Source organism: Pituophis catenifer, unplaced genomic scaffold, assembly GCF_029215685.1.
Source record: "Pituophis catenifer annectens isolate HBS135680 unplaced genomic scaffold, rPitCat1.0.hap2 SCAF_1, whole genome shotgun sequence".
Taxonomy (NCBI): Eukaryota; Metazoa; Chordata; class Lepidosauria; order Squamata; family Colubridae; genus Pituophis; species Pituophis catenifer.
The window spans coordinates 253,381,721-253,499,026 of record NW_027256881.1 but is presented as its reverse complement, the minus strand read 5'-3'; the positions used below and the strand labels follow the sequence as shown (position 1 = coordinate 253,499,026).

Genomic DNA, 117,306 nt, shown 5'->3' with positions numbered 1-117,306 from the left:
AAATACAAGTTTTTCCCCCTTTCCCCCCCCTCTTCCCTAACCCCCCCTCACCACCCATCCCCCCCTGTGACTTCTTCACAACAATAAGCTAATTCATAATTAATTACATAATATTTTACCATGCCCTTACTCACTCCTCAAAGTACTGACCCTTAGCCTAATATTCTTATAACTCCGCTTTCCTCCGCTTTTCGCAATAATCTACCCTTTTTCTCCTCCCCCAAACTTATAAAATATTATTATTATTACAACATAACCTTTAATCTTTTATATATATTAATATAACATTTCAAAGCAGCCTTCTCCCTACATCCAAATTTAACATTTATTCAGTTCTATCCAATTCTTCCACTCCCCAAAATATATGACTTAAAAATCCTTTTTCTTAAACTAATCAATCACTAAACTAGCCTATTTCAACCCAGTTTCTTGCAAGATTACCATACACTACAATTCTAAATATAATCCACTGCCCACTCTGCTAAAATATACATATGTCTATATATACATTCCATTTTATAAAAAGAGAAAAGACAATAACTTTAAATTTATAATTCATTTAGTATCTTCTTTGATGTCTTTCCACTAGATTGTTAAATCCATCATCCATAATAGGGTAACATAGCATCCTGGTGCAACAGTTTATTCAAAATCTTCAGTCATCTTCTGCCCCCATCAATAATGAATATCCACATGTATATATAAAAGTAAAAACAACCACCCGAGTGACATTATAATTATATTCCATATAGTTGTAATTGTGGTTTTCATCAGGATTATAAATTCCCATCATCTTAGTGGGTAACAGCCAGATCTTCTGCATGCCCCAGCATGACTCTCTTGCCTTGTAACTCAAAATAGTTATAATATATTTATCGGTAAAAGAAATCCAAAATAGATAGTTCAAATCCAACAATGTAAGGCTCTTTCCACATCCCAATATCACGGCATTGCAGAGATCTGCCACTTTCCTCAAGATAGTATTAAACGATAATTCGCCTCCAATATCTTTTCACATATTCATTTATTTTTTAAAATCCCTAGCTTCACTGTTGCTTGGTTTAGAAACTACTATTTCTACAAGATCTGTTTCTTTTCTTTTTCTTTTGCGGGTTGCATTTCCATCCAGGTTTCCTTCCTACAAGTTGTGTATCAGCTGATCGGTTGTCATTCTGCTTTGTAAATTGATCTTGTTGGTTTTGTTTTATTATCTCATATGTCTTTTCCATCACTTGTATATCAACTGGTTGATTTACGCACTTGTCTGTAACTTGATAATTCATCACATTAGAATCAGATGACACTGCTCTCAAATTTATAGACAGTCCAGCTGGGGTATCCAAGGAGTCCGAAGACAGTTTATCTACCACAGCCTCTGTAATTTGATGTTTTCCCTTTATTTCCAGCTCCTTTTGCTTGTCCTGTGTTATGCCTAAAGATGTTAAATTTATTTTTAAAATTTTTTGATAAAATTCTTCTGCTTTTTCAACAGTATTCAGTTGGTATCTTACTCCTTGGTGTCTCAATATTAAACCAACTGGGACGTCCCACCTAAATAAAATATTCCTTTTTTTTAACTCATTCACTAGAAAACCAAATTTCTTCCTCTCCATTAACATCTTGGGCGGGAGTTCCTTAAAAATCCAAATCTTTCTTCCACGAAATTGCAAAGTAGAATTATAAGAATTCTGCACAATATTATTTCTAATTTCTTTGTCTGTAAAGTAAATCACCACATCTCTAGGCAGTTGCCTTTGTTTTGCCAACCAGGAGTTTATTCTATAAATTCTGTCAATCCTGCAAAACACTTCATCAGGTTGAACCTTTAAAATCCCAGCCAGAATTTCAGAAGAATGATATTGACCAATTATTACTTCAGCATGTGAAAAGCTAAAGGGGAATCACCTAATTTTTACCATCAAAATGATGTTGCAAAAAGAATAGCAAAGATACCTACTTCCCCCACCACCCTTTTCCAAAGCCTGCAGTAGCAGCAGATGCTCTACAGAAAGAAAAGAGTAGGGAAAAAGAAATAAAAACAGGCTGCATTTCCACTTCTCAAGCTCCTCAAGGTTAAGTAACTGTTTCCTAAATTTGAGAGAGTTTAAAAAGCCATTTGTGATTCAATTGCTGAGGGGCCAGATGGAGATAAAATGCTTCTGCAAAAATGAGACTAGATTTATCCTTTTATGCTTTCTCCTACGATTTTTAAAAGTGTTTCTAATGGGCACACCTGGAATTCTTTTTTCACTAGCTAGAAGTTACCAGTACGTGTTGCACTGTTACGTGAAACTAGCATGTTGACAAATAATTGAGGCTGGATCATTTGCTTCCTGTTTGTGCAAACTTGTAATCAGTGTTGAAATTAATGAAGATATAAAATGCAAGGAGCCTGTCTCTCTCCCACTCCCACTCGCCAGACGGCTTGTAGGAAAGAAGCTGCTCTTCATGTCATTGAAAGTATCAGAACCAAATCTTGAGCCCAGAAATGGTATTTTCCTTTGAAATGACATACCAGTTTATATACTTGGAATAAAAATGGAGGAAACTTAAAAATGATGCCAACTTTAGGTGGGCATCACCTAAAAATCAGCAGAACAAGGCAAAAACTGTTGGAATATGCACCAGACAGTGAAGTGAGATTACTTTTCAATTTCAAGGCTGCTTGACTCCTTAATAACTGAGTGGCTTATGACTAAAAGAGAAAAACAATATAGAAAAAACTCACAACTGACCAGAAGTCTACACATAACCAGTAAACCTCCCAAACCATGGGACTCTGCAACCACCCAATCCAAGGGCTAGGACAACCTCATTTTGAATGGTTAGCTGAATGCCATTAAGATGAAAGTTATACGAATCTGTCTCCATTCTGAACCCGGCCTGAACCCAGATTGTAATGGGGTCCATATAATCCATTTCATCTAAAGTTGTCGGGAATTTAAACCCAGCCACTCCACAGAAAGAAAAGGTTGGAGATTGGACAGACGTTGTACAGGATCATTGGGCCCAGTGATAGATTCTTAAAGGGAGAGTGCCCTACAGCCTCCTTTACGGCTGAGGGGACCACCCCCTCCCTCATAGAAACAGATACCACCATTCTCTTTATTCCTTTGTTTTACTTCCTTGCAGTGTTAATTATTCTTATTGTCAAATTTTCACTAAAAAGGTAAAATCTGGGAGTTTTTCAGGATGCACAGTTCCTGCTCAAAACACAGGTGATGGCTGTGGCCAGGATGGGCCTTTGCACAACTGTGTTGTGTGTGCACCTTTACTGGACTTCTGCTATTTAATAGTGATTTTAGACATGGTTTATAAAAATTTATAGAGAGATGGAAAGAAGATATGCTTGGATTTATTTTAAGAGATAGTAATGTTGATTATACTTGCTGGGGATGAAGGGTTTTTTTCTATTTTTCTTTTTCTGCACATTTTAATTTTTTAATGTCTTTATTTTGTAGTTTTATTTGCATTATATGATCTTATATTATAAATATGATCGAGATCTCTCGATGCTTCTTTGATATAGTCATCATATCTGCTTGAATCAGAGTTTCTAATACCAAGTACAAGTTTTCTATCACGTCACTTTCTTTAGACAAAACAGCCACTAACCACTGAAAAGGGGAGATTTGTTCCCTCTTTAGTCTAGAGATGAAAGAAACAAACTAAAGCATCTTTATTTCAAAAATGGAGTAAGTGCCAAACATCTCCCAAGGGGCAAAACAGGTTGCTTCTTTCTCCAGAATTTGCTTATAAATAATTCATTACCTAACTGCCGACTGTTCTACAAGGAGAAAAAACAAACAGGAAAAATAACTTCTGGGTTCAAATTACTAAGCTATACATTCAGGTTTATTGTCCAGGATCAGATTACTTTTAATAAATGGCAGCCATAAAAGAGTGATTGAAACTCTACCTGTTTTTATGTATAACTATAAAATCATATGAGAAGGAAAGACTCACTGGAGAAGAGCCTAATGCTGGGAAAGATTGAGGGCAAAAGAAGAACGGGACGACAGAGAACAAGGTGGCTGGATGGAGTCACTGAAGCAGTAGGCGTGAGCTTAAATGGACTCCAGAGGATGGTGGAGGACAGGAAAGCCTGGAGGAACGTTGTCCATGGGGTTGCGATTGGTCGGACACAACTTCGCAACTAACAACAACAACAATAAAATCATAGTTGTAGAGCCTTAAAAATGTGTATGATTTTAAGTCACTTTCTATTAGGATTCAAAATCTGTTGCACATATTTTATTTTTTCTCTCTGGATAGTAATGTTATCTTTTAGAAGAAACATTTTCAAAGGCATTTTTCATATCCGTTTGAAAAAAAATCTTTAATTCTAATGAGGCAGTTCTATCCTATTACACACTTCACTCTTTAAATGTTCAGTTAACATGTTTCCAAAACTGTACATTAACTGTAATTCAATGTAAAAGCAAGACTGAGGAATCCTCAGATATAAATGAACACACAAACCAATAGTGCTTTATTGCATAATATCATCCATAGCATCACTATGCCTGTAGGATCTGATACATGTGGTGTCTACAGTAGTGGTGAAATCCAAATTTTTTTATTACCGGTTCTGTGGGTGTGGTGTGGCTTGGTGGGTGTAACGGGAAAGATGCTGCAAAATCTCCATTCCCACCCCACTCCAGGGGAAGGATACTATAAAATCCCCATTCCCTCCCCACTCCTGGGGGAAGGATATTGCAAAATCTCCATTTCCACCCCATTCTGGAGTCAGCCTGAGGTGGTATTTGCCAGTTCTCTGAACTGCTCAAAATTTCTGCTACCGGTTCTCCAGAACTTGTCAGAACCTGCTGGATTACACCCCTGGTCTACATGCACCATATATAGCCTAAATTAAAATAGGAAACAGCAAACCTATATAGCAGAATGTTAGCAGCATGAAATGCAACCAAATTCCAGCTGTCAGGAGAAAAGCCTTTTCTGCCATGGCTCCCACCCTCTGGAACATTGTGCACCTCAAGGTGATAACCGACCCAACCTGCTTGGCCTTCTGGAAAAGCATTAAAACCTGATTTTGCTGTTTGGCCTGGAGTCCCATTGGGGTTGTGTTCTACAGGAGGTTGTTAGAGATTAAGACCACCATCCCATTGGAAATTGGTTCCTTCCTTAGCAATAGCACTTAGACTTATATACCACTTTACAGCCCTCTAAGTGGTTTACAGAGTCAGCATATTGCCCCCAACAATCTGGCTCCTCATTTTACTGACCTTGGAAGGATGGAAGGCTGAGTCAACCTTGAGCCAGGTGAGATTCGAACTGCCAAATTGCAGGCAGCTGGCAGAAGTAGCTTGCAGTACTACATTCTAACCACTGCGCCACATGGCTCCTTAGCTATCTATTCATTTTAATATTAATATTTATTCTTTCATTGTTTTATATCACGGGTGTCAAACTTGCTGTGTCACATTGCCATGTGATTTGTGATGTTTTTCCTATTCACGTACCTGGGGTGGGCATGGCCTGCGCTTAACGCATCCGGCCATGGATATATATTGTTATTTTTATCTAAGTAAGCTGCATAGAGTCACTTGATGGCGAAATGGGCAACATGTACATTTAATAAATACATTTGTTACTTAAACAGAGAGGAGATAGCTTGCAGTCATGCTAAGAGTGTGGGCAACATATGGTTAAAAATCCATGATGGATTTGAAAAGTTGCAAATAATTGTAGTGCAGACCATGATCATTTTCCCTTTTGGACAGAAGGACAATGCAGGGTTAAAAATAATACCATCTTAATCAAGGAAACATACTTCCCTTCCCCTCCTCAGAATTACCCTTTTCCTGGGTTGTCTAGCTGCATGCTGCTTTTCTTCCTGTCTGTTTGCTAAAGAAACAGAATGAAAATATTGTCATTTATAGACATTTTGCACCATTATTTGGTTATCTACTTTTTTGTATACTGCTAATTATACCAGTCACTGCACAGATTTATTTATTTATTTATTTATTTATTAAATTTTTATACCGCCCCCTCTCCCGAAGGACTCGGGGCGGTGAACAGCCAAAATTAAAAACACACAATACAAATATTAAAATACATTAAAACAGAATTAAATTATCTTAGGCTTCTCCAATTTAAAACCCCGTTACCCATAAAATTCACCAATTAAAAATTTTTAACCCAGCCCGGCTTGCTGAAATAAAAACGTCTTCAGGGCCCGGCGGAAGGTCCGGAGATCCGGGATTAGTCGTATCCCTGGGGGCAGCTCATTCCAGAGGGCGGGTGCCCCCACAGAGAAGGCTCTTCCCCGGGGGGTCGCCAGCCGACATTGCCTGACAGACGGCACCCTGAGGAGACCCTCTCTGTGGGAGCGTGTTGGCCGGTGGGAGGTTATCGGAGGCAGAAGGTGGTCTCGTAAATAACTGGGTCCTAAGCCATGGAGCGCTTTGAAGATGAGAACCAACACCTTGAAGCGCACTCGGAAGACCACTGGAAGCCAATGCAGCTCGCGCAGGAGAGGTGTCACGTGGGAGCGCCATGCCGCCCCCATAAGTACCCGCGCGGCCGCATTCTGCACCAGTTGGAGCCTCCGAGTGCTCCTCAAGGGGAGCCCCATGTAGAGAGCATTACAGTAGTCAAGGCGGGAAGTAACGAGGGCATGAGTGACCGTGCATAGGGAGTCCCGATCCAGAAAGGGGCGCAACTGGCGTATCAGGCGGACCTGATAGAAAGCCCCCCTGGCCACGGCCGTCAAATGCTCTTCTAAGGACAGCCGTGCGTCCAGGAGGACACCCAAGTTACGCACCCTCTCCGTGGGGGCCAATGTCTCGCCCCCAATAGTCAGCGATGGCACCAGCTGACTATATCGGGACGCCGGCAGCCACAGCCACTCAGTCTTGGAGGGATTGAGTCGGAGCCTGTTCCGCCCCATCCAGACCCGCACCGCCTCCAGGCACCGGGACATCACTTCAAGGGCATCGTTGGGGTGGTCTGGGGTGGAGATGTACAGCTGGGTGTCATCAGCGTACAGATGGCACTGCACCCCAAAACCACGGATGATCTCGCCCAGCGGCTTCACATAAATGTTGAACAGGAGAGGCGAGAGGACCGACCCTTGTGGCACCCCACAAACCAAGTGCCTTGAGGTCGACCTCTGCCCTCCAGCCAACACAGACTGCGACCTGTCGGAGAGATAGGAGGAGAACCACCGTAAAACAGTGCCTCCCACTCCCAACCCCTCCAACCGGCGCAGCATGATACCATGGTCGATGGTATCAAAAGCCGCTGAGAGGTCTAATAGGACCAGAACAGAGGAGCAACCTCTGTCCCGAGCCCTCCAGAGATCATCAACCAACGCGACCAATGCCGTTTCCGTCCTGTACCCGGGCCTGAAGCCGGACTGGAACGGATCTAGATAGACGGTTTCCTCCAGGTACTGGGGGAGCTGTCGCGCAACCACACTCTCAACAACCTTCGCCAGAAAGCGAAGGTTGGAAACTGGACGATAGTTTGCTAAAACAGCTGGGTCCAGAGAGGGCTTCTTGAGGAGGGGCCTCACCACCGCCTCTTTCAAGGCGGGAGGCAAGAACCCCTCACTCAAGGAAGCGTTTATAATCCTCTGGAGCCAGCCTCGTGTAACCTCCCGGGTAGCCAGCACCAACCAGGAGGGACACGGGTCCAATAAACATGTGGTTGCGTTCAACCTCCCCAGCATCCTGTCCACGTCCTCGGGAGTCACAGGGTCAAACTCATCCCAGATAACCGTCTCAAGACAGACCTCGGACAACCCGCCCGTACCTACCCAGTCGGAGTCCAAGCCTTCCCGAATCTGAGCGACTTTATCGTGCAGATAATGCGCAAAATCCTCAGCACGACCTTGCAAGGGGTCTTCCCGCGCTCCCAGATGGAGAAGGGAGCGAGTCACCCTAAACAAGGCAGCTGGGCGATTTTCTGCCGACGCGATAAGAGCGGAAAAGTAATTACACTTCGCCGCCTTTATCGCCACTAAGTAGGTCTTGATATAAGACCTCACTAGTGTACGGTCAGATTCGGAGCGACTGACCCTCCAACTACTCTCTAGGCATCTTTTCCGGCGTTTCATCCCCCTCAGCTCCTCGGAGAACCAAGGAGCTGGGCAGATTCGGCGCCGGGTCAGAGGCCGCAAAGGCACGACCCGATCTAAAGCACCAGCGGCCGCCCTATCCCAGGCGGTCACCAGGTCCTCAGTCGAGTCGCGTGCCAGAGTCTCAGGAAATGGCCCAAGCTCCATTCGGAACCTATCAGGATCCATCAGGCGCCTGGGGCGGAACCACCTAACTGGTTCCGCCTCCCTGCGGTGGGGCATAGCGGTCAGGAAGTCAAGTCTAAGGAGAGAATGGTCTGACCATGACAAGGGTTCAATAACTATATCCCCTGTATCTAAGCCATTCAACCACTGACCAGAGACGAAAACCAAGTCCAGCGTGTTTCCTCCTATGTGAGTGGGGCCCTGAATTAACTGGGTCAGGTCCATGGCCGTCATGGAAGCCATGAACTCCCGAGCCGCCTCAGATGCTTCACCGATGGACGGCAGGTTGAAATCCCCCATGACTAAAAGCCTGGGGGTATCAACCACCACCCCGGCTATAACATTGAGGAGCTCGGGCAGGGCCGCTGCCACGCAGCAAGGAGCCAGGTACGTAACCAGCAGGCCCATCTGCCTCCCATGGCCCCACTTCACAAGGAGAGACTCACAACCGGCTATCTGAGGTACAGTGGCCTCCCTAGGATCAAGACCTTCCTTTACAATAACCGCCACCCCCCCCACCCCTACCCTGGGCCCTTGGCTGATGGAATGCGCGGAAACCCGGTGGGCACATTTCTACGAGGGGGACCCCCCCTCCAGGCCCAACCAGGTCTCAGTAATACCCGCCAGGTCCGCTCCCCCCTCCTGAACCAGCTCACAGATGAGGGGGGCTTTATTAGACACGGACCTGGCATTGCACAGCATCAGCCTAAGACCCAGGCTCTGAGACTCCGGACAACCCAGGGAACGAGAAGAGCACTGGGGGCCGGAGCACGTCACCGCTTGAAGACAGCGGATACGTGCCCCCACAACATGATATGGCCCCCTGCTCCCACCATACCTGCCCCTCCCACCTACGGTCCTGATGACATCGCCCTCCTCCCTACCAGCACCAACCCCCTCCGATCCCCGCTCCGCACCTCCCCTAGCGCGACCCTGTGCCGGGCCTGGTCCCCTCCCCAACAAATCACCCTCCCTATCCTTTGCCAAACAACCCTCCCCCCTCCCAAAACCCCTTAAAAGATTGGCAAATGACAATTTTAAAAAACCCCTCAACCCCCTCTTCGCCGCATGCCACCTCTTTTCCATAGCTTAAACTCTTTGCGATGGACTACAATTTCTATAAACTAAAATGAGCATATTAATGCTTCTCAGGAGTAACAAGAGATTGTCACACAACTCATCTAGGAAGGCTGAGAGTTTCTAGGGGAGGCATGGTGAAATGAAGTCATCTCCATGAAAGAGGAAGTGATGACTGTGGCAAAGATTAGAGAACTGGTGAGAAAATCGGTTTCTTCAAACCTCTCTGGACAAGAAGACAGGAGATTGCCCACATGTACTTTGGATGGCTGTTCCTCAGGAGGAGATGCAAGATAGCTGTCTTCCATAGGATTGAGATGACAGGATTAGCCATCTTCTTCACAATTTTGGTAGAGCATTTTAAAGGACACAGTCCTCACTTTTTTAATCACTTTCAGAAGTCGCCTATTAACCATTTTAAAGCTATTAGAGATCTTTGGAATGACAAGTTTAAAAAGTCTTTGGATGAGTTTAGCTTCAACAAAAGAAAAAATAATTGTAAACTTAAGAAACTGAAGCATTTGAAATCAAAAGCAAAAGTCTAATAAGATTTTGATATAAGAAACTTAAAAATGGATTAAAGGTCAAGATAATTTTAGATTATTGACTTTTAGTATAAGATTTTTACATTAACTATAAAATATAAATAGCTTTTTGTGGGAACAAGAAGCTATCTTGGTTCATAATAAACATAAGCAACTTTATGACCTTAGAAATTAGACACTAGAGAAGACTAAAAATTCTAAGTAGAAGAAAAAAAATATAATCCAGCTTTTTGTGTTGGTTAACTGGGACTTACAAAATGAGACAAAACATCATAACATTGAAAATATGAAATATCTTTGAAAAATGAAGCCAGAAATAGGTAGTTACAATAATGTCAGTAATGATGTCTGATTCTATGGATAGATTATGTCCAAAAGATGCCAATGAGTAAATGAAAGATATGAATCAAATTTTGTCTGACAAGACAGAAAGTGCCAAAATTGGAACTATGCATAATGGATCAAGATAGTTACTTGGAAAAGGACACATTTATTTATTGATCAAATTTATAAGGTTGCCCATCTCATAAAAAAAGGACTCTGGGGCAGCATATAACAACCCAATAAAACAATAAATATTTTTGAAAACATCATTATCTTACATTATTATAGTTATTAAAATTTAAAAAAATATAAAAGCAGAAGTAAACAAAAATTGGATATACCAAAAAAATGGTCTGAAGTTTTAAAAATTAAAGGAGAAATATAAATGAAAAACCCAAAAAAAAAATGACCTTGAATATTTTTCTTGTTGGTTGTACAAAAAAGTCTTGTTTAAATGCTTGTGCATGTGCAGAAGCATAGAATTAATATAGGATGCTGGTTTTATTTGGCGATTATTTGCAGTCTTTAAGGCTTTTCTTTAAGGTTCACTGTTAAAATGTTTAAACCCTCTGTGTAACTGGATCAAGAAGAATTAAAGAAAAATCAAATCCTATCACAAAATTTGAATAAAACTATTAAGACTGTTAGAAGTAAAAGGAAGGAATATAGTATTGGTTTATCTGATCATAATTAAAATAAGACATTTATTTGCAAAATTCTGGCAACCCATTAGGGACTTTTTGCTGACACCAGGACTGAAAAGTTGATGTTCTATGGATATGTTTCTAGATTAATGATGGGATATGGGATGAAGGGATATCTGATTATAACCTGATAAAGGGCAAGGAGTTAATTTGTCTATCCTTATTGTAATGAAGGTTGGAAATCAGACCAAAAAACCAAATCTAATAGCCACCCATTCTGGCGAAGGATGACTTTCTGGGGAAAAAAATGGCTAACATATTAATCATCAGTATCTCAGAATGAGATGAAAGCTTCCTCCTTCCCCCTCTAATTGCCAACAAGATATGTAGAAATCAGACATTTCATTCCCAAAGGATCCCATGCAAAGATCCCTGATTAGAAGGCTTAGCAGATGCGGAGGATGTAATATAGCCCTAATCTACAAATGAACGTCCAAATGATGCAGCTACTTAATGGGGCCTTAAATAACACCCATGTTTATGTGTTTGCAGCAAGATTTATTTTATTTATTTATTTAGAAAATTTATACTGCCGCCTACTCGCACATGATGACTCAAGGCATCTTACAAAGACATAAAAACGTAATATAAAAGAAATAAAATTTAAAAAATAAAATAACCCCCCCCCCAAACCTGGTGACAGCACACATTCATATCAGCCATTTAATGGGCTCCATCCCACTCTGGGTTCCCCAGGCCCACTAGCAAACCACATCTTCAGGGCTTTCCAAATGAGTGTCAGAGTAGGGGCCAGTCTAATCTCCGAAGGGATGATGTTCCAGAGAGAGGGAGCTACCACAGAGACGGCCCTTCTTCTGAGTCCTGCCAGATGTATCTCCTTAAGGGACAGGACTCGCAACATTCCTTGCCTCCCCGCTCTAGTGGGTTGGGTAGATAGGACCAGCAAGAGATAACCTGGTCCCAAGACACAAAGGGCTTTAAAGGTGACCACCAGCACCTTCAATTTTACCTGGAAGCAACCAAAGCAGTTCCAGCAGGAGAGGTGATACATGTGCACACCAAGGTCTGCACAAAAACCATGTGGCCCACTACATTTTACACCAACTGGAGCAGTGGTGGGTTGCGCCGGTTCTATAGAACCAGTAGTAAAACAGGCAAGAGGTTCCGCCCACTGACTCCGACGTCATCAGAACGCTTCTGCGCGGTGCAAAAAAGCACGCACAGACCCATTGCGAACCAGTAGTAAAGGTAAGTAGAACCCACCCCTGAACTGGAGGTTCCAGATGTTTTTCAGGGGCAACCCCACGTAGAGCGCATTGCAATAGTCACCACAGGAGATGACTAGGGCACAAATGACCATGAGTAGGGATTGTGGTCCAGGAGATGATGGGCAGCATCCCACTCTCACTTTGGAAAAGGAAAACCCGATCTAATCTTACTCGTTATACATCTACAGCTGCCGGCTTTCTCTTCATATGCAGCATATAGTATGATACCCACCGTGCATGTTTACCCTTTAAAAGGAAAAGAAAAAAAAGGAGTCACATCCATTTATTTAGAAAGAAAACGCAGCTTCCTTTCCTCCCTGGAACAGCAACTGCCGGAGGAGGCGCGCACGGCCGTTGGCGGTGGCTTTCGCCAAAGGAGCCGGCGGTCGGCTCGCTTTCCCAGGGATGCCCGCTGTTTCTGCTCAGCGGGCAGCCCCGCGTCTTCAGCCGGCGGCGCGCGGGGGCGGCCGACCGGCATACCGCACGAGGCCCGCCCAGCCCCTTCTGCTGCAGCCGCCGCACCGGCGGGGGCACCTGCTGCTGGCGCTCGTCACGCGGGCGGAGAGGTCCTGCTATAAAGTGCTCCCGCTCAAAGCCCGCCCAGGCGTCCCCCTCGGGAGAAGGAACGGCGGCGGTGGTTTGCAGCCGCTGTAACTGGTCGAAGGGAAGCTGAGGCCCGGCCGGCGCGAAGAGAGACGACGGCAAGATGTTTTACTCGGGGCTGCTGACCGATAGGAAGGACATGGACGTGAGGGAAGCCGCAGCCCTCCGACAGCAGAGGAGGATGAAGCAGGCCGTTCAGTTCAACCACAAGGACTCCGCCGATCTGCTGCCCTTGGACGGGCTGAAAAAACTGGGAACTTCAAAAGATACTGTAAGAATTTGGGTTTTTGTGGGGGAAAGGGGGATGCAGACGAGGGTTGGTTAAACACCGGGGGGTGGGTGGGTTCGAGCAGGGTGAACTGGATGGCCTTTGGCAACCCCCGAATATTTGCAATATTTGGCAATCCCCGAATATTTGCGCTGCAATTTGGTGGGGGGGGGGTGGAAGAAATGGGGAAGGGCGAGCGGGGAAAAAGGGTTGATGGTTTCAGCAGCTTCCTTCGTGGTGGAGGTTTAAGATATTTTTTTTAATGAAGCGTGTACAAGCATAATGTAAATCATGTAAATCATGTTGACTTTAAACGGTTGATCAATCAAAGAAAGGAGGAAGAGAGGGGAAATTTAATTCTCGCAATAATTTACTAGGCTTGTGCTTCCCTCTCTCCTCATAGTACACCAGGGTCTTAAACAGCCTTTCTTGAAATAAGCTCGATTGATTTCTGCAGGAGGCGCTTCTTCTTAAATGAGTTCACAGCAATTGCAGCTTTGGAGCCCTGCTTACCTCGAAGCTTACAAGATTTTTTTGGGGGGTGGGGGCCAAAATGGCAGTTTATAAGGATGAAAGAATTTTGGATCGGGAAAGCAGTGCTGGAAAAACAGTTTTAAACTCCTCCTTTTTACATTGCTATGGCATTGATCCAGTTAAAAAAGGTGTAGATGCTTTTAGGATAAAGAAGTAATCCTGATTCTGTCACTGGGTTTAGAAATCTTATACAGAGAAGAAACTATTTAAAAAAAAACAACAAATTTTCCCCTAAAGCAGAGGATTTAGGATTTTTTTTTCCTATCTGCCTCGCTTTCCACATCTTTACTATTGAAACATGCATTAAACATGCTATTAATTGAAGAACAAAATGTAGTCGGCAACATATAATGATTTAAAAAGCTGATTTTTTTGGGGGGGGGGTGATATGTCATATTTATGTTTCCAAAATTAATTACTTTATAATTGAATGCGTATTGGGATTTCACAAACTATTGCTTAAACCATCTAGCAAGAACATTTATAAATATTTTTACCTCACACTTATCTTTCTATTTTGTTAATGTCTGATTTAATTTGGTCTCAATTGCTTTAATATGGTGGCCTCAGCTGAGTTCTTGAAGATTATTAGATGACTAATGCTGGTTTAGATGATGCAAAAGTCTGACCTAATAATCTTTTTTTTTAAATTGGGGTGATGGTGGTAATGTAGACAACATAATAGGACTATAGTTATAAGTCCCTTCTATATTTGAAAGTCAGCTTTCAAATATTTGAGATACATACAGACAGTATATACATTTGAAGCCAGTGGGCATTGCAGCCCATGACAGTGACTATGGAGTCTACCTGTGCAAAAGTTAGAAGGTTAAAAAAAGATCTAAACAAAGGTTCTCTTTCCCCAGAAACAGAATTAATCTATTTTTTTTTCTTAATGAACATGAAATAAAATGGCTTCCTATGGCTCTTTAGCTTGAGTATGGGCTCTCTTCCAGTCTCTAAGGCATAGACACAAAGATATCTTATTTTTTACTGGCTAACTTACAAATTATGAATCGGGCTTGATGACATGGTAAATCACAACAATACCTTTTGCATGGTTTATGATGTCACACTTCATGCTATACACAGCTATAGACCACCTGGATCAAATATTTGTAAGGACAGATCTGAAAGCACAAGTGTCAATTTGACTGTGGTGAACATCAATGAGTACCTTCGTGAAAAAGTACCTTGAGAAATTAAAGAAGAGGGCTAGTGTTAGTGACATTTGTCCACCACCGCTTCTGCCTCTGACCAAAGCTGATATTCAACCAGGGTCAGAAAATGAAAGAATTGGGCTTGTCAGAAACAGCATGTTCCAGAATCCCCTTATCTTAAAGTCAGAACTAGGAAGGACCCGTAGAAGATGCGCAAAGATTCCAGGAGCCAATTTTGTGTATGGCCTAACTGTACGTGGGACTGACGGAGGGGTCCCTGAAGCCATAGGGCACTGGCACGTTATGCCAACTCGTGCTATCAAAAAGAAAGAAATGCCCAAAGATTTTATTCACATGAATAGTAATGGAATTAAGGCTGGTCTTTTCACTGCAAAAGAACACCATCTATATTGCCAGCACCATGAGCTTCACTGCAAAACAACTGTTGCCAAAACCTTCCCCAAAAATGTACCTCGTCTTCCCGACGCCATGACCTATGGGAAACCATATCCTCCTCCAACGCCCATAACAGAGATCCTTCAACATAAGTTTGGTGACCAGTGGCTGCAGGAGCATCGGAAAGCTAACATGCGTCTTAAGCAGAAGAAACATTTGAAAAAACGAGAGAAAACACATGAGACCCGTATGACAATGTTGAATAAATATCAAATCCCTGTGAAGATAGATTCACAATGGCACATGCCAAAATTTCAGAAAATTGCTTGCCATCTTGACACCTTCCCAAGTCAAGAAGATAGACTGAATGCCATGAAAGCTCAGCAAATTGAAGCACCAGTTCGTCGTGGCCAGTTTGGTTGGGGCATTTATACTCATATATAGGACTCAGCTTTAGAAAGAAACAAATGACTTAATATACTTCAGTATGAGCTCTGTGCTATGATAAAAAGTTTGATGGAACCTGCCATAAGTAGCATTGAAATGAAGCTCCTTGTGAAAAAAAAAAAGAAATAGATAAGGACATGAGTGTCTCATTGCTAAACTGCTGCTATCAGATAAATAGAAAGAATGGAATTCCTGACTGTCACCTAAAGGATGCATTACACCATTTGAGGATGGAATGTTGGTACAACATCACAGGTTACTATAAAGCAACTGTCAATGTGTTTTAGCTAGAAAGCTTGTATAGTCTTTTTACCTCCAGTCTTATTTGGAACATGAACTCTCAGTGAAAAGGAAATACTCTCCTATATTAAAATAAATAAAATAGTAAAAAAATGTTATTTTTTTTCTGGTTTAAAAGAAAGCAGAGGATATTGCATAAATACTAGTAGGCTATACCTAATGTTAATAGAGGAATAAAATCATATTTTTTTCTTAATATTTATAAAGCCCAAGTGATATGCATAAATACTGGATTTTCTAGTGATTAATCTGTGAGTACAGATTTCAGAATGAATTTTCTCTAAAAAGATAAAACATGAGAGAATGTGACTGGCATAATCCTTTTGTTTTTACCAAAGAAAAAAAACCTACTTGTTTGGAAACTACCATCCACTACCTCTCCTGAATCAATTTTCGTCTCCATTTATTTATTTCTTATTTCTTGTAGGTTTTGTAAAACTTCCAGAAGTTCTGGACTAATTTATGAGAAATTTCTTTTTTTCTAATGCACGATGGATAAACTGTTTTTATATTACCATGGATGCATTCATATAATTTAAAGTTAAGATGCTTGTATATAACTTTACGTTAGTAGCTATTGATATTTATATCTGCAAGGAACTTGGAATTGAAATGTCAAAAGTGCAATTATAGAGGATGTGGAACATGGAGAACAACAATGTTGGTTTGATCTTGTCAAATTTGATTACTTGTACTAAGTATGATGAAGCTATAGCAGCCATCTATAATCAGTCTTTCAGCAGGGATGGACTTCGACTACAGAAATGGCCTTCAAAGAAAGACTTAAAGTAATTTTTGCATTACTGTACATTCAAATTTACAACAATCCCGAAGCCTGCAATTCAGTAAAAAACAATAATAAAACAATTGAAATTTAATAATTGATTCTTTAACATTAACACTTTGCAAAAAAGATGGTATTAATATCTGAGAATGGATTAGGGAGAGTCACAGATACTCTTTTTCCTATATTCTGAATCAGTGCATGGAGGTTAAACTAAAGACAGGCTGGAAGCCCTGTGCAAAGCTATTTACTCTAGACTTGGACAACTGCACAGTATGAATTAATTACGCTACCCTTTCAAATGTTGCATGACTAGTTGTTATTGGAATTGGCTTGATGTATCCCTGGTTCGTCTTTACCTTCAGATTTGTAAAATGGCTGTGTTAAAAGACATTTAAAATAAATACCTTGCAACTTGCTATGTGAAGGGGAACTGAGAGGCCAATAGTAATATATTTAAAGTGGCAAAACCTAGAGGCAGTGATATATTCAATGGGGTGCTGAAATAAGAATGGGCAAATCCATATTGTTTGAAAGTAAGAGCAAGGATTTTCAAAAACCAAGGAACTAAGGAAAAAGGGAAAGAAAATTTTGATCATTTGGCTGAGGAAGCTGCTTTTTCATTCCACATTGATAGAGAATGTACCATGTTGCCTGTTATCAACTTTCTTACCCAGAAGGATTGGTGAAAGAGTTTACCTAGTTCCTGGTACGTTCTTCAGTCTTGGATATCCCTCCTCTTACATCCCATCCCATCCCATCCCCCCCCCCCAAATTTACAGTATCTCTTAAAATTATTCATTTTTGCAGTGGCTGTTCTCAGAGTTCTGCACAAGACTACAAATGCAATAATTCAAGGTATAGTGTATTACCAGAAAAACAGAATAACAAGGTTGGAAGGGACCTTGGAGGTCTTCTAGTCCAACTTATTAACTTATTAATTAAGGCCTCAGAAGATGTTTTCTGAAAAGGCTTTGAGAACATTTCATATCATGTGGAAGGGGCAGTACATTACAGAGATAGGCAAGCTTAGCACCAAGCTTGTATCCTACCTGGGAGAGAACAAGGATCCCATGCATGTGCATTTGGAAGAAAGGCAGAAGGGAGCAAACTGAAATTATGAGACTCAGATCATCCCAAAGGTGCTTTTTCAAAAGGCAACTGGACTTCAGCTCTGAAGAAGCTTCATGGATGAGAAGTGAAACGTCTTCAAAGAAAAACCAGAAGGTCCAATTGCCACTTAAAAAAGCACCTTTGGGACAACCATGATCTGGATGACTAAGAATCTCTACAGACATTGAGTCTCATAAATCAGAGTTCCTCAACCTTTTTGGTTTTGCAGACCGGTAGGTGGGGGCAGAGGGGATAGTGCGGGGAAGCACGCACACAGCTCTATTTGTGTGAGCAGCGGACACACATGCCCACTGCTCATGCAAGTGGAGCACACATGCACAGGCTCACCCTCTGTGGGCCATGGCCCGGGGGTTGGAGACCCCTGTCATAGATAAAAAGCAGACTGTTCAGAGTAAACCCTCAACTATTATACTGACTGCCCCATATGGTCAATGGATCATGAGGTGCTAAGCAGTCAATGCCACAGAAGCCACACTTCCAATACTTAACAACTTGCTGAGCCACAAAAGTACATCAGTTTCCAACACTATGCGAACATAGTACTTTATGCAGATCTGGTTAAGCATGCTGAGTGAATACAGTCTATAAGGAGTTTCAACAAAGAATACAATACTTGAGATTTTAGAGATGACAATATGAACAATGATAGCATAGAAATTAAGGTTGTATTGGGGAACCATCTACTGTGTTTCCCTGAAAATAAGACCCTGTCTTATATTTTTTTGAACCCTGAAATAAGTGCTTTCAGGGTCCTTATTGCCATGCGGTCAAAAGCCCGATTGGGCTTATTATCAGGGGATGTCTTATTTTGGGGAAAACAAGGTAGAAACAACTGTGAGCCCACTCCTTTCACATATTCAACAGAGATGATTTTTTTTGATACAAATGACCTTTTCTTTATCCTATAATGTAATTATAAAACTGTGAACTATTATTAAAGCAAAGATTGCCCTCTTATTTTTTTTTCATAGTGATTAGCATTATTTGCTAGATATTTAATTTGTTGATTTCCAGCATAAATTCAAGAAGGCATTAATCTTGCCTTAATTAAAATGTCCATTTTCTCCCAAGGTTAATTTTAAGGGGAAAAAACATAGTTATCAAAGAAGTGTAATTCTTTAGAAAAAAATATATAGATACTGGAAATATTCTGTGAAATTTCTATGTTTAATTGGCAAGGAAGTTAATGCAGATAGAAAAATAAATATATTTCTATATTTAATATGAATAGAAAATTGATAATAGTATTAGAGGAAGACAACACTAACATATGTAAAATCATACTGCTTACTTATAATAAGTTTTATTGTACTAAATTTAATTCAATACATTGGGAAATGTGTTGGTACCGTGTTTCCCCGAAAATAAGACCCTGTCTTATATCTTTTTGAACCCTGAATAAGTGCTTGGCCTTATTTTCGGGGAGATCTTATTATTTTGGGACACATGGAGCAAGACAGGGCTCCTCTTGCCATTTTATCTGATTTCCAGTTCTGTCTCCCTAACCCTAACCAGAGGAAATGGTGGGGACCGGCTGCACATGTGTTTAAATATTTTTTGGGAGGGCTTATTTTTGGCCGGGGGCTTATTTTAGCACATGCGCTTAAAAGCCCAATTGGGCTTATTATCAGGGGATGTCTTATTTTTGAGGAAACATGGTAGTAATTAAAATATTAAGTAGTGATGGAAGGTTAATTGTCAGTGATTGGATAGTGATTGGAGTTGCCTATCTGGAAGCAGTTTATATTAATGCATATATCATTTTTTACTTCCTTTTAGTGGGTCCTTGTCTGAAATTTCTGGACAGATGTAGTTTATTGTGCCTTCTATTATGTGGACATTCGAAGGACACTTTAAACCCTTAGATGGCCAAGAGGGGGCCATTTAGGAATGTTTCTATATAATGACATAATGTATGAACCACCATTCTACTTCTTGTAGAGGCATAATTAGCAAGATAGGGAATACCTAAAGAGTCTTAATGAGTGTGTCTACTTTAGTGAATGCTGTAATGTTAATTATAATTGCAATAGGACCATAAAAATTCTAATACTAATTCAGTATACAAAAGACTACTGAAGCATCATCTGTTTTCCCAAACATTTACTTAAATGGATGTGAATTACAAAATTTTCAGGACACAGAAAGATACACTGTTTTGCTTTAATCTCATAAAGTAGAAAAGGGTACACGTGCATTTGCTCTGCTGACTATTATATTGAATCATGTTTAGGTTTGGAAAATGGAAGCTAAATCTGCCCTGTTATTTTATTAATAGTTCCACAGTTTTATGAACAATAACGGGACAAATATTAAACCCAACAGAAATAGTTTCAATTACCCTTCTCCAACATGATGAACTGCTTGGTCATGCTAACTGGGGATTCTGGAAGAAGTCCTGTTTTCAAAGGAATGAATATTAGTGCAGGAGGGCTGGATATTACAGTAGTGGCTGAAATGCATAACTGGATAGGAATTTAGCATCCAGTAACTATAATAGGAATAAAAATAAAATAAAATGGATTGGATGGATGGATAAACAGACACATGGGATTTTTTTTTATGCAACCCAAGAAGCATGTAAGAGTACTCCTTAATGGCTAGAAGATGAATATTTATAAATTAAGAAAGCTCTTTGCTCATCTTTTAACCAAAAAAGGCAAGTTCTCTTTTTTCTGTAAATGCTGCAAATAACTAAATAGGCCCATTACTGCAGGTATCTGGTATCCTTGTAAACCTTGTAAAAATAAGTGCTGGGGCAAAGCTTGCTTTAGAGAACTGTCCAATCCTGCTTTAATATATCAAGTGATGAGGAATTCCCCACCTCTCTTTGGATTTCACTCTGAAATTTCCTTCCCATAATTTAGCAAATCCATTGTTCTATGTCTTGCTCTATAGGATGAGACAAAGTAAGCTTTGAGAGGTATTATATCCTTTCAGAAACTTGAAGAATGTTCCTTATCTTTCTATAGCCTTTACCCAAAACTAAGCATTGCTGAAAATAGGCAGGCATCATTACAATGTAAATTATACACATACAGATCAATAAAGCATTTAGAAGAGACTTGTTTATTGAAGGCCACATACGTTCCATGTCTAATTTGAATAATGTAGACTTTCTAATTCTCCAGGTTGTAGAATATCTGGTTCAATCCACTTCTGAAGCAAAAATCCATTAAATCATCTCTTGGATGACCATCCAGCTCCTGATTTGAAAACCTCTAGCAAACAGGAGTCTATTAGTGTCCTAGGTAACTCTTCCACTTCTATGCCACACTTAACATCAGGAAATTCATCTAGCTATTCAACGTGAATCTCTCTTAATTTCAACCTATTGGCACATCTCTGTGCCTCACTTTCAGGTTTCCTTCATTTTGAAATGGCAGTCTTTTAATTGTTTGTAGAAACTGCCAGGTCTCTTTGTTTTTGAAAGGTAAACATAGCCAGCTCTTTCTTCTTAGGGTTTTGTTTTCATGTATCTTATTTTTCTGGAAGTTTATCTCTGAAACCAATCTAGTTTATTATCCACATGTCTTTTAAACTATGATGTCCAGGATTGGAGGCGAATCTTTCAAGGGTGGTCTAACCAATACCAGCAGTGGAGTCATCTCCCACACTCTGAAGGTTATTCTTCTATTAAATGTTCTGTCAAAAATGTGTTAACCTTTGTAGCTGCCTCGTTGCATTGTTTATTCCTATTCAGCTAAGGTCCACTGAGACTCTTCAATCTTTTTTCCACATATTGCTGTCAGATCAGGTCTTCTGTACCTTCGCCTTTGATTTTTCTTCTAGTGCAGGGCTGTGATTAAACATAATCTTTTAGGATTTCATTGTTTTGAATTATGATTTTGCCTTCTGAGTAATAATTTCCCTAGTTTGGCATCAGCTGCAAATTAGACAAGCATTCCTTCCTTTCCATCCTTTATCTTCTCTTCTCTCTCTCTCTCTCTCTCTCTTCAATTTCCTTTGTGTGGTTCACAATTTGAAAAGGGAGTCATGACTTCTGGCTTGATTCTGTATATTACCAGTGGTAAATGTAGATATATAAGCATCATGAGACAGAAAAGACTGAAATTCTCTGAAATTCTGTCCTTTGTCATTGAATTTAGACAGCTTGATATTGAGTGCATTGGGATCTGAAATGAGATCCTTGGTGTTTTTTTAAAATTTTTTAAATATGTTTTAATATTGAATTATTATACCAAGAAAAAAAAGCAAAACCTGTGAATCGAGTGAAATGCTCCCGGTTCGGATCGGATCGCCCGATCCGGTAGCAATGGAGGCGGGTGGTTCGGAGAACCGGTAGCAAAAATCCCTGCCACCCCCACCCCCCATGCCCAGCTGAGCCGCACAATCATCAGAGGCTTTTTTTTAACTTTTAAAAGCATTTTTTCTACAACCTCTTCGGGCAAAAAATGCTTTTAAAAGTAAAAAAAAAAGCCACTGATGATTGCGTGGCTCAGCTGGGATCGTCAAAGGCTTTTAAAAGAAAAAAACCCTTTTTTTCTTTTAAATGCCTCTGACGATCCAAGCTGAGTTGCCTGATTGGCAGTAGCTTTTTTAAAAACTCAGCTTGGATCAGCAGTGGCATTTAAAAGAAAAAAAGGTTTTTTTTTCTTTTAAATGCCTCTAACGATCCAAGCTAAGTTGCCTGATCAGCAGAGGCTTTTTAAAAAATGGTTTTAAAAGTAAAATAAATAAATAAATAAAAAATTGGGCACGCCCACCCAGTCATATTTCCCCCACCACCACCAAGCCACGCCCACAGAACCGGTAGTAATAAATTTTAGATTTCACCACTGCTGTGAATACAAATAAAACAGCATGTATATGTGTATGTACACGGATATTCATACACAGAGAGAGATGTACTATACAAAACAACCTAACAAACAAGAGAAAAGACAGTTAAATCAAATAATACAATACTAATAACATCAATAGAAAAATTGCTGCAACTCAGTTTTTAAACAGCAGATAGAATCTTGACCACAAGGAATCACATTACCTGCTTTTTCCTCTATTGATAGACAATCAATTTAGAATATGAGAGCTGACACATTTCATTAAAAAAAAACCTTTTGAGCATGATAAATCCAGAATTTTTAATAAATAGACAAATCGTTTAAACATAATTTAAAAACACATGGACATCCTTAAACTTCATTTTTCTTCCAAAGAAATTACTATAGCAAGAATATCCAGTTAATAAGTTAACAAGGGACATGATGATAGTTATGTAAACACCTCAAAAATATTACATCTCCAGCATAGGAAAATAGATTTTCTGTAGACTTTCTAAACAACCTTTGAAGTGTCTAATAAACTTGAAAAAAGATTTTTTAGGAATTAATCTTATTTTAAAATCAAAAGAAATATATCAACATTTCTTAAACTTGTGAAATTCCAGTTTCAAGCCCTGCATGTTATCAGTATATATTTTCTTTTCAACTGTCAATAAAACAATGGTAATACAAGTTTACAAGTGTGCCTAGTGATATCATTGAAAAAGAAAGCAATTTTTTAAAAAATATGGATTTTTATATTATGTTTGACAAGGAAAGCTTGGAGTTTGAGCTTTCCAAAAAAGTTAATCATTAATTTAGCAGTTTGTTTAAGTAAAATTAACATAGACATCATCTTAGAATATATATCAATCTTGAAGTAATACTCATTTTCACAATATTTATTCTTTCCCATAAACTGATAGATACTTCCACTCATCTATTAAAATTGTATAATCTCCATTATACAATTTGAAATATCCATTTCTATCAAAATGAGATGCTGGCTACCATTTGTGGCCTATGTCTTGGTCTCCAGGTATAAAGAACTATTGAGTTGGGATCAGACAATTCAAATCACAACTAGTTTGTACATATATTACTTCAGGGTATGTTTGAGAGTCAGTTACAAGTAAATTGCATTAAGTCTGTAGTTTCTTGTTAATGACTTTAGCCTCATAATGCTATTCTTGTTCAGGTCATATAAGTTAGGTAGAGCCACTTTGGTCTAGTGGTTAAGGCATCAGGCTAGAAACCAGGAGACTGTGAGTTCTAGTCCTGTCTTAGGCATGAAAGCCAGTTGGGGGACCTTGGGCCATCACTGTTTCTCAGTGCAACGTCACAGAGTTCTGGTCCTCAAGAAAATGAGAGGAGTAAGGAGCACTATATATTTTTGCTGCTGCCTTGAGTTACTTACAAAATAAAAAAGGGAGATTTTAAGTTAAATAAATAATAGGCTATTTTTCATAGTAGGAACAAACTTATATCTACAGGAAACCAATCTTATGGGAAAACAGGAAGACCCCCATTCCCATTTCAATATTAGAATTAAATAACAGAGTTGGAAGGGACCTTGGAGGTCTTCTAGTCCAACCCCCAATTCAGGCAGGAAACCCTATACCATTTCAAACAAATGGTTGTCTGATCACTCAACATCATCCTTTTGTGACTGAGCTGATTTTTTTCCAGCTCTGCTCTAACACAACTTCTTTTCTGCAGTTTACAACACTGGACCTCTGTGGGGCTTGGCAAGGGGTTATTTTCCTATTTGTAGGGACTATTTTCCCATATTGTTCACTATACTTCCCATTTTTGGAACTCAGAATTCTTTAATAAGTTTCTCAGGCAACCTTATCTGCAAACTTAATAATTCTAATCATTTTCTAGTTTTTGTAGAAAAGTGCCTGCTTTTATTTTCTCTTTTCATATAACCAGGATGTGTTGAACTGTTGTCTCATTCCATTTTCCAGTCTCTCAGTACAAAGGAAAAATGACAATGTCATGCCATTATCACTAATTTTAGTAGATATATAGGTTTATATGTGAAGACTTGGATTGTTAGGGAGTTTTCCTCTCCTTCATCCCTCTCATTTTTTCTTCAAAACAGCCAGATAAAGCACAGCGCATGTACTGAAAACATGGGAAGGGGCAGCGATAGCTATGTATTCCATTTATGTTGTTTTAGCTCAGGGGCTGGCCACTGAGTCAAGATGTTTGCATCTGATTGGCTGATGGCAGTGTCCTCTATATTTTTAGCAACAGATTGCATAATTCACTCTGAATGGCCGAGTTTAATGGGAGTTAGAAGCACCAACTCTCCTAGTCCACAGCGTCAGAAAATTTGTAGCATTTCAGATGGATTTATTTCTCAGACATGGAATTATGTCTTGAACAAAAGATCCTTTTCCCTGCAAAACGTGATAACCATTGTATTAAGAGCCTTTCTGGTGTCCCTGAATAGTATTTTTGGAAAGAAAAAGATTTTTGAACGTGTAGCAGCTTATCAGGCTAATATGCAAAAGCAGCAACACTATCTGAAATTCTTTTTGTGCCAAGCTGTTATAAGAGACCCAATTTAGTGTAATGGTTAAAAGGGCACACCAGTAAAAACCAGAAGGTTGCGACTTCTACTCCTGCCTTAGGCACATAGCCAGCTGGATGACCTTGGGCCCTTTACTCCCTTCTCAACTCTAGGAAGAAGGCAATTTGGCAAATGACTTTCAGAATAACTTTATCCTTGCAGTAGCCAGGAGTCAGAACTGACTTGAAAGCACAAAACACTAACATACAAAAACATTGACTTGAAGTTTTGCCAGCTATTCAGGAGGCAGAACAGAATAAAGAATGCCAAGATTCTCTACTTCTAATAGCTCTATCAATTTCTGCATTATGGGCAAGAGCAAGCTGATACATGAATGCTCTTTCTCTCATACATTTGCTGAATTCTTTGGCCATTTCTATAAGAGCAAGACTGAGAGATGAGTGAGAAAACGATTCCTTATTTCAGGGAAGGATCTCTTTTATCATAAAACATAGTATGCTTGTCTGGTTTTGCCTTAATCTGTTAAGTGCACCCAGCCTCTAATGGGATATATACTAAAACAGGGATAAATTAAATTATGATGATGTGGTAAATGAATTAGATTTGTGTATTGAAAATTGGGTCATAACTGACATAGGCACAAATGTTTTTACTTGACTATTACAGTATAAATGTAATGGTTGCTGCTTTGTCTATATAAATTACAACTTAAATTCAGATGCTGACAACAATCCATTACTAATTAATCACTACTGATCGGTACCTAATTTTTAAACATTGGATCTTTGAAACTTTAAATGACTGCCAAGTGCTACAGTCTGGCTTTGCTTTACCTGTGTTTTCTCCCGTGCCCTGAATTCTTTTTAAGCAACCACACAACATTTTGCAGAGACGCCTCATGGAAACAAATATGTCAAGATTGCGGCACAGCCGAGGGACGTGCTCTCAGAAAAATGATCTCTCAGCTCAGACAAATAAACTGAATCAAATGAAACTGGATAGTCCCCCCAAGACAGAGGAAGAGGACCTCATTCTCATCTGCTGCCAGGTAAGCTTTTGTGTCCTGCAGGAGACCCATTAGTCCAGTTCCTCTACTTTCAAAGGTTCTGTATTCCTACATCTGAAGTAGTAGAACTTTTCAGAACAGGACTCAGGAGCATTCCGCTCCAGGCCTCCTCAAATCTGAGGATAAAGTTGAGGGCTGCCTGTATCTTGTTTGGATTAACCATCAGAGTTGAAAGTCATGAATGAAGGTGATATATGTGTCCCAGGATAATGTTGCAGGATCTAATCTGGTTTTGTCACTATGAGCAGAGGTTTTGTCTTCCGAGCTTTCAGATTCATTCTGGAACCCATCCACAGGGAAGGCATGAGGGTGAAGTTGAGAGCTATGCTGTTGGTTTAGGAATAACAAATGTAGCCTATGTGATTTGTATTACAACTAACACAGCTATTCCTCTGATTTAACTGTGATCATGGGAATCACTTCCAATAGCTCAGCTTCTGTCCTAAAGCCCTGGAGTTATTCCCCATGTTCTGAGCAATATCTATTGAGATCCTTCACTAGACAAAACATTGACTCAACCCAATTGCCTGCAAATTAAATAAACTGGCTGAGTTTACACAATTCATTGAGGACATATTAGGCGATTGCATTTTAGTCTTGTGTATGTCATGCATCTTTCATGTGTGAACCAGACTTACTTCAATAAAACAATATAATTCTGTTCTCCTTTGGTAAACATTGTGCACAGTACAGAAAAATAATAAAACGATAGCATGCAAAGGAAAAGAAAGAAGTAAGAGAAAATAAAATCTGGCTAAATCTAGTTTACTTCCACACTATTTACTGTGTTTCTCCGTACTTTTCTGATTTTACAAACCATCTTTGCTTTCACCGAGTTTACACTCTGTTTGATATATTGCCTTTTGCTTTTGAAACTTCTTACTTTCCTTTTTTCAGGATTTTATTAATGCTGTCAAACCATGGTGATTTTACTATTTTCCCCTTTTTGCTCAACTCATATTGTTCCTTCATATATTTGTTTTGCAATTCAATTCTCACTTGTTATCTCTTATGAACAAACATTTCAACATACATATACTTATTAAACTTGCATATGGCTGGTTTCAGGGAATTGACTAACAGTTTACAGAAAAAATATATAATTTCCACTTCAAGGAACAATAAAAGATCCATGGTAACATTCATGCATCATGAATTTCTTAAATACCCCGTTACCAGTGCAGTCATCGTGTTAGTTTTTTTCTGTCATATCCAACCCCCACTTCCATATAAAAAGGGGGCATAAGTACACTTTCATATACATCCCAACTTTTTTTTTTCAGCAAACATTTTTCACATAGATTATCTAACAGCATTTGACTTCTTAAAATTTCTCCATTTTGTTTTCCCATCTAATAGTCCCAAAAATAGACTGGCTACATAACAGGGCTTTGACCTTTAATAAATGAAACCACTCTTAATAATATTAGTTCATTGGGTGGGCTTTGGGTGAGTCATTGTCTCTTTGCTCAACTTATGTCACAGAGTTATTACGATGCTTGTTTCTTGGTGTGCTTCTCTCCCTGCAAGGTAATATAATCAGGCTAGGTGCACAGGAAAAGATGCAAGCTCAGAGAACATCAAGAACCCAATAAGTCAACCCTGTGAAATATATTCTCATTATGTCAGAGTTGTTGTGAGCTATTGGTGCTTCCTGGTGAGCTCCTAAATAAAAAGCAGTATAAAAATAAAAGAAATCCAAAGCCTGGGTTTGTATGACCCATTGGACCACAAATTATTCAACTATACTTTAGTCAAGCATTTTGTGCAACTTCAGCCCCCTGCTGTTAATTTATGGTACTTTGTTGTATTAAGTTTTCTGGAAAAACTGAATAACCCTTAGTTAAGTCAAGTGTGGCTAAGGGTTTACGACCACAGCTGTTGTGTCCCAAATGCTTAGGGGTTGGAATGGAAATAGAACTTTTTGCCTAAAACTATATTAAAAAACAATAGAAATACAGATAATTCACTTACCATCAGCTGATATTTTGCAAAAATGCTCTCTTTCTCTCTACAGTGTAATGGGAAGGAATTGCAAGTTGTAGTTGATACTGGATGCCAACGCAATATAATTTCTTCTGCGTGTCTGGAGAGATTAGGGTAAGCAATACTCTTTTTTTAAAATATTTTGTTTATTTTTTAATATACACACCATACATATTTTGTGGACAGTGTATTGACTGGGTCAAATCTTTTTTAAACGATGCTAACAATAATAATACAAATAAGTATGCATAATCTTCCAACTTCAACAGTACCATTCTCTCTTTATAATTCTTTATCATTTTTTCCATTAATTCATTTAAACATAAATAACATTTCTTTATGCCATGTATTTGTTATCCCCTGCTAAGTTACTAATATTTAATATTTTGGAAATTACTTATTATTCCACCATAATTTCAATATCGCAAATGTCTAGGGCTACTAATAAGGCCAAATATTAACAAAATTTAATCAATTGTGGGAATATATCTCAAAATCCCCACAATTTCTAATCCTTAAAAGTTTAAGTTCACAATATACTTTAACACACTATTAATATTAATAATACAATTAGATTACCTAATCCCAAACTTCCACCTACTAAGTTTAGTTTATTTTTAATTATAATAGATTCTATTATTTTTTTTATTTTATTTTTTTATTTTTTTTATTTATATGCCGCCCTTCTCCGGAGACTCAGGGCGGCTTACAATGCGTTAAGCAATAGCCTTCATACTTTTGTATATTTATACAAAGTCAGCTTATTGCCCCCACAAACTGGGTCCTCAATTTACCTACCTTAGAAAGGATGGAAGGCTGAGTCAACCTTGAGCCTGGCGAGATTCGAACTTACAGTAATTGCAGACAGTTGGCGTTAATCACAGTGCTTTTAGTCTGCTGAGCCACCAGGCCCTTATTATCTGTTAACATGTATGCTACTATTTTCCCTATTTGTATTTTCTATTTTTTAATTAATATATTTTATCAGTATCCATCATCTCTTAACCTTTTTGGAGTTCCATCATTTATTGACTTTTTAATCACCCTTTTATTTCTCTCTCTTGGAGTCTTATAACTCTTTTTGATATTTTTATACCTACTGAACATTCCCTTCGGGTTGCCCTTTGTCTCTTTCTGCTGTATTATTTGAACACCCATCAATAAGACTTTCTTTTTTTAAAAAATATTTTTCTTTTTTTTCTCTAAACTTTTCTCCTTTTTTGAAGAGATTTTTCTTTTTTGCCCCTCTGTTCTATACTTATTAATCCTTTCTCTTCATTATCTTTATCTTCTTGCATCTCATTTTGATTTTTTCCTTCCACTGCTTCTTCTAATTTCTCATCTATTTTCTGAATATCATGTTCATCTTTTTCCCCCAATTGTTGAGTGGCTTTTACACTCATTTCTTTATCTTTAGACAATCCCCTTGTTTCCTTATTGTTCTTTATAGTTTCATGCATGTTTTTGAGCATCAAAATTATTTCTTCATTTGCCTCTATTATCCCCTATAGTTCCATTTTGTAACAATTTAATAAAGATTACTCAGTATACCTCTTTGGTTCCAACGTCCCATTATTTAAAAACTCCAACTTAATAAAATTCAATCAATCCCATAGTTATACCTCCAAATCCCCTAAGTTTATAATCTTTAAAATTCTTCAGTAGTTTACAGCCTTGTGATTTTTCCAATTACATATCTTCCCATTGTCCAAATTTTAAAGTCTTATGTAACTTTTCTTCTTTTCTCTTTTCTTCTATCACCTTTCTTCTTTTGCCTTGTAGAATGTTCTGTCAAATAGCCTTAATAATCCAAATCCAAATTAATCCACTAGGTTCCTCCAATCTTTCAAATCCAATAGCCAGTTTCAATAAAGTTTAGTTATTTGCAATTTAGTTCATCTTAGAAATCTTCATGAGGAAAAAGAAACTTATTAGGTATTTTCAAATACCCAAATCGTCTTCTAGAATAGAGTCAAGGTCAGGCCACCTTCCAGGTGTTATTTACTTTCTTCTATTTTGTGTATTAGACTTTATGTGTATTGGACCTCACTTTCACTAAGAGTACTGACACTGTAGTGCTCCTCTTCTTCCAGTAGATGGCTGTCCTGCTCCCAAGTCCAACCTTAAACAGCTGATTATCCAATAAATCCAGGGGGTTTAAAAATACAAATAAGCAAGATAGTTTCCCCCAAAAATCACCTTTCAAATTGTTTAAGCTTTTTTCCAGGCTTTCTGTATTTTAAAGCTTCCCTTGGGCATTTCTTTTGCCTCTTAATTTTCAGTCTTTAATCTTCTCCATGTGTCTAATCGTCGCTTCCTTGACGCTTGGAGACTATATTTTAAAATCTTTTTAAAATTAAATCTTTGGAGTAAGAGTTGGAAGTTATCTCACCCAGTTTCAATGCTTTGTCCACGGACTGTTCCAGCACAAATCTTATGATGCCAGTTGTCCCAGCTTGTGACTGCCAAAAATGGCCATCGTCCCTGCTTCTGTTCAGGAGAGCTTGCTTCCGACCTAATGAGGAAATTGCGAGTTCCTCGTGGTCCACAAAGCGCCTCTCCTTTCTTCGCTGCCCCTACAAGGTGGCTTTGACCCCGTAGGGTCTCCTGACAGCGGTTACCAGCTGAATTTCGCAGGGCTCGGTGGAGCCCACTATTTTCCAAGCCATTTTCACTGTGACGTCAACCGGAAGTCAGTCTGGGTAAGCAATACTCTTTGTGGGCTGTAGCAACTGATGTACAGCAATTAAATTATCTTGCTCTTACAAGCTTAGGTCATTATTGGTTGCACTGCTTAGTTACAGATTTAGGTTCTAAGGTTACCTTTGAAGTTGCAAGCTGAGCTAAGAATTTGCTACTGCAAAAAGGGAGAAAAGAAAATTATGGAGTAAATTACAGAGCTATTATTAGTAATAGTAGTACTGAATCAAATATTCTGACTCCAAGCAACATTTCTTTGGGCATCCGTAGCACCTCTCTTTCTGTCATAGAGTAATGATCTTGAAAGAAGCATCTAGTATACATAGATAGATAGCTTTTCTTATTGTTCTTTTACAATAATCTTTTGTTAAACAGTGTTTGCAAATTCCTGAACTGGTATAAAAATCTCCCTAGAAACAGGCTGAAACAGCTAAATGAGAATCGGTCTTTTAAACCAATTCTTAATAAGTTTAAACAACATAAGTCTGGAACAAGCAAACTGTGTTTCAATAAATTTAGAATGATACTACATATTGGGAAATAATTTTATCCCAATGGTAATTTGGTCTATTTTTTTCCTGTTTCTCAAATAGCCTTGATAATTCTTAGTTTGGTGTCCATGAAACGATTATTTTAGCAATAACAATTTACAGCCCAGGGGCCATCCCACACTGATTGCCAAGAAAATAAATGCCAGGTTTTTGTAACTCTAATGACTTATTTATATAACACTGTAGCTCTCAGTGGTTGGGCCTGTAATGAACTGAGCGCTGCTGAGCAATTTACAGTCTCATTACCCAAAGTCATCATTATACATTTAGTAGGAATTTTACACTGTAAGTTAGTATTACTTCCCGCAGAGTAGCTGGCACCTTTATTTCTGTATATTTCTGACGCAAGACTGGAAAACAGGGTGAGGCTTCCCTTATTTCAGCACAGGGATGGACCACTTTTGACTCTCTAGGTGCCTCTTTAAATATTTGTCCCAGTTAGCTATATGGGATGGAACTGTTGGAATGAGGGAAGCCTGAACTTTGTAATCATGCCTTTCACAGCTGTTTGGCAGGAAATTTGGGAAAACGATGTCTATTTTCGTACTGTCAAAAATTTGAGCTTGTGGAGCAAGCTGTTGAGAATGACAAAATAATAAATCATAACCACATTTTTATTGTTTTATTGGATTGAGCCAGTAAACCACCTCAGAAGTGCTACTTGTTAGCTAAAGTGAGAAGTAGGCATGATAAAATGTAGACTATTGATTATAGATTATTTTGTTTATTAATATAGTAGTTAGATTCTTTTACTCCATTTTTATATAGGGTCTTCTTTGAAGTGAGGATTGATTTGTTACATTATTTTAAAAACCTTATTTAGTTGGAACATATATAGTTTCTCTGTACAACACTAGCCAAAGACATTGCAAGAGCAGCCCTTGAAACTATCCTGCTACTTTATGAAATGTTGGCTTTCAGGACTCGTCATAAAATGTTGTGTTGCATTCCAGCCATATCGTTCTTCAAGGCATTTCATTCTATTCCTCCACCCACTGGATCTATGATTATTTGATTACTCGGTATATTCAGTAATACTTTCAATCCCCCTTTAATTTTTTTTCCAAAATATGTTTTATTTTTTCACATTTTGTTACCTTCTCCAACCACCAGTTTTTATTTATTAGTAGTATATAGCACTAATGTCTTGGCGGGGTGTTGAGGGCCATACTAGACTTTGCTTCATTTGCTGGAGCTGCATTCAAAAGGAGAATAGGGCCAAGATTTTAAATATATAATTTGAATATAAACATAATAACATTAATTAAAATATATTTAATCTTGTTGTCCATTACAATATGAAGGCAAATTTTGGAGCATTCTGTGGATCTACCAAGGTTTTGGAGGGTTGCATAAGGCTCTTGGGATTTCACATTCTCTATCCTTGACACATAGGATTTGATCTCTAAAAACTGTGCTCTCTTCCTTCTCCTAATTGTGTTTTTATTTGCACATGATCTCCCTTCAATAATATTTGGTTAGAGGAGAGAGTCTCAGAACATTTGAGAACTGAAGTTTTGAATCTCATAATAAATAGATGTTTCATGCCAGTGAATTGTGACAGGCAAGCTCATAAATTGGGTCTTAGATAGCAAAATTTCACACTAAATCACAGAAGGTTTAACCCCCAAACTCCTGGGGATAAAATTTAATTTAAAACTCATATAGGCTTTGTGCTGTTCCATCAAAGAAATTACAGCTTATATTTATTGAGGTGGGAATAATAATGGTGTCGGGAAGAAGAACATTGAGTATAGTCATTAGCATATGGAAATAATTTCTTTAGCCATCTATCTCAGTCAGAAATATTGACTATTCAGAAGGGTTGCATAGAACATACTTCGGTTCCATCCCATGCTTAGATAAGGTAACTGGTGCTGGGATGCATGACATTGCCTTAGAAATTCAATGAAAAATTCAACAAAAGCACTTTACATTGTCAAATCTATTGTTACAACAGGAAACTTCAAAATGTGAGGTTTGCCTGGCTTAATTGCTAGTTTTACCACGACTCTTTGGTTGTGGGTGTCTCCTTTTGTACAGCTATCAACATGACTGATTTATTCCTGAAAACACAGATGATGTTTTTCTCAAAGTGTTACATTTTCTAGTTTTAAGGGGGAAATGAATTGAAATGTACAAATTCCCTGGTTTTTTTCTCCCTTGAAGTGATGAACACAGTAGTGACTCTTTTTAAAATTTATGGTTTGCCCATACTTAGATTAGATTAGATTAGATTAGATTAGATTAGATTAGATTAGATTAGATTAGATTTATTAAATTTGTATACCGCCCTTCTCCCGAAGGACTCAGGGCGGTGAACAGCCAAGATTAAAATACATACAATATAAAAGTTAAAATAAATTAAAACAGAATTAGATCAGTTTGGCTTCCCCAAATTTTAAAACCCTTTACCCATAAAATAACCCATTAAAATTTTAAGCCAGCCTGGCTTGCTGAAATAAGAAGGTCTTCAAAGCTTGGCGGAAAGTACAGAGGTCCGGGATCAGTCGTATTCCTGGGGGGTAGCTCGTTCCAGAGGGCGGGTGCCCCCACAGAGAAGGCTCTCTCCCTGGGGGTCGTCAGTCGACATTGCTTGACCGACGGCACCCTGAGGAGACCCTCTCTGTGGGAGTGGATTGGCCGGTGGGAGGTTATCGGTGGCAGAAGGTGGTCTCGTAAATACCCGGGCCCTAAGCCATGGAGCGCTTTAAAGATGAGAACCAATACCTTGAAGCGCACCCGGAAGACCACCAGGAGCCAGTGCAGCTCGCGCAGGAGAGGTGTTACATGGGAGCACCATGTTGCCCCATAATTACCCGCGCGGCTGCATTCTGGACCAGCTGGAGCCTCCGGGTGCTCCTCAAGGGGAGCCCCATGTAGAGAGCAATGCAGTAATCCAGGCGAGAGGTGACGAGGGCGTGAGTGACCGTGCATAAGGAGTCCCAATCCAGAAAGGGACGCAACTGGCGTATCAGGCGAACCTGATAAAAAGCCCCCCTGGCCCCGGCTGTCATATGCTCTTCTAAAGACAGCTGTGCATCCAGGAGGATGCCCAAGTTACGAGCCCTCTCCGTGGGGGCCAATGACTTGCCCCCAATAGCCAGCGATGGCACCAGCTGGCTATATCGGGACACCGGCAGCCACAGCCACTCGGTCTTGGAGGGGTTGAGTCGGAGCCTGTTCCTCCCCATCCAGACCCGCACGGCCTCCAGGCACCGGGACATCACTTCAAGGACATCATTGGGGTGGTCTGGGGTGGAGATGTACAGCTGAGTGTCATCAGCGTACAGATGGCACCGCACCCCAAATCCACGGATGATCTCACCCAGCAGCTTCACATAAATGTTGAACAGGAGAGGTGAGAGGACCGACCCTTGTGGCACCCCACAAACAAGGTGCCTTGAGGTCGACCTCTGCCCCCCAGCCAACACGGACTGCGACCGGTCGGAGAGATAGGAGGAGAACCACCGTAGCACGGTGCCCCCCACTCCCAACCCCTCCAGCCGGCGCAGCATGATACCATGGTCGATGGTATCAAAAGCCGCTGAGAGATCTAATAGGACCAGAACAGAGGAACATCCCCTGTGCCGAGCCCTCCAGAGATCATCCACCAAAGCGACCAATGCCGTTTCCGTGCTGTACCCAGGCCTGAAGCCGGACTGGAATGGATCCAGATAGACAGTTTCATCCAGGTATTGTGGGAGCTGTCGCGCAACCACACTCTCAACAACCTTCGCCACAAAGCGAAGGTTGGAGACAGGACGGTAATTTGCCAAAACAGCCGGATCCAGAGGAGGCTTCTTGAGGAGGGGCCTCACTACCACCTCTTTCAAGGCAGGAGGTAAGAAACCCTCACTCAAATTCCATTTAGCATTCCTGGGTGTACAGAGTTTTAATTAACACTAATTGTTAAGGATTTTCTTCATAATCCACAATCTTTTTTTCTTGATCTGTTGTCTCTTCTAAAGCTATTCTATTGCATGAGACTGCATAATACTGTCAAGTTTTCTTTTTTTAAAAATCCTATGCTTTAATTGCCCAGGAGAAATCCATTTCTCCTATTAAATGGAACCTATTTGAAACTTAAAGTGACATATTATAGTGCAGTTTATGCATAATTTCCCTTTCAAGTTTCTGCACTTTTCAGCATCACAGTAGGATAGGGTAGCATTCATTTCTGTTGTGATTTTACATTGTTTTCTCTTTCTGCTTTTTCTGAGCGCATACTTTATAGAAATGATTGTCTTGTGATGTCCTCTATTTTACACTGAACGTTGCTTAGAAAATCCCTCATTGCTGGCATATCTCTCAGATTTTTCTTTTTACTAGATCTTTCCTAACCCTGTTGCAGTTACCCATAACTATTACTGTTATTGTTTCCACTTACTTTTTCATTTTAAGAATAAATGATGTTCACAAAACCCTATTTACATGGCATAGTATGCCTATTCTCCTTTGTTCTGAAATTCTCTAGATTTGTATGAAGGAATGCATGTAGTACTTATAAAAAAATTAAGTAGGGTATGGTGTTGAGGTTGTAGCATCTTGTCGACTTGGTTTTCTATAACTTCATAAGATAGAACATTTCAGAATGTAAAGCAAGCATTCTGTATCAAAGTGTTTTCAGCAGGTGAAACTCCAGTACACTGTGATGTAAAATTGATTCAAATACATAAAGCCTAACTAAGAAGAAGTCAGTTATGAGAGTTATATATGTAAAAGCCAAGTTCTAATTTAATTTAGTTGTAAAATTATTTTCCAGATTCATTTAATTGTACAATCACTTTTCTGGGATAAAGATGGACAGGAAAATAAATCAGAATCTATTGGTAGTTTGTTAGACAAAAATTGATAAGCATAAATTTCCTGTTTAATTTCTTTATAAAAATAGCAACAGCACATTCAATATATATGCATGTATGTATATAGTCATTTATATAATTTAGAAGCCTCCCAAATCCATAAGATTCTGGGCAATTTATAATGGCAAAAATAATAAATACAGATAGCCCTCAATTTATCACCACAATTGAGCCCAAGATTTCTGTTGCTAAGTGAGACATATGTTAAGTGAATTTTCCCCCATTTTACGACCTTTCTTGCCACAGTTGATAAGTGAGTCACTGAAGTTGTTAAGTTAGTAACTTGATTGCTAAGTGAATCTGGCTTCCCCGTTGACTCTGCTTGTCAGAAGGTCCTAAAAGGGAATCTCAGGACCACTGTCATAAATATGAACCAGTTGCCAAGCCTCCATATTTTGATCACATGATCAAGGGGATGATGTAACTGTTGTACGTGTGAAAAACGGTCATAAGTCTCTCTTTTCAGTGCCATAGTAACTTTGAACGGTCCCTAAGTGAACTGTTGTAAATCGAGGACTATCTGTAATAATAAAAGTGTACACCATGTACATCCATTAAAACAAAAAAAGAAAAACCATATAAAATTCTAAAGGCATCTACCGTAACCTAAGGACGGGGCAGCAGTGAGCATCCATTAGGATCCGAGTAGTAACTCAAATGCAGGTTTGCAATTATGCAGGTAATGAAAAACCTCCCATTGATCCAACCTTTTGTGTTTGGTTCCATTTTGTAGATTTCAGTGTTTAATTAAGAAAAGCAAGTTTTTGCAACCAGAATGTTTTTCTATTTTTGTTGTTGATGTTACAATATTATCTCTAACTGCTTACAGGGCGCAAATCTCTTTTATTTTGAGGTTGTTGGAATAAGCATGGAATATCATGTAATAAACAATATAAATTGAAATGGCATAACTGCAATGAACATAGATAAAAAGAAGTACATCCTTCAGAATATTCAGAAATTACAGCAGAAGCAAAGAAAATCAGTGATTTAAGTTTTTTGAATTGCAATACAGGTAGTCCTCGACTTACAACAGTTAACTTAGTGACTGTTCAAAGTTACAATGGCACTGAAAAAAATGACTTATGACCATTTTTCACCCTTATGACTGTTGTAGCATCCCCATGGTCATATTTACATTTGGATCCTTAACAACTGACTCACATTTACAATGTGATCTCATTTTGTGACCTTCTGACAAGCAAAGTCAATAGAGAAGCCAGATTCACTTAACAATAGTGTTACTAATTTAACAAGTGATTCACTTGTTTAAGTGATTCACTTAACAAATGTGCAAGAAAAGTCTTAAAATGGGACTAACTCACTTAATAAATGTTTCACTTAGCAACATAAATTTTGGGGTCAATTGTGGTCGTAACTCAAGGACTTCCTGTAGTATTATATTTAAGAAGCTGGAGCAAAAAGAAAAGAGATGCTGGGTACATTTGAAAAAGGAACTTTTTAATGATACCATTAATAGACAGAAAAATAGATCCTTCAAAGAAGCAGCATCAAAGTGCCTTTAGCACTGGCTCAGCTCTGATTAGGTCATAAATCAGTCATAAATGAGTCATCTTGCAGAAGGGAACAGAAGAATAGTACCTTAAAGATGTTACAAATGAAAACAAGTTCTCATGGAACAAAAAAGAATTATTGCTTTCAGACTAATAGCTTTTTAAGATAGTTTTCGGTGGGAATGAAGGTTGGTGCAAAGAGAAAGAACAGCAAACAACAGTGATTGCCTTCAGGAATATTTTGTTCTGATTCACAAATTGCTTACCCATTCACTGTCACTCCAGTAAAAGAAAGTGAAGAGAAAGATTGTGTTAAAGGTCATCTTTCAATTAAATATTGATTTTAAACTATTTTTAAACATGTATTATTAAGAATAAAGTCATTATCTTGTCCTTTTTTATATGTGTACTATCAACAGCAGCTGCAACTATATCACCTTGGACTTGAAAGTAGTATCTGTGATTGCTGCACAAAATAGGTTATATCTTATAACAATGATGGCTAACCTTTTTGCTATCGCGTGCCAGGAGGGGGGGGCGGGGGAGGTTCGCGTGCGTGCCCACACCCATAATTCTATGCGCCCTGCCCTGCGCACGCAACCACCAACACCCACCCACCCCCCAGCTTTTGGCATGTGATGGCACGGTAGGCCCGTTTTTCTTTCTTACCTGGCTCCACATCCTCTCTATGCATCTGGGAAGGATGAAAACAGCCTTTCCCACTCCCTCGGAGGCCTGAAAGGGCCCATTTCCCAACTCCCGGTGGGACAGGAAGTGACGTTTTTGCTGTCCCCAGCCTCTAGAGGCCTCTCTAGGAGAATCTGGAGGTTGGGGATAGCAAAAAACGTCACTTCCTGTCCCACCGGGAGTTGGGAAATGGGCCCTTTCAGGCCTCCAGAGGGCCTCCGAGGGAGTGGGAAAGGCTGTTTTCGCCCTCCCCAGATGAATAGAGAGACCCTGGAGCCAGGTAAGAAAGAAAAACGGGCCTTCCCCACCCACCCCCCAGGCCCTTCGGAGGCAGGAAATAGCCTGTTTCCCTACTTCTGTGGGCCCAGAAGCCCAAAAATCAGCTGGCCGGCGTGCACATGTGCGCCAGAGATGAGCTGGCATGCCCACTGATATGGCTATGCGTGCCACCTGTGGCACGCGTGCCATAGGTTCGCCATCACGGTCTTATAAGGTCTGGAGAAAATATGTTCGGATGAGGTGTAATGAGTTTGATAAATATTGTGAAAATTGAAGATTAATTCCCAGAAATAAGATTTTCAGATAAGGAATTGTGAACATAAGAATAAGGGGGAGAGGCTTCCTGCCTGGCTCCGCAGCTTTGAAGACGCTCTTTTTTGAGCGCCCGTTCTCTGGTTCCGTAAAAGCCCCAGAACAGCCGAAAAACTGCTGTCTGGAGGCTTGGAACCCTCTCCCCGGGCAAAGGGGAGAGAGAAGAGTCGACAGGCGGGGGTAGAGCCCCCCAAGTGCGCTAGGAGAAATCCTGGGGCGCAAAGGGTGTGGGCTCCCTATTGAAGCCTGTCAAGCCACTCCGGACCAGAAACGACTCCGCTGAAGCGGAGCTAGAAGCTGCGACCAGAATCTGCAGAAAATCAACAGGGGGGATTTTTAACATCTTTACTTCGATCGCAGACGGAGCAAATCAGGAGAAAACAAAAGGAAATTTGCAAGTAACACTAACTCCGCTTTAATATGCAGAAAATGGCACCTGAGGGCGGGAGGAAGAAACTACCAGGGGAAGTGCTCGTTAAGGCTTGTTAACAATTTACAGCTACTGGATTACGCCCTAAGAGAAAGAGAAAGTTTTAAATGGAAGCGGCCAGGAAAAGAATTTGGTATCGAGGAAAAGAATTTGGTTCTGATTTTAACTAAAACCTGGTCTTTATACTGTGTGGAAAAAAGTTGAATTGTTGTCCTGATAGCTGGATAAATACAAAGTAGCTGAAATATAGCTGACAACAGGGCTGGTGAATCAGCAAATTCCCAAGCCGTGACTGTCCAGGCTTTTCAAGAACTTTTAGACTTTTTTACCTCAGCCCTGCTGAATACAATCAAAAGGGCTTTTTCAAAAAATAGCTTGGGAAATTATAAGCAGGAAATTATTCAGAAGAATTTGTTTTTGGAAGATCAGGAAATGGACAGGATTAAGAGATTGGCTGGTGCAGCTGAAACAAAGGTTTTGGTGGACCTTTCCATTCCAATGATAGAAAAGCAACAAATGGTTTCTTTATTGCAAGCTGACAATCTTTATGGCAACAAATTTTGGCTATATGGACTAAGAAATGGATTGAATGATTATACAAACCAGAAGAGACGAGATGAGGATTTTAAGTTAGAAAATCTGACTTCAAGAAGAGAGCGAGTATTTCAGAAACATCAACCTCAAATCACTATTGTAAAAGTTTCCAAAATAAAACTGGGGGGATCGTTGAAAGAATTTATAAAAAAAAAGGATTGGAAAAAATACAAAAAGAAGTGAAGAACAGAAGATTAAGAAAGATATTCTCCTGTGGACTTTGAAATTGGCAATGGGCAAATATGTGTTTTAATGGTATTAAAAGATTTTTAAAATGTTTAACATAAGGTTATATTATTCTACAAGATATATGAGATAAATTGTATAAGCTTTTAGGATGTCTAACCCTTTGAAGCGAAGAGGATTAATGTTAAACTCAGAATTTTATTGTAAACTGATAATTAGTTTTGGATAATCAAGGGTTGTTCTTTTAAAAAGTTAGAGGTATTAAGACGGTTAATTGAAAAATTGAAAGATACCTTCCTATAGATTCTGAAATTTATATTTGGTAAATAAGTGTTTTAAAGGTATTAAGAGATTTTTAAAATGCTTAACATTAGACTATATTATTTTAAAAGATATATGAGAAAAAATGCGCAAGATTTTAAGATGAATTTTTTTTTTCTGGTATAGAAATGGAATTTATTCATGATTTTTATTGTTTGTAAGACTGCTAAAGTATCGGATTATGCATTAAGAAAAAGGTTTTTTTTCTTTTTTTTCTATATAAGTAGGAAGAATGAATTTAATTTAATTGGTATTGAGAATTTATAAAAGGGAGGTTGTTGAATTGGAGCAAAGGGAGTTAAAGAACATGTGGGAGCTTTGAACTTTATAATTTGTTAGTTTATTTTAGCATATGTTTGTTAGATGCTATACCCTGTTTTTGCTCTGGGAAGTCAGGGGTGGGGTGGGGAGGGGGGATAAGGGAGGGGGGAAGTGATGAATAGAGAAATGTTTTAGCATAAGAAAGTGTATTCTAGGATATAGGAGTTGCTCAGATACTAAAGGAGGAAAATATTTCACAGCAAAGAAGTTAGAAAGGAGAGAGGAGGAGGGGGTAGGAAGAGGAGAGGGAGGGAGAGGAATGGAAGAAAGGAGAGGAGGAAGGGAAGGGAAGGGGCAGGAGTAGGAGTGAAGGCGAGAAGGGGGAAAAGAAGAGAGAAGTGGGGGAAAGGGAAAGGAAGTAGGATGAGGTGGGAGAAGAGGTAGGAGGGAAGAGGAGGGAGGGACGGGAAAGAAAGGAGGAGGAGAAGAAGGTTTGTTGTGGAATGAGGGAAGAAGGAGAAGAGCAACTCCGAATATAATTAAAATGTTTTATTTTAATGCTTTCTTTAAGGGAAACATATATATGGAGGATTTCTTATGTATAAGAAAATGTATAATTTATGTGGGGAAGGGGAAGGGTGGGGGGGAGAAAATTGTATTTCTTATAAAACTTTTCAATTAAAAAAAAAAAAGAATAAGGGGGAGAGTAACTATCCTGCGGTCTTTTAAATCAGTTAATGAAAATAGGGAACAATTGTCAGCATTGCAATAGTGTTTTTATGCACGCGCTGATGCTCAGGAGGAAAGGAATCACTGCAGATTTTACTCCACTAGTAATTGCTGACTAAAAGGGGCATGTTTTAGGCCATTGCTAACATGTTCGAGGCCATGAGTCAGCGCTGTCCAAAGATATTTCTGTGGTCATGTGGCCAGCATGATATCATGGAACACTGTTTCTTCCCCACTGAAATGGTACCTATTTATCTACTTGCATTTGCATGCTTTTAAACTGCTAGGTAGGCAGGAGCTAAGTGAAACGGGTGCTCACCCCACTGTTTTGGACCCAGGCTATCAGCTTTCCAGCCAGCAAGCCCAGTGTCTTAACTACTGAACCATCTCACCGCTCTCTGATGCTCAAAAACAAGATGAGGTTGAACTGTTACTACATGAGGGGAAATATGATGTTGCTGGTATCACAGATCTATTGGAATACTTCTCATGATTAGAATTAGAATGCAGAAATTGGAAGATGTAACTTGTTCAAAAGAAGCAGAGCAAAAATAGAATATTTGGTTATTTGGGGAATGAATCTGGTATCATTGTTAACCATTAGATTTAAAAGAAATAGAAGAGGGAATGAAAACAATATAGTTGTTACTCTCTAGTGTACATTTTCCATCCAAGAAAAAGAAGTGGGCAAAGTTTTCTAAAAGCATATTATGAATCTTCTCCAAACTCAGGAAGGAATAGAATGACCTCATATCATAGGGGACGTAAATTCTGTGTTGCATATCTTTCCAGAAAATGTCTGACTTCTCTTGCTATTAGCTTTCTTCCATTTAGAAGGTTAATTAAGTAACAGACAGATCAGCTAATCTTGCTTAAGATGAATAAACAAAACTTAACAAAATGAAATGAATAGGAATTGGGGAAGAGGACTAATAATAAAATAATGGTACTCTTGATTTTAAGATCACCTAAACCTGAGTATATATGAATATCTTTAATTATTAATTTTCTGTCATCTAATTTACAACTAAAAGAAAATACAAAAACCAGATTTCAAAAGGGGATAAAGATGGTGAGAAGAATAGATTAGACAGGAATAAAACAAGGGATCTTCACTCTCTCTCACCAAAGGTTTGGGCAGTGATCCAGGCTGTAAGGCCTTTCTAAACTACAGGGTGGGTGCCATCCAGATCATTTGGGGAATCTTATTCCAGAGTGCAGGTCCTGCTACAGAGGAGGTACACTTACAGAGTCCCTGATAGATGACATTGTTGAATGGACCCAAAGTTTGTCAACCCTAAAAGATTGAATCAGCTGGGCAGATAACGTAGTATGAGAGACAGGTGCTCCTCAAGTAATCATGGCTCTATGCCATATACTGTATGTTGGACTAAAAGCATATTTTAACACATTTAGATCAGCGCTAAATAAAATTCAGCCACAAGAGAAATGGGTGCGAGCTGGTAAAAAATTAGAAAAACATTAATAACCTGGGAGGGAAAAAAGGACTTTTATAATATGTGGAAAGAGGAATTGGAAACAAAAAATAATAAAGATAACTTGGATTTGTACAGATGGTGTTAAGAAAGTAAAAGTTTTTAATAAAATGAAACTAGCAGAAGGTGCAAAGAATAAAAAAGGCTTCGTCAATATATTCAAAATAAGAGTAAGGAAAAGTAAAGAAAAATGGTTTATCAGCTGCTCAGTGAAGATGATGAAATGCTAATATATAATGAAAAGAACTATTCAACCACTTTGGCTCATTCACCTTGAAGGATATATGTCCTAATGGAGAATTGTGAATAGAAAGATTTTAGCCTGAATAGAAAGATTTTATTAGCCTTCACAGAAAATATAAAGAAGATAATACTTAATGACCTTATATGAGTTCAGGTAGACAAGGCCAATTGTTTTACATGCTATGATATTGAAGAAGCTTGACTTCTTGGCTTGGCTGATCTTCCATTTCTTGCTTTTGAGAATCGAGTGAAATCCTAGGTACTGGCCAATGTCATTCTTATCAAAAATAGAGGAAAAAAGAGGAGCCAGGGAGCCACAGGTCAGCCAATTCAATACCAGTACATTGGAAGACTCTAGAGAAGATTACAAAACAGTTGATGTGTAAATATAAAAACAACAACTTGCAAGTTACTGTGGATTTATGAAGAAAAAGGTTTTGTAAGATGATCTTCATATGTAGAACTATCTGATACACAAGTCACCTAATCTATACTTGGCAAGATTGCTGAGGTTTATTTTTTTTTATGATTGCTTCACAGTTAAGATAGCTATTTCTTCTATCATTCCTGTGGTCTACAAAGAAAAGTACTAATAAAATAAAATAAAATAGAATAAGATTGTGGGTCTGCCTACTACTAGCATAGAATGTATTTCCTGCACTGAAATTTCCTCAACCTTTGGGAGAAAAACATTTGTCCTGTTCTGGTCCAGAATCAGTAGGAGAGTAGAAGATTTCTGAGATTTTACATGTAGAAGGAATTGAGCAGGTACTGTTTTCTTTATTTCAGTAAAACCTCACTTTAACGAGCCAGATAACTCTACAGTGGACACGTTGTTTAGACTTCATCCCATTTAATTTACTATAATTTATTATATTTATTTATTATAAATCATGCTATTTACACAGATGTCCTAAAATGGCATCAATTTAGCAGATGTCCAAATTTTATACAGCTCTTTCCACAAATTGCCCTTGAAATCAAGATTTTACTGTATTCCTATGTGAAAGTACACCTGTTTTAATTCTTACCGTGTGACAATGGATTTCTGTTTCCCTTTGCACTGACCTTTACATTGTATTGTGTCTTTTTTTTCAAAATGCTATTATACATATTCCTAATAAGTAGCTATTCTGAGTCATTTTTTAATTTTTATTCTTTTTCTGCTTTCGAGTCTTGATTCCTAGCAACTGCCTGAACTAGTCCCTGCAGTTTTCTTGGCAAGCTTTTTCAGAAGTGGTTTGCTGCCATTGCTTTCTTCGAAGGGCTGAGAAAAAGAGTGACTGGTCCAAGGTCACCCAGCTGGCTTCATGCATAAAGCAGGATTAGAGTTTATGGTCTCCTGATTCTTAGCCTGATACATCCATCAGTACACCAATCTGGCTGTGTTCTGAATACTACTATTTGTTCCCCATCAACAACTGATAACATTTTTAGATCAATTGCAAAAAAACAACTTTCTACACATCACATTCTTGTCTATTTCTTATACACTGGGGCTTTGGTTTGCGTTGTGTTATGTGTTGCATGAATTTAGCAGAAGAGGGCAAGGTTAAATTTTCAGTTGAAAATCTTCATACTCAGAAACTTCACATACATCAACTGAGTTCTAAAATAAGATCAGAGCACACATGCACAGGGGAAGGTGCAAAAATGCCCAAGATAGACAATATGTTAATGATGGTTAAAATTTTATTTTTTATTTATTTATTTATTTATATTTTTATTTATATGCAGCCCTTCTCCGGAGACTCAGGGTGGCTTGCAAGGCGTTAAGCAATATTAGAGTAGCATTAAAGAGTCAAGATAGAAATCCATTCTCAGCCACAGAAATTCAGAGGATGATTTTGGGCCAGTCACCCTGTTTTGGCTTAGCTTGCAGGGCTGTTTTGGGACTAAAATAAAGGAAGATCGCTGTGTAAATCGCCTTGTAACCTAGAAAAAAAGATGGCATATAAGTTTCGCAAAAATAAATATATAAAAAGAAAAGGGAAAACAATTTATAAGTAAATAATATGGAAATCCTTGAAAGAAATCTCTTTGATGATAAATCTGTGGATACAATTTTGACTCGGAGGGAGGCACTTGTTTTTTATTTGAGGGCCACACTTGAAGTGGGATGCTGGGGACCTCATTCAAAAAATGGCCAGCACAAAAATTAAATATGCTTATTTGTATTTTTCTGTCATGTTAAAAATTATACTTTGGTGATGGGGGGAAAGCTTTGGGAATCATACCTAGGACTTTCAGGAGTCACTTGGAAGACCACAGATTGTATATCCCTTATGTAAGGGAACAACAAAAAGGTCAAAAACTAAAAGTGGTTCCATGATTCACATTTGATACTCGACAGAGCAATAGAACATCGTGTATTAGCAAAATATGAAAGGTTTGCCAATTGTTAAAATTATCTTAACTATTTTTTCCCTATTTTTCATGAAGGCAGAATAGCACAATCTGCTTTTTAGCACAAACATCCTTGCTGTTCTTCCCTGTAAAAGTGGCTTAAAAATCATGAACTGAAGCGAACAGATGCTCCAAAAATGGTCTTTTAATTCAATATTTCAGATCCTCTTTTCTCAGTGTATGTTGATTAGACACCATATCTAAACCATGTTGTGGGATATGTTATTACATCACTAGGCCTTTGTGTCGTTTTTAAACATAATTTTCTCAATTTTAGTTTGTAAAACAATATTTAGCCATAAAACTTTATATAATCAATAGTAATTTTTATATACCGGTAATCTTTTTCTTCGTTACCAATTCTGCTTTCTCAGTTTCATTAGGTGAAATTAGAATTATTTTTCTTTCTTTGTTAGTACTCGTAGAGAGTTCAGGAAAAGAAATTACATCTTCTTGCCATTCAGTCAGCTGTCCGGCACTAAGGAACTAAGTAGGGTGGGAAAACCATTAGGAAATATCCAAGCTTCAGGCTAGACCTGGAAGTTGAAAAAACATCTCAAAAGAAGAAAATGACAAAACTTTTTTTTGCTGCTTGCAAGAAAGCTACATGTCCATAGCCAGGAAGACTATATCAATTATATGCAGCCTGAAAGAGATGACTAGTGCTGCAACAATCTTCATCTTAGGGAAGCAGGCATGCATGTTATAGTAATATCTTATTCACAGTAGAAGAAAAAGGGGTGGGGAGAGAGAGAGAAGGAAGAAGAAGAGAAAGAAAGAAAGAAGGAGAGAGAGAGAGACAAGAAGAAAAAAGGAAGGAAGGACTGGCTGACTGACTGACTTTGGACTTCAAATAGATATTGGGTTAGACTGACATGTTTAGGGTTAGTATACACAGTGCAACATATATTACCCTCCTGTCAGGCCCAAGGTTAGAGGACCCAATGAAACCCAATCAAATTCAATTAATTATTTATACCTAATGACCCAAATCTTGCCCATCTAAAGCTATAATGTTATAAATTGCTAGATATATCCTGAAAGACTCTAGGATCTGGCTACCCTGAATCTCCCCCCTCCCCTCTTCCAATTTGGGAATGTATAGATTCTTAATTTAGGCCTCTTTCTGGGAAAACTCCATGTTGCCAAAACTTCCCCACTGCTTCTCTACATATTCCATCACACCTAATCCCTAAAATGAACCAATTTCTGATATTTAGCACAGTTGTTTTATTTCCATCTTCAGGCTGAAAGAGCATATGAAAACCTGCAAAGCAGAAGGTGAGAAGATTTCATTGCCACATAATATGAAAGCGATTGGCCATCTGGAACATCTGCCTCTTATAATGGGGACTGTCCATGTAGATTGTTCTGCAGTTGTTGTGGCTGGTAAGTGTTTATAGACATATTGCCTATAGCCAAGCCTTTCACCAGTAAACATTTAAAATGATAAACCAATGAATTTTAATAACAATAACTCCTAATTGTATTGGTTGTATAGAATTTTGCAACACAAACTTTTGTTTGGTAGTAATGGAACATGCATGTTCCACAGATATGTACAGGTAGTTCTTGACTTCATTTAACGGCCATTTGAAGTTACAACAGCACTGAAAAAAGTGACTTACGACTATTTTTCACACTCATGACTATTGTAGCATCCCCATGGTCATGTGATTTATATTCAGATGCTTAACAACTGATTCACAGTCATAACAGTTGAAATATCCCAGAGTCATGTGATCACCTTTTGACAAGCAAAATCAATGGGAAAAGCAAATTCACTTAACAAGTGTTACTAATACAACAATTGTAGTGATTCAGTTAACAAATGTCACAAGAAAAGCCATAAAATGGGGCAAAACTCACTTAACAAATTTCTTACTTAGCAACATAAATGTTGAGCTCAATTGTGGTCGTAAATTGAGAACTACCTGTAATACAGTAGGAACAATCTATTGCAGGTGGAGTACACATTTTCAATTTATATTATATTTTAACTTCCAAGGATCACAAAGACATAGCCAGTGAGTCAAATATGTGATTGATAACGAGACATGAGAGTTTCTTCTTTTTTTGTTTTGGATAATTCTAAGCTAATTTTTTTTCAAAATTTGGAGAATAAAAAATTACAAAACTGTGCCATTGTTTCGGTGGTACTTGGAGTGTACTTCTACAAGAAGACATTCTGGACATCCAGTGGAGAGGAGCAATTGAAAAAAGTAACAATATCAGATACCCTTAATGTGCTTCATAGCAACAGATCTCCTATACAGCTTTTTTAAAAAATGCATCTTTCTGAATAGTCTTTATATATTTTTTTTCAGAAGGTAATGAGAAAAGCTTCTCCCTGGGATTACAAACACTGAAATATTTGAAGGTAAACTTCTCTTTTCTTGGTCTTCTTCTTTTTGCACATCTTTATCCTTTTTACTCAAGTAATTTTAATTATTTTCTAATGTATTTCATTAATCTTTATTTCTTAGTGTGTGATAAACTTGGAGAAACAAAATCTGATCCTGGGGAAGACAGACAAGGAAGAAATTCCTTTTGTCAATAATGCTTCTATTCATGAAGAGAAGTGAGTGTTTTAACTGTCAAGCTATACTGATATTTAAGAGGATGTTTGTTATACAGTTAAATTATTAGCATGATGAATATGTGGGACAAATGGTTGGGATTGATTGTTTGTTGCCAGAGAGCTCTCCTGATTGTTCACCATGCACTATCAATGGTGTATTTATTACATTATTGAAAATTAGCATGAATGAGTACCCAGAAAGCTTTCAGTGCTAAGTAATATGTGGTGGAAAGCTTGGATTTTTCAATGAATAAACAGACACACCTGTATATTCATGTGCTTAGAAATGTGTTCCCCAATCGGTAACTTTTGAACTTGCTTTCTTGTTGGCATTTTATCATTTCTCTTGGTACTCATCATCATACTAGCTGGATAGTATAAATTGGTCTTAAAATACATGTTTTCTAGAACCTTGAAATGCAGATACTATGGTCAAGTTTAATATCATTCAAATAATGGTCTTGATCTAAAATCTGTCATACAACTAATAGATATTTTCTCCAGATGTTCTACTGGGCTTCTCTGTTGAACTTTCTATTTTGACTCACTGCTTGCCACGTTTCCAAAAGAAACAAAATAATGATATACTGTTCAACATGATAGATTCTAAAGAGAGCCGTGTTACCACTTTGCTCCTAAACTATTTATGTGAGTACTTTGGGAGAGTTGTCATGGCTGCCTCAGGCAGTTGATGTAAGATGTCATGAAAGCAAGGAAGCAATATTTCATTTGTTACCGTATTTTTAATAATACAGCATTTTTCTGCCTTTGGTGTCTAAATGACTTAACTAATTTTGGATGCTGTGCTTTTTATTCAAGTGGGAGATGGACAGTGGGTAACCTCAGGCAGCAAACAATCTTGGTCTGGTCCTGTCATAAAGTTGACTCTTAAGAAATAGGCTTTTCTGACAAAAAACTTAATGCTATAATAAAATAAACATTTAAAGTTGTTCCAAGAACGTTTGTTAGCAGCTTCCCTTTCCCTTAACTATGTCAGACGTTAGACAGATGGGATTTGTAAGATTTACACACAGCTGGAAAAAAAATATGAGGTGCCTTACTTGCTAAACAGTTATTTCCTAGGGCACATCCTCATGGCAGCCACCTGCGCTCCTGGTTCAGTGCTGTAGCACACAACTGGAAGCCTGGGAAGTGTCCCTGGAAAAGGCAGGTACCTTTTTCCTCCAGATTTGCTTGTGCTAGCCATACAGATGGCATTGCCTTACAGTTTTTCCTGTCAGAATGGGGAGTAGCCCTGGCTCTCATGGAGTGTGTGGCTTTGATGTATTGCATGAGCAGAGCGTCTACTGGGCATATCCTTGCTCCAAGAGTTGGGAGGTGGGGGAAAAGGCAAAAAATAACTCTTTTGAGAGACTGTTACATTCATCTCATTTCAGCACTGCTGATGCATGAAGAGAATATAATGCTGACTTTGGAGAAGAGAAATACTGTCTGGTTGAATAAGAAGATGTCAATACCAATAATTTCAACCTGCTAGACTACAGCTAGACTGTAGCTAAATGAAACAACATCTATTTTTCAGGAGTTTAGGACAACTTCAGACTTTCATTTATCATATTGAAAATCTGGGTTATGATCTGTAAATGGACACTTAAGTCCAGTCTTTAAAATGGTGTTCTCGGTATAGCCATACAAGTATGAAAATATTTATTTTTCCAGACTCTACTGAAATCTAATTTTTGTTACAAATGGATTTGTGAAATAAACTGCCTCCTGCAAAATTGGGGTTGGGGAGAAGACAATTTTGTAACATTCTTTTTGGAACCAATTGTGTTTAACTGCTATGATTAGTTTCTATTAATCAGCTTTACAGAGCATACTTCTCAGTGGTTAACAATGAATTGTTTGACATCATTCTTTCATCTGAGTAAGTCAAACAAGTTGTGGAGGATTCTTTTTATTCAAAGGAATATAGTTTACGTAATAGTTGATGGTAATAATACAACTTGATCTAAGGTTTTTATTGAGTAGCATTTTACTTATGGAAATTGTTCTTTGGGTGGAGAAGGAAAGAGGCACCATTTTCATGAATTTGCTCTCTTCTAAGTTCCAAAGAATTGGTTGGCTTTCAAGACTAGTATATGATTGCAAGAAGAGAGAGTGGGCCTTTAGGGAAGAAAGGAAATCACTTCCCTAATTTCTTCCAGTAGCAGATTCACAGATTTCTTCCCACAAATGAAAAGAACCCTTCTATTCTCAGAAGGATTACTTTGAATCAAGTCCTGTGTATTTTTCAAATGTACCTTGTGTATTTCTCAGAATTTTCAGAACTTTCCTCCCAAATGAAATGTTGATGTTAACAGAAAGAAGTTGGAAGCCAAATTTTATTTTTTAAATCACAATACAGCCTTGAAGAGAATTTCAGTATCTGCTAGTTTCAATGCTAATATTTACTATAGGAATATAATCATACATTAATTTTGCTGCATAGCAATATATCGCTAAATTTGAGAATTCAATTGGTCCCTTTTTTGCTTGCCTACTAGCATTCCAGACTTAAATATGGATGCATCATTTTAATGGCAAGGTACCTGATCATCTATCCATCATGATTGTCTATTGCTAGTAATGTATTTTTTTCTGACATACTCATACTTGCCAAAGAATCTAAAAGTGTGTTTTAAGACTGATCCAGTCTTCTTGTTCAGAATCTGTTTGAGCATAGATTATAGCAAGATAAATATGTGTATATGTATTAAATGTCACAGGAAAGAGTCTTTCTAGGACAACATATTCATTGTTTCTGTTTTTAGTCATACTTTCTTTGAGCTTCTCATTAATGGATGACTACTAGATTCTCAATAATATCAACAATTACCAAACAGTGTTAACTATTTAATAATATTTCCTGTTCTCTTTGTAATTTTCTCTTTGTAATTTAAAATTTCCAGGAAGGCTGTAATACACACACACACACACAAACACACAAACACACACACTTCCAAAGTGACATTTTGTGTTTTGTTTTTGAAATATCTAATTAACTGTGAATTTGAATAAGCATATTGAGACTTTGCACACAGGATGTTCACTTTCCATTCATCTTATGATTCCACTACAATAAGGTGGGTCTGCAAATTGGAGTTTGCTGCAGCAGTCATAAAACTGTGGCAGCATGCACATAGAAATGCATAAAGCTACTTAATTACCTTCACACTATTATGGCAAGATCCAAGATGATCCTAAGAATTATTCCTTGCTTGCACACCAACTCATGCAAACAAAGGTGTCAAGCAATATATATTGGGCAGCTGTTTTAAAGTACATTTGCTATTTAAGAATATGGGGAGCTGTTCTGTAGATAATCTTTCATCACTGTTACTCTTCAATCAATATATTTCTCCTGAGCTTCTGTCCTTAGTACAGCTAAAGCCATTATAGCAAGCTTGAGTTGCTATGATTACTAGCCTTGAATTCCATGGGCCATATAGTTAGCATCACAGATATGCTTCTAATTACAATATATTAAGTGCTTTGCTGGAAAGGGGCTTCAGTAGAGTTGTGTGTGCGTCTCTACGTGTGTCTGTGCCAATATCACTATAATGGGATGCAAAAAGTTTAAAATACATTGCATCCTTATTATCTTATTAAATAAGAATTTGTGTTGAATATGTATTTACATTGTTAAGAACTATCATTAAATCAATTAAAGCACTGGAAGCTATTTCTAATGAATGCATAGCCAACATTTTTGGAGTTACGTCAATTTTTATAATTTGATTTGTTCAGTCTACATTTGAAGAGAATATGCTACAGTATATCTAAAATACATCTATTTCTGGACCACTAAGTCCGTGTTTTAATAAGGTTTAGTTTAGCTTTCTGCAGTTGGATTGGCAACATCTGTTCAGCATTGTCTATGACATTATTGACAAAGTACAAGTGCGTGGAAATATTTTTTTCTTTGTGTCTGTCATTACTCTGGTTAGTATTTATATTTGTATATATTTTAAAAAAAGAAAAATTCTGTGTTTGCAAGATGAACTGCACTATGTATATCTCTGGTTTAAAAGAAATATATATTTGTTTAAGTAACTATGCTATTGGTTTCATGAATTTATTACTTGAGTGTTTATTACTGTGCTGACAAAAATAAAATATAATAAACTTCTATTAAAGTATACATGACTGATTTTTAAATGCTTGCCAGGAGCCTCATCCACTGGGTTCACTCTGATTTTTATTCTGTTTTGCTGATTCGGAATACCTCATCTTTTTTCAGGCAAATATGGAGGAGTGGTTCTGTGACTGTACAGATGGACTGTAGAGATATGTAGGAACTTCACATCTATAGTCCATCCTGCATAAAAGTGAGGGAAAGATTGTAAGAGGATTGTATTCTATTAGCTCATGGAAAAAGAGAAAACAATATGACCATCAGAGCTGTTCTATAAAAGGAAACATGGACCAAGCAAAGTGAGAAGCATGAGAGAAGATGCAGAATCTTGAAAACTTCACATGAATTTTTCAAGCCCTTTTTGCTTAAAAATCAAGAAAAGAAGAACCCTTAAACCAGACAGAGGGTCAAATAGCTGTTTTAATAACAACCTTGACCTGATGCCTTCAAGAAGGATTAAGCAGGTGGTCAAATCCACTATATAAATCTCCAGCATCTAACATTCTTTTTTTATTCTTTCCAATCCACTGGAAAAAAATGGGTTTTTTGGAAGTGCAATGGGAGTTTGGGATCCTGCCTCTCCATCAGTCACCAAGATAAGCCTTCAAAAACAGAACACAACCAAATATGGCATGGTAGGAGAAATCAAAAGATAGTTTTTTTTAAATGTGCCAACCAGGTACTGCAGCGAGTAAATTGCCCTAATGCATCCCCACCATTGAGCAATAGGCAGCAGCTCATAGTTTTGGTGACTGCTCCATTTTGGGTCACAGGACTCTGCTGCTATTAAGGAATTCTAAAAGTCATGTTCCGCATGTTTTCCTACCTTGTCTGAGCTTGCTAGGCATGTATGTTGCCAGGGATCAAAAACAGCAAGATGGTGTTAAGTAAGATGTCAGTAAAAAAAGGGGGCAGGACTTAGATTGCATGGTTGCAAGCCATTACCTTGACTTTTTTGACCTGGCCCTGAAGATGCTACTGTAGCTTACTATTTTATTGACAATCTTGAAATTGGAACCTGATCCATTTTTAATTGTCTGCAAAAGTCTTACCTGGACTAAGGGCAAATGTCACTATAATTTTAAACAATTGGATATATATTTATGTTGATAGTAGGATTCCTTGATCTTTAGCTTTACAGCAGTGGCCCCCAATCATTTGGGCACCAGGGACCGGTTCCATGGAGAGAGGTTTTTCCATGAACCAGAGGGGGCGTGGTTTTACATGCTGCCTGCATCCTGCAGATGGGGCTTTACTTGTTTGCGTGGCCCGGTTTCTGGCATGCCATGGACTGGTGCTGGTCCACAAATGGGGTTGGGGACCCCTGCTTTACAGTATATAAAACAAAGCTCTAACACGGACATAATGTTACTATTTGTACCTTTAATTAAACAGGCGAAAATTGAAGTCTTATGCATGCTTAAGGGGATAAGATACATTTATTTATTGTATAGTTGCCTTTCTGTGAGAGTAAATGGTTTGTTACGTGGAAGTCTCACTATACCCAATTTTATCCCCCAGTAACAACCTTATGAGGAGACAGTTTGAACTGAAAGTGCATTATTGGCATTTAGTTACCCAGTCAGACTTCCTTGACTGAGTGGGGACTTGAACTAGATCCAAATCCAATATTTAACATTACAGTATCAAGTAAAGGATGCCTTGAAATTGACATTTATACTTGCCAAAAAGTAAGATTCCCCACCCCAAATTGGCTGAAAAGGGATGAAAAGAAAAACGCTGCTGCCATCTGCTTTGGCTGGCCCAACTTGGCAGGGCTTAGGAAATGGATGCCGCACACTAAATTTCCTCATACTTGCCCTTATTTTAAGTTTTGTGCCATTAATGACAGAATGGTTCTTGCAGAAGACACTGAAATGCAACATGTACTTTATTTTCTACAGAAAAACCATTCAGTGCATTTTATGCTTGGATTTCTTATTTAATACATTGAGTATTAGATGTAGTATAATCTCTCAAATTAATACCTGGAACTAAAATTAGATTCCTTTACTCGGTATTTTGTATGCAGTTTCCTCAGCCTTTTATGAGGGATTCTTGCCAGAATGTTATCTTTCATTTTATCACATATTCTCTTTGCTTTATATATAACATTGACAATGGAGCTAAGATGGTTGACTATATTAAAAGTACTTTATATGCTTGTCTTGTCTCCATTATCTTTTCAACTATTGTTCTTCTTTGTAATGTGTGCGTGTTTTGGTGAGCCAGCCTTTCATCAACATGAAAGTCTTCTTGGCAATTTCAGAATTTGCTATTGCTATTTCAAAGACTACAAAAGAATGAATGTCATTTTAAAACTGGAGGAAGAAACATCAATAACCTGTGTTATGCTGATGATGTTAGTCTGATAGCTGAATATGGAAATGATCTATAAGCTCTAGTAATGAAAGTCAAGGAATACAATGAAAAAAGTGAATTAAAATGTAATATAAAGGAAACCAAACAATAAGAGGTACAGCAATCAGTCTTAGAACTGACCAATGAAGGTATCAAAAGTGTGGATCTACCTTCTACAGTCAACTGTCAACAGTAATGTCCATTTAGGCCCAGGTTTCTGTGAAGTCAGAATATCCCTCTGAAAATAAAACCTGAATATGTTTGCAATAGTGCTAAGAAATAAGCTTTCCAAAGGAATTTGCCAATTGAGAAAAGAGCTGTTTTTATTTAGGAGCTTAACTATAAAGAATAATGAAAGATGATTGTCTTATTAGCACATCTTTCCAAGAGGCCCAGTCGACTTCAAGAGAGCATTGCAATAACAGAAGGCACGTGATCAAAATTGCCTTGTGATGTTACTATGCAAATGCTAGATATACACTTACATCATGACAAGGAAAAGGGAAAAAAGGAATCTGTGCAGATTTTACTCCATTAATTGTTGCCGTATATAGAGGGCAACACTCATCTTTATTTCAAAGCCATAAGTCAGCGCTGTTTGAAGACATGTCCATGGTCATGTGGCCAGTATGACATCACAGAGTGCTGTTTCCTCTCCATTTAAGTACTATTTATCTACTCGCATTTACATGCTTATACCATGACACACACAAGTATAAATGGTGGAGCTTACATCATGAAAATGTACTGTGCATTGCATTTTGATGTCATCAGGGCTAATTTAATGGGCTGTGAGAATAACCTTGGGAGACCAGAGAAAGAGTCACAGGCTAGGCAATCCTAATAAATGAAATCTGAGTCCAAAGGAGGAATGGGATGGAGAAAATGGTCAGAAGGGACCCTCCCAAATTCTCCGGAAAGTGAAGGCAAGGAGTTGGGAAGCACTTTCAGACTTGAAGAATTCTGTTACCTTAAAAGAAAGGTCACATGAGTACTCATTGTTTTGGTTTCTTGTCTGGATTCCTTCAAAGGCCTGGCAGTTAGGCGTGGATACCCACAATAATACCACTTTGCAAAGCCTTTTTATTCAGCTCTAGCATTGTCAGTAGAGATGCAATTTTAGCTTGATGAAAGATCTTGCAACATTCCACCTGACTTCATGGAACAGAAAGGATTATTCAATTTAAAAATGGCCTCTGTGTTAGAGTTAATTAATTTGGCATTTTCCATGTCAATTTCATGATATTTTAATTATGATTGGGCACATGCTGAGTTCAAGAACTGCAACTGAGGAAATCTGGGATTCTGCTGCTGCCTGCCTGCTGTTTTCTGCCTGGTGAAATAAACTTGAATGTCATTTGCAAATAACCTGTTCCTCATATTCCAGTAAGCATGGCATATTCACCAGTTAGTATTTGCCTTTAAAAATAAAACTTGTTCAAGGCAGACTTTGCAATCTATGGCTCAAATTGAGATGGAACAGATATCAATACTCTTATAATCCAACTCTGCAGGGGTACTTGGAAGTAAATGCCAAGTCCCATGAGTCATGAGTCATGGAGAACACCATCAAATTTGTATGCAACAGCATGAAAAGGCCGGGCAAGAACTTTGAATTTTGGCTAAAATATTTTGGGTCAGTTTTTTTTAAAAAAAACCCTAGGCTACGGAACAGGAATATAGCAGTTTTTGATAAAGATAGTAAACATAGTAATCTAATTATATCTCTTTCCAATCCAAGAGATTTGTTTTTGTATCAAATCTCTATAAAATATTTTTATGCTCTTCCAACTTTCAAAGTAGTTGCAGGAGCAATTGTATTTATTTCTTAGAAAAATATGAAGTCTCCATCAACTCTTAGTCACATTCATTTCCTGTGGATTTTGCAGACATATCCTCTATGTAGCTCTTTTTTTTCCTTCAGAAATACAGACTAATTTGTCTTCTTACAGGATGGTTTTTTTCCATTTTTTTAATCTAATCTAAACCCTGGCTCCCTGCATAATCTCTCCTTTCTGTCTGTCTCTATTCCTCCTAGGCCATTTTAATCTTTACTTCCAGAGTGGATAGAAATCTCTCTTGCATACCTTGTATTTCCTTCTGAAGGAAGACAAAGCAGGTTTTTCCATAAAGTTATTATTCCTATTGATTTAGCCTTAATAGGTACCTCGGAGCCCACCATTGGCTCTCAGCCTCCCTTCTTAGCTTTTCCACCACCATCTTCTTTCTTTGCCTGTCTGCATGTCAATCATCCAGGCCAAGTGTAGATCCTTGCCCTCCTTTGCTAGTCTCCTCTTTACTATCTCTTTACCTCTGTTTTTGATTGGGAAAAAAAACCTATAATCACTCCTATTGGTTGCAGCAGGGTAGTAACCGTGCCAGCCTCGTTCTGGAGGCGCAGAAAGAGGAATCCTGTGCGACCAGTGAATTTTAGATCGATTTACTTTCTTCCTACCTCAAGGAAGAAAGTGAGCTGTGTAGATGAATCCTCTTTCTATTCTCCTAGCTTAATGACAGAAGCACAGACAGGAAAGGACATCATTGCACCAGAAATCCCTGGTGTTTTCAAAGTTACACATATTTAGCATTTTGAAAACATAGTTTAGTCCTGTTCGAATAGCATGAAAATACATCAGGCTACTGAGGTGGTTAGAAGACAAATAAGTATCCCACATTGTACAAGCTTCAGAACTTACCAGTTGTACTGATGTACTAAGTTGAACATTAAATACAATTGAAAGAATTTAGAAATAGAATCCTGCTGTGCAGTTCTGCACAAAACTTTCATTAATTTCACACATATATTTTACAATAGTTTTTACACATTTGCATTTTTTCATGAATATTAAAGTAAAAAATAATGGAAATTTATGAAAATAAATGGAAATTTGCCTATAATTCATGTGACTAATAGCTCTTATACACTGTGCTAAGTGATAATGTTAGTTGTTTCATATTGGTATAATGTGGAATAAATCTGACCAATTTTATATATACCACACAATTAATGGTGCAATGTATTTTATGAAGTCAGCCAATTTAGTTTATTTAATAAATTGTGGTTTAGCTTGTAATATCTATATGCTTATATAAAATTCATCCATGTGACTCCCTCAATTCCCCCTTATCCACTTCCATTTAACATTTTAATAATGCATGTGTGATGAGGCAGGTATTCAATTTCTATTTTTATGAGTTATACATTGTTTTTCCTGTAAGTTTATCAATATGATTTACAAACTGTTCCCAGACAGCCTGTCCTCTTGGCTGCTTGACTGTGCCAAATAAAATCCAGAATTGAATGTCATCATCTGCCTCTTCTCTGCCATAAAAGCTAACATTAAAACTTATTTTAGGATTTACATCCCCTTCAAGAACATGTGATTGGTTCTGGCTTCTACCCCTAGACTCTATATTTGGTATATATGGGATATTATGGCCTGCTAGATATTTTATATAATATGCTTTTCTAATCTTCATTTCTTTAGCCACTAACATATAAATTAACTGTATTTCAGTTTTAAAAAACTAGTGAATAATTGGCAGAAAAAACTCTCAAGTTGAATGCAGCTGTGAGATACAATGAAGGAATGTGAAAATTGAAATGGGAGCTTTTTTTCAAATAGTTGTCATGGAAATGCAGAGAAAGTAGGGCATGCTTTGCTCAAACCTTGGGAGGGTCATGACATTATATCAATACAATGGTACACATTTTAGAATTGTACATTCTTAGGGTTTATTAATCAAAAACATTGTACAAACTGCTGTCACAGGAGAAGTTCTGAAGTCTGAATTTAAGATGCTGGAATAAATGAGAAGATAGTTAATCCAGTGAATTTTCAAGCCTGACACACTGACTTCATGACTACACTGGAAAATTCACACCCAAATGCCAGCATATTAGCATTAAAATCACCTTGGAGTAGTAGATACAAAAATATAAGGAAACATCTTTAGCTGTTAAGTCTTCAAGGGCAAAATGTTACATGGTGAGGCAGCAAAACCCAGTAGATGGCCATTATGTACCAACATTAAGTACATACATGGCTCCTAGTTGGTGGAATATGTACAGCAGCAATGTTGGCTTGCAAGATAGTCTCCAGATTAGATAAAATAGTTTCTACAGATCTCCAGGACAGGCAGAAGATTTGGACAAATTTATTTATTTTATTTTATTGAATTTCTATACCGCCCTTCTCCCGAAGGACTCAGGGCGGTGTGAAGCCAAAACTAAAACCATGACAATATAAAAATTAAAAGCAATTTAAAACAATTAAATAAATTGGCCAAAAAACTCTAATAAAACTAAATTAAAATAATAAAATGTTATTATTATTTAGGCCAGCCCTACTTGTTGGAATAATAGTGTTTTTAGGGCGCGACGAAAGGTACAAAGGTCGTGAATCCTACGAATCTCCGGGGGCAGCTCATTCCAGAGGGTAGGGGGCCCCACAGAGAATGCTCTCCCCCTGGGGGTTGTCAGCCGACATTGCCTAACCGACGGCACCCGGAGGAGCCCCTCTCTGTGGGAGCGTAGCGGTCGATGGGAGGCTATCGGTGGCAGAAGGCGGTCTCGTAAATACCCAGGTCCCAAGCCATGGAGCGCTTTAAAGGTGGCAACCAGCACCTTAAATTGCTCCCAGAAGACCACCGGGAGCCAGTGCAGCTCGCGCAGGAGCGGTGTTACATGGGAGCGTCAAGTCGCTCCCGTAATTACCTGCGCGGCCGCATTCTAGACCAGTTGGAGCCTCCGGGTGCTCTTCAAGGGGAGCCTCACGTAGAGAGCGTTACAATAGTCCAGATGGGAGGTGATGAGGGCATGAGTGACTGTGCGTAGGGAGTCCCGGTCCAGAAAGGGATGCAACTGGTAAATCAGGCGAACCTGATAAAAAGCCCTCCTAGCCACAGCCGTCAGGTGGTCTTCTAAAGACAGCTGCAAGTCCAGAAGGACACCCAAGTTGCGAACCCTCTCTGAGGGGATCAAGATCTCACCCCCAATAGTCAGTGATGGAGTCAACTGACTATGACGGGACGCCAGAAACCACAGCCACTCGGTCTTGGAGGGGTTGAGTCTGAGCTTGTTCCTCCCCATCCAGATCCATACGGCTTCCAAGCACTGGGTCATCACTTCAAGGGCATCATTGGGGTAGCCCGGGGTGGAAATGTACAGCTGAGTATCATCAGCGTACTGATGGAAATCCACCCTGAAGCCACAGATGATCTCGCCCAGCGGCTTCACATAAATGTTAAACAGGAGGGGTGAGAGGACCAACCCCTGTGGCACCCCACAAATTAGGCGCCTTGGGGTCGACCTCTGCCCCCTTCAAAGCCCTTCTGGATTGGATTATACAACTTTCAGAATGGAAAGACATATAGATAATGGATGATTTCTCTTTTTTTTCAGCTTTATTACATTGTTATAAATTTTAATACATTATGTTATCTTGATACAAAAATATTTGTACTGTATTAATTGAAGATTCTTAATATTCTAAACAAAGCTGTTTTAATTTTTTTTCCTACATGGGAGATGTTATTTGCTTTTGAGATGGTAAATTCAAAGAAAAACATTACCTGTTCTTTTTCAGTTTCTTGGCACGAACATTATTTATACAAAAGCAAGATTGTCAGCATAACTGAAAAGTGGCTGAAAGATTGGGAGAGTGGGTTGCTGTAATTTCCAACTACAGGAAATAATGAATGCAATTAATTGATTTTAAAATGAGTTGTTCTGCTTTCTCTTTGCAACACCTTTGGAAATGCGCACACATTTAGTCACACTAATAGGTAATGAAGTATAATCAGTAAGGCTACAGATTGTAAAGCGTTGCAAATTCTTAGCAACTGTTTTGGAATAAGCAAAATATATTTCAAACATATTCTTAGTTGAAGAATCCAAAGCTCAGAATTAGAAGCAAACATTCCACAAAATAGTTTCTTAAACTAGATTTTTACACAAGAGAGAGCAGATTTTTGCCAGGCCAAGGTACAATATCAAGCTACCTTTAGAGACCTAGTTTTGGCCATGCAGTATTTGTAAATGTTTAAGCTGCTGGCAACACCTAGCCAGCATTGGTTAATCAGGAAATCTAAACTGAACTGGTTTGATAATGGTACTTAGATGGGAGACTGATCTAAATATAAATCTTTAAGACATCTGATTTAAAAATAGTGTTCAAACATATACGCTTCTAATACTTTTTCCCTGGATCAAATGCTTAATTAAAATCCGGGGGGGAAAGCCATTTCTTTAGTTATTTCTATACTAATTATCATTTTTGATATGGCATGTAGAGATTTATTGAGTCCCATTAAGCACATTATTTTATATTATATCAGAAGTTTGCTCAAATTTTCTGGAAAAAAGAAACTAGCAAGAAGAATTTGTCTTGCCATTTGCCAGAGGGATATTGAGTGGCATTCCACAAAATATCCATATTTTATCCAGCTGTTACAAGGCTCTTTCCATACTTAGTGAGATTAAAAAATGTATCAATTGGTGGAAAACAGAAAAATAAAAACTAGGCCAGGTGTGAGCAGCTGGTGGCTAATGAGCCATATGCAATCCTAGGCCCTCAGATTAATTTCAAAAGTCATTTGCAAGCAATCAGTACTGACCTTTAGTAACAATTGTCTATTTCTTCCTGGCAACCTGCTATCTGGAAGAGAAAAATAAATACTGATAAAAGAGAGTATCTGTAGCTCAGTGCTGTACTCTGGGGTCCTTACTGCTCTCTGAGCTTGGTGGTTTGCTTGCAGATATTTCATTACCAAACTTGGTAACACCATCAATGCTAAAAGGAAGTAGGGTTTGTTCTTATTTTTATATTCTAATGGCTTGTCCTGTCAGTGTTACTTGTCAATGTCTACATACCACTCAAAGGAGACAATGAAAAAGCCAAAAAGGAAACAAAAAGACCAAAATGCCAACCACCAGCAATCAACACTCAGAGATTAACACCAAGATTAACACCAACAATCAAGAAGTAAACAATACCCCTATCAAGCAACTACCATGCAGACAAAGAAGATAACAGTAAGCAACAGCCTAATCAAGGAACCACAAGACCACTCCCACCAACACTGACAAAGCAAGCCTGTAGTATATAAAAATAAGAGCAAACCCCATTCCTTACCAGCATTGATGACGTTACTTACCGGTAATTTGGGTAATGAAATGTCTACAAGAAAATCATCAATCTCAGAGCACCAAGGACCCAACAGAAAAATAAATATTAGATGACAAATAGAGGTAAAGATGGGTCAAAAACAGTGGAAAAAAGGATGAGAATATGAGATCAAGATAATATTTTCACTTTTAGACCTCATCTAATCTACTTTTTGTTTCATTCATGCCAACTGGTATCCGTCTCTCCTTGAGTATCTACCTGCTCCTCCAGGTGAGACAGGGCAGATGTGCTCCACTTTTCCTAGTACTCACCAGTCAACATTCCTTAGCTGACAGAACCTGTAGCATGCTCAACCTGCAGGATCAAATTGGATGAGTAGAAATTACTAGGAGAAGATTGTCTCTTGGGTCACCTGGTTCCAAGCTATGAAAGGCTTTAAAAGTGCAACCAGCACCTTGAATTGCTTTTACTGATATATTTATTACTTATATTGATATATCTATTGGTAAAAACTGGGATTGTGTAAAACGTACAATTGGATAAAGGAGAAATCTGACTAGTGATAGAAAAGCATATTCCTCACCCAATACAGCCTGTGCAAGCTGGCATGAAAACTATTACAGGTTAGTGGACGGGCCATACACTGGACTATTAATGTTAATTCAATTATTTACAAGTGATGTATGGTAATAAAAATAAGCAGAAAATATTGTTTTCAGAAGAAAACAAATCTTTTCGCTATCTAGGATAGCTAAAAGTTGGAATGTGATATGCAAGCAGCAAATGCTATTTTTCTTTTTACATGAGACAAATGATCCTGGGTTTTTATTTTTTGGTAATATGCCACACTATATCCCTTTGGCAAATAAAGTTTTGGGATCTATGGATGACTTCAATCAAGGAAGTAGTTGCAGGCATTTGATTATGCTGTTTATTATGTTGATTATGCATATCAATTTTCAAGTTGCAGGCAAATTTTCATTTCTAAGTAAAAGGGAGGTTCTCCTCCTCCCAGGAGAAGGAAAGGAGAGCAAACTCCTCCTATCTCCCTTATGGCTGGACACACAGCTTCCACGAATTATAGAAATAGAATAACAGAGTTGGAAGGGACCTTGGAGGTCTTCTAGTCCAACCCCCTGCTCAGGCAGGAAATCCTACACCATTTCAGACAAATAGTTATCCAACATCTTCTTAAAAACTTCCAGTGTTGGAGCTTTCACAACTTCTGGAGGCAAGTTGTTCCACTGATTAATTGTTCTAATTTTCAGGAAATTTCTCCTTAGTTCTAAGTTGCTTCTCTCCTTGATTAGTTCCCCCCCCATTGCTTCTTGTCCTACCCTCAGATGCTTATTACCGTATCTCGACTGCAGAAATGCCCGTGACCGTTAGGGGGCTCCCACGAGCCACCTCTAGGTCTAGGCTGCCATCTAGCGGTGGCGTGGGCTTTTACACCCGCGATACGGCGGGACTCTTCCCGTTTTCTCTACCAAGGGGAGTTTCCTCGCCTCCTTTTGCCCAAAGGGCAGCGCCAAACAACGGGGGTGAGGGTTGGTCTCCCGGTTGTGGGGGGAGGACAGCTCGAGGCCCCGCGCCCCTCCCCGAAACGGAAGGCCCGATGAGCCACGTGACGGAAAGACCGGTCCGAGGCGGGCTTTGGAGGCGGAAGTTTCGATGATCGGAGAGCCGAGGCTGCGGGCTCCGGGCCCGCCTTGGCGGCGCTGAGGAAGCCGAGGATCCGCGCAGAAGTCGGCCATGGCGGTCCCGAGGGGCGCGTGGGCGCTGCTGTGGGCGCTGCTGGCTCTGGCCTGGGCGGCGGGTCAGGAAACGGGCGAAAAGGTGAGCGCCCCCCCACCCTCCCTCCAACCCATTCCCCAAGCTCAAGGCTGCCCTCCGTCCCTCCCTCTCTCGTCCGTCCGCCTGCCTACCTCCCTGCTTCCCGTCCGCCAAAAACCCTCTCGGAGTCGGGGGAAGCAGGGCGCCCCGCCGCCTGGATAACTTGGGCCAAAACGGGGTTCACGTCCGGTCGTTTAAACTGCCATCCCCGCCTCGTTTCCGGCTTTCCCTCCCCTCTTATCCCTTTCTCGCTTTTAAGCAAAATCTCTCATTACTTTTAAGAGTTATTTCTATATATTTCTAAAGCCAGGCATATCCTGGCCGGCAATAACAGAAAGAATAGTTCTCCGAAGAGGCCCGTGTTTATGATCTCAAGTTGCTTCGATTTTCTTTCTCTCCCCCTCCCCCCCCATGTTTGTCACTTCTTTTTCTTGTAGTAAGGTGCTTAAGCCTGTAATGCTCAAATTTGTGATTCAACCTCGGCTTGAATAAACATTTCATTCCAGTTAGTTTTTTTTTTTTTTTAATTTTCTATTGACGGTGGATATGGCTGTCTGGTGTACATTTGGCTACAAATGAGATTTTAATGCTTTCTTCCAGTCTGAAATGCTTTTAAATTGGGATCTCTGAGGGGAATGGGGGAAAAGTATCAGAGAAATTTAAAAATGGGAAATACATATATATATACATGCATACATACATACATACATACATATTGAACAAACAGGAACAAAATAGATAGATAGATAGATAGATAGATAACTGTTTGTTCAATATATATATATTGTATTTGTTCCTGTTTGTTCAATATATAGTCCTATATAGAGCCAAGATAAGGACCAAGCACAATGGGTTGTGTATGACCTTTGCATGTTAATTTTTTTATCTATGTATCTATCTGCATCTTACTGTGGAAGAAGAGTTAACTTGAATGAATTTATTTTTGAATGAAAGAATATCTGAATAGTGCAAGTAGGAATTATATATACATACATTTTATTGCTTTATTTTTATTTATTCAATTTGTAAGCACCCAATCGTGAAGCACGTAAAAAGTCAGACATTTTAAGTATATGCTTAAATATTATAGTTTTAATTATTTATATGTGTACTGCATACTCCCATTATAGATGGTTTGTAATATCTCTATAATTCAATTTCAAATTCAGTACAATTAAAATGATTAAAATCAGCAGTGTGAAAATCTCTAAAATAAAAGAGTGGTTAAAATTATATCAAGGATGGAGCCAGTTCCACTTTAATAACAACTTGTTCTATAACATATATCTATTATGAAAATAATACAATCTACACTGGAGTCTGCTGAAAACCATGCTTCAGTCCACTGAAGCGTGTCCACACTGGGATATACAAAAAGTACCTTGCTGGATATTTAATGCATCAGATGAGTTTGCAAAGTATATGATCGTGTAGATATTCAGATCTAAATTTCGTATGACTGTATATACCATAATCTTATCATCCTGAATTGGGCATAGAAGGTAACAGGATTGTTGTTTCAACACATAGGTAATGTGGTACTCTATAAAACACTATTTACCACTCTGCTTTCTGGGCAAGTTGAAATATCTAGATCGTTTTTCACAGCTATCCTATGAAGAAGTTTATGTTGAAGATGGGTTGAAATGTTTCTTCTAACATATAGAACTTCTTAGTAAGTAGCTCCCTAGTTTTTGGGGGGCCGTAAAGGCAACTTTAGACTTGCAAGATTCTGTTAATGTAACTTTACAATAAAGAAGAATTACTTCATTTGGACATGCTTCCTGTTTAGGCTACTTCACAAGGGTGATATTGTGCCTCCTTCTACTGCAAAATCTCTTTTGTTACCTCTTCAACACTTTCCTGTTTTCCTTGGTTGCCAAGGCACAGAGATGTTCCTCATATTCTTGCCTTTTCCTCTGAAGTTTAGGTGGTTTCTGGAAATCATCATTTTTCTTCTACTTCTGTTTTTTAATTTTGTTGTTTGCAAATGGCTGTTTGCAAATATATATTAGTTGGATTTGTATGCCATAACCTATGCTTAAAATAAATCATAGTTTAGTGTAATGACTAGTCAGGTTATGCTTAGTTAATAATACTGTCTACTTAGCCATAACTAAAGCTCAATAATGTTAATAGGTAGAGCTGCATTTTAATCCTGTTTAATATAATTATTTATTAATGAGATAAGGCACTTAAAACCTTGAATATCTTACTCCTAGATAAGATTTAATTGCCATGCATCCCTCTGAATAAATCAAGCTTATTAATAAATAGAATTGCAGATGACTCTTGCAAATGCATTTCTGAGCTACTTTTCTAGTTTGAATATTCTCTAAAAATTCTCATCTCATCTTGTAATTGATTTTTGTCTTTCAGTTGGGGTTGCGATTATGCTACTTAAAAGATTCTTTAATCATGCTGAACAGCCAATACATATTTATCTGGACACATTTCTTTTGAGTAGGAGTCTTAGCCCCATCTATTCTGCTTTTGTTTCATCAGCACTGGAAAACCACCCTTCAGAATTATTTCTGTTTCCCTGCATTTTTAATTTTTAATATTCTGACAAAATCATTCTTAATTCACTTTGCCTTTACAGAATTCTCAGGATGTCCGATGTAAATGTATATGTCCACCATACAAAGACCATGCTGGTAAATTTTTTAGTAAAAATGTTTCACAGAAGGACTGGTAAGTATGTGATAGTTAATATTTAAGAGATCAGAGTAATTTAAATAGCTCATTTATTATTGGTATTTCAAAAGTATTTTGGATCAAGAAAATTGTTAAATCTGGATGCTTAAATTGAAGTTGCTTGTGGTCATTGCTAGTAAATATAAGATTATATTTGAAATAACATTCAGAATATTTTTTATAAATACTTTGGCCTTAAAATGATTTATTTTAAAGTCTTTTTAATTTAAGGCAATGTAATGCTTTCCCTAGAGTCGGGAACGACTAGCACATATGTGCGAAGGGAACTTTTATCTTTACCTTTAATACAACTTGAGATCTTAAAATAAATCTGATACATGTTTGTAGGCTGATTTTTCATGGTCTTAGATTATTATCTTCCATAATGTCCCTTAGATATACAGTATATACAGATATACAGTAGTTGTAGATTAATAATAATCAAAACAACATCTGTCTGATTCAATAGATGGATAAAAATGCCAAATCTGGCCTAAATATCTGGCTAATTGTGTGACCAAGCATAATAATAATATATGCTGTCCAACTCCCAGCATCTTTGGGCAGTTTACAAATTGTTAAAAGGATTAGGAAAAAAAAAGAACAAAGATGACAGAGATAAGCCCAAATGAGAAAAAAGAAAAAGTAGAAAAGGGGGCTTCACTCATGCTTGCCAAAGACCTGGGTGAAAAGCCAAGTCTATCAGGGCCCTTCAAAACACCAGTAGGGTAAGGTCCATTGAAATCCCTGGGGGGGGGGGTGTCCTCATTCCTGATGGCTGGCACTGCTACAGAGAATAGATGGCATTGTTTAATCCAAGGCATCCAAAGCGCACCAGCCCTGCCAGATCAGATCAACTAGGCCTGCTAGGCAGATTCAATGAGAGACAAGTTGTCCTTCAAGTAATCGGGTCCTGTGGTAAGATTTTTTACTTCAGTTCCCACATCCCCTTGTTATTGTCCTAGGTTATCTACTTCTGGAGAAGAGCAAATCTCCTGAAGACAGGGAGTCAGTAGATATTCAGATAGAATGCCAAACCATTCTTGCCCCTATTGCAGTGTTCATATCATGAAGATTTCCAGCAGTAGGCACCTTTACTATGGTGTTATTTATCATGATGGATAGTTCCTTTTTGGTAATAGTGTTAGATCATATAATTTATTTTTTCTCCAATAGGGGGTAACAGTAACTGTGAGAGGGACCTTGGAGTCCTAGTATCAATCACTTAAACATGAGTTAACATTGTGCGGCGGCAGACAAAAAAGCTAATGAAATCCTTGGTTGTATAAACAGAGGCATAGAATCAAAATCACGTGAAATATTAATACCACTTTATAAAGCCTTAGTAAGGCCAAAACTTAGAATACTGCATCCAATTTTGGTCACCACATTACAAAAAAGATGTTGAGACTTTGTAAAAAGTGTAAAGAAGAGCAACTAAGATGATTAAAGGCCTGGAGAATAAAACATATGAAGAACGGTTGCAGGATTTGGGTTTGGCTAGTCTAAAGAAAAGAAAGACTAGGGGGAACATGATAGCAGTATACTAGTTTTTGAGAAGCTGCCACAAAGAGGAGGGGGTCAATTTATTTTCCAAGGCCACAGAGGGCAGGACAAGAAACAATGGATGAAAACTAATCGAGAGAAGGAACCTGGAATTAAGGAGAAACATCCTAACAGTGAGGACAATTAACCAGTGGAAGACTTTGCCTTCAGAAGTAGTGAGTGCTTCACCACTGGAGGTTTTTAAGGAGAGACTGGACAGTCACTTGTCTGAAACGGTATAGTGTCTCCTGCTTGAACAGGGGGCTGGATAGAAGACCTTCCAGCTCTATTCTGATTGGGTGAATTGGTTGGATTAAATTAATCCAGTTTATTGAGGTACTTAATTTACAAGACGCTTCAACTAAAATATTTTGTTTGTCAGGTAGTATAATGAATAGCTTTAATTTATTCAACATTGTTATGCAGTTATGAATGGAATATGCTACTTTCTCTCCTCATCTTGGTACAGATATAATTATCAAAAGGATTACAAAATAACTAAAATGAAGAAAATGAGTCCAGGAAGACATATAAAAAGACAAAATCTGAGAACTCTTAGTATACATGTCCCCTTATCAGTCCTAAATCACTGAAAATCCCTTATGAAAATATAATATGACATTTCACAGATTTGCTACATCCTCAATCCACAAGCCTCATATTATGATTAGATCCACTTCAGAAATACTGAATTTTCTGTACAGGATTAAAAGCTCCTGAAATATATTATAGATGAGGAAGAAGGAATTGCTATTCTATAAAAGAAGTCTGGAGCATATCATACATTATGATAACTTTAATAACATAGAAGGAAAAACATAGATGAAATAGTCAGTCCTATTATTCTGCAATCATTTGTTTAATGAAAATGATATTCTTTTGAAACCTCTTTCAGTTGTTCCATAGTTTTTGCCACAAAAAAAAGGATTTTTTCATAGAATCTATAGTTTTTGTCTTAAATTATTGCATGCCCTATGATTTTATGCTAAATGAAATTCCTTGTAATATGCTCTTACTGTATTTTAGAATATGGCTTAAGTGAAAAGATTAGGGGCATGATAGATTTGCAGGTAAGGGTACCTAAGTCTCATCTTTGAGTGGTTTGCATTCCTTATTGATGTTACCAGTTCCAGATAACAAAGGTGCTGTCTCACCATTTAGGAGGTATGATAGTTGATGAAAGATGTAAGGCTGTGAGATTAGAGGAAGGTGATATTTTTGAGCTCACTTAGCTGATACATTCTAATGTTGACATTTAAACAGATTTGTTTGCTTCCTGGAAACCACAAATTTTCTAATAGGTTAAATACTAATGAGACAAATTAAAAATTTAAGCTGGTATTATGTAGATTAAATGTCAAGTATTTCTAACATTCATACAAATTAATAATAGATTGGTTAATTCTTCATTCAGGGTTATATTCAGCATGTGTTTTTATTAATGAATATTTCTCTCTAGTGGTATAAATTTATCTAAATACCTGCTAAACATTTTTTCCTTCCCCTGCAGTGATTGTCTTCATGTGGTGGACCCTATGCCAGTTCTAGGGCAGGACGTTGAAGCCTATTGCTTGCGTTGCGAATGCAAGTATGAAGAAAGAAGTTCAGAAACAATAAAAGTAAATTATAACTCTGATTACTGTTTTAATTCTGTTAAGTAATGTTCAAATGTCTTTTCCCCAAATCCACATGTATTATAACAGTATGTTAAATTATAAAATAGTGAAAGCGGGGCATGTTTGCAAAATTTAATTTCCTTTTCTTTTTGTGAAAACTAATTTACTGATTTACAAATTAACTTGATCATAGCACTTAGGTGCTAGGATATATTACTTTGTTACGTTATCTAAGTCTAAAGATGATACCATGTTTTCCCGAAAATAAGACCCTATGTTATATTTTTTTGAACCCAGAAATAAGCACTTGGCCTTATTTTCGGGGAGGTCTTATTATTTTGGGGCGCGTGGAGCAAGACGTCTTACCTGATTTCCAGCTTTGTCTCCCTAACCAGAGGATATGGCGGGGACCAGCTGCGCATGCATTTAAATATTTTCAGGGAGGGCTTATTTTGGGGGGGCTTATTTTAGCACATGCGCTCAAAAGCCCAGTTGGGCTTATTATCACAGGATGTCTTATTTTCAGGGAAATGGGTTATTTCCTGTAACTTGCTAAGATTTCTTTTTTTTTTTTTTAATTAATTAATTCATTCATTCATTTTACATGGTCATGAATTGCTTTTTTGTTTTCAGTTTTGAAAACATGTTGGATTATATTACATTACATATTATTCTTTCTTATTGGTCTTAATTCTTGCCAGTTCAATTGTAGTCCACATGATTTGGTTTCTTAGCATTAATGTTATACAACTTTGGAGCCTAGTGGATATGCATCATTCTAACTAACTTTTTCTTGCCAGTTCAAAATACACTTGGAAAATACTATGTATGCTGCTGAGTATGCAGTAAAATTACCTTTGTTATACAAGTGTACAAGCTTGGGACTGATCGCACTTGTTGTGTATATCTGATATCAAACACATTTGCCTTTAAGCATGCATATGATGCTTCTAAGAAGATTGTCTTTTAATTTGTACAAGAAACTGCTTAAACTGTTGGATATTTTCTTTTGCTTATGTTTCCTACCTTATTTGATTGTTTCTAGAAGAACATCTGAAATTGAATGCAGTGCTCACTTTTATTAACCAGTATCCAGTAATTTTTAAAGCCACGTTAAGCTTTACAAGGGAACTGGATGCAATTTTAATAACATTACTTGAAAATGTGAATTTCATCTTTCTGCTATGTCTTCTCCTCCTTAGAAAAAAGGTCTCTTGTTATTTTTTCAGTCCATTCTAAATCCATAATTATAATTCTTTGATTTATTTCTGTATTTTGGGATTTAATGAGTAAAAATAAGATGTGTTGTAGTTTTTAGACTTTTAAATTTAGTTTGACAGCCTATATAATCCAAATAAATATGATCTTAAATGGCATAAATTGAAATAATGTCTTCTATTATATAGATTACCATCATAATATATTTGTCCATTTTGGGTCTTCTGCTACTATATATGGTGTATCTCACTATGGTAGAACCAATTCTGAAGAGACGTCTCTTTGGACATTCACAGCTAATACAGAGCGATGACGATGTTGGGGTAAGTTCTGTGTTTAATCTATTCAAACATATGTAATGAGTTCCCTAATTACAATACAGGTTTAATTTTGATAGTTTAAACAGGATTTAAAATCTGAGAAAGATATCTTCATTAAGATTTTAGAATTGACTGCTGAAGTGAAAATAGTAGTTATTTTTCAACATGATGGTTACTATTGATTGTCACTGTTTCCAGAATGATGAATTTCTCTTTAAATATTGTTATTTTTTGACAAAGCAATATTTAATTTTTAAAAATGTACAACTAAAATGCAAAGGAAAAAGGAAAAGAAAAACCTGGAAAAAATATTTCTGTATTTATACTTATCAATAATTACCTGTGAATTCTTTAATATGAAAAATACAAGATATTTATGAGGTACATCTGACATTTCTGACAATCATTCTTTGACACATGGAATAATATTTTTCTAATTTCTTAATATAATTCTTTTAGCCACCCCTTGCTTGATAGACCCCTAATTGATGATAAGCAGTCAAATTCCAAAACTTTGGTATATAATTCAACATTATATTAACATCTTTAACATTTGACAATCTATTAAATAAGGATGACTTGGTGGCCTTTATGCCAGTCACCTGACATTTCCTATACAATGTTTATAACAAACATTTGTAGAAACTTGCCACACTCCATTCACCATTCTTTCTTGGATGCAGATGTTGTTGTTTAGATTTGTAATTAAAGGTAGTATTTTGATTACAAGCCTAATTGGAACTAGAATTTCCATTGCTAAGCAAAGTGGTAGTCAAGCAAAACATCACATGTCTGCATTGCTTAGTGACAGCATAGTATGGTCATACTATGAGGCCCTCATGCTTCTGCCCTATGCATACAGATTCAGCTTACCTCCCTTCATCTCTGCCCTTAGCATTGCTGAAATGAAGAGACTGATGTATTCTGATGCCACAGAACTTGCCTGAAGCCCTGTGGAGCAGCAGCTTTACTATAGAAGGCTTTTAAGCTGCACATTTAACTGGCAGCACAAGAAAGTGATTTTCACAAATTTCCACTTATACTTTCTTATCTAATGTCATGCCTGCCTGCTATTTATCTTTAATTCATTGGAATTTGGTCTACAAACAGCTAATTAAAACAAATAGTGGAGGCACAATGGTATTTAATGGACTGTATTACTTGCTGAAAAAATAATACGTATAACAAACTTAGGCAAAGTCTAGTAAGCACATTCCTGACCATCATGTTGGATCATTATCTGACTAAATAAAAAGTAACTTAATGTATTACTAGAAGTTCATTAGGAAGAAAAATAACCAGAATATTTAAAAATGTCTATAGCAAAATGTATGGAGATTATTAATACCAGATGGGATTGTCTAAAAACTACAAATATCAGTTAATAAATGTGACCACCACTCCATGTTATGTTGTTGCTATATTTTAATATTAACATTAGTATTATATATTTAAGTAGTTTTATGCCAGCGTTTTCAAATAGCTGAAGAAAATAAAATGTCACAAATTCTGCCAAGTATAAACATGAAAATACATGGCAGAAAAAAACAAGTTTAAAAAGCATATACAGAATGAAATGACTGTATCTTAACAGGACATTAAATAATAATTGTAAGTCATATATCTCTTCATTTGAAAAATAATTAGATATATATATCTCATGATCTGAACTAAAAACTTTTACCGTAGCAATTTAGAAATCAAGTTTTATTGAAAAGTTAATTTGGAGATGTAAATTTAAATGCTTCAGTTCTGTGTTACTGGTATTAATAAAGAAGAAGCAATACACAGAAAGATTAAACATTTGGTTTTTGACCCAAAATAATGCAGAAAATATATAAATATTCTGCGTTCTGGAAGTTGTGCTAGTTGATCATTCTAATTATCAAATTAAATTTGGAAACAATAAGACATATTTACAATACCTAAACTTTCTGAATTTGAATAATTAGATTTTTGGCATAGTTATGGGGAAATGTGCTCCTATTTGCCTTTTCCCTGAGTTTATATGATGCAGTAATTGCTAGAAAATATATTACAAACCATAGTAGTCAATCTGTTTTTGAATGTATTCAATTCAATGAAGCCCATGGGGAAAAAATCCTGGTTCCTGGTTCTAAATGTTCTCTTAATATTGCTGGTTCATTCCAGTGAGCTATATACAGTGTTGCATGAATCATCATGTACTGTTGCGTAGGAGACTGCCATTATTCCAGAGGGCCCACCATGACACCCTCTACATCTTTTCCACAGGGCCCCCAAACTGTCCAAAAGAGAAAGGGTTATGGAAAAAGTCTTTCTGCTAGCAGATGCTATTCTGCTTGCTTAATAATATTGTGACCATGTGCTATTGTATCCTCAGTCCTACCTACTTTGCTGTGACTTCATTATAAAACCATGTCATTCATGAAACTATTTTACTTTAACATCAAGATACAAGAAGGAACAAACTTGTTCAATTATTTATTCTATATCTAGCTAATTTTCTTGTGAATTTCAATAGAAACATAAATTAATCCCTGATATTCATATGGGTCTTATACAAAAACCATATGAATTTTTTTCAAACATGTCAGATTCATAATTTGGTGGATTTCTATTTCATAGTAATGCTGAAGTCTTGAATAATCCAATAAATTAAAATGTTAAGCAGTTTGAAGTATAAAATTGTTACGTAAATAATTAGCATGACCTTCTCTAAATCATACCTTTAAACATAGTGTTCAAAACATTTAAAGTGTATTAGCATTTGATAGTAAATGTCCATGTTTATGGATTGCATTTATTCTTTAAAATGCCTAACATTTGAATGTTTAATATAAACACATAATTCTCTTGGTATTTTGTCAACTAAGCAGCTGTATTTTTGCTTTTTATTAAGATATTGAATGTAAACTTATGTATGTTGGTATTCTTTGACATCATGGAGTGAATATTCCAAACAACTTCACAATAGGTATTGCTAGTAAATAACACAGAGACTTTGCGAAGTCACATAGTACTGGCTATTTAAATTTGAATACCCTCTTACAGAAAGAAGAATAATTCTAAGTGTTGTATCAATATTCAAAGACACTATAAATGCACGTCATTTTGCAGTAGAATTGTTCAAAAAAAAAAAAGGAAAGAAGGAAAAATAGGGCTCTTCTTCCCTATTGATGAGTTTAGATTTCCATCCTTTCTAACAGTTATTCCTTTTGGAAGAGGAGTGACCACACATTCTGCAGTTGCCTCCTCCATTCTGATGTGTAGGGCTAAATAGTTCTCTAGCTGTCCATTATTTTATATTTGCAGTCAGGTTGTGTAACGTCTCTCTAGTGCTTAATCCTAAATTCTAATAACGAACACTCAGAGTGATTGTTATATGAATATCTACAATTTTATTGCCTTTTTTGTTCTTTGTCTTGGAAATTCATATATAGTGCTATTAGTTGACATTATGCTAAAACTGGGTGTTTTCACATACAGATAGTCCTCAACTAATGACCACAATTGGGCCTGGAATTCAGTTGTTGAAACTTTCTATATATTTGTTCCTCATGATGTTAAGAGTCTCAGTCTCTCCTCCTCTCCCCCACACCCTGTGTTTTTGTGTGTGTGTTGTGTGTGTCATTAGGATATATCTGTCAATGCATGTTTAGCTTGGAAATACTGAGCAATATTTAATAAAAATATTTTCTTCATTTCAGGATCACCAGCCTTTTGCAAATGCTCATGATGTGTTGGCACGTTCCCGAAGCAGGGCCAACATGTTGAACAAAGTTGAATATGCCCAGCAGCGATGGAAACTCCAAGTCCAAGAACAGCGTAAATCTGTATTTGATCGCCATGTTGTGCTCAGTTAATATACCAGTGACATCTCCAGGATATTGATTGAAATATGCTAAAATAAATCACTGACCTCTGTCTTCCCGAAATGACACACCAGAAAGCTTGTTTTTGCATCTTAACAACAAAGATAGCACAAACACAAATGGAAGATCTGAAAATCTTTTAATAAGCCAAAATCTCTGTACATACCGAATTGCTTTTACTAATAAAATATAAGCAATTATTTGCGTGATCCTTATGACATGGAGAGAAAATTGTCTATGGTTCTTAAATGAGGTTGACATTAATTTGAAGAAGAATGTGCAGCATGTATGCTACAAGTGATCTACATATGAAATCTTTTGTAAATACGTTGTTTTCTTATCACCTGCTGTACGTTGTACATATAGCTATCACTTCCAAAACTTTGAACTGTTAAATTATATTTCTATCAGCTTGTTAGCTTGCTTCTATAAATATAAGGTAGGCCTTACATGTACAGAGATAATTGGTAAGCTAGAAGCTTGACATATTAACTAAAGGTACAGACTTAGTACAATTGGAATTGGACCTTCTACATTGCTTGCTAAAAATTCTGTGTGATTATCTGCATTTCATGTAAATTTCAATAGTTTGTGGATAATTATTTTTTAAAATTAGCTTGATAATGGAATGCAAATAAAGTCTTCAGAATATTGGTATCAGAGGTAGATTTATTTATTTTAAATTACATCTTTTATAGCATTATTGTTTCGTATCTGATCTGAAACCCTATCTGCAATCCATTTTGGCTATTAGGTCACTATAATTGGTACCCACAAGAAGTCAATGGATGAAACTATTAAGAAGGATTCCACAATGTTATTTCCCTAGTTATTTGAAATAAATGCTGTACAGTTTTTTATCTAATGCTTGGAGGCAGTGAAGATTGGAGTGGAGCAAAACAAGAGTTTGATTAAATCCATCCAAGATAGAGGTGCTGTTCATCAATATACAATATGGCATCCAAATAACATCAATCCCTCTCTAGATAGGTTCATGCTCTTCCTGAAAGAGTTGGTTAGTGTCTCTTGCATTTGTAGCTCCTGCTTAAATGGCAGATGAAAGCTGTGATCATGGGAGCTTTATACAGCTTCCATTGCTGTACCAGTTACAGCCCTTCTTGGACCAGAATGCCCTGATGACAGTCTTACTTTAATGACCACTTATCTGGATTATTGCCAAATACTCTGTCAGGATGCTTTTGGAGATAATCTTGAAGTTACAGCTGGTATAAAAAACAGTAGCCCGAGCATTAGAATGTTCAATCCCACCAATACAGAGTAACATCTATTTTAAAGTCACTTCACTGGTTACAACCAGGTTTCCGAACCCAGTTCAAAGTGCTGGTTGTTACTTTTTAAAGACCTACACAGTGCAACATTGATATTAGGCAGCCAAAGCTGAATCTGCCTCCTTGGGTTGGTCATTTCAAGAGGACCTGTCAAGAGTATACATCCCTTGCCTTTCCCTCCCCCCCAATAATTTTATTAAAAATTATATTAAGCATAAATCTAATACAAGGACCTAATTCAACAATACTAAAAAGTATATTCAACATTAACAATTTATCACTGTCTCTTAAAATGCAACCAAATTATCTTCATTCCATAGCTCAATCCATTTTCTATGAATTTATCTCTAAATCTTTAGCGCTCTATTAATCAGCAAAAGTTTAATAAAAATTAAAAATACCTAACAAAAGTATATACTCCCTCTTTCCATTTAGTAAAAAACCCCTAATCCCTTTTTTAACAAAATGTAATTCCAATTAACAAAAAAAAATTAATTGCAAAAAATTAAAAAGTATTAAATATTACCAGAAATAATAATCCCTTATTTAGATAACAAAAATAGATAAAGTGAATGTCACAAACTAATCCATTATATCAATTTAAAGATTTTGTCAGGTGAAGCCCAAGAATGGCATGGAGCAATTCAGCCAAAATTCAATTCTTTACAGACAAATCTTGCCACCCTAAAACCTTTTGGATATACCTATGAGATTCTAGGGAATGGCTGTGCCAACTTTTTTTCTCGATCTCCATCTCAGGACTATGCTGCCTCCTGTCTCACCCCTCCCTTTCTGGAATGTGCCTTGCTGGGAAACTGCCACATCACTAGTCCTTCACACCAGCTCCCCCTCCCCACAAAAAGCCTATCTAATCAAGATAGTCATTAAACATAACAAATAAAATTAGCCAATTTTGTACTCCCCCCCTTCTACTCTTAATAGATACAATTCTGACTTCTATTTTCTTCTACTATCTTTGCCCCTTGCCTCAAAAATCTTATTTTTATCAAATATCTTTCTAATCAACATCATTTTTTTCTTTAAATCAATTTCATCCAAAACTTTGCCACTTAGAAACAGCTGTATAACCACCCCTTTGCTGTGTATTGCAAAAAAATTGGAAAAAAATAATTACAAAATTGGAAAAACATTTTTCTTTTCAAAATAAATGGATTGAAGAGAAAGTCTCTTGGTAACTGGTAAACTTGCAGATCTGAGGGTTTTTCAATTTTAAAAGCAATGAAAAAAATTAAGCTCCAAAGTGATTAAAATGAGGTTTGGTCAAACCTTATGTCCATAAAAGGCTGCACTTAATGCTCAGAACATGAACCCATAACTTTCAGCTGATTACAAATAGCAGCAAAAAATAGTTTCTGCCATCTATTCAACAAAATCATACATATGGGCAATCTCCAAATCTTTTAGAGATTTTCAGCAGTCCACTTCTAATATCCAATTGCTTTTTTTTTTTCCTGTAATGCCCTCATGATCCAGGGAATGGAAAAAATGTGGGTGACAGTTTGCCTTGCCTTACCAAAAGTCCTCACCCCTTGTCTTTCTAAAATACATGGCAGATTTCTGTTGCTTCTATTGTATGGAATAGTCTCCCATCAGAGATCAGGAGATTCCCAACTTCCTAGCTTTTTGCAAGCAGATTATAAATTTATCCCATCAGACTATGTCCTAAACTGAATGGGGAAACCACTATGGTTTTTAGTAGGGGTTGTATTATATAACTTGTGGTTTTGTCCTATTGTTCACTACATAAAGTCTGATGACGTTGAGAAGTTGAAGTTCAGAAATATCAATAAATAAATCCTAGTTGTTTCCATCCATTCCATGGATGGAAATAGAATGGGCATGCTCCAGGACTTTACCTTGAAACAATGTCCTCTGATTGGGACCTAGGAGGTGGGGCTTTTCGATTGTGGCACCTGAGCTGTGGAATAACTTTTCCTTTGAGATTTGATTGGGCTTCACACTGTTGACCTTCAGGAAGGCTTTGAAGATGTGGCTATTCCATTGGGCACTAGGGTAAGGAAGTCAGATGATTTCATCCTGTAAGGTATAGTATTTGTTGCTTGTGGCCCAACTCTGGGTTTTGTTGTTGATTCCTGGTTGGCTTTAGTATTTAAATACATTTTAACAGTGCTATACACTGCCTGGTATGCCAACTTGTGAGTTAGACAGCTATATTAATATCTTACATGAATAGGCAGAGAAAATGAGCATTTGGTATATTAAGCTTAACCATACTATACACAAACACACAAAATTCATATAATTGGGATACTGAATTATACTGAATATCAAGTCCATCTCCCTGCTTTAGAATTTGAATTAAAGCATCCAAGATCTTGGACTAATCCGTCAAAGGAGAACTCACTAATACCTGTCCCTGCTAGTACAAAATTCCCCTGTAAATCAGTCGCATCTGCATAACAGTCTTGCAGGTTCAGAGACCCATCTTAAGCCAGCATGCTGTTTTTCATTGGCCAACCAGATGTCTGTAGTGTGCATGCAAGTGGGAGATAAGAGATGTAATCCTTTCCTGCCATGCTTCCTTAACAGGTACTTCCTGGTACTTGGAAGGATGCATCCTTAGCAAAATTCAATTAGTAATTATTGCATCTATGATGCTGTGATCTCTCCTTTAATGCATGAAAAAGTCTTCACTTCCTGAGGAACTACAAAATGGAGGGAGGGCTTATGCAGTCACTGAGCCAGTAAATCCACAAAGGAGGAAGATTATAGTTTTTCTCATACTCTCCCAAGCTGCAAGAAAACCTTCCTGTCTGAATGTCCAAAATAATCTGTTGCACATAAGATTTGAAATTGGTTCAAGGGTTATAGGTATCTATATTCTCATTGCAGTATTTTCAGAATGAGTTTACTTAAATATTTTTTTCTAGTGCATCTTTGCTGATGATGTTACCTAGTGCTCAGAGAGCACTAAGGATTCCTCATATCAACCCTGAGCTACAAATATTCTCCTTTATTAGCTTCAAATATGAGTCTCTGCTTGCCATTCATTGTTTTAAGGGGTCAGTTAGTTTATTTGTCCTCAATCATCAGACTGAGATATTTCCTCTGTAGCTTGAAACAGTTCAATTGTACTTGATCCTTTCTAATTTGAAAGTTGGTTTACTACTGTATGTATTGTACCTTGGTTTCTAGAAGCATCAGTTTCTAAATTTATTCTCTCTTGACAAATGTTTCCCTCATTCCACTATACCATTTGTAAAATATTTTTGTATAGCTTTCCATCTAACCTCATCTGTGACTATTAACTATTTCCTTATTAGCTTTAAATACAAGAGAACTTTCCTAGCTGAAAAAAAATCCTGATTTTTTCTTTAAAAAAAATTCATTTCCATTTTTATGGTTATCTTGGCTATTGAAATCTTGACTGAGATGTTCTTGCTTGGAATTATTATTGCTATTATCATATATGGTCTAGACCACCAGTCCCCAACCTTTCTAGCTCCATGGATTGGCAATGGTGGCAGTAGCAGTGGCAGGTGGGATGGCTTTGTATGCACACCCACCACTTGCACAAATGGAGCTTTGCACACTCACCCACCACTAGTGCAGCCTGGTTTCCAATGGATCGTGGACCAGACCCAGACTGCGGACCAGGGATTGGGGACCCCTAGTCTAGATTGTAGTCATATTTTACATTTTCCTATCCTTGCCTCTGCTTCTGTCTGTCTATTATTGGAAAACGATAGAAATAACTGGGATCTACTAAATAGAAAACTAATTTGGATCAGATTAGTATTTAGGATTGAGAACATCTGGGATTAATGATGTTTAATGTTTCATTGCTTGCTGTTTTCTGCCCAGTTGGAAATCCAACTATTCCCATAGAGTTTCAGTTATATATTTGGAATTATAAGCAGAACCAGAAACCCATCACTGGGAAGGCAGCCAGGTTGGGATGGGGAGGGGGATTGCGAAGAGCCTTCTTTTCCATTAATTTATTATATTGTTCACTTCTTTTCACTTTAAAAGTTGAGTCTATTCCTTTAATAAATCATAATCAAAGACTACTTAAAGTAGGCTCTTTACATTACCAGCTCTGTTGATAAATTGGATAGTCTTTTGGCATTGAGTCTTACTAAAAAGCTGTCAACTTTGTCTGGCATTTTCAATTACTGTATTTTTCAAAGTATAAGATTCTCTGGACTATAAGATGCACATTAATTTTTGGGGAGGAAAACAAGAAAAAAAAATTCTGCTTCTGCCTACCAGCATCCATCAGTATTCATCTGGCTAGCCGATTCCTGCCACTTGGAACCAGCCAAAAACGCAATGTGCAGAGGCCAAAAATGGGGTGTGCAGAGGCTGAAAATGTGACACACTGAGGCTGAAAATGCGACATGTGGAGGCCAAAAACGGCCAAAGGGTGGGGGCCAGCGGGTGGACGGGGCTTCAGCAATATTCGTTGTATAAAACACACAGACATTTCCACCCACTTTTTTGGGGGGGGGAAAGTCTCTTATATAGTAATCTTTTCAGACAGTAAACATTCAGCATTGAGCTATTGATGATAAAAATGATATAAATTTAACAAACCTACATACAAATAGTAGATCTAGTAAATGCATTTTGATTAGAATGTTACAACATATCTTGGAAGGATATAAATATGCTGCACATTAGATATTAACAGTCATATAATATGTTATGCATTCAAATCCATCAATATTTGTTGCCTTTATAGCTACAGTGTGGGTGGAAGAAGCTAAACCAGAAATGAGCAGCTCTAACTGTAAGCTACTTTGCATATTGTCATTTGAGTATAAATTTAGAGCTGATTTTGACTCAATCCACCAAACATAAGAACTGTGGAAGTCAGGTAAGGCACCCAGGCTAATAGCAAATTTTGCACGGCTTTTATTATATTAATGTTAACCTCGGATTTTTAAATATCTAAATTACACATGTAGTTAAATACTTCAGGGACTGTTTTATCTTCTTTAATGCAAAAGATGATTCATACTAGTGTGATGCTCTAGAGATCAGAGGTTGTACAATATTTTAGAATTTGATAAGTGATTTTGGAAGTTCTCCATTTCACCTTGTAGGAATCAAGAATTTAGAGTTATTTTCTAACTCTAGGAGTTGTCTGATATTGAAGCAGTTAACCTGAACCTTCAACTAAGATGTGGTAGTTTTCTTAAATGTTCTGAAGCAATTGGTGTATTTAAACTCATTTTCTTGTGTACCACAGAAGTTCTAACAATATAGATTGGCTAAGATGACATTATTTGATTGTTACTTTTACATACGGTACTTAAAGTGAAATATTTGATGGTATGCTGATATGAAGAAATCTTCCATGCAAGAAAGGTTTTGATTGCTCATTTGATTTCTTATAAATAAATGAATCTGTGCTTAAGAAAGGATAAATGTTATTTCTGTACTGCTGATATAGAATAAGACATACACATAATACATTGTTGGTCAATCTTAAAATTTGTGAATCAAGGTAAAGAGCAAAGATTTACTGGGGTGTAAACACTGATCACATATATTGGCAATATAATCACATCCCTTTTTCATAAAAAATATTATAGCTAAGTAGGTCAGGACTGCATCTGTACATTCTCCCACATTTTTCCATTACATCTGAAGTGCACTAAAAATACTGACAATCACACCTAGTCTTGGGCAATCTGTGACTCACTGTGCTCCTATGCATTTGAACATTTTCAGCTTTACCTGAGACACCATAACCAGGAACATCTCCTGGGATGTCATGGATAAATTGCCAACCTTCAGTGACTCCTACGTGGGACAGATGTCCAGATTTTGTTATCGAGATCTTTTTGCCACTTTTCATTTGTGCCCAGAGGACCTCAGTCAATTCAACAGCTCTGAAGAGTTGCCTCTACTTCCATTAACAGCAGAACCTCCAACTCCTGAGAATTTCTACAGCAATCCTTATGGGTTCCCATTTCAAGTCTCCTGTGGAAATTTTGGCAGATGTGACTACTCTTGCAGCCCAGCATTCATCCGAAAAAGAAACGAAAGGGAAAGGCAGAGAGTTAAATGTGTCAATGAAGGCTATGCCAAACTTAGACACCACTTACCGCCAGAATACTTAGACAAACGGCTCAGCAAAGTTGAAACACTGAGAGCTGCAATTAAATATATCGAGTTTCTCCAGTCTCTACTTTCTGACAATTCAGAGGAGGATTGCAGAGGCGTTCAGCATTCCCCCCTCAAGGAGTACTCAAAATGATCCATCAGCAAGGACTTTATAATCTTTTCTGCACAGGGCAAATGCAATCGGATCTGAAAACCCCAGAAATATCTCGCTTGTACAGATCAAAACTAAAAAATATCAAAATAAGAACGATCTTCTCCATAGAGATCAAAACTAGTTGCAAGATTAACATTGCTAGACAGTATTACATATGCCTGTGAGATGTTTAAGGGTGTGCAGATTTCAAATAATTACATCATCTAGAATTTGAAATTATTCTTAAAAATTAGCAATAATATTTGAGCAATTTTTATTACAATGGGAAAGAAAATAATCTCTGTGTCATTTCAAGTAGTGCATTTTAAGTAAGTATATATTTTAATAAAAAGGATTGAAAGATTCTGGTATTTTGTAAAAGGATTAATTTTATTTACAGTGTTCATTTGTTAGATTTTTTTAAATCCACCCAATAATTAAAATTTCCCCAAAGGTGACAAATAAATTACCAAATAAGTTTATAAAGTTGCTGGATATTTGCCTAAAAGGCAAAAACTGGTATTGTAATTATATCTTTCAAAGCAAGCTGCTTGATTTGTGTAGAGACTATAGTACTTTAAGAAATACACCAAGAGCAGAGCCCTATGGGTCTTGGAATACTGTCATTCTATCATTGAAGCTACAATTTTGACTTTTTTGATCCCACCTTACAGACCCTCCTGTTGTAATTGATAGAGGCCTCTTTTAGATTTGGCCTTGATGATGGATGAAAAAACAGGCAAACATCCTCGGTTTCAATTTCTGAGATTCTATCTCCAGTTGGATCAAAATCATTTGTTGCTGAGATTTTTTAAAGCAATTTCTACTGAGTATAAATAAGATGACAGTCAAAGAAGTCTGTCTGGAACCATGATAACTTTATTTAGCAACTAGGTAATAGGCACAAACTGGATTTAGCCTACAAAAAGTGCTGGGAGACACTGGTTCTGCCACTTTTATTTAGGCCTCATCTTTCCCTTTTGAAAAAAGAGTGTAAAGGATGAAAGGATTGAGTAGGACTGCTAATTAATTGTGGATCAAATGCTTTTTCTGCACTAGCACCATGGGGTCTTCCCCTGAAGGAAGGCTTAATCGCACACACAGAAGTAGGAAGCTGAACAACATTTTCTGTCAGTCCCCCGTGTTCCTTCTCTGATTTTCTTGCTTAGTTGTTGGCTGATGTCAGTAACCTGAGAAGGAACACTGAGACCAATTCTTGCTGATAAGTGTGTGTGTGTGTGTGTACACATTAGCTTTGCTCTTTTACATTATATTCCTGGTAGCAATGAGTCCATGGCAATCTCCTTAGTAACAGGAAACATTAGCCACCAACTCTGCCCAGCAGCAAAGCAGTTCAATATTGCCAAGGTCAGTCCAGTTCAGTAATTCTTTAGCACAGCAGCCTCTGGTGAGTTGTTTTTTTTAAATTGCTTTTACATTGATAATATCTCCAACTTTCCAGGTCATTTTACAAAAAAACTAACTGACATACCCGGTACTATTTCTTCCAGTACTGTACTTGTTAGCTATTGTCACTTAATTCCATTCATTCAAGTGAATTCTGCTATAAGTTTCTAGGATCTTCTACCATGCAAAACTTAGTGAAAGATGCTGGAGTAGCAAAGTATACCTATGCTGTTCTATAATTCTTTATTAACAATTACAGTTTTTAAAAAGACTAATGCTGTAGTATTTTTCTTAGACAATTACCTAGGGACTAGTCAATGAAATGTAAATTAAGTTACCAGGGCTTCAATGTTAGTGATGCTTTTTGTTACTCAACAAAACTAAAAAAAAAATTATAAATGCAAATTGATTCCCAGATATATCCCTACAAGGACTATATTCCTATATAGTCTACAAGGAACATATCAGAGTTCAAAAAAAACACACAGAAGGCTGCTCTGCATTGATACAGCAGTACTATTTGGGCATTGATGGAGAAAGAAAATGAGAATACTGAAGATGGCTTTTTAACTAAAGAATAATTGATAAATAATTGAAAAAGCAACCCTGCTTCATAATATCATCTCATCCTAACATGCAGAGAAGAACAGCCAATGGGAAGTGGTCATTCACAACATGTAATTGATTACCCAATTACAAGGCAGGCAAACAAGTAAATGTTCTTTAGAGAATTAACAGGGGGAGTTAGAAAGAGGAATATAGACTGCTTGTATAAGCTTGTTAGTTCTAAAAACACATCCTGTGCAGGGGTGGGTTCTAAATTTTTTTACTACTGGTTCTGTGGGTTTTTTTACTACTGGTTCTGTGGGTGTGGCTTATTTTGTGGGCGTGGCTTGATGGTCATGTGACAATTATTTAGGATTTAGTAGAGGTACTGGTCTACCAGACTTTTAACTGCTTGCAGAGCTGTACTGATCTACCCATTTATTTTTGCAGGCACTGATCTACTCATGTATTTTTGCAGGCACTGATCTACTCATGTATTTTTGCAGGCACTGGTTTACCCATTTATTTTTGCAGGCACTGGTCTACTCATTTGTTTTCTTTTAACACTGATCAGCTGTAGGGCAGCCCTTTGAAGCAGCAGCAAGACAGTTTTTTTCCCTCTAGCCATCAGCTGGGACTCAGGAGACAGCAATAGATTGGGGGTGGGGCCAAATAAAAAGTAAGAATAACACGGGGGGGTGAGTGGGTGGGGGCACGGGGGGTGGGGGGGTGGGGCGCAGGGGGTGGGGGGACAGAACCGGTTCAGTGACGTCATATCGTCACCGCTACCAGCTCGGGAGAACTGGGCCGAACCGGGAGGAACCCACCACTGATCCTGTGCTCAGGAACTTGAAAGTAAGTTTTAATGACTTTATAGTGACAGTTAAGGATACTTACCTACTTATAGACATACAATTATCCTGTTACATGACAATTATCTAAATTATCTAAAGCCTGTTACATGATGTAATGCACTCTTTGTTGGCTGAACTCCAGATTCTTTTAATCAGAGTATCTCTTGTGGGAGAATATAATCTAAGCCAAGGCTGTCAAACTCCTGGCCTGTGGGCCGGATGAGTCACGCACTGGCCACGCCCACACCTGGTTTAGCGGAGGGGGGGAAAGTCATAATACATCACATGAGACTGCCGTGACACTGCGAGTTTGACACCCCTGATTTAAGCTCTTTTTTTTAACATGGAAATTCCTTCAAAATTATTTCTGGAAGATGAATAAAATAATAAGCCAATGCTTGCCAGCACAGTTATTGGTAAAGCCATCATCTGCTTTCTTTAATTCTGACAACTATACCAAGTTAAACTGTATACCTCTATGAAATGATGTCAAATATTTTTGTCAGCATATCTGCTAAAGTTTGAGATGCCTGAAGCTGCTATCACTTTGTAAATATTACTTTGACAGTAACAAAATAATGTCTCACTGGCTGTCACTGTAAAGTCTCTTTATTTTGAAAAGTCAGTCAGGATAAATGCGGAGAACAGTGAGCAAATCAAAACATTTCTTCAAACATTTACATAAAGTGCTTTCTGTATCATGAGCTCTCTGGTAAAGACGGTCTTTGTAGGAGAGATGCCCATATTTTCTGGTAAGAAAGTAATTATAGGAACTTGGGAATCAGCAATATTGCAATGATAAAGATGCATTTGCCATGTGATTTTCCTTGGGCTTTTTGTTCTCAGGAACAAAACATGTTCTATAACATGTTTTCCTAAATCCTGTCAGCAATAAAATTCAATGCCAGCCTGTTTCTGAACTTCACTTAGAATGCTTTGATTTTTATATTTAAACATTCAAGAAACTTGGGGCCAAGTTACCTGACAAATGGTTTTTCCCATATGGTCAGGGGTGAAATCCAGCAGGTTCTGGAGAACCGGTAGTGGAAATTTTGAGCAGTTTGGAGAACCGGTAAATACCACTTCTGACTGGCCCCAGAGTGGGGTGGGAATGGGGATTTTGCAGTATCCTTCCCCTGGAGTGGGGTGGGAATGGAGATTTTGCAGTATCCTTCCCCTGCCACACCCACCAAGCCATGCCCACCAAGCCATGCCACGCCCCCAAGCCACACCCACAGAACCGGTAGTAAAAAAATTTGGATTTCACCACTGCATATGGTCTTATATATCTGAACTTCAAAGGTATTCCCACCAAATGTATCCCCACCAAAGTATCCCCACCAAATGAATTGAGGGGCCTGGCTACATAGGAAATGCTTTTTAAAATGATAACAGACTCATTTTGGAAAAGCTTCTTCAGAAAGACTATCTGGGATTTCCAACATTAGGCAAAGACCTATTTCATCCAATTATCTCAAATTTTGTGTGTTTTGTGTGTATGTGTGAATAATGTCTCATTGGTGGGATACAGGCTCTGTCATGTAACTATGAGAGGGGCTAGAAGCAATTGTCTTTGAATTTCACTTTTCATTATCTTGAACTAGACCATGCACCAATAAGAATTTGGAGAATTTCAGTCCCATCAAATTTTGAATGGTGCTAGATTGAGGATGATGAAAAGACAGAAGGGAACATTACTGAGTGAGATCAATACTTTGACTTAATGTAAGGTAACCTTCTATGCCCATTTCTTAAATAAATGGTCAACTTGGAAAATAGGGAGCAACATTGTGATCTTCATCTCAGGCAGCATATGTCCCGTATGCCACAATTGAAGACAGAACTTTGGGGCTACTATTTCATAAGCATAGCCAGGAAAAGAATACATGTAAAAACACTAAAAAAAACCCATACATAACATTGTGATACCGTAGCTCAACTATAGTACTTATTCATCTTCTGTTGTTAATATTATGTCACTTTGCTTTAAGGTAAAGCTCAAAATAAACATTCCAAGGATGAGATCTGTTGCAGTAATTAAAATAAAAAAAAAATTAAAAACATAAAATCCCAAAACAACATTATATGAGAATCTTGATTCATTTCCATCTTTCTGCTTGATTTACACACATGCATAATCTTATCTGAAAATAGAAATTCACTAATTTAAGGGGAATGAATGAAACTAAAGGATCCCGATATATATGGGCCAATACTAGAAGATGTGAAGGAATGGGCTCCTGCTATCATCCAGTCACCCCCTCTTTAACTTAGAGAGAAATTTCCAACTTCCCTTTAATTGGAGGAAAGCTACATTGGTGTGTAGCTGTGCCTCCTATTCTGGCCTCAGGAAAAAAAAGGTTCTCCTTCAGGAAAAGGCCCTTCCTCGATAGGTAAAACGGAACCAGCAGTTTCCGGGAATCCTATTTGAATATCTACTAGCACTGAAACAGGCTTGCAAGTGAGGGAAAGAGGAACAGGAACTTCTAAGCATTTGACAGCTTGCAAGCCAATGAGAAGACTGGGTATCAGGCGCTTGTGAGATACAGGTAGTCCTCGACTTACAATCAAAATTGAGCCCAAAATTTATGTTGCTAAGTGAGACATTTGTTTTTCTCCATTTTACAACCTTTCTTGCCAGAGTTGTTAAGTGAATCACTGTAGTGGTTAAATTAGTAACATGGTTGTTAAATGAGTCTGCCTTCCCCATTGACTTTGCTTGTTGTTAAGGAATTTGCAGAGTAATCCTTGAATAGCAAGGGTGTACACATGAAAGCGATTGAGAGTAGGTACGAATAAACACAGTCAACACACTGAGTTGTGTTTACTTTCAGGAAATAGTAAGGCACAGTCCAATAAACAGTCCTGGTCATACACATATAAAGCAGGAGATAGCAAAACGACAGTCCAGGGATAATCCAATAACAAAGTCTTCTTACCAGTCGTCGTAGTCATTCACAATAAACAGTTCTTCTGGATTTGCAAACAGTAGCATACAGAGATATCAGAGAGCAAGAACAGCAAAGAGAAACAAACCATGTTTCTAGCTCCCTCTTAAGAAGATTGGCTACAGAGCTAACCAATCAGGACACAATATGATGCAATACAGCAGTCTTAAAGCTATATTGATGGTTTATATATTGCCAACCCAACAAGGTAGGTAATACTCATTTCCTAACACTTGTCATAAGGTGACAAAAAGCGATCACATGACCTGCAGGACAGTGCAACTGTCATAAATATGGGTCAGCTGCCTAGCATCTGAATTTTTATCACGTGATTCTGGAGATACTGCAATGGTCAGAAGTGAAAAATGGTCAGAAATCATTTTTTTTCGGTTCCATTGTAACTTCTAACAGTCACTAAAAATGAACTGTTGTAAGTCAAGGACTATCTTTACTTGCACCATTGTAATAGTCTGACTGAAGAGAACTCACATGTTTGCACTCCACTGTGTCCTTTCGAGTTCAGTGGCATTTTCTTCTAAGCGAACAGGTGTAACTTGCAGCCTTACTTGTACTAAGAAAAGAATTTCATATATTTCATGAATACATAACATTTACCTGTAAAGCCCCTCTCCTCCCCCCATCATTTTGGAGCTATTTCCAGACATTAGACATATTGCTCAATTATGCAAAATACTCGACCTGCCAACATTTCAGGATCAGAAATAGGGAGATGATTAGCCCATTTGTGACTCACCATGATCAACATCTCTTTGTTAGTCTCCCAGCATACTCTGTCTGTCAAACCCCAAAGAAATGACCTTTGGGGCTTGATCCAAATAAAACTTCCAAATTGTTTATGTGCATTTCATCATATTAAAGCAGAGAGGAAAAAAGACACTCCTCAAAGAAGTAAATCCACCAGTTGGGATTTGCAGAGCAGTTGTATCTCTCTCTCTCTCTCTCTCTCCCTCTCTCTCTTCCTCCCTCCATCCCTCCCTCTCTTTAAAAAAAAGGAATAAACTCAGACACCAGGTTTTCCCAGGCTCTCCCCCTCTTTTCCCTTCTGACCAGTATAGAACCTACTACAGAAGTGCTTTGTTTATAAAGAAAGTTTGGTTACGTTGCTATTTGCAGAGCACAATCCTATCATACCATTTCAGAGGTGAGTCCAACTGATTTCAAAGAAAGGAGGATTATCATTTTAGTAAGCATAAACAAATAAACAAAACCAGATTGTCCTAAGGGCAACTGGAGTAGCTTCTTAAGAAACAAGAAAAACATTATTTCACTTCTCTCCTGACCAGTAGTTATTATATAGTATTATTATAGTAGTCCTACAGGAGAAGGGCGGTATAGAAATTCAATAAATAAATAAATAAATAAATAAATAGACAAATAAATAAATAAATAAATAAATAAATAAATTATATAGAAACCAACAAGAAACCAAGAAAACATTCATAATTTTGCCTTATGTCATATGCACCAGAGCTCTAAAATATGATGGTAGCACATTCTTCAATCACTTAGCTATACTCAGCAAATCCTAAGACCCTGGATGCAAAAGGAATAGCCAGCCCAAAGCCCGCTTAGGTAGCAATGATTAAGGTTGGTTTCTCAAACTTTGCAGTACAGGGGTGGGTTCTACTTACCTTTACTACCGGTTTGCAATGGGGATGTGCGCGCGAGCAGAAGCTTCCTGATGATGTCAGGGTCAGTGGGCAGAGCCTCCCACTGGTTTTACTACTAGTTCTATAGAACCGGTTCGAACCGGGGGCAACCCACCACTGTTGCAATACCACAGCCCTCTAAATAAATGGATGAGTGCAAGTCCTCTTAGTAAATAATACATAAAGAAAACTGCTGTGGTTAGTTGTTGATATTCATAGAGACCCATAAATTTATCTCCAAACTTGCCCTGGACTTTGCCTTCTACTGCACCTGAGCAAGCCTGATCATTTTAAAAAACTTTTGTGGCCTTCCGATTGCAATACAGTACTTAGGAGTCATGGCCTATAGTTTGAGAATCCCAGAACTAATGTTCCTAATATATTATTACGGGTAAAATGTCTATGGAGATTCTCAATCATCCAGGCCATAGTTGTCCCAAAGGTGCTTTTTCCAAAAGGCAACTGGACTTTCTTGGGGTCTTTTTTTTCCCTTTGAAAACGTTTTGCTTCGCATCCATGAAGCTTCTACAGTTCTAGCTCTACTTGAACTTCAGGAGCTTCTTGGATGAAAAACAGAATATTTTCAAAGGAAAAAACCAAGAAAGTCCAGTTGCCTTTTGGAAAAAGCACTTCTGGGATTATTCTGGGTAATTTTTATCCTTAATTGGCTGCAAAAAGATTGTGCTTCCAGCAACAGGAGAAAAAGAAGGAAGACATTCAATGAGCCTATTCAAAAGACAGTCTGGGGAATCTAGCAAAAAGAACAGACTGATCTGGTATGAAGCAATTCAAAATTAAGTCCATTGATTTGAACTGTTTCACTCTCAGGGTTCTTCTATGACATTTGCAGCAGTCTACAGAACTTGGTTAACCGTTGGTTAAGTATGGATTAGTTTGCAATTGCACCAAATATTTCCTCATATTTCTGAACAATACAAGAGGTTCATCTCTAGATCAGTTAATTGTGGACAAGAGCCTGATTTAAATATATTTTCAAGCAAAGGATGCACATCTCTCCATTTGTATAATAGGCTATGCTCTTTTTTATTGTAGAGAGCCCTGAAAGAATGAGCGAATGTACCTTGTCCTCTTGGCCATACCACAGACGCTGCTGTACAGTGCCCAGGCAAACTGAATCTTTACACAGAAATGTCATAGTTAATCCCAGTTCCATCTGCAGCGGCTGCTTATTAGTGCATCCTTCATATGGCATTAGCCCACTTCTCACAACAAGGTAATAAATAAACAAATAATATTTATTTCTTTAAAATGAGAAGAGATTAAGACATTAAACTCTGTCTTTCTTTATCCCAGAATTCCACAAGTATAGTATTATACATTCTTGCTTGATTATTTTTTTTACCCAAGCAGGTGGGGGCAGTGGTGGGATTCAAATAATTTAACAACCAGTTCTCTGATCTAATGACCAGCTGAGTAGGTGTGGTCATGATGGACATGGCCAGGGGCTGTGACAGGTAGCACTCAGCCTCCTGCATTGAGCTAGCAATTTAACAACCGGTTCGGCCGAAGTGGTGCGAACCAGTTGAATCCCACCACTGGGTGGGGGCAATGCTTAGCAGAATTTGCTAAAGTGTGACATTTTCCTCCTGGGACCAGGAGTGTCCACAGGGTATGATTAAAGGAAATCAAGATGGCAGCCATGATAGTCCTATGGAACCAGGCATAAAAATAGACAGAACATTTATCGTACCGGTGTGGCCATCAATTTGATATTCTTTTAACCACACCTGCAGACAAACTGGGATTTAAACATGTGTAGCTTAAGAATACGGATAACATTTACTGTTATGTGTGATTAGTTTTTGCTGTGGGGTTCTCGGCTAAAATTCTTCCATTTTATTCCAAGGTGTTCATGTCGCAACTACTGTCCCTTTCTTCTTGAGGCAAAATGTAGGGCAGGACAGAATTTGGAGTGGTCACTGGATGTTGGTAGTCCGGTTCTGGCAAAAAAAGAAAGCAACTGTTATTATTACCGAGGAACAATCATAAAAGATTTAGAGGCAAGTTGCAAAATTATTTTCTACATGGTTAGAAAGATGATTAAATGTACACCAAGTAATATAAAGAAACTACAAAAATTCAACTGAATGTACTTACTCACAATAACCATTTTGGTCAGTTTAGTGCAACAAGGGATCAGTTCATAGGCAGGGGTGAAATGCTACCAGTTCTGGCGAACTAATATTTCCGACGATCAGCTGGGTGATGATCAGCTGTGATGCATGATTTATATTAGCTAGAATAGTTGGATTTCCTGCTTTCTAGCTAATCTAAATCACGTGGCACAGCGGATTCCCCCCCCCTTGCTGTTCTACTTACCTTTAGAGGCTTGGAAGGCTTCAAAATGTTCCTTTTTTAGTGCTGTACGGGCACCTCAGGCACGCATATGTGCGAAGTGTGCACTCGGTAGCAGACTCACAGAACCGGTAGCAGACTTCAGAGGATTTCACCCCTGATTCATAGGGTTATACAAATCCACTTAATTCATACTGAATCAATCCAAGGACAGAGATAACAGGACAAAGGAATCACACCAGGAGAAATATAATATAAAAATGTAAATAGTTGTGGATAATAAGCTACTCAGAGTTGCCTGACAGTGAGATGAGTGGCATATACATTTAATAAGTAAATAAGTAAGTAAAATAAAATACATTTAATGTGATCTCATTGTGGAATGAATGCCTTTGCTACCCCTATAGTAAATGATAACATTGCTTCTCTTGTAAATGAAGAATAAACTAGAAAATGATGAATACTGTTGAAATCAATTGAAGAAAGTTTAAATTACAATAACTAGTTTATTCTAGTTATGCTAGAATAACATAACTAGTTTATTCTAATTATGCTACAAAGATAAGGGCAATAAACATCATTTGTATTCATTTTCCAGATATCACAATTCCTCTCTTCTATTCACCACCCTCCAACTCCCACCCTAATCTGTCTCATGTTATTTTAGGGCAGGGGCAGTCAAGATTTAGAGCCTGTTAATCATGACATCCAGCCCCTCTTCCTTCTCTAATAAATCCTAGGGAATGCCTTCTAGCCAGTTATAACAGTGTAACTCTAACCACATCATTAGAAGACTTCATGACAGTTGCCTGGTAATTTTTCCAACATTGACCTTTCTAGGTTTCATTTATTTGCTTAGTCCCACCTTGCACTACCTTAGGAACATAAATTTATGCCAAGAATAAGCAAGCCAGTACACGCCAGATATTTTCAATATCAACATCCAACAGTCCCAGCAGCAGTGGGGGAATGGAAAAAGACACCAGAAATTATCCAATTATTACAGAACACCAATTTCTTTCTCCATGGCTTATACTGAGAACTAACTTTGTAGTATAATCCCACTCCAACTCTCCTCAACCCCTAACCTAGATACACTTATAGGAACTATTGTGGCACGATGGTTAGAATGCTGTATTGCAGGCTAACTCTGTCAACTGCCAGCAGTTCGATCCTGACTGGCTCAAGGTTGACTCAGCTTTCCATCCTTCCGAGGTCAGTAAAATGAGGACCCAGATTGTTGGAGACAATATGCTGACTCTGTAAATGGCTTAGAAAGAGCTGTAAAGTGCTATTAAGCGGTATATAAATCTAAGTGCTATTGCTATTGCTACACTCAACTCCTTTATTCCCAGCTAAACAGAAACATGCCAACTAGGAATACAGTAGCAGGAGCAGCAACCTGAAGGGCACATGACTGAGGGAGATGGTTGTAACTAGAGGTATAAGATTACCTTATTAGACCTTTTCATCAGGCTAAAACCGGTTCTTTTATTTCTTCAGTAGCACCAGAGTTCTAGGAAGGTTTGTGCTATTTTGAAGATCTCTGCAACTAGTGATATTTGATAAATAACATTATTGCTGGAAAGGTGGCAGGCGTGTTGATCTATAAACTTGACAGTAGAAAAGAAAGCCTGCCTTCAATTCATTAGTTGTTAGCACCTGAAACAAAGATGGTATGTTCCTTCTGAAAAGCAAGACGCAGGTTTGTTTGCTCACCACAGTCACTCAACATCCGATAACCCTGAAGAACGAGCTATTCAGAAGGCAGCGACTCTGGAGTGAATCCAGCTTTTGTGTGACCAACTCAACGCTCAAGTCTCATTCTACATACAAAGACAGAGTGCAGTTAGGAAAACAAACATTCTAATTTTTAAACAGCCCCAGAGCAGGCAGAAAAAACTCAAGGGGATGATGGAGTGAGAGGAAGAAAATCTTTTGATTTTATAACAAGTTAGCTCGGTTTGCTTTTACTGCAGAATCAGCTATTTAAACAGTATGGATGTGTTGAGTTACCTTTCCTAATATAACCCAAATTTGGAAGGGTTGTGCTGAATAGCATTCAGTTCAATAGCAAAGATTTTCAGGTATTGTGATTTCTGATGATATTGAACTTACCAAATCTTCCTATAGATCAAAGAACAATGAACTTTGGGGCCAAATTCTGGAAATTCTTACCTCAGAGGGAACCTCAGATGGCCACCTGGAGTAGGATAGACTATAACCGTGATGGCGAACCTATGGCACGGGTGCCACAGGTGGCACATGGAGCCATATCTGTGGGCACGCGAGTGTTGCCATAGCTCAGCTCCAGCGCACATGCATGCGCCAGCCAGCTGATTTTTGGTCCTTCTGGTCCCACCGGAAGTTGGAAAATGGGCTGTTTCCAGCCTCCAGAAGGCCTCCAGGGGGTGGGGAAGGCCGTTTTTGCCCTCCCCAGGCTCCTAGAAAGCATCTGGAGCCTGAGGAGGGTGAAAAACGGGCCTACCGAGCCCATCGTGCCATTGCGTGCTAAAAGCAGGGGGACTTGGGGGGGTCACACATGCATGCGCGGGGGCAGGGTACATTGAATTATGGGTGTGGGCATGTACATGGGCGACCTCCCCGCGCTCCTCCCACTTTTGGCACGCAACGGCAAAAAGGTTAGCCACCACTGGACTATAACAAACACATTTGGCATTATTTCTTTTGGCTAAGACTGATTCACAGAGGGAGGATAATCATTGCAAAATAGTTTTTCTTATTTATTTATTTTTTAAATCAGTTTGTAGTTAAAGTATGATTGATTGGTAATAGATTCTCCATTTAACATTTTCAGCTTAAAATATATTATTTCTTGTGTTATGCCCAAAATGTCAGCCCTTCCAGATAGGAAACACAGCCAGTTAATATAATTCAACTTTATTGTAAGGCAAATTAACAAAATCATGCAAGTCTGAAAATACAAATCTCCTGCAGTCACTTTTAACAGCTTGATCAATTGTGGTTGGTCTTTCCTAAGTTTCTTTCTCTGACCATTAAGTTACTAGGGGTTCCTCCCTCTCTTGTCTGATCTTTGTCCCTCAATGTCATTCCCTCAAATCATTACACAAAATGGTACTTAGACCTGAATAAATGATTTAATACTAACGTGGCAGGAACAAACTCGTTTGTTCATGTTGTATTCCTTTAGCTATGTCATCTTTTAACTATATTCAAAATGTATCTTGTATCTACTTTTTGTATTCATTTTTTGAAATCAGTTGAAAAGAATACCTCTGCTTTTTCTTCCAAATAACCCAGGCAAGTAAAAGTGGTTGTAAAATATGGAAGAAAGCTGCATGACAAAGGAAACTATGAATGAGTTTCACATATGAAATAAAATTTAATGGTTACTAAAAGGAGCCTTATATCAACTTTGCGTAATATATATAGGAGTCTGAGTGGCGCAGCAGACCAAAGCTACTGTTAAAAGGTAGTATTTAGCTTCCAGCTGCCTGCAATTACTGTGAGTTCAATTCTCACCAGGCTCAAGGTTGACTCAGCCTTCCATCCTTTCTAAGATAGGTAAAATGAGGACCCAGTTTGTGGGGGCAATAAGCTGACTTTGTATAAAATATACAAAAGTATGAAGGCTATTGCTTAACGCATTGTAAGCCGCCCTGAGTCTCCGGAGAAGGGCGGCATATAAATAAATAAAAAAAAGGTCAAACACTCAAAGAGAAATTCAACTAACAATTGAGTTGGGGGGTTATTTTCTCCCTTGAATGGGTTTACTTTTTCAAAAAAAAAGTGTTCTAAATTATCAATAGGAACACTTTCCAATTATTTGTGATATTTTTAAAAACATATTTTTTTTCTTTCTGATAGGAAGGTGAGCAAAGATCATTTCTGGTACAATTTGCAATGGGGCAAGACGCACCTTATTCACAAAAAACAGCCAGCAGTGATATCCTTGAATGTGTGAATGGAATGAGACATTCTATCCTACCTGGTGATAAAGTGATGGCCCCCTGGGAACCAGAGCAGAAGAGGTACGGGCCAGGAACTGTCCTCCAGGGCATGGAAACCAGAGAACCTCTGCGAGGTAAAATTGAAATAACTTTGCCATATACTTGGGGAGTAGCTTTATGAGAGGCATGGTGGTCTAGAGGTGGAACTCACAATCAGGAGGCTGTAGATTTGATCCTAGGTATGGCAGATATTTCACTCTCTGGGTGCAAGGAGAAAACCTATTCTGTGAATAGGTTTTAGGAAGGGCATCTGACCAATAAATGCTCAGCTCCATTCAGTCACCCCAACTCCACCCTGATGCAAGGGATTATGGTGTCATTAAAAGAAAAAAAAATACTTGGGATTAGCTTTAGGCTGTGTTTGCCAAGGGAAATAAAAATAGGCTGGTGCTTCTCTTTTAAAAAAAAGAAAATCTTTAGTAGGATATTGCATTGAGATAGAAAGTTTAAAAACCTGATCTAACTGCATATAGATCTAGCCAAAGAATGAAAGGCCATATAGTTAGCTAGACCACATGGAACCTGGAACAGTACCTATTAAAGAAAGGAGAAAATATTTATGGGCGGAAGAGAGCAGGAACTGGAACTGGGTTAGCCATGAGCGTATCTGTCTAACTGAAGAGGACATGTCAAAGAACAGAATCACTACACTAACTTTTAACTATTGCATCTCCTGGAATGAAGACAGTCCAATGAAATTATATATCTCCAAATTGATCTTCCAATCCCCTTCTCATAGGTGTGTGCATCTGTTCATGACTACTATCATTTCACATATCTCTTATGGTTAGTGCTTTAGCATCTGGCATTTTTTCAGTGTCCTGCTGTGAGGAGGGTTTGGGTGTTCTCCTTCTTGGCTTGAAGAGAAAGTCTTTTCAGTGACATCTCTTTGGACCTTCTGAAAACCTTACCTCTGACTCAACATCTATATTCCTTCTGACTCAGGTACCCTTTTCCTGTCATAGATTACAGTTTCCTCTTGTTGAGGCTGCTGCACTGTCTCTTTCCTGCTGGGAAGTCTAAATTGATTTCTGACATCCTAATAACGCTTGGTTTTTGTCTTTTGTTAAGCTACATCACACTAGGTAATTTACCTGTTTCTGTGGCAGAAGCAATTCTTCTACACATATTTACAACGTATAGCTTACAAAAGTCACTGTGGAGGTTGCCTTGTGGATGTTTTTTTTTTATGGATAATAAATAAGAGGCTCTAATTGCATTTGCTTTATTGAAGTCAATACATTTGAATTCAGAGTAGCAAGAGTAAACATTGACATGTTGCTAAATTGTCCTTCATCAACTTTGAAATATAGTTAGCATTTATGGTCAAATCTGTCATATCACAGATTTTACAGTTTGTTTGAAAATATTCCTTTGCAATATATTTGCCTGTCATTGTATGATCCTTCTTTGATGTTCCCTTTTGAACATAAAGAATATTACCTCCTTATGTTGTCTCTGTTTTTATATTCATAATATTATTTTCCAGACTGGGAACATGCTAAGCTTTTGGCATGCAAATCTCAACAGTCCCTGTTTTGTAGCTTATACAAGTTAAATAAATTATTCCTTCACAATCCTGAATGTGTTCCATCTTTGGCAAGTTAAGTTGCAACTTTACAATATTTATCTATGCCTGACAAACAACGAAGACTTTACAAAAAAATATGAAGAGTCCCATTGTATAGATCTTGTTTTAATTTTGAATTGATCCTGCAAATTATTTCCCTTGCAGGATTTGTTTACTTTTGATTTGCAGAATTCATTCTTGATACATCTCTTCTTCATGATTTCCTCTTGTTTTGTGACTGTATATTTCCTCGTGACTCAGTGCTGTAATATTTGTTTTTATGAATGTTTTGCTGCTGAGAATTCCTTATCTTTCTCTGGGCATTTCCTTCTGAGATTGCTCCTGCAATTGCCTCCCTCTTTTTCCTAGGAGCCTGGAGGTCCGATTTTGAAATCTTTCCTTTCCTCAATTTGCTTTCTGAGATCCTGAAAATATTTGGACAAGACTCAGCCTTGGATTTTCTTTAATCTGGAGAAAAAAATACTGCATGTTCCTCAGGAAGATAATAGACCAGAAAGCCACTTATAGGCAATTGTACCTCTCCTTATTTAAGATGTTCTGGTTGTAAGAAAATATGCTGATAAATTGCCTACATCTTTAAGTCTTTATTACAAATTTGTAATATTTGAAATTTGAGAATTTTGGTTTTTTGTTGAAATAGGTTCCTCAGTTTTTCCCATATTTCTATGCAATGTCTTTATCTTCCATACAAATAAGCAGATTAGTGCAGCTGGGGATCCATGTCCAACAGCTTTCTTGTTTGCAGTATCCCATGTTCCCTGTTCCTTTCCAACTTCATCAGGTGCTGGATCTAAGACCCTGGACCAGCTATGGTGCATTTATCAGTGTTTCATTACTGTCTACTGTGTATCACAGCCAGCTATCTTGTTTTAAGTTATCTGCTTCTCTTGATGACCTGTCAGCAACACACATTCCCTTATACACACCAATCCTTTACCTACCACCAAACTCTTGCACTTTTATATTTTCTTTTGAGTTGGGTGCACATGGGAACAGCGTTGTATACTGGTAGTAGGTAGACTGTGCAGTATATGGGAGCAGCTTTCTGTAGCCAAAGGCAGGTGCAGAGAGAAGTAAAAATAATAGAACTACACATATTGTTTAGCATTTTAAATAGTTCTGAATCTCGGCTCGAGAAGGAGCTAGAAAGAGCTTTTTGATTGTGACAAGGGCTAGCCATTTATGATTCTATCTAGGCATCATTTACTGAAAATGGGAAAATGGGCTCCTTGCAAATTGGAAAAATAATGATATGTCTGAACAAAAGGCAAAAAAATGAACTGATCCAAATATGTTCAACTGTATAACACCCTTTGAAAGTTTTAATTTTTCTTGGTATGTTTTGTTAAGTCTGCATTTGGTGGAAAGTTGTGTTGTAGTATCCTTTCTCACAAATGAGATGGAATAGTCAAGTATGAAAAGAAAAAAAAACTTGGTATAGTAGCAAAGTCAATTGTTAAGAACACATGCTTGGCATTTTTAAACAATAAAAATATATATTCTTTTCAACAGAAAAAGAAGACGAGCAAATTACAGTCAACTTTTGGAATGGCAGGAAAGCCAAAGTTCCATTAGGCCTCACTTTGTGGATTTCTCCAGTACATGCTCTTCACAAAATACCACCTAGAGAGAATATGGAGGCAGCTCTTTGCAGCCATGCGAGTGGGCATAAAGTGTAATTAAAGGTGGTGACTAAGCCAAAAAGCTCTGTTATTGAGCATATGTGTTCTCATCTCTCTCCCCCTACACTACATATTGCATTTTAACTGAGGTTTGAGGCTCACTGTGTCTACTAAAATTGAAATAGCTGCCCATTTGGGATTGCAGTATTTGCAGAAATCAGATTTTGTAACCTACACAATTAATGGCCTTAATAGGGCTTTTTGACTTAGCATATTCCTCAAGTGCAATTTAAGTGAAGTAGGTTCAGACTGAAATTTTTCTTTTTGATTTCTCAGTTTTCTTCCCGTTTGAAAAAATGCATATGTTCTTCTATTTTTTATTTCTTGGCATACTTTATAATATTTTGAGATGGGTTTTAGATTTTGTGAAGTGATGGAGAATGCTGGAGTTTGGGGTATTTTTCATCACTCTGCCATCCCCAAGGCAGCCTATCCTTCTTGATGTGAAAAACCCATGAAAGACTTCATTGATGCCTTACCATGGGATGTGAAGCCCATGAGGCTGCAGAGGGAGAAGTTATTGTTCTGTGAAAATAAGATACACATCCTTTAGCTACCTTGTGGCTACATCTGATGTCAGCACCCACCATTCATCTTGCTAAATGAGGATTTTATTTTTTCCTCTGCTTAAAAAAATAAAGCCTGCCCAAATCCTTTCTCACAAATGAGATGAAATAGTCAAGTATGAAAAAAACAAACAAACTTGGTATAGCAACAAAGTCAATTGTTAAGAATACATGCTTGGCATTTTTAAACAAACATTCTGTATATTCTTTTCAACAGAAAAAGAAGACGAGCAAATTACAGTCAGCTTTTGGAACGGCAAGAAAGCCAAAGTTCCATTAGGCCTCGCTTTGTGGATTTCTCCAGCACGGTGGGAGAGAATTGTAGAGAGGATCCATATGCCCTACACAAGCAAGAAGCAATGTGAGGGGCAGCCTCACAGGCCTGGCTACTTCAATTGTTCACACAGAATTATTCCAACTTGTGCTTTGGGTGATTTCCAAAGGTGCTGGTGCACACGTTGCTGTTTTATCCATCCTTGCTGTAGTGATTTTCATCACACATGCTTATTGCCTAGACACAGGCAATGTGTCTCCTGTTGCTTCCGCTGCTACTCTGAATACAGTGGCTGGCGGACACAGCCCTCTTTAGCTGAATTAACCTCTGGAGATTTTAAAAAAGAATTCTCTAGTAAGCCTACAACACCATTCTTAGCAATAGAAGCCTCTCCCGAAGCAGAACATGCTGCTGTGTCACCCAGCTGTTCCTCATCCTCTTCAGAGTCTCAATGTGAAAGGGAAAAAAGTAAGACCGAGAGTACAATGGTAGATCGTGCAGTGAACACAGATTCTAGTCTTTTTGAAAACCCCACCCTACAGGAAACCAGAAGACCAGAGTGGAAGTACTGGAAGAGAAGCCAACCCACTTTTGTTTATAAAAGCCAAGGTACACAAGATCTCCCTTGATTGATCTCCAGTAGATATCTAGAATCTGTTGGTTTCACATACAGGGTGAAAATCAGGCCACACAATGGATTATTCAAATATTTCAACCCAAATATACTATGGCTTATATGTTGTTTATATCTATCTATTGTGACTTAGCCTTGATTTCTTAGCATTATATGTAAAACCCAGTCACTGTCTCATGTGAGTGTATATTAACTAATGATGGTTCACTCTGCAAGTTGCCCCAGATTTAGTATATTAAACTTGTCCTTTGCCTTTATACATATACCATAAGGGAGGAGGGGGAGAGAAAGACATTGTTTGCATCTACAGATGTTATTTGATGAAACTTACTGTGGATCATGCTGGCTGAGGATGCTTGGAAGTGCCATAAAGTAACATCTCAAAGATAGTAGATTCTCCAGACTTGGCCTGCAAACCAGAGACTTTTATGAATATTACAGTGTTAATGGAAGTGAAGTACTCCATTATAGACACTTTCATATCTGATTTCATATTTGAGAAAGGGCAAATAACCACTTCTACTAGCTTGGTTAGTTTTCAGGAACAATGTATTTGGATGATAAGGAGTTATCAACCACGTATAACATCTAGTTTATGAGTCTACTTCAACAGGAAAAAGACAAAGAATGTTTTATGATGATGGAGGGCACTTCTACATGGCAGCTGTAAAGTGGTGACATTTTGTGCAGGAGTTGGCAAAAATCATGCCACCCTAAGAAGAATTGCACTTTCAACTCCTACTCAATAGAGAGAATAGGAGTTTCATCTGAGCCATAAGTGGAGGGAAGAGAGAATTGGGATGGGGACTATTGCCTCTGATGCTACCACTGTTACTAGAAGAAGATCCATGGGGCTCCTGCTGCCAGTTCTCCAATCCCATAGAGTCTTTCTCCCCTGCTTCTCTTGCCCACTGCATATTTCTCCTGCCAATCATGGTTAACAAGAGAAGTGGAGGACAGGCAGCAAAATGATTTTCTTTGCATTAGTTCTCCTGGCATCAAAAAGAGCCACATGACCCATTTCCCTTCTCACCGAGGAAGGGAGAAGCTGAAAACAGCTCTTCAGGTAGCATCCCAGTAATAAACTTGTAGAAAGCTTTACTGTGAGAGGACTGGCTATAGAAACCCATGCTAAAGCCATTCCCCAGTGAATTTGGTCCCCACAGTTCTCCCATTATACAGTTGTCCTCTCCCACATCTTAGCTTCTTCCACAGTGGATGAAGAATGGGAAGGAAGGCACCTGTACTATTTGGGGGCGGGGGGAGAGCTTAAAGTTACTGCTGAAAAACCACTTTCATCCCACTTCCCTTGCTCTCTGAGAGAAACCAGAATTAAGATGACCTTTTTTGCCTCTCTTGATTCGAAAAGAGAAGTAGGAAAGCCTGAAATCTGCTGCTAAAAATGGGTGACCCTGAAAAATCAAGTGGCGGAGGTTGTGCAGTCTCAATTGGCCAATAGAAGCAAGGCCACCCTCAGCCCAATTTACCTTGGTAGGATGCACTTGAGAAAGACCAGATAGCATGACTTGTTCTGGGAAAAGCTAAAAATGGCCCCTTAAAAGGCAAGTGCAGACAGTCTTTTGATGGGTCAGAGGTGAGTTGAACACAATGTCACCCATGCATATCCTTTAAATCTTTACGCTGAAGGTTTGACAACTCTCAGTTCACAATTGGAAGATAGCATTCCAGCCATGGCATATTTTTCTTTGCATAAGCCGCTTCTGATCCTTTGGCTAAGTTTGGAAGAAGTTCCATAGAACCCTCTTCAGTTGACAAGTCAAAGTTCATTTTCATTGCATTAGGAAAAGGATCTCAAAGCCAAACCATAGGTAAGGGTTTCCAACAGAGCAATCTCTAAGATGGCTGCTGCGATAATAGAGAGGTCAGTTTTCACCTTGCCTGTAAACATGCAAAATACACAAAGTTAACAAATGCCAATAATTTTTCTACTGAAATCCAGAGGTATATTAAAGGTCAGTACTAGATGGTTATATATTATCATGCTGTCAGTCAGTTCATGCGCCTACATATTTTGGAATGCATTCAGTATTATGTGATAAAAGAATTCTTTGGTATAGGCAGTTCTGCCAAAATCGTTTCTAAGAGCGTAATATTAAACCAGATTTTCATTTTCCATTATTTCACTGAAAATAGTCATTGAAGTCAGCTAACAATAATTTTTCATTTTCCATGACTTCACTGAAAATAGTCATTGAATTAAACAAACAAGCAAAAGCCAAGTATTTATGCGCTGTGGTGGCGCTGTGGTTAGAATGCAGTAGTGCAGGCTAATTCTGCTGACTGCTGTTAGCAGTTTGGCGGTCAGTAAAATGAGGATCCAGATTGTTTGTGACAATATGCTGACTCTGTAAACTGCTTAGAGAGGGCTGTAAAGCACTGTGAAGCGGTATATACCTAAGTACTATTGCTATTGCTATTTCTAAGATAATGCCACCAAGGGAACAATGTTACTGATAGTCTAATTTTATTTTATGTTAATAACCAATCAAGCTAAACCAGATTAATGGGGGTGGATAACTACCTTTTCTAGGCATTAAAGTACTTACAACAGAACTAGTAATATGGCTGAGTTCACACATTATGCTAAGTGACAAATCACATTATGATTTGCAGGGCTCATCTATTGAGTCCTCCTCATGGATCACAGATACTCTGCTTGTGGATTTCTGACATTTTGTAGAGTCAAGTTTTTTTCCCCAACCTTTCAGTCTATAATTGTTATAATATCATCTATAGGAGCCAACATTGTCAGTAGCAGCTGCAGAAAAGAAAGAGCTGACAACAAAGCCATTTCATCCAGAGATGGATTTCCACCAATTCTGTACAACCACAGTGCTATATTTGAAACCATTGAACAGTCTCATCAAAGGCATCTTTCGATGAAGAAAATCTTGAGCCATGGAATTACTAGCTCATCGTGGGGAGGTTAATTATGTATAGAATTGCTACTCCCCCCTTTCAGGAATTCAAGATGGCACTAAACAGTAGCACTGTTTATAAGATTCACTTAGCTATTTCATAAGTTCTTCTTGTCATACTACTGAAACCCTGAACAACAGCAGGGTAAAGTAATTTTGAAGTAACTGTTTTTTTAAGTTTGAGACTAGTCATGCCATAAAAAAATAAAAGGGAATCAAATCGATATGCTCTTAGCCAAAAGGCTTTGTACTAAACATTAGATGCTGATGAGTGTAATGGATTTAGTCATTTATCTTTAGCCAGAATGTACTGTTTGTTCTATCTACAGAGAAGCAAAATAAAATTGCTTTTCCCTACTCTACTTCAACAGTGCCAGAATTTTAGGTGAACAAAACACAGAGCAGAATCAAGTGTTTGTAAGAAAGCAATATCATTCTCATAATTTATTAGGTACAAAGAATCACATAGCACAAAAGTAAAAATACATTCATGATTCAAATTGCAGCAAATGTTAATCAAGTTCAAGCTATAACAGTTAAAAAATAAAGTAGAGAAGAATACTCAACAAAAGGGTAAATATATTAGGTATGAAAAGATGACACTTCAGACATTGAAATTGATTTTAATTGTCATTATTAGGAGATAAATGAAAAACCAGATTTACACTTTCTCCTGGCTGAACATTTACTAGGTGTGCTTCTTTGATTGTGTCATCATATGAAGTTGTGTTGATTATGTATGAGCCAGGTGACACTTCAATGAGGATCTCCTGCAATGAACAAAAAAACCCCCCTTCAATTTTAAAACACAAAAACAAACTTCTGCATCAGGAGGATATTGCTCTTAATGAACAAATGAATAAAGTTTAGTAGCATTGTGTGAAAAAGAATTTACTCTATTGATCAATCCACCTGAGCTGAAATATATTAGTTAAAATCTACTGAAGAAAGATAGTAACTGTTCATCAGAGATTAAGGCAATTGTCCTGGCAAGCACATTGTTGAGTTTTCAGTCCCAAATCTATTATGTTATATTCCAATCCATTGTGTCACTGGGGTACCCATAAATATTACATGTTTATTTCAAGAAATCTTTCAAACTGTATATAGCATGATATTCAATACCTTGCAAGTAGGCTTTTTCTGAAGCAATACAAGATTTCCGTCCTCTCTTCTCTTGATTTTGAAAGTTTGTCTCAGTGTGTGTGTATTTGTTTGTGTAAATGAAAATTATTGTATCTGCAATTTTGTGGACAGATATAAACTGGTAATGAACTATACAGAAAATGCAAAATGCATTAGCTTTAACAATCCAGCTCTCAGTGATTCTAGTCATTGAGATGAATGGGTGTTCCATCAGTGGAGGTTTTTAAGAAAAGATTGGACAATCATTTGTCCAGGATGGTGTAAGGACTTCTGCCTTGGACAGGAAGTTGATCTTCAAGATCCCTTCTAGCCTATGATTTTATGACTCTAGTCTGCATGCCTAATTGCAAAGATCATTAGAAAATACGATTTAGCAATATCCAGATGACCATAGATTCTCCATCCCCATCATGAAATTTAATGCAACTTGATACTTGCTTCTGATACAGATGGCTGAGCTGGAATTAAAGCAGTTGGTTCAGTTAAAACAGTTGCTTTGGTTTTGTGACGTTCAGGCTTTCCCACTCCTGGAACATTTTGCTTTTCCACTATTGGAGCATTTTTCTTTTCCTAGAGAGAACACATTATAGCTTTCAAATCTGGAAGTGACTAAGTTCAGACTATATATCAGCCATCATCTTACCCAAATCATAAATAACACCTTTCAGGAGTAAATGCCAGAAGGTATCAAGGACACCCATCAAGAACTTTGCAAAAACAATGTGCTCAGCAATATCTCTCTGACCTCCCTCATAATTTCTAAGGAAAGAAAAATGTGGCATCATATGATGGAAGGCCCAATGACCCATTCACCCAATTCTAGTTTTTAAAATCCTGGCTAAAGAGAATACATGGAAAGTTCCATTGCCCTTGAATAAACAATTCTGCCTTTGAGGAAAGCAACATTCAGGACAATTACCTCATCTTCAAATGCTCTTAGCAAGTTTTGAGATGCTTCTCTGCTGTGGTAGCGGAAAATATGTTCAATTTCATTCTCGTCAAACTGAAACGGTGGTACTGAACAGTAGTAATTCTAGAGGAAAGTTGTTGATGAAAAAGGGATTAGTAAACCCACTTTGTGTACATGAAACAATTTAAAGTATGTGTGGGGTTCAAAGCAACCCTCCATATTCACCCCTCTATTTAAATCCAAGTTGTTATTTTAATGTTCAAAGCCAGACTTGTCGTATTGAGACCTGATGAGCAACAGTCTCCTTGGCTCTGCTTCCACTTTCTGCCTTCAGAAGAGCAAATGAAAAAGAAGCTTATTTATTTATTTACCTAACTTATATGCCATTCATCTCACCAAAGTGACTCTAAACCAGAATTCATTTTTGTAATAGGACACTTGCATCCTACTCTACACAGCCAGATTCTTTTTCTTGAAATGAGAACAATGATCCATTATCTCTGGATGTCTGTGAAATATTGTATCCTATCTATCTATCTATCTATCTATCTATCTATCTATCTATCTATCATCATCTGTCAGTACTGAATACACATATATGCAATTCAAAATGCTGGAATGATGGAACAGGTAGGAAATGCAACTAAACAACTACATCAAAGCCTTAAAAATGCTTAAAGAGGGGCCTGAAACTGTATGGGCAGCATCTGCTGAACTTTTCTGAAGACAAGGTGAACAGAATACCAAAACTAAACAAAGAATTCCAGGCTCTTGTATCTCGCATGAAATAATATATAATACAAAATAAAACATATTTATATCCTGTAGTTTCTTCCAAGCAATGAATTTTCTAATACAGCTAGCAGAAATGCACACAAATGAAACAGAAGTTTGTCCTCAAGAAAAGAGGGATCGTGTTATTTTATTTCACAAGTGATAGTTTAACATAATACATCCTGATTTCTTCAGAAATTAAAGTAATTGCAACTGTTACTTGGTTGGGATTGTAGTTGCTCATGTCAGATTCTCAAAGGGTTGAGTCAAGATCACCAGTCTTTTCAGCATACAGTAAATCAGAGATTTGCTCTGAAGGGTTGAAGAATATTTGGGACAAGATGGAAGATGCCACAGAGACTAGAGGTGAAATAATTAAAAACAACTTTTGCCTTCCCTTTTTCAAGGGCCTCTCTTGGGTCTCAGCCTTTTCTGTGAATGGTAACAGACTAAGCTTTCACTAAGAAAAGGCCAAGCCTAAATTTAGCCCACAGAAAACCCCTCACAGAAGAGCCCCTTTATGTCAGAATTGCATTTTGCCTCTTTATAGAACTGGTTACCTCGCACACTGCAGAGATACAGGCCAGGTGTTCAGCAACTGCAGCAAAAGCATCTTCAAGAGAAATATCAGCCTCTCCCTGTTGTCAAAAACAAAATGTTACTATAAAATGTACATGCAGAGACACATGGTGTAAAGAAAAAATAACGTATTATGATACAGAAACAGCCTTCCAAAATACGAGGCCCAACTACATATGGCTTGATACTCTGGCACATCATTAATATACAGTCTCCTTTAAAATGCTACTCAGTGTTGCTTCTTGTTGCTTTGTCAGGTTTATATACAGCTATTGATATGCTAAGCATATACTGTATTTTTGGGAGCATAAGACGCACCTTTTCCCCCCCAAAAAAGGGGGTGAAAATCTGGGTGCATCTTATACTTCGAATGTAGCCCCGCCCAGCTTTTCAAACGGAGGTTTCAGAGGTTGAAAAAAGCATCAGAAATGAAGCTTCAGAAAAGAAGCCCCCAAACAAAGCTTCAGAAAAGAAGCCCCCAAACAGAGCTTCAGAGGCTTTTTTTCTGAAGCTCTGTTTCGGAGGCTTTCAGAGTCAGAAAAAAATGTTTTTTCTGAAACAGACTTTCAGAAGTTTTTCCTCCCCAAAAACTGTCTTATACTCCGGTGCGTCTTATACTCCGAAAAATACAGTAGAAGGTTTCTGCCTCATCTATACCCTGTCCTTAGCTATATGGCCAAGATGATGTGATTATTTATTTAGAAGAGAGACTGTGTGGAAAGTAGCAGGTAGCAGAAAAGACAGAGGGTCCATGAGAAAGTCTCCTGTATGGATGAATCTCTGAGATATTTAGAGTAGCAACAACATTTAGAAAGAAAATAGCCCAAATTCTTTTGCAATGAATCTAACGGTAGTCTTGAATGGTGGAGCTATTGATAATCTTGCTGGGTAATTAATGAGAACATCTGGAAGTCAGGATTAGTCTGTAGTTTTATGCATCAGTTCCAAATCTGGCTGAAGTCAATTCTTATGGTGTCCCACACAAACCTAGTTAGAAATGAAAAGGTATCCTAGGCAGCTATCGTGTACCCCTAGCTCTTGAGGCAAATGAAAACATTCACACAAAAATGTTTTAAGTTGGAAATAGTATTCATTTCTATTCGTTGAAATGTTTTAGCTGCTTCTCATGACACTTTTAAAACCAAAACAAACTACTAACATTGCTCGCTATGAGACATAGCATTTTCTCTTTTTATATAAGAAAAGATCCAATGTGGTCTAGTGGTTAAAGCACCAGACTAGAAACCAGGAGACTGTGAGTTCTAGTCCTGCTTTAGGTACAAAACCAGCTGAGCGACGTTAAGTCAGTCACTCTCTCTGAGCCCAACCCATTTTAGAGGATTGCTGTTGTGGGGGAAATAGGAGGAGGGTGGAGTATTAGAGAGGTTTGCTGCTTTGAGTTGTTTATAAAAATAATAAAGTTGGGATATCAATCAATCAATCAAACAAACACACAAACATACATAGACCTTGTCTGCAGGGCAAAGAACTGGAATCCAGGTACAGGCTCTAAGGCTCATTGATTAAAACCAACCAAACCTTACCCAAAAGGTCCTGTTTTGGTGATGAGAAGGCAGGCACCAGTACAATTTCCGTTTTTTTGCTCGCTCCAGAACTTGCCGAGAAAGTGTTGCTGTACGCTGCATGCGATGCTTCTCATTTAGTGTCCGGAATGCCATTCCTTGAATTCAAGTCTTAAAAAACCAGAAAAGTTGCTCAGTCAGTAACAGAGTTGGAATGGTCCTTGGAGGTCATCTAGTCCAACCCCCTGCTCACGCAGGAGACCTGTACTAGGGATTCGAACCGCCGAACTGCCAAACTTTCTGACCAACAAGCTCAGTGTCTTAGCCACTGAGCCACCTAGACTGGTCAAGAACAGCAGTGCTGGAGAAAAGATTAGGAGACAAGGGAGAACTGTATTATCTAGCTAGCCAACTCTCTGACTCCTTCTCTCCTTTTACCAGTTTTCCACCATAAATGTTATTATTCTACCTCACTTGCAAGGATATCTTTCCCAATCCTTCATTTCCCATCTTCAAACTCTTTCCTCAAGCCAATTTTCTCTCAATACAAGTACTTTTCTTTAACAAAAGATTACAAAGTTATCAAGAAGAAAAAGTCATTTGGCATACTTCAGACACACAAAATTCATTATGATTCTCAAAAATGTTGGCACAAAAATGACCAGGTTTGGGACTTGCTGAGGCCTGCTGGTTTATAGAACTTTTCTTCACCATTCCCGTTTGCTCACCTTCTTTTCCTGCATATAAAGGGAGAGCCATGCTGACAAGAAAGAAAAGTTGTATTTGCCACTTGGCCTCTCCCCACTCCTAAGCAAATCAGCCAAAGTGACAAGGAGGAGAGCTACTGACAATAGCCAGTTCAAGGCTACTGTATATTTTTGCTACTTGATGTAAACCAGCTGTGATTCAAAAACACAGCCCCGTGGACTCCATTTTCAATTAACCAGTTTAATATTATTTCTGATCTCTAAACTGAGCCCTAATTAATTAGGTGTAATTCTCTATCAAGACAAGATCAGAACACCAAGCTGTTTCTATCATCTTTGTCCTTGATAATGTAAATATAATAGAGTTTGTATTTTATCACTACATGTATGATACAATACTGCCAGCCAACAACAGTGGTTGATAAACTTTGATTTATACTTTAGTACTGCATAAGTCAATCATTATTTATTCAGTAAACCATGGATGAAATAAGCTATGGCTTAGTTGGTACATCTGAATCAGGCCTAAAAAAAAGGAAAGAATTAGCTCTTAATCAAACTTGAAATATATTCCAGATTGAAATAGTCGCTTTAGGTTTTGACCCTAAGTACATTTTGCTTGGAAGCACCCCCATTAAAATCAGGAAAATACTTTTCTCAGATACATACCATGTTACACTTTTTTTCCACATTATATCTTCCAGAGGAGATGCCTTTGTTACCAGTTTTGCCTTTTGGGATACTATGTGTTACCAATGCATTACACTGATAGAATTGAAAAAAAGTCAGAGTGCATCTCAGTTGTGAGTACAGCTGAATTTATCAAAAGAATACACTGAAATGGTCTCTTTTGTGGCCTCAATAGGCAGCCAAAGCCTTGCACCAGTTATTTTGAAAAGTGAATAGTCCTACAAATGTAGGGCAGGGTAGGAGCTCCTATGTTTAGACAGTTCAGTTCAGTGCAGACTTCATAATGCAACTGTTGGAACTATACAAGAATTCCTGCTATCTGGAATGAGTTCCCCCCGGAGATACGGAGGATCCCGGATTTATGCATCTTTCGCTGTGCCCTCAAGACCTATTTATTTCAACAGGCTGGCCTGGCCTAACTTCCCTTTTTAATTGTAACTTTTAAAATTAGTTTCAAAACATTAGGGGTGTTTTAAATTGTTTTGGGCCAAATTATTTAATGGGTTTTTATATTGTTTTTTAAATTTTGTAGTTTGTGTGTTTTATCCTTCTGGCTGTTCACCGCCCTGAGTCCTTCGGGAGTAGGGCGGTATATAAATCTAATGAAATGAAATGAAAATGAAGAATGCCATTTTTAATGCTGATTACCCAGAAAAAGAATACAGCTATTTCCTGCCATTATAAACAATTGTCAATATGTAAACCTACCCTCAATATCAACCTCTCCAGGAAACCCAACATACAAAATGTTACAATGTAGGATTACAAAATACAATTATGGGGAGCAACCAAATTTATTGGCAAACTTCTAAACGAGGCATTGCTTTCTTCATTGTACTGGGTCCAGATAGGCAATTTCCGACCCCCAAAGGTAATTACTGTTGGCTAGTTGTAATATAACCAAAGAAAGACGCTAAATGGGGCGAAGGTCGAATAGACTCTTCTATTAAACGACCTTCGTTCAAAAAGCACACACGCGCCATCTGCTGGCAGCCTCAGGAACTTACCGTCGATAACGCCGCTAGACAGAAGCTGTGAAGTATACAGCAAAGCCGAAGGAACGGAAATGAAGGAACAGGGCGCTTATCTCCTCCGCAAAAGCCACTTTCCCCAAGGAAATGCTTGCTTGTCCTTCCAAACGACAAACGATTGAATAAGAACTACACGACGTCACCAAGGACGGCTACAAGAAACGGCTAGTTTCCTCAAAAATTCTAACCAGAGCCAATGGCTACTTGTAGCCCCGGCCCGGGCGAGGAGGGAGGGGCGTTGGTTTCGCGGAACAGCCATTCGTGGCGTCACGGTCCGCCTTCTTCCTTTCGGAAGCTGCTTGGCGGTGAAACAATAGGAAATAGCAGCTGCTTTAAGATCTCGGGGATCAGTTCTACTTTCTTTGAATTCAGGGCATTGGCCCGCCCGCGTGATCGATACGGCAATAGAAGGCGAGATCCCCGAGTGCTACTATTTATGCCGTAAGGGTTTCGGGCTGGAAGATGCAGAGACGGGACTTACCTGTTGGATACCGTAGTAGTAGATACTTAGGAAGCCACGTGTTTAGGATTGAGGTCTTGAATTGGTTCGGCGGAATGATGGTCCGGCCGGAATAACGGAATGCACTTTGCAATTCTCTATAGTACGATACCCTCGCGTTTACAGTGCTATTCCGTGCATATTTAGGCGGAGGTGATGTGTCCTTCCTCGCTCGTTCACTTCGTAGTGAGCACGTGTTCCTGCCGCTTCCTTGCCATCCTCCAAAAAGGCAGGGAGGGGGCGGAGAAACGTCCCTCCGGCAAACAAACAGAAAAAGCCTTATATAGTTCATTTGAAGAAGCCCAAAGTAAAGTAGGGACAATACTTACAAGCCTTTCCTATCATCAGTTCCTGAGGTGTGTGAGTGTCAAAAATTAGTTACTACACATCTGGACGTGCTTTCTAAAGAGTAAATGCCCCGGAGGGAATTCGTTTAAATATTGGACTGTTAGGCTCAACACTAGGCACTTCAACGCAAGTATATTGTAAAATGGGTGCTTAACAGAATTGCTGTCTGCCCCCTTTAATAATTATTAAATGGTAAGTTTAATACGTGAGGGAGCCGAGCTGCAAAACCCGTTGGACCACTAGGTGGCAGAAAGATACAAAAAATCTTTCTGCCATCTGTTGGTGGTCTGGAGTTTTTGAACTCCGGGTACTCTACTCTAAAGTGGCTCTAAAACGTCATCTGCAAATGGTGACATTTAGCACCGTAGGGTAATTTGGTGGATTTAGCAACATGGGAGCTCAGTTCTCGTAATTTCTGTTAAATCATCCTTTCTACTAAGGCTGGCTGCACCAATATGTTAAGTCATCATCTACAAACCACAATTGTTGGGTCCACACAATTTGTCCTGCCAGAAACAAAACACATTTGAGCTTAACCTGAATAATTTATATTATCTTATATTATTTGCTTAACCTCTCCATATTTTTAAAAAAAGTTGGCTTTGGGATGAGAGCTAATTTAAACCATTTCCCCGTGGACTCTGGCTCAGTTCACATTCTTGGCTTTTAGCTTAGTGTGTTCTAGCCAGTTGTTGTTTATTTAGTAAACTAAGAGGCATGAGAGCCAGTGTGGTGTAAGAGTTAAGATGTTGGATTGGCAGTGGAGAGTTTTGGTCCACTCATTGTTACATAGAAGCTCCTTGGGTGACTTTGGGCAAGTCACTCTCTGTCTCTGCCTAGTCTACCTCACAGTGTGGTGTTGGGGGAACAATGGGAGGGGCAGTGGTGAAATCCAATTCTTTTTACTACCGGTTCTGTGGGTGTGGCTTGGTGGGTGTGGCAGGGGAAGGATACTGCAAAATTTCCATTCCCACCCCACTCCAGGGGAAGGATACTGCAAAATCCCCATTCCCTCCTCACTCCTGGAGGAAGGATATTGCAAAATCTCCATTCCCACCCCACTCTGGGGCCAGCCAGAGGTGGTATTTGCCGGTTCTCCAAACTACTCAAAATTTCCGCTGTCAGAACCTGCTGGATTTCACCCCTGGGAGTGGGGCGTGTTAATGTATTACCCTGGAACAAAAAATTGGGATACAAATCTAAACAAGCCAAAACTTAGGTCAGGCATGTTAAACCGTGGCAACTTTAAGAACTGTCGACTTCAACTCCCAAAATTCCCCAACCAACCATGCTTGCTGAGGAATTCTGGGAGTTGAAGCCCACAGGTCTTACAGTTGCCAAAGTTGGACACCCTTGATTTAGATGATGTTTCAAGCAAAGCATATTCTCACTTTCAGTATCTGTTTGGTTTTTGTGTTGGGATTTTCTTTCTTTGTGGTTTCCCTCAGCCAAAAAGCGAAAAACATTTATCTATTTACATCTGGGTAGAGAGGAAAGAAATAGATGAAAATAATTAAGCAATATTTTTGGCAAACAGAAAATTGGCCAGGATCACTCAGGAATAGGTTAGGTTTAGTTTTATTAAATTTGTATACCGCCCTTCTCCTGAAGGACTCAGGGCGGTGAACAGCCAAAATTAAAATACATGCAGTATAAAAATTAAAATAAATTAAAACAGAATTAGATCAGTTTGGCTTCCCCAAATTTTAAAACCCTTTACCCATAAAATAGCCCATTAAAATTTTAAGCCAACCCGGCTTGCTGAAATAAGGAGGTCTTCAACGCTCGGCGGAAAGTACGGAAGTCCGGGATCAGTCGTATTCCTGGGGGTAGCTCATTCCAGAGGGCGGGTGCCATCACAGAGAAGGCTCTCCCCCTGGGGGTCATCAGTCGACGTTGCTTGACCGACGGCACCCTGAGGAGACCCTCTCTGTGGGAGTGGATTGGCCGGTGGGAGGTTATCGGTGGCAGAAGGTGGTCTTGTAAATACCTGGGCCCTAAGCCATGGAGCGCTTTAAAGATGAGAACCAATACCTTGAAGTGCACCCGGAAGACCACCGGGAGCCAGTGCAGCTGGCTCCCAGTGACAATATGACATTGTCATCCCTATTCTGAAAAGGTGGTCGTCTTTTCCTTATTGAATCTAGATCTTTTAGAATTTATTTATCTATTTACATCCCACCTTTATTATTTTTATAAATAACTCAAAGCGGTGAACATATCCAACACACATTCCTCCTCCTATTTTCCCCATAGCAATGGCCCTGTGAGGTGGGTTGCTGAATTTGCTGTCCTGATTTATCCATGCCAGGGTAAAGAAGTCCAGGCTTTTTGGCTACTTCCTCCCCCCCTCCACTTCTGTAGAAACAGATGTCAGGTGTAGATTTCCCTGTGGGTTTTAGGACCTAAGAATTGAACCGTACTTGAAAGGCTGAAACCTGAAAGGCTGTGTCACCATGAAGCATTTAAGAGAACAGAAGATTCATTTGTTAGCTGTTCTGTTGTTTATACTGTAAGGATTTTAAAGATTTGTTTAGATACAACCAGGGTTGAACCCAGTTAATCTCTTTGCTTAATCCCAAATTGACCTCCCCTCACCTGAGACAAAGTCTCCCTATAAGCCCATCTAAACCAAAGAGTAGAAGCCTCCTCACCAGCTCACAGCGTAGCTCAAGGGCAGCCCTAACAAGGGAGCTGCAACTTAGAGAAACCCCAACCTCCTATCTTCTTATCAGTTGATAACTTCAACATTCCATCTCCTTAACAACTATATTCCTCAGCTTTGCTGTCCTCCTGGAAGATCCATTATGTCTAACAATAGAACTCACTTCAGGTACAGGGACAAAGACCTGCCCACTTCCCCAAACTGGCCAGCAAACCAGATCCCTAGGATTTCCCATCTTGTAGCTCTTGACCTTCAATAATGACCTTTGCTTTCCCCTTATTTTGAGTTCTGTCTTGTAAAACAAGCGCCCAAGGATCCCTGCAATAAACATGGTTCTTTTCAGTGTTGTACTCCTTCTTCAAACTAAATCCATGACAAAACTGAGCTCCAGAAAGAAGACAGAAACTGAGTTTACTCTTGGTTCATAGCAGTGCTGAAATCCAATTTCTTTTACTACCGGTTCGGTGGGCATGTCTTGGTGGGTGGGGTGTGTCTTGATGGGGTCTTGGTGCGCGTGGCAGGGGAAGGATACTGCAAATTCTCCATTCCCTCCCCACTCCATGGGAAGGATACTGCAAAATCTCCATTTCCACCCCACTCCAGGGGAAGGATACTTCAAAATCTCCATTCCCACCCCACTGGGGCCAGCCAGAGGTGGTATTTGCCAGTTCTCCAAACTACTCAAAATTTCCACTGCCAGTTCTCTGAACTGCTCAAAATGTCCGCTACCGGTTCTCCAGAACCTGTCAGAACCTGCTGGATTTCACCCCTGGTTCTGTACATTGCCAATAAACACCTCAACTTTTGTCTAACCAAAGAAACTTAACATTTGTTTCACAAATTGTTTGAAATCATAATGTGGTTTATTTGGTTTAGCATAATGTATATAATCAACCGACTGTGGTTTGTAAAGCATGTTTATAGGATAGTACAATGTGTGAACTTAGTTTTAGCATAGAAGCATTTCAAACAATGTTGGTTCATTATAAAAATTATGGTGCGTAGACTATACTGAGAGTAGAGTAGCAAACTATAAGACACTAATCATTTTTTTATTTCAGAAAGGTGTTTAAACGTCTTTAACTTGAATCACATCTGTAACTTCTATCCCTGCTCCCGAGGGGTAGCAATGCATGTCAGAACTTTTTTAAAAAAATGTTAACATACCATGTTTGGTAACCAGGGATGGCCTGCTTATTTATTTTTAGCTCTAGATTGGAACTTCAACTTTGCTTACATATATACTACTATAATGGAATATTTGAATATTTTTTCATATTATATTTAACTGAAGATTATTCAGAAAATATTAATATTCAAAGTTATAAAGGTAGAACTTATAACCATTCATTTAGTGACCATTCAAAGGTAAAACAGCACTGAAAAAGTGACTATTGTCCACCCTTAACTGTTGCAACATCCCTGTGATGAAAATTGGCAACTGGCATGTATTTATGACGGTTGCAGTCTCCCAGGGTCATGTGATCACCTTTTGCAACCTTCTGACAAGCAAAGTCAATGGCGAAGCCAGATTCACTTAACAACTGTGTTACTAACTTAAAAAAACTGTGGGTGATTCACTTAACAACTGTGGCAAGAAAGGAGATAAAATGGGAAAAACTCACTGAACAACTATCTTGTTTAGCAACAGAAATGTTGAGCTCAATTGTGGTCATAGGTTGAGGACTATCTATGCCTGATAATTCTTGGCTTAAATAGTTTTAATTAGCAAGCTAACAGGATCTTTGGATGGTTAATAACATTTCTGCCCCACCTTGCATCTGTATGCAACAATCCACATTATAAACATTTGTTATTCACACTTTGAGTGGCATCTTTGTTTGCCATTGCTTGTTATAACAGCAGACACCCTTATAGCCTCTGCTCTGAAAGCTGTTATTTGAGTATACGAGGCTGTTTGTTGGATTGAGAAGGCATTATTATGCCACCCAAAACAATTATTCTCTCTAAAGCAGATATAGGGGCGGGGGTCAGACTCTCTAGCAATTAAGCAGAATCAGGCTTCTACATAGAGAACACCACACAAGGCATAGAAATACTGCTTAAAAGAAATGTCTCAAGTTAAAAAATACATCAAAAACTACCATATAGAATATTAAATATGTAAAAGGGGAGAGAAAAGGAAGAACAACTTATCCTATCTTCAACTGGCACATCTGACAGAATGAAAAGGTAAGTGAAGGCTTATCTAAACAAATCACATAATTAGTCTAATTGTGTTTGCACCTGAGACACAGGGCCTTTTACCAACACAGAATTTAAATACATGTCTAATTCCCCTCCTTTCTTTGTTGCTTCTTTTCCCAATCATTGCAGGTCACTTAACTTCCTTTAATGGTGACAAAGCCTAGCATATTTATGTGTCTTGAGATTGTCCTTGGATTATGGAAAAATGCCTCTTTAACACTGGTACAGTTAAGGATGATTTAAAGC

The 117,306-nt window shown here is 38.1% G+C and overlaps 6 protein-coding genes across 7 annotated transcripts; 5 read left to right on the top strand and 1 right to left on the bottom strand.

Moving 5' to 3' along the window:
* The first annotated feature begins 12,857 nt into the window (after positions 1-12,857).
* On the top strand, positions 12,858-49,808 carry NRIP3 (nuclear receptor interacting protein 3). Its single transcript, XM_070935215.1, has 7 exons — positions 12,858-13,025; positions 25,972-26,151; positions 28,187-28,269; positions 46,976-47,118; positions 48,057-48,109; positions 48,216-48,310; positions 49,394-49,808. Exons 1-7 carry the CDS (start codon positions 12,858-12,860, stop codon positions 49,806-49,808), a joined length of 1,137 nt encoding a protein of 378 aa, XP_070791316.1.
* LOC139327608 (cilia- and flagella-associated protein 77-like) lies at positions 14,726-15,556 on the top strand. Its single transcript, XM_070957471.1, has one exon. The coding sequence runs from the start codon at positions 14,726-14,728 to the stop codon at positions 15,554-15,556; it is 831 nt and encodes a 276-aa protein (XP_070813572.1).
* Positions 49,809-63,570: 13,762 nt separating the features above from the next.
* Positions 63,571-75,679, top strand: TMEM9B (TMEM9 domain family member B). The gene is made up of 5 exons (XM_070957470.1): positions 63,571-63,775; positions 66,375-66,466; positions 69,525-69,633; positions 71,037-71,171; positions 74,858-75,679. Exons 1-5 carry the CDS (start codon positions 63,692-63,694, stop codon positions 75,011-75,013), a joined length of 576 nt encoding a protein of 191 aa, XP_070813571.1. The 5' UTR covers positions 63,571-63,691; the 3' UTR covers positions 75,014-75,679.
* A 6,396-nt stretch (positions 75,680-82,075) lies between these two features.
* On the top strand, positions 82,076-82,561 carry ASCL3 (achaete-scute family bHLH transcription factor 3). The gene has a single exon (XM_070935204.1). It carries the CDS (start codon positions 82,076-82,078, stop codon positions 82,559-82,561), a length of 486 nt encoding a protein of 161 aa, XP_070791305.1.
* An 8,492-nt stretch (positions 82,562-91,053) lies between these two features.
* Positions 91,054-101,036, top strand: CUNH11orf16 (chromosome unknown C11orf16 homolog). Its single transcript, XM_070957469.1, has 4 exons — positions 91,054-91,220; positions 91,854-92,011; positions 96,156-96,368; positions 100,351-101,036. Exons 1-4 carry the CDS (start codon positions 91,054-91,056, stop codon positions 101,034-101,036), a joined length of 1,224 nt encoding a protein of 407 aa, XP_070813570.1.
* Positions 101,037-104,572: 3,536 nt separating this feature from the next.
* Positions 104,573-111,997, bottom strand: AKIP1 (A-kinase interacting protein 1). 2 transcript variants are annotated; one of them, XM_070957467.1, is made up of 6 exons: positions 111,822-111,997; positions 108,934-109,083; positions 107,371-107,448; positions 106,046-106,159; positions 105,565-105,696; positions 104,573-104,750 (listed from the first exon to the last, which is right to left on the bottom strand). In XM_070957467.1, exons 2-6 carry the CDS (start codon positions 109,066-109,068, stop codon positions 104,604-104,606), a joined length of 606 nt encoding a protein of 201 aa, XP_070813568.1. In that variant the 5' UTR covers positions 109,069-109,083; positions 111,822-111,997; the 3' UTR covers positions 104,573-104,603. The 2 variants fall into 2 exon arrangements, with proteins under 2 accessions (XP_070813568.1, XP_070813569.1); XM_070957468.1 differs by lacking the exon at positions 111,822-111,997 and adding an exon at positions 111,317-111,399.
* Positions 111,998-117,306: the final 5,309 nt, after the last annotated feature.

Bases quoted from the DNA above. Each gene is read 5' to 3' on its own strand.
- AKIP1 (XM_070957467.1), bottom strand. From the start codon at position 109,068: ATGGCATTCCGGACACTAAATGAGAAGCATCGCATGCAGCGTACAGCA. The intron at 106,160-107,370 runs GTAACCAGTTCT...ACTTTCCTCTAG, and splicing joins GTATCTCTGCAGTGTGCGAG to AATTACTACTGTTCAGTACC. The intron at 105,697-106,045 runs GTAATTGTCCTG...TGTTCTCTCTAG, and splicing joins TAAGAGCATTTGAAGATGAG to GAAAAGAAAAATGCTCCAAT.
- TMEM9B (XM_070957470.1), top strand. From the start codon at position 63,692: ATGGCGGTCCCGAGGGGCGCGTGGGCGCTGCTGTGGGCGCTGCTGGCT. The intron at 63,776-66,374 runs GTGAGCGCCCCC...TTGCCTTTACAG, and splicing joins GTCAGGAAACGGGCGAAAAG to AATTCTCAGGATGTCCGATG. The intron at 69,634-71,036 runs GTAAATTATAAC...TCTATTATATAG, and splicing joins GAAGTTCAGAAACAATAAAA to ATTACCATCATAATATATTT.
- CUNH11orf16 (XM_070957469.1), top strand. From the start codon at position 91,054: ATGAGCGAATGTACCTTGTCCTCTTGGCCATACCACAGACGCTGCTGT. The intron at 91,221-91,853 runs GTAATAAATAAA...TTTTATTCCAAG, and splicing joins AGCCCACTTCTCACAACAAG to GTGTTCATGTCGCAACTACT. The intron at 96,369-100,350 runs GTAAAATTGAAA...TCTTTTCAACAG, and splicing joins AACCAGAGAACCTCTGCGAG to AAAAAGAAGACGAGCAAATT.
- LOC139327608 (XM_070957471.1), top strand. From the start codon at position 14,726: ATGAGTACCTTCGTGAAAAAGTACCTTGAGAAATTAAAGAAGAGGGCT.
- NRIP3 (XM_070935215.1), top strand. From the start codon at position 12,858: ATGTTTTACTCGGGGCTGCTGACCGATAGGAAGGACATGGACGTGAGG. The intron at 13,026-25,971 runs GTAAGAATTTGG...ATTCTTTTTAAG, and splicing joins TGGGAACTTCAAAAGATACT to CAACCACACAACATTTTGCA. The intron at 48,110-48,215 runs GTAAACTTCTCT...TTTATTTCTTAG, and splicing joins AAACACTGAAATATTTGAAG to TGTGTGATAAACTTGGAGAA.
- ASCL3 (XM_070935204.1), top strand. From the start codon at position 82,076: ATGGATAAATTGCCAACCTTCAGTGACTCCTACGTGGGACAGATGTCC.